Below are 144,179 nucleotides of genomic sequence, written 5' to 3' on the forward strand. Positions count from 1 at the left end.
AGTGATGCTGTGAGGTGAAAAACACACCTGGGGACAAATTTACTTAGTAAAAAACGCGCCAATGTGTTTTATTTTATTTTAAATAATGTGAACACATTTTGAAGTTAGTTGAATAGTTGAAGTTTGTTGTAAATAATGACATAAAAACGTAAATCAGGTAATCCGCCACTAATAAGAGTTCAGCTCTTTAAGCCCCGCCCCCAAATTCCTCTAGAGTATTATTCCAAGTATTATTACTTGGAACGTCTGGAGTAAAATCGATAAAACAAGCAGAACCAGTCGGTTAGCGAGTCGCGGTGCATCAGGTAACACTGACATGCGCAGCGGCGCCCCCTACTGTGAGCTCCATGTTCATGAGGCACTACAGTGGTTTAGATGTTTAACTCTAGCGACGCCACCTGATCTGCTAGCAGTAGGTATGCGTAGCTAGCCGCTAATAATGGTTGTGTTTATGGTTCTTCAGGGGTTCTTAAGTAAAGCCCATGGTTCTATGTTGAACCACAAACACTGAAAGAACCATTGGCATGCTTAAATGTCTCTTCAGACTGATGGACAGTGTGTTCTATATGGTTCTATATAGAACCTTTTTGAAAATGGTTCTCTATATCACCGAAAAGGGTTCTGCTATTGCTGCTAGAACCATATAGAACACACTCTCCATCAATCTGAAGAGACCCTGTCTGTGTTTATATGCAAAGATTTTTGTCAATTGGATTGAACACATTCCGATTACAGATCAAGACCAAAGTGTTTACTCTCTTTATATAACACTCTGATGGAAAATCTCCGGTTACACTCACACTACAAGTAACCCGATCCAAAATGACGTGCATGCATAGAGAACCATTTAGTGTAGAGGTTACCATGACAACGAGCAGTCAGAGTGAGATGAGCAGCAGTGAGCAGTGCTTGTGTTTTTAACTGCTTTAAAATGATGTCAGACTAAGGAAAATGTCCTTCACATGTCCTTATTAAAGAAGGCCGAGAGGAAGACGTCGTGTTCTGAAACACATAAGCTGGACGTCCGTCCCGCCGCCGTCTATAAAAGATTAGAGCATGAACTTCGTCTCCTCTGCAGACCAGTTTCTGCTCCGCCGTGTCAAACGGTATAAACTCTCACTGTGACGCGACGCACATGCAGAACGGACTTAAACTTTCTGATAGGGAATGTAATCGGATACAGGCATTCACTTACTGTATTTGTAAGAATTTAAACTTGTACATATTGCAAATCTCTCTCTTTTTGTCTTAGATTGTAAAAGTGTTTATTCTTTAAAATAAATGGTTGCAACTGTAACAACTGGAATTTCCCTCTGGGATCAATAAAGTATTCTGATTCTGATTTACACGGATATTATTCTTCTATTTAACAGGTTATTAACAGGATTACCCACCTCGTTCAGTCAGATAGGAACTGTATGCCTCAATGGCCTCAATCAGACTAGACTATTCCGATTGAGGTGTTTACACGGATGTGTTCTATTCCTATTGGGCTATTAGTCAGATTATTAATGGATTATTAGGCTGCATGTAAACATGGCTATTTAGGCATGGAAATGGTTCTATATAGAACTAAGTAGAACCATTGCCTTTACCAAAGAACCTTTGAAGAACCAGTTAAGTGTTTAGTCGAGGCTAACGATCTTCTCTGCTAGCAGTAGACACACATAGCTAGCTGCTAATGACAGTTAGCTATTAATGTGTAGCCCAAAGTTTGCATGAAAAGAGAAACGAGTAAAACGGGATTAGCGAGTCCAGTTAAAACTTCTCAGATTTATGTGCCTTAAGAGTGAAACATTCCCGAATGTTTGACTTTTGGGTGAAAAACGTAGGTTTTTGACAATGCTAGCTAATGTTAGCTAATACAGCTAAATGGGCAATGTCCTGCGGAAAGGGGAAAAAAAAAAAAAAAAAAGCAATAACACAACAGCATTGTTCTAAAGAGGCGTCCATTTCTGTCTCCCTAGAGTTGATCATTTAAAAACCATGTCAGGGTTACAATTTATTCACATTGCAAAGTAAAACAATATGTTATTTTAACAATTTCACCTTCTTGAGCCTCAATTTAGCAACACTGGTTTATAAATCAATCATCTAGAACTACAGCTCGTCCTCACAGTGGTGTGTGAAGGCTGAGGCCGTATTTTTAGGTAATAAACACGTTTTTCTGCCATTTTAACTGCAATAATCTAAACATGACTCTGGAATATATGAATTAAATGACAAAGAGAGCATACAGCAAATAAATGTTATAAAATATGTAATGAGTCCCCAGGAGTCGTGTCACTGGTGTCACCGCGTAACAAATAAAAGTCACACTGATGACGTCACTCGAGGATCTATGAAGAAAAGCTCATGGTGAGTCCACTGTGTCTCTCAGTTCTCAGAGATCCTCTCATTCAGCTCATGATCTCATATGAAGCTTTTAGCTGACGTCACTGGTGTGACCGACTTTATTCTGAGGTCAGGGTGAAAAAATAGGAACACAAATGGATTAAATTCCATATTTTAGTGGACGTGCCCTGATTGACAGTGTGTGGTTTGATGTTCTGCAGCAGCCGTTTACATTTACGGCATTTGGCTGACGCTCTTATCCAGAGCGACTTACAATTTGATCATTTTACTCAGGGAGGTGAAGGCGGTGTTAGGAGTCTTGCCCAAGGACTCTTATTGGTGTAGTGTAGGGTGTTTACCCAGGTGGGGACTGAACCCCAGTCTACAGCATAGAAAGCAGAGGTGTTAACAACTACACTAACCAACCACCACGTTTAGTAAAATGCATTGTTCATGAAAAACGTCTCTGGTGTTGACGGCTTTGACCGCCTTCTGGAGTTACCCTCCTCTGGAGTTACCGTCCTCTGGGGTTACCGTCCTCTGGAGTTACCGTCCTCTGGAGTTACCGTCCTCTGGAGTTACCGTCCTCTGGAGTTACCCTCCTCTGGGGTTACCCTCCTCTGATATTTCCTTTCTTATGTGCAACACCAATGAGGATCGGTAACACCAGAACCTCCTATGGCTAGAGGGAAAAGTGGACGTCTCTGTAAAATGACCCAGTAATGCAAAAATGTGATTTCTGAGGCATTTTAACGATTACATTTCATGGTAAAGTTTTGCCATAGCGCACTAAGGCCGTTTCCTAAGTGCTCTAGATTTGATTAAAGTTTCATAGCGATTAGCTGTTGTGAAGGACACGTCACACGTTTAAATCTTCTTTAGTCTTTATTTTAATTACATATTTGTTAAATGTTTCTTACCAAAAAGTGAAAACAAGACAAGCTGCTTGAACAAAACGTATAAGAAGGTTACACAATTTATTACATGAGTAAAATGTTCAACAACAGTTGCAAATCTCAAAAAGTATAAAGCTTAAAAAATGAAAATCAATGTACTTCGACCTCTACATGCATCACATACACAGAACACAGAACACGATAAGAAGTACTGTAAATATGGCAAGTACCTGACCTTGTTTACATTTGGCAACACGACTTTCCCGGTTACTTGAAGAGCAACGGTTATTTTTGGTTAGAGTTCATGTGTAAGTGTCGGTTCCGGTTTTCATTGGTTTTAGTGTCCTGAAGTGTAACCGGCGTTTTCAGACGTCACCGTTTAATATAAGTTAAAAATTCCCAGAAATACTGCCGTCGTCCTCTGAGAACAGCCGAAGGAAAGCTACACCGTTTTTCAGCCCAACCTTTATTCGCTCAGTCTGTAGCTACACGTGTGTGTCTTCACAGGAACTTTCCTGTGTAGTGTGATAAGTGGACACATCCTGTGTAGCAGAATTTCGTGAATGAACGTTTGAAATATGTTTGAAATACGTTTGAAATCTGCAGCTAGAAACAAAACATGGCCTTGAAACTCCAGCCGTTCCACTCCAGCAGTACGGACGTCTGGACGAGCCAGACTGAGAAAACGTTCTTACTGAAACTGTTTAAACAACATTTACAACAATAAAGCAACGCAGTAATCGAGGCAGTTCCGGTTACTTTGGCTTTCGTGAGGGTTTTCTGGCATCCATGGTGATAAAAACTCCACCCACACCAGCACAAAGGTGACGAATTACCCCATATCCTTCCCTCTGGAAAACTAGTCCCTTCTCTGAAAGAACGGACAGCGAAACTTACAAACACCCGTGCCTGAAGAACTCGGTGCTCTACAGAAATACTCGTTCAGCGTAGACGTTTATGGACGGAACTGAGCAGCAGTCCATTGATTCATTGACCGATTATTGGTTTATTGATAATAAGTGAGTTCTTAGTCAGTAGGTTCTCTCTTTTCCGAGCCCAGTGAAACTGACTGTACGCTATGGGTATAAAACTTGGAAAGCGGAGGTTGGAAAACAGTGTAACTTTCCTTCTTTTTCAAAACAAACAACAATAAAAGCTCCAAAAAAATCTAGCACTGAACATAAACAGCCTGGCTGAGGTGCTGCATCCCACATTCTGTGTCAGGTGTTAACTGTTTACCTTTTAATCGTCAACATTTAGAAAGCCCACTTACGGGACCCTTGATAAGTCTACCGTTATTATACATCTAGTGAAAAGTGTCTTTAAGGCCCTGTCCCAACCCCTCGCCCTACCACTGAGCCCTACCCCTCCATTTAGTGAGTTCTTGCCCAGGAATAGGGCATCCGAAGTCTTGTTGAGATAGAGGGGCGAAGTGTTGGGGCTACATGATCCTCCAAACGGAGGTTTTTCAGAGAAATATGAGAAAAAAAGAAAAACCGAGGAGACGGAAAACAAGAAACCCACAAATGTGGGAATTTTTTCTGTCAAAAAAAAATGACAATAGCCCCTGTTTGATCTTAGTTTAGTGTCGTTTCAGTGAATTTTGGTTGTTTTTCTTCATAACAAGCATAAAAAATCTCTAATAGCATATTAATGTCTCAGTAGCTAGCTCGCTAACTTTCCCGTTCCACCTTAAATAGTCCAGCAGTTCTGACGCCTGAAGCGCCAGAATGTAACTGCCTCACCATTTAAGGTGGAACGGGGAAATGTGAACAAGAATCTGGAGAATCTCTGACTTCAGCTTCATATCACTGAAGAATTAGTGGGGGTGATAATAAATAATTGCCCCCTCTTTGAAGGCGTATGATCCCTAAATGTAACTAAAGCCCAGCAGTGAGGAGCTGAACTTTCCCCTCCTCTGCTGTCCCTGCAGACGGCCAGGGTTGCCTACAGAGCGGCGCTAGTAGCTGATAATGAAGTAATGCTCTTTTATTAGAGGGTCTCATTTCAGACGGAAGATCTCAACCACTGCCCAAGTCTATGAAAATCCAGGCCTTTAGAATGAGTAATTTTATCCAGTGTTAAAGTTACTCTTAACGCTTGAAGGAAATATTTTACCTTAATTAATTATTTTATATCAGTATAAACATCCTTAAACATGTGGAACAATACTGTGAAGCTCTTTCAACAACCTCAATGAGAAATATTATATCTATCGTCTACATTTAAGAAGCTCACACTTGCCAAGAGATCGTTTTCCCACAATGCAGATGTTGTGTGGACCCAACACCTGTTCTGAGTCACTGGGAATCTTCTAATGACCGTCTGGTTTCACCGTTCTTTGAGATGAGTTCTCCATCCAACGTTGTTGCTAAAATCACGAGCATCATCAAGTTCATCTGATCTCCAAATAATCAAACTGACACTTCCCAAGTTCCTGCTGCAGAAAGCTTGTTCCAGATGGTCGGGTCATCGGTGGATGAAAAAGGGGTCTGAACTCACACCACAAGGGGAAGCCATTAGATCTTCCAGAAGATCTTCTTCCTGTAGAGGACGTAGGAGATGAGGACCCATATGGATGTGGCCAGCAGGTTCTGGGCCAGGTGCTCGGAGTGTGATTGGCTGTTGGCCATCCTCCAGCGGAACGGGAAGTAGTCTTCAAACACCTCATGACCCACATACACCAGGATGGAGTTCATACCTGAAAAACAGGTGACGGGTCAATTGATGGATCCAGGCCCACGAACATGTCTAACCTCATAACTAAGACAGGCACGTTAATGCACAGAGTGGACGGAGCCTGGATGACCACATTATTTGTCAGTTGCTGCTTACTGGGTTTAGCTTAGCTATTAGCCAGGCTGGCTTATTTATATAGCACGTTTCATAGGGTACCTTAACTCGGAGTGTTTTTCAAAAGACGAGAAGATCAGGGAATCATTAAACTAGCAGAAAGAAGGTGGAACTTCTTAAAAATAAAAAAATAAAAAAATTAAAAATAAATAAATACATAAATAAAAGAAAATTAAAATCCAATAAAAAATAGAAAAGTGGATTTTGTGAAGTGATTGCGCAGCTAAAACAACCCCCGGACTGTTGCTACAGTGATGCCAGATGGTTACTATGGTACTTTAGGAGGTTGCTATGGTATCCCAAGTATGTTGCTAGGTGGTTGTAGTGGTGCTCAAGTTGGATGCTACATTGTTAATAGGTGGTTACTATGGTTACTCTGGGAGTTGCTAGGGTGTTGCTAGGATGTTGCTAAGTGGATGCTGTGATATCCCAAGTGATTGCTATGGTTTCTGTGATGATTAGTACGGTATCTAAGGTTGTTGCTAGCGTATCCCTGGGAGTTGCTAAGCTGTTACTAGGTGGTTTGTTACGCTTTCTCTGGTGGTTGCTAGAGTATCTCAGATGGTTGCTATGGTTTCTCTGGTGTTTGCCAGCGGTAGCTATGGTTTCTCTGGTGGTTGCTAGGGTTTCCCCACTGGTTGACACGATGCTGCTAGGCGGTTGCTATGGTATCTCTGGTGGCTGCTAGGATTTTCCCTGGTGGTTGCTAGGGTACTGCTAGAAGGTTATACAATTGAGAGCTCACCTGGGTAGAAGAACGGGGCTCCAGACCACCACCTTTTCACATCCACTGTGTAGTAGACCACCAGCAAGACCACAAACGCAAAGCAGCTGAGAGTCGTCACATACGACAGAGACCTGCAGGAACACGACACACAAAAAATAATAATTCTACTACTGCTACTACTACTAATAATAATCATATAATATATGACAATTACCGCAATACTCCTTACTATTACTTTACTGTAAACATCACCATCTCAGTATTTCTCTGCCAATACTATGTTTTCCTAAGTAGATTATTATATTAATATTATTTTACAAATATTATTAAAGGTATAATAATTGTTACATTCTATAACAGTTGAATAACTAATGAAATAATAATATAATAATAGAACTGATAGTTATATAATACAGTATAATTACCCTACTTACACAGGTTATTATAGTAATATTGCTATAATGATAACAGCTACACTATTGCAACAGCTATAACAGCTAATAGCTATTATATCAGTATTTTAAATATAATTTATTCTAACAATGAACAACACGTAACTGTCATTATCATCTTCCTCATTCTGACTGTTGTGACTGCAGTATCACTGTCGGAGTGTGTGAGTGAGATACAGCACAAACACAGTGAAGGTGACTGTTACTGTACCACAGGTTCTTGTTGACGGGGATGTAGCCCTGATTTCTGGAGCATTTGGTCAGAACAGCGGAGAAGATTCCCTACAAACGGAGTTCACAGAACAGACATGGACACGTAAACAGTGCATACGCAGATATATGAACTCAATCAGGGCTACACTGTAACAACCAACCCCTCTAATCTAGACTGTTATCTAGAACAGTGAGGGAGGAGAGAGACCGTACCAGCAGGAAGCTCCACACCAGGAAACGGGTGATGATCTGCCTGTGCTGCTCTCTGTAGTGCAGGAGAACCTTCCCCGCCTGAAACACACATGGATACTCAAACTGACCACTCCAGACCGGACAATGGACGAACTAATATAAACCTCAAACTCACCACTCCAGAACAGACAATCAGTGATCTACCAGTATGTTTAAATCAGTGATCTACCAGTGTGATTCAATAAAATATCTACTAGTATATTAGAATTAGTTATCAGTATCAGTGATCTACTAAAATGTTTGGATTAGTGATCTACCAACATGGCTCAATAAAAGATCTACTAGTATGTTTAAATTAGTGATCTACCAGTCTGTTTAAATTAGTGATCTACCAGTATGTTTACATGAGTGATCTACCTGTCTGTTTAAATTAACGATCTACCAGTCTGTTTAAATTAACAATCTACCAGTCTGTTTAAATTAACGATCTACCAGTCTGTTTAAATTAACGATCTACCAGTCTGTTTAAATTAGTGATCTACCAGTCTGTTTAAATTAATGATCTACCAGCATAGTTCAATTAGTGATCTATCAGTGTGTATCAATTACTGATCTACTAAAATGTTTGAATTAGTGATCTACCGACATGGCTCAATAAAAGATCTACTAGTATGTTTAAATTAGTGATCTACCAGTCTGTTTAAATTAGTGATCTACCAGTCTGTTTAAATTAATGATCTACCAGTCTGTTTAAATTAACGATCTACCAGTCTGTTTAAATTAACGATCTACCAGTCTGTTTAAATTAACGATCTACCAGTCTGTTTAAATTAACGATCTACCAGTCTGTTTAAATTAACGATCTACCAGTCTGTTTAAATGAGTGATCTACCAGTCTGTTTAAATGAGTGATCTACCAGTCTGTTTAAATTAGTGATCTACCAGTATGTTTAAATTAATGATCTACCAGTATGTTTAAATGTGTGGTCTACTGGTGTGTTTAAATGAAGGCTCTGTATTACAGAACTACCTTAAGTCTGAAATCTGATCTGTTTAGTCTTCAGTACAGACTGAACTTAGGACTGTAGCTATTACAGAATAACAATTCCTATTTTCATAATCTTTACCTTTATATAATCTATGTTAACTGCAGATAAGGAAACTCTAGACTTTGATCGAGTAGGTTAAGATTTCCTAGTCTGAGATAAGACGCTGTAAGATAGGATTCCTCAAAATTAAGATAAGATTTGCTTCTGTAATACAAAACCTGGTGCTGTTAAATGAGAGATGTGGTGTGGTCTGACCTGAAGGCCGAGGAAGGCCATCAACACAGAGTTAATACTGCCAAGAACTCCCTCAGGGTCAAAGGGCACTGTGGTCTGATAGACGACCTGACAGTGGGAGGGGGGGGGGGGGGGGGGGGGGGGGGGGGGGGGGGGGGGAGAGAGAACATGTCACAGATTAGTCGACTCAACACAGCATTTCATTAATACTACTGAATGAAACACAAACACCACCGTGACTGTGGACCCGTCTTACCCGTGTCGACGGGGTTTGGTAAATATGGTTTTCTCCCAGCAGCCAGCGGTCGATGTAGCCTGCAGCTCCTCCAGTGCAGTCTGGATACTGACCAAAATCCCCGACTCCCCCTGGACCCAAATATCCACTGCAGTACAGACAGGAACACATACAGCAAAAACATAGTTCATTAGTTACGACTCTTTCCGGAGGAAAACAAAAAGAAAGTCACTTTTTTGTTAAAAAAAGGTTAGACTGCTGTGAGCTAAAAGGTGGGGCTAAACTGCTGTGAGCTAAAAGGCGGGGCTAAACTGCTGTGAGCTAAAAGGCGGGATTAAACTGCTGTGAGCTAAAAGGCGGGGCTAAACTGCTGTGAGCTAAAAGGCGGGGCTAAACTGCTGTGAGCTAAATGGCGGGGCTAAACTGCTGTGAGCTAAAAGGCGGGGTTAAACTGCTGTGACCTAAAAGGCGGGGTTAAACTGCTGTGACCTAAATGGTGGGGCTAAACTGCTGTGAGCTAAAAGGGGGGTTAAACTGCTGTGAGCTAAAAGGCGGGGCTAAACTGCTGTGAGCTAAAAGGGGGGTTAAACTGCTGTGAGCTAAAAGGCGGGGCTAAACTGCTGTGAGCTAAAAGGTGGGGTTAAACTGCTGTGACCTAAAAGGCGGGGTTAAACTGCTGTGAGCTAAAAGGTGGGGCTAAACTGCTGTGAGCTAAAAGGCAGGGTTAAACTGCTGTGAGCTAAAAGGCGGGGCTAAACTGCTGTGAGCTAAAAGGTGGGGCTAAACTGCTGTGAGCTAAAAGGCAGGGTTAAACTGCTGTGAGCTAAAAGGCGGGGCTAAACTGCTGTGAGCTAAAAGGTGGGGCTAAACTGCTGTGAGCTAAAAGGCGGGGCTAAACTGCTGTGAGCTAAAAGGCAGGGTTAAACTGCTGTGAGCTAAAAGGTGGGGCTAAACTGCTGTGAGCTAAAAGGCAGGGTTAAACTGCTGTGAGCTAAAAGGTGGGGCTAAACTGCTGTGAGCTAAAAGGCAGGGCTAAACTGCTGTGAAACCTGTTCGTTCAAAATGGAATTCAGAAACAGATGTAATTCATTATGTAACCAGACTAAGAAACCGAACAAAAACCTCAGTTCAGAGTTTCTGCACTGTACTGCATTTGTACTGACCTGATTGTCTAAATTCAGTTTAATGTACAACAGTTTTTAATCCTTGTTGAAGCTCAGACACATTCCCGTCCCATGTCATTATTCAAGACGGACTAATTAAATGACCTTTTAATTATGTAAATGAAGAGACACAGACACATCAGAGTTTAAAATTGCTGTCTGAACTGGAAGAACAGAATTCCTGCCGTCTAATTTGCATGGCTAACAAGCAGCATGTTTTATTCATCTCGCGGATGGGAACTTAATGGAAAATTCATGTTCATGCAAATTAGGGAGAACAAGGTGTCTTTCCTGTAAAACTGAGGGCACTTTAATTAGAGACTCTTCAGTTCTTTCTCTGCCTTCTGTCTGGTTAGCATGAAAAAATATTTCACTTTGTTTCACTCTACTGAGCCAACCTGGATGAATCACTGGTTCTGGTTAGTTGAGGGTCTCGTTCCATAAAGCACGTTCAACCAAACGAGGATTCCATCAGTCTACAGTGTAGAAGGCAAAGGTGTTAACCACTACACTAACCAAAGAAGCACAGTCCTGACCCTGACTTTTCAGAAGGGGATTGGAAGCACGGCCCTGACCCTGACTGGTCAGAAGGGGATTGGAAGCACGGCCCTGACCCTGACTGGTCAAGAGTGGATAGGAAGCAGGGCCCTGACCCTGACTGGTCAGAAGGGGATTGGAAGCACGGCCCTGACCCTGACTGGTCAGAAGTGGATAGGAAGCACGGCCCTGACCCTGACTAGTCAGAAGGGGATTGGAAGCACGGCCCTGACCCTGACTGGTCAGAAGGGGATTGGAAGCATGGCCCTGACCCTGACTGGTCAGAAGTGGATAGGAAGCACGGCCCTGACCCTGACTGGTCAGAAGGGGATTGGAAGCACGGCCCTGACCCTGACCCTGACTGGTCAGAAGGGGATTGGAAGCACGGCCCTGACCCTGACTGGTCAGAAGGGGATAGGAAGCACAGCCTTGACTGGTCAAAACAAAAGCTGTAAAGACTGTGTGAGTAACAGTGACAAAAAGTCAAGAGTTTATTTATATATTTATTTTTCTCACTTACGTCGGGCAGCCTGGAACGGGCAGCAAGAAGGTCAAGCACAGCCACAGTGTTTCCATGGTGATCACACATATCCATGCAGGCCAGTTCAGGAAGATATCATGGGCGGGGTACCACCACACATCCTGAGAGCATAAACATATGACGTCAGGTTTAGATCAAAGCAAACAAACAAAATCTACAAACATTCATGGCCGAAGCTAACACACAAATTTACAGCAGTTTATTTCACTCACACAAGCCTGATTTGGACTCTGTGCGCTTATTTCCAGAAAAAGCAGTTTTACTCACAGTTAGTGAGCTGTCCTGATGAACTCGGGCCACCAACACATCCAACACGGCCACAACCAGGTAGGTAAAGGCTAAACGCTGCAGTACACCAGGAATACGGAGCGAGTCCCAGGATACTGCACACAAACCCATGCACATTTCAGCATTTAGCCAATTACCATTATGGTCTGTTCTCCACTTGAAAAGACTAATTAAATTCTAACTCAAATAAACAAACTGTAATACACTACAGGAAGCGTAGGGGGCGATACGGCTTCTACTGTTTCATTTAAAAAGCTCTATAATGTTCATATGATCCACACAGTCACTCTGACAGACTGTAATACACTACAGGAAGCGTAGGGGGCGATACGGCTTCTACTGTTTCATTTAAAAAGCTCTATAATGTTCATATGATGCACACAGTCGCTCTGACAGACTGTAATACACTACAGGAAGCGTAGGGGGCGATACAGCTTCTACTGTTTCATTTAAAAAGCTCTATAATGTTCATATGATCCTCACAGTCGCTCTGACAGACTGTAATACACTACAGGAAGCGTAGGGGGCGATACGGCTTCTACTGTTTCATTTAAAAAGCTCTATAATGTTCATATGATCCACACAGTCGCTCTGACAGACTGTAAATCACTACAGGAAGCGTAGGGGGCGATACGGCTTCTACTGTTTCATTTAAAAAGCTCTATAATGTTCATATGATCCACACAGTCGCTCTGACAGACTGTAATACACAACAGGAAGCGTAGAGGGCGATACGGCTTCTACTGTTTCATTTAAAAAGCTCTATAATGTTCATATGATCCACACAGTCGCTCTGACAGACTGTAATACACATCAGGAAGCGTAGAGGGTGATACGGCTTCTACTGTTTCATTTAAAAAGCTCTATAATGTTCATATGATCCACACAGTCGCTCTGACAGACTGTAATACACAACAGGAAGCGTAGAGGGCGATACGGCTTCTACTGTTTCATTTAAAAAGCTCTATAATGTTCATATGATCCACACAGTCGCTCTGACAGACTGTAATACACAACAGGAAGCGTAGAGGGCGATACGGCTTCTACTGTTTCATTTAAAAAGCTCTATAATGTTCATATGATCCACACAGTCGCTCTGACAGACTGTAATACACATCAGGAAGCGTAGAGGGCGATACGGCTTCTACTGTTTCATTTAAAAAGCTCTATAATGTTCATATGATCCACACAGTCGCTCTGACAGACTGTAATACACAACAGGAAGCGTAGAGGGCGATACGGCTTCTACTGTTTCATTTAAAAAGCTCTATAATGTTCATATGATCCACACAGTCGCTCTGACAGACCGTAATACACTACAGGAAGCGTAGGGGGCGATACGGCTTCTACCGTTTCATTTAAAAAGCTCTATAATGTTCATATGATCCACACAGTCGCTCTGACAGACTGTAATACACTACAGGAAGCGTAGGGGGCGATACGGCTTCTACTGTTTCATTTAAAAAGCTCTATAATGTTCATATGATCCACACAGTCGCTCTGACAGACTGTAATACACTACAGGAAGCGTAGGAGGCGATACGGCTTCTACTGTTTCATTTAAAAAGCTCTATAATGTTCATATGATCCACACAGTCGCTCTGACAGACTGTAATACACTACAGGAAGCGTAGGGGGCGATATGATAAAACAATAGGTTAACGGGTTAAGAAATATCTGTTAGTAGTCTTACTGTTTATGTTTTTATTTTAGTATCCAAGTTAACCCCTTAAATGTCAGGATCTGTTCACCACAGTTTATCACTATCAATCCTACAGAACATATCCATTAGTTTCAAAGTAGATACAGAATAATTCACAGTAGTTACAAAACAATTCATAGTAGTCATTAAAAAATTCCTAATGGCTACCAAATAATTCACAGTAGTTATGAATAATAAGTAGCACTTTCAAAAAGATTTATTTCACTTAATAATTAATAGGCGCAACATAATTAATAGTAGATGAATAATTCATAATAGCAATAAATAATTTGTAATTACCACAATAATAGTAGATACAGAACAATTCAAAGCAGTTAGAATTTTTTGTAGTAATTACCAAATAATTAATAGATTATCATTCATAGTAGTTAATAAGTCCTAGTAATTACTTAATATTTAATAGTATATTCTAATAATTTATTAGTTAATGAATAAGTGCTAATAATTACTCAATAAATAATAGTAGATAGAGAATAATTAATAGTAGTTCATGGATATCTAGAAATGGCCAAATAATTAGTAATAGATACAGAATAATTAATACTAGGGAATTAGAAATTTACCATTTAATTAAAAGTAATATTGAAAAATGTGTAGCAATTAAAGAAAAATTCACGGTAGATATTGAATAAGTCATAGCAGATAATGTAGAATTCCTGGTATTTACTGAATAATTAATAGTAAATGCTGGATACTTTATTGAAGCTTCATTGTATCTATAGTAGTTTAATCAATAGTAGTTGCCCAATAATTTATGATAGACAAATAATTCAGAGTAGCTAATAAATCATCTGAGTAATCCACAGTCCTGATATTAATAACGGAATAATCAGCCTGTAGCTTTAGGTCAGGTAAACAGAGCGGCCGTTTCACTGAGGAACTCACGCGGCCCGAGGCAGTAGTTGGGGTTGATGATGAAGACTCCGATGAGGAAGAGCTGTAAGCTCCTCCAGCAGACTTTCCTGAGCAGATGAGAACGCATGGCTCCCCGGCACAGAGCACCGTTTACGGACAGGGATATGGACGTACCCATGATGAACACAAACCTGGAAGAGGAGGAGGGGAAAAAAGATGGAGAGAAAGAACGATTCACTTTTAATTCACCACAAATACAAACACATCTGAGATAAACACATCAGACCCACTCACACGAGGACCGTTACTGTGACGGAACGGCGGTTAAACAGGACCGAGTTCACTGTGAACGCAAGCCAGGGTCAAAATTCTGACCCTACTGAATAAATTTACCTGAGACCCAGAACAACATCCAGGAATTGAGCAGGAGGACTCGCGCGTGAACTGTATGTCCACTCTTTACCCTTACCATGCTGGGTGACCAGCTAAACCAGCATCAGACCAGCACTGGATTAACATAAAGCAGCATGAAATGCATGTTAGTCTGTGCTTGTTTATTTGGCCAGGAAAGCGGAAAATGCCCTGAAATAACATGTGACGTTTAAACTGCGGATCTGGCTGCAGTTTTATTACAGTGGCAATCAAACATCAATGCACATGGATTAAAAAGCAGAACATGAACTTCCTCCATGCACGAGTTTATGCTTACCAGGGAAAGACCAGGTCAGCTACAGTGAGTCCTGCAGGAGAAACGAAAGAGAAGCAGAGTTTATACCTACTAAAGACTGCTGCTTCAATATTAGCTACTTTCTGTCTGCAAAATTAATCCCCTTAGCACCAGTCATGGTTGGTGTCTGAGGTTTGCTTCTTTAGTTTTAGCACTGGAGCCATGAGGCTAATGTGGCTAACAAGCATTCAAAGTGATCAACATGGAGATAACCGTAAACCGAAAACATTCAATTCACTTCAGGCCACGCTGACCTGTCCGGTATCTCTAATGGTCTTGATTATGAGGTTTCTGACACTGTGTGACTCACTGTTCTCTATAAACACGGACTAAAGTATGGACTGCTACTGTATTTAGCTATGTTAATGCACTTTAGTCCAAGCTCATAGAGAACAGTGAGTCACACAGTGTCAGAAACCTCATAATCAAGCCTTTCAGAGACGCTGAACACCTCCACGCGGTTTGAGGCGTGCAGTTAGCACCATGTTCGCTTTCATTAACTTCAGTGTTCTAACTAAAAAACAACAACTAAAAACGAGCTTTAGATACCTAACACCTTCGTCTTACAGCAACACACGTATGGAGATATCAGTTAAACAAGACTGATGTCTTCACTGAGAGAAGCTCACCGTTCCAGCTCTCGTGTCTGAAGAACCAATAGCGTCCTCCTCCATAATTCACAAACACCATCACCACCAGAGCAAGGCTGGAAGAGCATGCAAGAACCAGAACATCACAAAACAGGAGCTACAAACCAGGCCAGAACTTCAGCACATACATGTCAATTTCTCAATGTGAGAAACTGCACTGGTATAAAGGCGCTAGTTAGTCTTCTGACTACATTGTATTCTGGTGTCTTTGTACAGATGAACTCTATACATTCGCTCATCTGGCTTCACACGCATATGAACTTGAGTGACATACCATTCTTAATCCATAGGGTTTAATGTGATGTCGGCCCACCCTTTGCAGCTATAACAGCTTCAGCTCTTCTGGGAAGGCTTTCCACAAGGTTTTGGAACATGTTTATGGGAATTTTGACCACTCTTCCAGAAGCACATTTGTGAGGTCAGACACTGATGTTGGACGAGAAGGTCTGGCTCACAGTCTCCACTCTAATTCATCCCAAAGGTGTTCTATGGGGTTGAGGTCAGGACTCTGTGCAGGCCAGTCAAGTTCTTCCACACCAAACTGTCTCATCCATGTCTTTATGGACCTGCTTTGGGTATTGGTGTGCAGTCGTGTTGGAACAGGAAGGGGTCGTCCCCTTGAAATTGCATGAAATTGTCCAAAATCTCTTGGTGCTGAACCTTTAAGAGTTCCTTTCACTGGAACGAAGGGGCTGAGCCCAACTCCTGAAAAACACCCCCACACCATGATCCCCCCTCCACCAAACTTTACACTCGGCACAATGCAGTCAGACAAGTACCGTTCTCCTGGCAACCACCAAACCCAGACTCGTCCATCAGATTTCTAGATGGAGAAGCGTGATTGGTCACTCCAGAGAACACGTCACCGCTGCTCTAGAGTCCAGTGGCGCCGCTTTACTCCACTGCATTCCACACTTTGCATTGTGCTTGGTGATGTAAGGCTTGGATGCAGCTGCTCTGCCATGGAAACCCATTCCATGAAGCTCTCTACGCTGTTCTTGAGCTGATCTGAAGGCCACATGAAGTTTGGAGGTCTGTAGCGATTGACTCTGCAGAAAGTCGGTGACCTCTGCGCACTATGCCCCTCAGCATCCGCTGACCCCACTCTGTCATTTTACGTGGCCGACCACTTCGTGACTGAGCTGCTGTCGTTCCCAATCGCTTCCACTTTGTTATAATCCCACTGACAGTTGACTGTGGAATATTTAGCAGTGAGGAAATTTTACGACTGGACTTGCTGCACAGATGGCGTCTGATCACGGTACCACGCTGGAATTCACTGAGCTCCTGAGAGCGACCCATTCTTTCACTAATGTCTGTAGAAGCAGTCTGCAGGCCTAGGGTCTTGGCTTTATACACCTGTGGCCATGGAAGTGACTGGAACACCTTGAATACTTTTGGCAATATAGTGTAGATTAATGCTGACCTGATAGCAAGAGGACAGTGGACCACCGTCAATGGTGTTTAACTTACTATGTAAAAGAGCACATTATGTCGCTATGTCTATGCAGTGCAGATCATGAGTAAATTTTGCTTATGGACCACTAGAGATGTAAACCCACGTACCCTCTGAATGTGTCGAGAGAGCGAAGCCTCCGGCCAGCAGTGGCAGGTATAATTGACTCGGCCGAGGATTCCACCACCCGGCTGGGAGAGCCCAGCTCCTAATAAACAAGCACAAAGACCAAAAGAGTTAATATTAATACATCTGCAACAAAGGATTATTGAACAATTGTGGAACCAATCAAAAATCCAAAAGAGCAAAACATGAACAGGTAAATGTGGGAATATACAGAAACATGATATGGTGAATGCAAGTAAGAAGCAAGGAAGAATAACTTGAGAACGTGACAGGACGTTTGTGAATGATTATGTAAAGGGTTGAACAGTGAAAGTTTCTCACGGAATTGATGAGTCTTTCAGCCTCCATGGTGCTCCCCAAACGAAGGAGAAGATTCCTCACGGCGTCCAGCCTGAAAAGAGAGAAAAGGAACAACAAATAAATAAACACATACAGGCACTTTTCTCCCAGATCAGGAGAAAGCCGACTGAAATTCTGAACTGCTTGATAACTATTTGGAGTGTTACATGAAATAGTGAAAAGAAATGTGTTTGATTTTGTAAGAGCCTGTTTAATTAGCCACCTGATCAGGAGACATGGTTCAACATGGGGCACAGATTATCAGAGTCAACTGCCAATGCTGAAATAATGAGCCTCAACCACCAGTCCCAATGGCATCAGTCAACCTGCAGTCCCTACGCAGTCAGTCAACCTGCAGTCTCTACACCGTCAGTCAACCCACAGTCCCTACGCAGTCAGTCAACCCGCAGTGTCTACACTGTCAGTCAACCCGCAGTCTCTACACCGTCAGTCAACCTGCAGTGTCTACACTGTCAGTCAACCCGCAGTCTCTACACCGTCAGTCAACCCGCAGTCTCTACACCGTCAGTCAACCTGCAGTCTCTACACCGTCAGTCAACCTGCAATCTCTACACAGTCAGTCAACCTGCAATCTCTACACAGTCAGTCAACCTGCAGTCTCTACACCGTCAATCAACCTGCAGTCCCTACAGTCAGTCAACCTGCAGTCCCTACGCAGTCAGTCAACCTACACTCATGGCTTTATCAGTCAACTGGTAGTGCAGACACCATAAGGGTCAAGAATCAGTCTGCAAATCAGTCAACCAGCACTCCTGATGCCATCAGTCATCCGGCACACCAGAAGTCAATCAGTGAACTTTCAGTCCCGAACCCATAAGCCTCAACTGTCAGTCCGGAAAAATTCAATCAACAACCAGCCTCAAAAAACAGCTAAATAAATAAATAAATAGAAAGACAGAAAGCAATAAAACAGGTAAAACATCAATATTTAGTAAAAAGATGGAATAAAACAAGAAAAGCAGCAAATGTATACGAATAAATAATAAAATGAGAAAATGCATTTGTGAGAAAAGCAAAACCATTTCCAAAATTGTGGCACAAACTCTAAAGGCAGCATTTTTGTACAGTCCTGAGTGCCGGGATTAAACAGCTCAGCAGCTCACTCGGTCTTTTCATCTACTCCACGCATTTACCAAATCCTGTTCAAATCGGCATCCAGCCAGTTTCAAAACCTAACTTCTGGCTTTTTCAGGAGTCACTGCAAAATATTTACGTGGATTATAACAATCGGATGGGATTACAAACGTACAGAGTCTTACCCCTTCACTGAGTTCCAGATGGCAGCCAATACATACAAACTGGCAAACACAAGGAAGGCAAGCAAGATGGCTGAAAAGAAACAAATAAAGTGGCTCATATTAGTAAAATCAATCAGTCTCGGATATATTACACATGCACGAGCAACCTAATAAGAGTCGTCTTCCCACTAAAAATAACATTTTTAATCTCTCATAGTACTACATCAGTGAAAATCATTCCCAATTTTTTTTTATTATTTATTGCTCATAATGTAGTTGTCTGTTGCTGTTTTTACCATTGTAAGCTACTCAGGATTATTGAAAGGCTGTACAAAGACATTTATACAAAGTATAGTGAGTATAAAAGAAAATTTGACGTGCAAGACTATTCCTTATACGGCTTATATGGCCTTTAATATAAAATCAAATACTGCACTAATTTGTGCACCATGAGTACCAATGCAGATACCTACGTAGGTAGCTATTGATCGGCTCGGAGTCAGTGACCATGGTGCAGTTGACCTGTGAGAGATCGTTCAGGTTCTTCACCCACAGAGAGTAGTTCCCATGCTCTCCAAAATGGAAATGCATCCTGACAGAAAGTGGACAGCAGAGGGAATGCAATGACGAATGTGAGATGAAGGTTTTAAATCCATTTCCACAGCTGACACAGTGCATCACAGGGGACTGAGGCCAGCAGATCCAGCAGAAGAACATCAAGCCATTCAAACAAACATACCGTACCTCCGCTGTTGTATCTCAAAGTTATTTTGGTGACATTATGGTCGGAATTTCTGCATAATTAAAGTTCTGAGTGGTTTGGTGTGAAATGCTCTATTCTAGAATCAGAACCGTTCCCAGTGGTGGTGATGGGAACCAGACGTCCCCCTCTAAAAGCTCCTCACAGTGGTGGTGATGGGAACCAGACATCCCCCTCTAAAAGCTCCTCACTGAAAGTTCCTACATGAACTGGTTCTGAATTCACTGCCTGATGACTGAGACGCCGTTTTATGAGAGTTTAGAGAACTTCAACTCCATTCATGGTGGAGGGAGACATGCAGGGCGCTGTGCGGCAAAATAATCCCCAAAGAAAACTCATTATTCCAGATTTTCCACTATTTTCCATCATCAACATTCCATATAAACTCAGAAGACTCGTGTAGGTTCCCTGGTGGTTCTGGATGGTAAATAAAATGTCTATATCTGTGTTGTAGTCATGGCGACGCCTGGTTCCCATCACCACCACTGTAAAGACATCTGAGCCATTTCACACCAAACCCTCTGAATCCCTCTGATTACACCTCACACACTTTGTTATGGGGGTATTTTGAAAAAGATATCACTGTATGCTCACCTGCACAGTTCTGTGTTTAATGGAGTGCTGTTGAGTTGCAGTATAAGTGCATGCTGGGTGCTCACAGTGAAGCCCAGTGTGGCAGGCACACCTGGCCCAGGCCCGGCCGGTATCCGTCCTACAGGCTGCGGAAAACACTGAAAAGAAACAGTTCTTATTAGACCAGGCGGCTAAATAGCATGTGTAGCAGAGCTGTGGAGTGTCACACTCATATTAGAGACGCCGGGTCCAATGAAGGGTCTTTTTTGATCTATAAACATGCACTAAAGTACAAAACATGGAATTTGCAAAATGATGATTGGTGGGGTTTATATTACTTGTTAGCTACATTATAAAACTAAGAGAACCAAACATGTCAAGGGGGGATTTTTCAGCTCAATATGTAGCAACATATTCTGATACAAGACAAAGTGTAGATCAATAAATACTAACATTTGAAGAATAACTGTAATTAGAGGTGGGCGATACGGGAAGATTCATTTGAACAGACAGAATATAATCTGCAGCGCTACATATAAAACAGTCAGTTCCAACCTCGCGAGCTGATTGGTTGAGAGGCGTTCTAACAGTGCTGTTATTTCACTGTAGCATCACAGGCACTCAAACAGAAAACGGACGCTGTTAAGATCACATCTGACCGACAGCCGATTTGGTCTCTGAAGATGAGACGACACTAAATTCCCAAACTGTCGTCACCACTGAGCAGCTTTTCAGTCGGCAGCTGTGAACAACCAGAACAGCTGAACAACCTGGAATGAGCCAGAAATTAACCCAACACCATTCGCCAAACTAAACGGGCTGTAAGAAGCTTTACAGACTGCCTGGAACAGAACAACATTAATACTGATCTGGAGAAACTAACCAAACTGAGCTGAACCTGATATTGGGTCAGTTTTATGGCTCAGTCTGATTTGGTCCAACTCTGAAGATCAGACACGTCTGGCGAATGGTGTTGGGTGCATTTCTGGCTGATTCCAGGTTGTTCAGCTGTTCTTCTGTCACAGCTGCCGACTGAAAAGCTGCTCAGTGGTGACGACAGTTTTGGAATTTAGTGTAAGGAGCTGGAGAACGAACTGTCGGCTGAGCAGCGAGAGGGCGGAGCTTGTTACTCTGACGTAGCAACGAGCTGCTCGTTAAGGAGCTATAATTAGGAGGAAGGAACCGAACATTAAAACATATTAAACGCCGCGTTCACGGCCAGTTTATTCATTTCTTACTTTATTTCACTGCTGTATTAAAGCAGTAGAGCACTTGAGGAGGGAGTTCACCAATAACATCACGGCTGTTCAGGTGACACCAGATCAGAGCCGGGATGTTATGTCGTGATAAACACGCTCCCTCTCAGGTTCTGTTGCTTAAATATGATATTATAACAAAGATAATACATAATATTAATAGTAAAATAGCTACTAATAAAGCTACCAAAAACTCTACTTAGTGTTTTTCAATGAGGCCTAATTTTGCTCACTTTGTAATCAAACATGTAGTCAGTGTTCTGTAAGCACTGTGACAATATCACGATAACAATAAAAATATCGTCATATTGCCCACCCCTAATTGTAACTTCGATATGTCCATCATCGTGTCCAGCATGCAGCAGGTTCTCACCTGAAAGCAGTGGTCAGACATGATGGACAGCAGCATCTCACTCTCGACCTCGTTTATCACGTACAGGGCCGCCTCGTCCATCTTCAACGCTGCAGTCTTACGCCGAGGTCTGGAGGCTACAGTGGAGAAACGACAGCAAAACCATTAGTCCGCACTGCTTAAAGGGCCCACGTCCCATAAAGAGACACACTGCTTCTTTTAAACAAGAGAGTTATGTAAGAGTCAAACACACACATCCTTTGTGGTTGTGGTTGGTTAGTGTAGTGGTTAACACCTTTGCCTTCTACGCTGTAGACTGGGGTTCAGTGCCCTGCCTGGGTAAGCCCCCTACACTATACCAATAAGAGTCCTTGGGCAAGACTCCCAACACCACCTTGGCCTACCTGTGTAAAATTATCAAATTGTAAGTCGCTCTGGATAAGAGCATCAGCCAAATGCCATAAAAATAAAATTTAAAAAAAACATCCGTTCCCTCTCCATCCCATATACGGAAACCACCACACTTGCTTTGAATTCACTGTGACATCACAAAACCCAACATATTTACATGGAGTAGCCCAGAGCGGTTTAGCCTCGCTGCTTTATGTTGACGTTATAAGGAGTGTTTCGGGCTGGGTGGCCAATAAGAACACAGCTCATAACATAGGATACATCTATCAACCGACACTCACTGACCACTGTATCAGCTTCACTGAGCATATACACCAATCAATCGTAACATCATGACCACCTTCTTGTTTCTATGCTCACTGTCCACTTTATCAGCTCCACTTACTGTATAGCTGCACTCTGTAGTTCTACAGTTACAGACTGTGGTCCATCTGTTTCTCTGATACTTTGTTACCCTGTTCTTCAGTGGTTTGGTGAATCAGTAATGTGACACGGTTAAAGATCAGGCATTAATTTAAACAAACCAATCCACTTCTGTTGAATTTACTGACTGATCACCACTCTGGTCTGGTGATGTTGCAAAACAGTGTATCTACATATATCTACCCTAGAGGATGTTAGCTCCGCCCACTTGCACTGAAGTTATAAGGAGCGTTTCTGCATGGTCAGTTTTTTTTTTTAACAAGGCTCAGCCAATCAGAACCGAGCTCATTTAAATATATACGTCTTAAAGGGAATTTATGCGAATGTTCTGCGTAATTAAACAGTTAAGATGTAAACAGAGTGGTTCTAGAGCTCAGACATTATGGTCAGAATTTCTGCATAATTAAAGTTCTGAGTGGTTTGGTGTGAAATGCTCTATTCTAGAATCAGAACCGTTCCCAGTAGTGGTGATGGGAACCAGACGTCCCCCTCTAAAAGCTCCTCACAGTGGTGGTGATAGGAACCAGACGTCCCCCTCTAAAAGCTCCTCACAGAAAGTTCCTACATGAACTGGTTCTGAATTCACTGCCTGATGACTGAGACGCTGTTTTATGAGAGTTTAGAGAACTTCAACTCCATTCATGGTGGAGGGAGACATGCAGGGCGCTGTGCGGCAAAATAGTCCCCAAAGAAAACTCATTATTCCAGATTTTCCACTGTTTTCCATCATCAACATTCCATATAGACTCAGAAGACTCATGTGGGTTCTCTCGTAGTTCTGGATGGTAAATAAAGTGTATATATCTGTGTTGTAGTCATGGCAATGCCTGGTTCCCATCACAACCACTGTAAAGACGTCTGAGCCATTTCACACCAAACCGCTATGAACCTCTCTGTTAACACTTCACACACTCACAATTTGGTGGAATTCTCCTTTGAAGGCACAGAAACAACCAACAACAGCCTGTTTAATCTGAAGGGATAAGCACATATTACTTAAATATTATTTAAAAAATAAAATAAACGCAAGAAAATTGGAAAATACGCACCACATAAGCTGAGGTTTCTCACAGCACACAGTAAAAAGCTTTGTGATTGGTTAGAGAGCTCATTTGCAGTGTAAGGCCAGTGTAAAGGCTGAAATCATCATAAAAAAGTAAAAAAAACAATTTACTGTGCATCCCAATTCAGATCCAATGGTAAGGCACCTATTAACCCTGCTGTCTCTAACAGTGTTCAACGTACTCACCACCGGCTAAGCACCACGGTCTCTGACCCAACACCACCAGATGCTACCGAGCTGCTGCAATTCAGCCAGACTTTCAGCAGCACATGAGGCCGGCAGGCTGAGCTATGCCACCCACTCGCGCGTCACATGACTGGTCTAATCTGCCTCGCAGGAAGCACATGCCTCTCAGCCGCAGCAGCGACTCAGCAACGCAGATGGATCAGACGCGCCTCATCATCATTTCTGATCATGAATAACGATCCCGGCCTGCAGTGTCAAAGCCTAGTCGTCTGATTATTTCAGAGTTAGTAGCTTTTTAAAGCAGCTTCTCATTTTCATCAGTGTTACCACCATTATTAGCAGGAGCAGAGTCAGGTTAGAGGTGGGCGATACGGCCAAAACATCATATCATCGTAATTGTAATGACATGATATATCATGATATTTATTCACTGCTGGAGTTTTTAAAAACCTCAGCATCGCTGCTGGACTGAGAATAGTCCACCAACCAAAAATATCCAGCCAACAGCATCCTGTGGGCAGCATCCTGTGGGCAGCGTCCTGTGGGCAGCGTCCTGTGACCACTGATGAAGGACTAGAGGACGACCAACACAAACTCTGCAGCAGCAGATGAGTTGTCGTCTCTGACTTTACATCTACAAGGTGGACCGACAAGGTAGGAGTGTCTAATAGAGTGGGCAGTGAGTGGACACAGTGTTTAAAAACTCCAGCAGCACTGCTGTGTCTGATCCACTCAGACCAGCACAACACACACTGACACACCACCACCACGTCAGTATTACTGCAGTGCTGAGAATGATCCACCATCCAAATAGTACCTGCTCTGTACTATGGGGGGTCCTGACCACTGAAGAACAGGGTAACAGAGTATGAGAGAAACAGATGGACTACAGTCTGTAACTGTAGAACTACAGAGAGCAGCTATCATGTTGCCCAGGCCTACGACAAGCCTGATTCACTTCACAGGCCTGTGAAATGAATACCAACATCCAAATATGACGCTATTTACGTCTGTATTTACAAAGGCATTCCTTACAATCGCCACGGCAACACCGCACCATGCAGTCTTCGCTGTCTGTAGTTCCGTTTTTGCACTGCTCGGGTTTGGAGAAATGGCACGTCAGCTCTTTATCTACTCAAGTGCGAAGCAACAAGTATAAAGGAATGTACAGCAAGGAACGCAACAAAGCAGAATTACAGAAAGCAGAAGAAACAGTTGCTAAAACTGAAGCACAGTGTAGACCTGCAACACTTCAAGATACTGTGCTGTATCGCTCTCTACCTTTCTCTATTACCTCACACTGTGACCGACATTGTAGCTTGAAGCTAGTGTACTGGGACGATATTGCATATCATATTAAACATAACTACGCATTGTTACACTCCTATGGTTTATATGATTACACATTATACACTATATGGACAAAATATTGGGATACACCTCCTAATTATTAAGTTCAGATGTTTTAGCCACACCCATTAGGCTTGCAGTCTCCATAGACAAACAGTAGAGGGTTGTACTGATGAGCTCAATCACTTTAAACAAGGCTCTGTCATAGGATACCTCTGACCGCGAGCCAGGCCCTCTCGTCCAACATCAGTATCTGACCTCACAAATGCTCTTCTGGATGAATGGACACAAACTCCCACAAACTCTCTCCAAAATCTTGTAGAAAGCCTCCCAGAAGAGTGGAAGCTGTTAGAGCTGCAAAAGGAGACCAACTCCATATGAATGCCTATAGATTTAGAATGGGATTCAGAAAACCTCCTGTAAGTGTAACGTGTAGGTGTCCCAATACTTTTGTCCATATAATGTTTTACCTGGTATTGATGTCATGTTAAGTTTAATTGAAACAATGTAATTTACATCCAAGTTTATCGTCAGTGTTTTGTTTACAGACGAAGGTTACAGAACGACTGGAATCAGGTTGAGCTGAGAGACGAAGGTTACAGAACGACTGGAATCAGGTTGAGCTGACAGACGAAGGTTACAGAACGACTGTAATCAGGTTGAGCTGAGAGACGAAGGTTACAGAACGACTGTAGTCAGGTTGAGCTGACAGACGAAGGTTACAGAACGAGTGTAGTCAGGTTGAGCTGATAGCCGAAGGCAGTTTTGAAGGTTAGTTTTGCTTTGTTTGTTTTATAGGAGCTGTTTTCTATGTCTACCGCTGTAGCTTAGCCTAGGTTGCTAAACCCAAACAGATCAACTGAAAAAGGAGAAGAGCTCGCTGTCAACACGACCGGACAGCTTTATTCACCGCGTTAAGCATCCTAGAAACCTTATACGGCGGATTTACACTAAATTCTGTTGTAATTTGTGTATTGACGCTCGTTTTCTGAGAGCTTGTGTGTACTTTGCCCAGCCCGGCCGAGCATAACTAAACCCGATAAACACAGTCACGGCTACTTACAGGGGAGCTCAGCTGTGAGAGGAGCCACACACAAGGCCAAAAAGGCCACAATTACAGCGATAAAAATCAATCCTTGATGTTTTTTAGGTGCCATATCATCCGCTGCGACTCCCTCCTCCCTTTTCTCTTCGCCAGACGTCTGTATTTGCCCTTTTCGCATGATAGGCTCTTCCACTTCCTCCCCCGCTTTCTGTAAAGATGGTCCCTCCCGACCACTGCGACTAGTTTAACGGTAGAGGGCGCGCTCCAATCCGCCCACTCGTTAGTGGACTTTGTAGTGCACTCCGACCGGGGGAGGGAAGTAGCTCTGTTTGCGCAGATAGAGACAGTTCATTGGGTTAAAATGGTAATGGATTTGGGTTCTACTAAGGGATTAGCACTCACTGCTTCTGTAAACGTGCTTTAGTAAAGAAAGTAAAGAAAGAATCTGCTTTTTTCACTGCGTTCCACACCAGTCCTTCAGATTTAGGCCCTCGTTCCTGTTTTTGTCTTAATTTCTTCCTGTTCTGTGGGTGAAAGCGTCTGGGCTGCTTTGTGATTCACCACAACTCTCTCTTTGGAGCTTTAGGACTTTATTTTAGACCTAAATTTCCACCTTTTCTATTTTAGAACACATTAGAAAAGGAACGAAACATAGACTACAAAATGTGCCGTATCTTTTGCACAGGCTGCCTTTTCCGTTTCATTTTTCGTCCAATATGTTAAATTCGGTGAATAAATGGTACAGGTTTTTCTGATGGATGGAGAATGTGTTGTGGAGGGTCCTTTTATTTGAACAAACTTGACATTGTAACAACAGTGGAACCTAGATAGAACCATAAACAGCACGTTCCTCATCAACCTGAAGAACGTCTTCACCATACAAAGAACCATTTAAGCATGCAAACGTTTCTTCGAATGTTCACGGTTCTAGGGATATTGACATGACCGTACATCATGTGTTGTTTGTGTCAAAGTTCAAAAATAATTGAATAAATACATGACATTAAATTATTCAAAAATACCTCTTTAATGTGAAAAAGATTTTCCATATCAAATTCATTCTTTTTACCTTCAGAAATCTAAAAAAACGACCAAAAAGGGTAATTTAGTTATAAAATTTGAAATAAAATAGTTTGCCATGATTTTATGTTTGACTTAACTTTAAAAATAAAAGCCATGTTGCAAAATAAGGCAACTTTTAAAGCGCTCAATTCACTGAAACACAATTTCTTACTTCCTCAAATGTCAGGCAGCATGACCAAAATCAAAGGACTTTTATTTTGACATGCTTTCTGAAAGGATGGGCCCGGGATATTGCATCATAAAGAGGACCCCCAGTGACCTTGATGGTGCAATCGGAGTCAGATTATTAGGAACCTGGCCACTTCCTATTTCCCCTATTATATCAAAAAACAGGACTACTAATCAGCAGCATTTGGCTGACGCTCTTATCCAGAGCGACTTACAATTTGATAATTTTACGCAAGTGGGTGAAGGTGGTGTTGGGAGTCTTTCCCAAGGACTCTTATTGGTATAGTGTGCTACGGTTACCCAGGCGGGGCACTGAACCCCAGTCCACTACATGAATAACACCTAATACACCTAAATATTTTCTTTTTTCTACCGCAAACGGGTTTAGGGCAGCAGGAAGCGGGGCTTTACTGCTAGAGCGGGATGACTGATTGACTCATTGGCTGTTCGCGCTCACTGACGTCATGAACATACATGAGGCGCTGTTTTAATCTCCTATAGCTCGAGTTTAAAAGCTCTTAAAAACATAACAGCGGTGTTGAAATGATTTACGCTGCTCAGGAAATGATTGTATTCTCTTACATAAAACATTTAGCATTTATAAACTGTGATTTTGCTCAAATGCTCCATATTAACCCATTCATTTTGGACTTGCTCAGGAGCGCCCTCTAGCATTTGAGAAAACCAGAAGACATTGCAGACTGGAAATTCTCCTCACTAGAAGTTCTCTGGTGCTCTAGTGCTCAAACGTGGTCAGAACAGTTCAGTTTACCGTGTGAGGTGGTCTGAACTCAGGAGAACCAAGACAATGTGTTTTAATAACTGAAATTGGACAGTTAAAAGGTTTGATTAACATGAACTGCATATAAGCTATAAAATGCACACCATGCCTTTTAAACCAGACTTTTAAAATGGTCATTTTCAAAATCACAGTCATTGACCACATACATAGAACCACCGTCCTAAAGAACCGACTACAGAGTGAAGAAGTATTAGTTCTTCGGCTTTTGTGAGTCTGTGACGTTTGTTAGTGAGAGATGAGGTCAGGATGTTTCTGCGCGTCTCAAATCTATCCTCCCATCTACCTGTCCATGGTGTTGGCCTGTGGTTCTGGAGCTGGAACCGGGTATCTGCATCAGGGTGGGGCGGTGTTGGTCTGGCTGGCCGTGTAAAGATCCAGGGCTCAGCCCAGTTCAATTCAGCATTGATCATTGATGTGTAAACAAAATCATTAAAACAAGAAAAGTTAGTATAGAATAGCACCTTCCTAATACAGTAGGTGCCCATATACCAGAAGCTATTACCTGAAAGACTGACCTCAGAGACTGGAGACTCATGTCAGACTCACATCTCAGAGACTTGAAATGTAACCTCAGGCTCGCACCTCAGAGACTCAAGAACTGACTTCACTTCACTCAAGAACTGACACTTCACAGACTTGAGAATCGACTCTGACTTGCATCTCAGAGACTTGAGACTCAACTCAGACTTACATCTCAGAGACCAACTCAACTCAGACTCACACCTCAGAGACTTGAGCCTCAACCCAGACTCACATCTCAGACACCGACTCAACCCAGACTCACATCTCAGAGACTTGAGAATCAACCCAGACTCACATCTCAGAGACTTGAGACTCAACTCAGACTCACATCTCAGAGACCAACTCAACTCAGACTCACATCTCAGACACCAACTCAACCCAGACTCACATCTCAGAGACTTGAGAATCAACCCAGACTCACATCTCAGACACCGACTCAACCCAGACTCACATCTCAGAGACTTGAGACGCAACCCAGACTCACATCTCAGAGACTTGAGACTCAACTCAGACTCACATCTCAGAGACTTGAGACTCAACTCAGACTCACATCTCAGAGACTAACTCAACTCAGACTCACATCTCAGACACCAACTCAACCCAGACTCACATCTCAGAGACTTGAGAATCAACCCAGACTCACATCTCAGAGATTTGAGACTCAACTCAGACTCACATCTCAAGAGACTTGAGACTCAATCCAGACTCACATCTCAGAGACAGACTCAACTCAGACTCACACCTTAAAGATTGAGCCTCAACCCAGACTCACATCTTAAGAGACTTGAAACTCAACCCAGACTCACATCTCAGAGACAGACTCAACTCAGACTCACACCTCAGAGACAGACTCAACTCAGACTTACATCTTAAGAGACTTGAGACTCAACCCAGACTCACATCTCAGAGATTTGAAACTTAATCTTAATCACCTCAGACTCAAGAACTGACTGTGACTCACCCTTCATAGACCTTCCTAATATAGTAGTTGCACATATAATAGAAGCAAAAAAAGACATGAACTAACACGAATCCATTTTATGTCATGGTTGGGGGGGTGTGTGTGTGGGGAGGGGTTCCCTATGTAATGCTCAAAAGGTCTGTGGACAAATTGCTGGTGGAGTGGCTGGATCATGTATGACCAGGGATGAGGGGACACAACAGCCGTTGATTGAGATTACTAATGAGTTTGCAGACAAGTTTCGCTATGTTTGAGTTTATTCCTATTAGAAAGTGAAAGCATTGTGAAAAAAACAGAGGGCACCATACAGACAAACTGGCTCAATGATACTGCGGTACAGGACAGGGAGGAGACGGGGCTGAACAGACAAATGTTTCAGTTAATGTTCTACCTTCGTTATGCTGTGGTAAACTACCCAACACTAGAAATGACAGAGAGAACCCTATGAAGTAGCTTAGCATGCGTGGAGATATTGCAACACAGTGTCGGGACCAAAAGAGCTCTCCGTCCTCCGCTCCGAAGTTCCGGACGATGTGAAAAAACATCACTAATTAATTAAAGTCAAATCAGAGTTTTACTTTTCATTTAATCGGTTTTCTAATTTGAAAAGAGTAGCAATTTGACAAAGTAAAATAGTTGAAAAAAGTTAAAGAGTTCTTGCAAAAGTTAAAGAAAAGTGAAAAATCAATCTTGCAAAAAAAAACAAAGTCAGATGAAAAACCAAACTTCAGCCACAGGTTCGGTTCGAAGGGAAGAGAAGGCGTCTTTATTAGTTCCAATGGGACAAGTTGGCGCCCGAAAGCCAAAATGTAGACACTTCAAAAACCATTCATTTTATACCACTTATGAGCAAAACCATCACCCTCCCTGGGATGAGATCATTGCTCCACGTATTCTTGATACATCCTGCAATCACCAATCAACAGAACTGTTCTTCTAGCTTTCTTAGGAACCCTTGTTTCCTATATTTTATATAATTCCCTTATCCTGGCACATGAGGTCATCTTAACCAAGTGTTGGGTGCTCTCCTCATTAGTTTTTATTGATGGGCTAGTTTCTACCAGTTCTTATCTATTTTGCTGACTCCAGGCTTGTTTTCGCTGAATGGGCAACACTTCTCACGGCTCCTTGGCCAGGTGCACTCACTGTCAAAGATTTTTTTTCATAGCCTGTACTGTCTGCTCCTGGAGCAGATGTTGTTAATTCTCAGTTGTGTAGGTGGGATGATGAAAGCTCTGTAGACACTATCTGGATTTAAACATGATCAACTTTATATTCAAATTAAAGATAGCACTAAAAGCCCTTGTTGCAGAGACCCAGGAGCCAATGTGGAATCTCTCTCTGAAGTCCGAGATGCTTCAGCTTTTTAAGGCAAAATTTACGCACACACATAACGCAAAATCCATACATTAACACGTGACAATATCTTATGGTATGGCTGTATGGCTTACGTCTGGATTTTGTTATTATGGCCTCAGCTTCTAGAAAGACAGAGAGGCCCAACTCTCTCCTGGGACCTGAAACTAGGGCCCCCTGGCTCAGGCTCCATCGACACAAACAGAACCCTTTTCAGCCAGAGCTCCAGTGAAACCCATGGAGCTGTCTGATAGTCCTTTCAGACAGCAAACAGCTAGATGTATATTAAAGCCCAATATCATATGAATATCATATATAACATTTTATCAAGCCTGATACACTTCACAGAAAATCCATATTTGGAAGTTTTGGGCCTGCTGTTCCAGTCCCTGTCTGCCTGCATCAGTGAAATGCTTATAGGCCTGTCTGTCTCTGTTTTATGCTCATAACTCTGTCTTTAATCATTTCTAAGGTAATGATTATTACAAAACCTTTATTAAAAGGTGATTTAAGGACATATTTCTTCAAAAAATCCCCACAACCGCCACATTCTATAAGGGAAGGGGTGTGGGGGTAAACATGCCAAAATAAACACCTGGTGATTTCTCAAGAACACGTCAGGCGAGCTCATTGCACTTGTTAGCTCAGGTGTAAGAGCAAAGTTAGCGTTTATGACTCTGCAGTTAGTGTGCTTTGATAACCAGCTATACACGCTCAGGGGTGTAGAGTACAATGGTCGTACTCTTCACCCCTGGGCAAGGACCACGACTGTTAATAATGCATTGCCAATACAGAAAATGTGGTAACACTTTCTAGTAATGTCACCTTTGTAAGCATCTATAAACACACGTAAATCATGACATGTTATAATGCATTCATAAGGCATTATAGACATGGCTATAAATATAATAAAAAAGCATTACACAGTATAGCCATGCTTATTATGTATTATGAATTGTTAACATAATGCATTATAAGTAACACATTATAAGAGCTCATAAGCTGTATTAGTCCGCTCTGAGTAAAGTGAAGCGCACTGGACTAAAGCCTCCTCCAGGTTTTATCACCTACAGATCAATGCCAATGCCTTTTGGAAGACCAAAGAACTGGTGGTGGATTTCCGCAGGCGCACACATCCCCCTCCAGCAGTGAACATCCAGGGAAAGGACAGTGAAAGACTGGACTCCTATAAGTGCCTGGGTGTGCACCTTAACTGTAAACTGGACTGGTCAGACAACACAGCTGCACTTTACAGGAGAGGAGAGAGCAGACTCTACCTGCTCAGGAGACTGAGGTCATTTGGAGTGCAGGGGCCACTCCTGAGGACCTTTTTTGATACAGTGGTGGCATCAGCCATCTTCTATGGAGTGGTCTGCTGGGGCGGCAGCATCTCCACTGCAGACAGGAAGAAACGGGACAAACTGATCAGGAGGGCTGGCTCGGTCCCGGGAGCTCCTCTAGACCCAGTGCAGGAGGTGGGAGAAAGGAGGATGCTGAACAAAGCTGGAGAACGACTCCCACTCCATGCGGGAGACTCTGGCAGCACTGTGCAGTTCCTTCAGTGACGGCTTCTTTACCCCAAGCGTGTGAAGGAGCGCTATCGCAGGTCCTTCAGTGACCGACTCCTCCATCCCAAGCGTGTGAAGGAGCGCTATCGCAGGTCCTTCAGTGACCGGCTCCTTTACCCCAAGCGTGTGAAGGAGCGCTATCGCACGTCCTTCAGTGACGGCTCCTTTACCCCAAGCGTGTGAAGGAGCGCTATCGCAGGTCCTACAGTGACGGCTCCTTTACCCCAAGCGTGTGAAGGAGCGCTATCGCAGGTCCTTCAGTAACGGCTCCTTTACCCCAAGCGTGTGAAGGAGCGCTATCGCAGGTCCTTCAGTGACGGCTCCTTTACCCCAAGCGTGTGAAGGAGCGCTATCGCAGGTCCTTCAGTGACGGCTCCTTTACCCCAAGCGTGTGAAGGAGCGCTATCGCAGGTCCTTCAGTGACGGCTCCTTTACCCCAAGCGTGTGAAGGAGCGCTATCGCAGGTCCTTCAGTGACGGCTCCTTTACCCCAAGCGTGTGAAGGAGCGCTATCGCAGGTCCTTCAGTGACGGCTCCTTTACCCCAAGCGTGTGAAGGAGCGCTATCGCAGGTCCTTCAGTGACGGCTCCTTTACCCCAAGCGTGTGAAGGAGCGCTATCGCAGGTCCTTCAGTGCTCTTTTACCCCAAGCATGTGAAGGAGCGCCATCGCAGGTCCTTCAGTGACGACTCCTTTACCCCAAGCGAGTGAAGGAGCGCCATCTCAGGTCCTTCAGTGACGGCTCCTTTACCCCAAGCGTGTGAAGGAGCGCTATCGCAGGTCCTTCAGTGACGGCTCCTTTACCCCAAGCGTGTGAAGGAGCGCTATCGCAGGTCCTTCAGTGCTCTTTTACCCCAAGCATGTGAAGGAGCGCCATCTCAGGTCCTTCAGTGACGACTCCTTTACCCCAAGCGAGTGAAGGAGCGCCATCTCAGGTCCTTCAGTGACGGCTCCTTTACCCCAAGCGTGTGAAGGAGCGCTATCTCAGGTCCTTCAGTGACCGGCTCCTTCACCCCAAGCATGTGAAGGAGCGCTATCTCAGGTCCTTCAGTGACCGGCTCCTTCACCCCAAGCATGTGAAGGAGCGCCATCTCAGGTCCTTCAGTGACGGCTCCTTTACCCCAAGCGTGTGAAGGAGCGCTATCGCAGGTCTTTCCTTACTGCTGCTGTGAGACTGTACAACCAGCACTGCTCCCCGTAGACCACACACACACACACACAATATACACTTACATTCAGAATGCGAACATTCTTCATTGTGTAATATGCTAAGTGCAATACAGTGCAATCTATGCAACTCTTTTTTTATTTTATTATTATCCTTATTTTCCTGTAAATAGTCGAGATTTAGCTTTAATTTTTATTATTTATAATGTTGATTAGGTTTATACTGTTTCCCGTTTCTATTACTGAGTGCCTTACTTCTGTTACTCTGCTGCTGCTGTAATACTGTGAATTTCCCGCTGTGGGACTAATAAAGGATTATCTTGTCTTATCTTAGACTGAGGCTTCAAGTTGAAGAATTTACTGAAGGATTTACTGAAACACTAAAACACAATAAAGCTCATTACAGGCTTGAAATGTCAGAGTTTAAACTAGAGCAACATCAGTGTTTCACCCAATGTGGGAAAAGTCCAGCTGCTTTACTCTGTTTGAGTTTTTTCAATTAATGAAAATGCAAATCATGCTATGAGGGTTGCTATTTAACAGTGGGAACGTCGGGAACGCCTCACCTCAGGTACACTACATGGCCCCAGAAACTCACTGGGGAAGAATCAGCTACATTGGGACATAGAAACAATATGCCAATTGAAATGCTAGGAAGAGCCGTTTTTCTCCTTTCAGCAAAGATTAAACCACCTTGGGAGGCACGACATTTTCTGCCTGTTTTCCCATCTGAGCTTTAAGGTGGAACAGGAGAATTGGAACGAGAAGCAGGAAAAAGAGAAGCTGATTTCAGTTTCGCAAGTTGCTGCAGATTAAACGTATCAGGAAACCAGCTGAGTGATTTTAAATGTAAATGAGTCCATTCATTTTCCGTTTTGTTATCTGCGTTGCTATGGTGACCAGCAGTTTGCACGTCAGTGTTCAGCATTCATTGTCCATCTTATTGGCTCCACTTACTGTATAGCTGCACTCTGTAGTTCTACAGTTACAGACTGTAGTCCATCTGTTTCTCTGATACTCTGTTACCCTGTTCTTCAGTGGTCAGGACCCCCATGGACCCTCACAGAGCAGGTACTATTTGGTGGTGGGTCATTCTCAGCACTGCAGTAACACTGACATGGTGGTGGTGTGTTAGTGTGTGTTGTGCTGGTGTGAGTGGATCAGACATAGCAGTGCTGCTGGAGGTTTTAAACACTGTGTCCACTCACTGTCCACTCTATTAGACACTCCTACCTTGTCGGTCCACCTTGTAGATGTAAAGTCAGAGACAACAGCTCATCTGCTGCTGCACAGTTTGTGTTGGTCATCCTCTAGTCCTTCATCAGTGCCCACAGGATGCTGCCCACAGGACGCCGCCCACAGGACGCTGTTGGCTGGATGTTTTTGGTTGGTGGACTATTCTCGGTCCAGCAGCGACACTGAGGTGTTTAAAAACTCCTGCAGCACTGCTGTGGCTGATCCACTCACACCAGCGCAACACACACTAACACACCACCACCACATCAGCAAGTATCTTGCTGAAATGTTTAAATTGGAGCAGTTTTATTTCAACAGTTGACAGAGCTTTTCACATAATTCTCTGGGTTGTATCCAGTTATTTCTGTTAGGAAAAACCTGGAATGTTTGACTTTGCATTTAGTCTTAATTTTTGTTGGATATCGTGCCTTTGAGTGTGTAAGTCTGATTGTTGGTTACACTTTTTGGTGATCTTGTACATTTGCAGCTTTTCAGTTGTGTGCTTCTTTCTGGCTCAGGATTAAATGCAGTGTCTTGTTCACACGGTCAGTCTGGCCTGTTTGGTGTGTCAGGTGGAGATTCACAGACATTCTGACAATCTCGCTTTGAAAGTACCTAAAAAGTAGCCACTACTCTTTCTGGAGTAGCTAAATTGTAGCAGCTACAAAGTTTGGGAAAGTAGCTAAAAAGTAGTGAACCTACTCATTTTTTAGTAGCTATCCCAACCCTAAAGAACTCTTACCTCCAGTATCCGTGATCTTTCACCTCCACTCTTCTACTCCCTCCTCGGTGAGACTTTGGTGTTGGGGAGTGCACCCAGCTGAACAAGTGATATTTTAGTTACTTATTTAGCTCATGACCATAAATTACCCACTAGTTTTATCTTACAAAATGTTTGCTATATATTTTATTACTTCTTTAAGATTACTGTCAAAACTGCACGTGATAAGGTGACACCTTATATAAGCTTGACTTCTCAAAGACGGCAATTCAACTCAGCATCTTGTTGGACCATACAGGTAGTCTTTTTGCAAGCATGCTGTCTATGGGATTTCTGTTGATATGTCTCTTGGTGAACCTGCACCTCTGTGAACTTGAATCATGTAAGTAAACTCCACCTCCACAACTAAGATACAAAGTATAATCTAAACCTTTTAATTAAAATCAAGGATCAAAATCCAAATTATGAAAGCAAACTAGGAAACGTTATTTGTCATTAAAGTTGCTAATTAAACCAGAATGTAACAGGATGTGTTTTAACTGTCCTTACATTCTTATTTATTTACCAAAGTGACTTAGAAATGAATCATGTTATGGAGGCAGTGAACTGCCATGAAGAATAGTGGTTACCAACTACACTATACCACCTGTTGTGCTTTTACTGTTACAGTGAGCGAAGCGTATGTCATTCAGGAAACACAGGCTCCAAGTATTGACCTTAAGAGCACTTACTCCAATGTTGAGGTACAGAAACTTCTTGAGAAGATTAGATATGTTGCTCGAAGCTGCAAGGAACTCAGAGACAAGTATGAAATCCTTGAAGGTAAGACTGCCGTTGCTTAACTCTGACATTTCCCAAACAAAGTGCATCAAGGTACTTTCGTCCAATGAATCAGTATTGTTTGGACATAACTAGATGGCCTGTACTATCTTTCAACGGAGAACGGGGTGGTCTACCAGACCTACTGTGATATGACCACTGATGGGGGTGGCTGGACGCTGGTGGCCAGTGTGCACGAGAACAACATGTATGGGAAATGCACTTTAGGTGATCGTTGGTCGAGTCAGCAAGGCAGTAACAGTAACCTTCCAGAAGGAGATGGAACGTGGGCTAATCGAGTCACATTTGGATCTGCAGAGGCTGCTACCAGTGACGACTACAAGGTGAGACATGGTACTTTAATCTGTAACACCTAAAGAATAAAAGATAAATACAGTGGGTGTTTACAGAAAGACTAGCGCTGGCGTTCTTTCCTGTTCTATGATTAGACTCTTCTGCTGAATCCTAATCTGGCAGCCCTGCTCTAAGACACTTTGCGGATATCTGCTCTGCCCTAACGGTCCATCACTCTCACTTCTTACAGAACCCTGGTTATTACAACATTGAGGCACAGAATGTGGCAGTGTGGCATGTTCCTAATAACGTTCAGCTAAACCTTTGGCGCACTGCTTCTATCTTACGCTACCACACCGACAACCGCTTTCTCAGCCTTCATGGAGGGAATCTTTTCTTCTTATTCAAGGTAAAGCAACAGGTGATGGATAAATAAAGTTGTAAAAATAAAACAAAAATACATTAGTGCAGGCCAACAGTTGAAGAAGGTCAATGGGCAGTTGTGGGCTGGGGGTTAGGGGACCGGCCCGGTTCGATTTAACTTTAATAATACTAAAAGTTGTAATCAAGTCAGGGTGTATGTAGTCAGTGTCATTTAAATAATAAGGTATATGGTACAATTACATTCCCTAACTAAAGGCAATGAAGATGCATCTTTTAGGGGTACCATCTCAGTGATAGCATCAGGCTCTACTAAAAAGTACAAGCTGCTTTATGAGAGTGTACAGAATTCAGCATGACATGGCAAATATTCTGTATAAATAACCACCTTGCAAATGTAAGGCTTTAAGGCTTTGTGAACAGCACCATGGATACCTATTTAATGTATTTGCATTGACACTGACCTACATTTGGAAAACTAGGTTAAATTGGCTTCTGCATAAAGTGCCTATTTTAACATTTAACTCTTGATGGACGCATGAGCTGCTGCAAAAATAGTGCCTGAACAATTTGCTTTTCATAGTCAAATGGACTGTGGTACTTTTGATCAGTCGATCCAGACAACACGGCCATTCTGACTGATTACATTAAAACTCGTGTAATTAAACCATCATCAATTAAACCGTAATCAATCATGAAGAGGTAGTGATCAATCAAGTTTTTATTACTCTTGTTGCAAGATGTGTAGACATCTATATATTCATGGAACATTCCCTTTTCTTTTAGAAATTCCCAGTAAGGTATGCAACAGGGTCCTGTCATATTGATAACGGACCTACTGTCCCAGTGGTCTATGATACCGGAAATGAAGCTTCTACCAGGAACTTTTATGGTCCTACTGTAAGAGGTAAGTCAATAGTCTAATAGTGCTAGGAACCGCACTACTGAAGATGGATAAGACAGGAAAATATCAATATGCTGCTTTACTTCACAGTTTCTACCTTAAATAAAATGATAAAAATGAAAATGTAGCTTCAAAAGTTCAAAAGAAATGTTATCAAAGCTTGCACTAAATAAGCCTAAAATAGATAACTCTAAAATAAATAGTTCTAAATTAATTTAGACAAATTCAGACTCAGACTCAAACATCAGCACTGTTATCAGTTAAAGGCAATAAATAGTTTATATGAACCTTTTCAGAGCAGTTTGAGCCTGGATACATCGCTTTCAGAGTCTTTAACAATGAGAAGGCAGCCATGGCGATCTGCTCTGGAGTCAGACCAACCGGCTGTGATACAGAACATGTGAGTTAACAAACAGGCTCAAGTTTGACTATTTCATAAGTGCATGTAAGATGCAGGATTAACTATAAACATAATCTTCTGCAGTACTGTATTGGTGGAGGAGGTCATTTCCCAGAAGTTACACCAAGGCAGTGTGGAGATTTCACTGCTTTTGACTGGAATGGATACGGGACAAATTCGGGCGCAAGTGCATCCCGAGAGATCACTGAAGCTGCTGTGCTTCTTTTCTATCGCTGAGACCCAGATCACACATTCAGCTTTCTCTTCAGCTTCTAGTTTTTACTTGTAATTTGAGATGACTTTGAATGATGACTTCTCAATCTTCTCAATCTCACTCTAAGTCAGCAGAGAGTTTTACATACAGTGTCAATAGCTGCAAAAAAAATCCTTAAATCATGGTTAGAGCCAGGAAGGCACCTTGAAAGAGTTTAAACACATTATATTATGAGAGCATTTGATGGCCAGGGTGAATTAAGCAAAACCTAGAAAAATTTTCAGCCTTCAGCTTTAAACTCTGGATAAAATTTGGTGAGATCATGGTGTAATTTAAGGTGTAGGGTATGGCTGTTTAATATTCAGGCTGTGTGCCGACTGCAGACCAATACCATTTATTTCCCAAAATCAGATCTTTTGAGGTGACTGTCTGCATGTAATCAGATCAAATAGACATCACCAGATCAGACATCACCAGCCTATCTACACAGGTTCCCGTGGTAACAACATAGGCATCAGTATCTACGTAGCTATGCTGGTGATGCACAGTTCAAACGCAGGAGAGATGGAGGCGCATCATCTCGCCCTCCAAACAATCATTTCTGTCACTCTGGATTTGACATTGTCATTGTTGGTTTTGTTGAAATCCAATTTGAGGCTCCAGAGCTTTCAGACTGAGATGGAAAAATGGGATTTTCTGTGTTGTTTTTGCTGTCCAGACTATCACAAATCAAACTGGATGCAATCTAAACATGCCAAAAATTGGATTATGTAAAGATTAATAAGGTGTTCTCCTTACTTGATTAAAACTCAGGAGAAATCCAGCCCACTTCGTTTTGTAGCAGTAACTGCAAAAAACAGGTAAATGACAAATAATTTTAGCTGAACACAAATTATTTTCTTTTCTAAACCATCAAGTTACCATGTATTCCTCATACAACATTTTTTTCGAGACTTTAAATATACAGTTACCTTTACAATTCAATGGACTCCACAGTCAACACTATATCTGGACTTTGTAGAATTATTGGACTCTGCAACATTAGTTGTAAAATTACAAATTTTTGTTCTGTTGTCCATCTTTTTTATATTGTCATTTTTAAAAGGAAGTGTAGCCAATTGTGTGTAGACTCCTCTTACTCTCTTAAGCTTGTCTATAATATAACCTAACTCATAATAAAACTCATGATTTTATTAAAGGAATTTTTCGAGGGTTCTTGGGAGTTTGCCCAACCAGTCTACATGTGCTTTGTGGATCTTCAGAAGGCATTCGACTGTGTTCCCCGGGGTATTCTGTGGGAGGTGCTTCGGGAGTATGGGGTACATGGCTCTTTGCTACGAGCCATTCAGGCCCTGTACAAACAATGTTCACGGAAGTTCACGGACATCAGGCCGTGAACTTCTGCTTTCGCTGGGTCAGTTTGCAGCTGAGTGTGAAGTGGCCGGGATGAGAATCAGTACCTCTAAATCCGAGACCATGGTTCTCACACGGGAAAGGGTGGAGAGCCCTCTCTGGGTCGGGGATAGGCTCTTGCCTCAAGTGGAGGAGTTTAAGTATCTCGGGGTCTTGTTCACGAGTGATGGTACAAGGGAGCGGTAGATTGACAGGCGGATTGGTGCTGGGTCAGCAGTGATGCGGGCTCTTTACCGGTCTGTTGTGGTAAAGAAAGAGCTGAACCATAAGGCAAGGCTCTCAATTTACCGGCCGATCTACGTACCCACCCTCTTACTTTAAAGCAAATGGTGGATACTTATTTGCATCAAACATAAGCGAATATACTCAGAAAAACTGAGTGTCTGTGTCTTCTCTGTGTTTATTTCAGTCACCTAAACAAATCCTTCACATTTTGAAAACTAAGTTTATGTATGCAAATAACATCCAACCTGCATTTACACTCCAAGGTTGAGGGGAACATTTTAAATTTCACAGTAAAAAGGGTTTGAATTTTAGTTTCACTGAGTGGATGCACAACACAACACACCAGCAGAGGACACTGCAGCACCAAAAATTTCCACACCCTAAACAGCACTATCCCACAGCCGGCACCAGTAACCAAACGTTTAGAACACAATGCATGCTGTGATATATACAATAAACATTTAAAAAGTGTGTGGCGCCCCTGTAGAGGTTCTTGGCCATACTTTGAGCTCTGCCTATATTGCCCATACATTCCAGCACTAAAATGTATTTCAGAATATTTTGTCATATTAGCCAAATATATTTTAAAATACATGTTTTATAATGTATGGGAAAACATTACACATAGAAATGTACCATACAAAAATAAATGTACAGTATGTAAATCTATTTATCAGTAAGTTAAATAGAAGTTTATTTAGTAAGTTGGTACGGGGAACTTTTCCCTTTGAAGTCTTTTGGGGAAACTTGCAGAAAGACTTTTATGTAATATTGCTCTGCTCATCACTAATGGCCTCAAACAGCTGAAAAACATTGCCAACCTACTTGGGGTTCAACCCCGGAACCGCTGGAGGTGGAGGGCACACTGGTCTACGCTGTCCATCAGGTGCTGGATTCCTAATGGGGGAATTCCCAGTTTGGGGGTGATGACGTCATGCATCCCTCTTGCCCAGCTGCAGCCAACCCGGCTGTCTCAGAATACAGTTCCCAAAACTCCTTGCTCCATCATGTGCCTCAGGACTGTGGACAATCAGACAAGCAAACAAGTATTTAGCCACGGGAAAATTAAAATAACAATACAGTTAATACTCAAATGACCACAGAGACAGTGTATGTACTCAGAAGGCTTTCCCCGTTCATTGATCAGAACAGCAGAGCATATATACTTCGAGAAGAAAAGGGGAGGCATACATAAATAATGGCACGAGCATAGTGTAATCATGCAACAGGACAATAGAGAGAGATAGCAGTCATGAAGCCCCAAGGATGCTAATGACGTCCGGGTACATGGAGTCCAAAACACAGATAGCGTTAGAACATTGCTGATCGGATATCGTTGTCACAATCAGTTACAACTAACCATATGAACGCACAAGCATAAGCTGAGGCCTCTGTGTGACGCAAGCCCTAAGGCCCTATGCGTACCATAGGCCTGAACCCCACAGGTCATGACACGGTCACGAACCCAGGACTGTGCATTCATCAGGAGTACGCACTGACACTAGGATCTAACAGGTCTGAGTGAAAACGTGGGGCAGGCAGAAGTTTAGTGACTTCAAAAGCCCACAGCCCAATAAAACAAATCAACCACTTTTAGTGATTTCATTATTTCAGCTGCATTCATCAAGGTCACATTGTATTTGATGTCACTTTCTGAACATGGACCGGTACAAAGTTACTATAAAAAGTTTCCTGTTACTTGTGATCTGTTTGTTTACTATGTAAGTGTTATGACCCTATGGGTCATAGTGTTTTTGTAGTGTCTCTTCTGTATTTATTACAGACCCGAGGGAAGATACGCTGAGCCACCACCAGGGGGAGCCGCCTACTAAAGAGAGAGAGATCCAGTGGTAAGCGCGGTGCTTTTGCTTCTGGCGTGGCTTCCGTTGTGTTCCCGGCTCCCTGCAGTCACTTGAGCAACACTACTGCTGTAGAGCTTTCAACTGTGAAGAGAAGAAAGGACAGTTTCTCTGTTTTGGAGATGCAGCTTCACACGAGACGAAAACCAAAACAAGCCGAGTGCCAAGTGTTATGTGACCTCTTTCATTCCTCACAGATCATGCAAACAGTGACACAGGGCTGCTGTCTCTTTAGGAAGTGTGAAAATAGTGTGAAGACCTTTATCACTTCATTCAGAAGCTGAAACTCCATACAGGCTGTAACTCAGATGTTTATAGACCAGTTAGAGCTCGGTTTGAGCTGCTTTTGGAGATTCTGATCCTTTTAGCGTTTGTGAACAAGTTCTATTTTCTGGAACTCAGCTGTTCCGTCGTCTTGGTTATCGCCATTCCAAAAGCAGAGATAACTGTGATCGGTCATTAAGATTTTGTCACTGATGAAAGTTCATGAAAACGGACAGAGGACCAATAAAAGAATGTCACATCTGAAAAACCACGACTTAATTTACTGTTGTCTAAATAATTCACATTCAGTGTAATGGCCGTCATTATTATAAGCTCGATAAAACAGAGGGAGACGGCCGTTTTCTGCCCCTGGATGGGGGTCAGAGATATGGTGGAAGCTGAGGTCTCTGTTTGAAGAGGCACTGAGACGGGATTCCAAAGTAGTGTAGATTGAATTGAATTCAGAACCATTAGTCAACTGTGTTTGCACACAGGAGGAATTAGACCTCCGTATTTAACCGATCCATGCAGTGAAACACCCACATACATATACACAGTGAGCACACTTCCCCGGAGCGGTAGGCAGCCCTATCCATGGGGCCCGGGAGCAGTTGGGGGTTAGGTGTCTTGCTCAAGGACACCTCAGTCATGTACTGTCGGCCAAGGGGATCAAACCCAACCGATCACAAGGCTGGTTCCCTAACCTCCAGCCCACGACTGCCCCAAGAGACTGCAAGAGATGTTGAGGTCTCTGTTTAGGGAGACAGTGAGATGGGAGTCAAAGGAAGCGTAGGTGTTCAGAATCAGAATCAGTACATTTCTAAATTGGCCTGACATCATTATTGTTATATTCACCGAACTGTATTTGCTGAATCAACAGATAATTATGCAACAAACAGATTATTATATAACGAATGTACAATGAAAACTATGTAAATAAAATGATGAAAACAGCTAAAATAAATAAAGTAAGCCATGAGTTTCTGTGTGTGTTTGAGTTTCCCTTCTTGGCGTCAACACTGGAATTTTGGCGAAGTATCAGGCTGCAGCCAAGGGCTCCAAGCCCCATTCCCCCCCTTGGACAGGAATGCCTAGAGCAGTGCTGGGAGAATTTAATAATGTCTTCCTCACCAGTTTTCAAAAATAAATAATTACTGGTGCAGTTGCAGTTTGGTGGTGAAACGAAAGAAGACAAACTACAATCAGAACCTTTAACTAAACTGCACCTTCTAAATATTATCTATAACGAAGATGAAGCCACAACACAGCCACTTATCTCTGTTTTTGCTGGTACATCAAGCTGCAGTGCTAGGGCCTCAGTGTTAGCAGGTTAGCGACTTTGTCGCTATATTTAACGACTTCTCAGAGCCTCTAGCGACTTAAAAAAAATGACTAGCGGCAAATCTAGCGACTTTTTCTGGTATTTTTGGAGACTTTTGGAGACTCTGAGGTGAACACATATGTTCTTCAGTTACTGTCCTCAGCGAGCAGCGGGTCCCACAGCACCCACAGTGCTCGGCCTCACAGTCAGAGCAGACCCACGCCGCACATGAACTGCGCATGCCCACAGCCGCCACTGACCCCGCCCCCTATTTACAGAGCGGGATGTAAATATAAATAAAAAAATTTAAAGGAAAAAAAAAAATTCTGCCAAAATGTCTCTGAGGTCATGAGGTTATTTTGAGAAGTGGCGGCCTGTTTTAAAGGAAAAAACAAAAGAGAAGAATCAGCAGAAGAAGTTAATTTATTCAGAGCTCATTTGTATTTCTAACATATTCAGGGTGTTTTTTACTCACTTTCTTCTTTCCCACAAGGTTATTCCTTTATTCCACTGCTTCAAATACACGCAAATGGACCATTATGCAAATTAGGCGATGGCGTCATTTAGCGACGTCTAGCAACTTATAGGACAGCCAATAGCTGATTTCCTTACTGAGGAGTTGCCAACACTGTGGGGGCTGTCAAACAGTTACTGGAAGAGATGTTAAGGATCAACATCTCAACGTTCCATAGCCATTCAGTCCAATCAAGAAGTTTTTATTGGCATTCCATCAGTATACAAGTCCACAGTGGAGCGAAATTATGTTACTCCAGGACCAACACAGTGCAACATGGAACAAAATAGACAGCACAGAAACATATAAGAACTGACGCTCCGAGCTGGAACCTAGACATACATGCTCTGTTGGACTCCAAGAGAAGAAAGAGCCACCATGAAAGCGCAACCTCAGTTGTCAGATGATCCATTGCAATCACTCTGCTCTGGTGCCGGGATGGAAAGAATAGCTGTGGATTTCATCGGCACACTGCTTATTCTACACTGGACATGCTTTTTTTGCATAGTACTGCATTTTACAGCATGGTATTATGTGGGGACTGCTCTCCACAGCCCCCATACATCACCCAAGAGAGATATACAAAATGCAAATGAGATTAACACAAAAAGCAAGGGAAAAGGAAGAAGGTTCAAGAGAAGTTACAAAGTTAATAAAAGCAAATAAAGTAAAATAATATTTAACATTCCCCCTCTTGACCATACAGAAGCGTGGTCAACATAGGTTAATTATTCATATACCCATCCGGACATCAGATATAGGTATTTTAACTTAAATGTAATCGTTTGTCAACATAGAAATATTCCTTACTATGGGAAGTTCTACATCTGTTTCTACATCAAAAATCAATAAAGTTTATCCGATTGAACATTAAATATCTCATCTTTCGAGTGTATTCAGTTGAATATAGATTGAAAAGGATTTGCAAATCATCATATTCTGGTTTTATTTATGTTTTACACAATGTCCCAACTTCATTGGAATTGGGGTTGTAGATTATTAATATACACATTAAGATCTGCAGTGAAAACCAGCCATTAGGTGTACTTTGTGTACGTCTGGTGCCAAGCCTGGATAAATGGTGAGGGTTGCGTCAGGAAGGGCATCCGGCGTAAAACTTGCACCAAAACTATCATGCGGATCACAGATATGACTTCCATACCGGATCGGTCGAGGCCCGGGTTAACAACGACTGCCTCCGGTGCTGTTGACCAGCAGGGTGCCGGTGGAAATTGGACTACTGTAGGTCGAAGACCATCAAAGAGGAAAGGAGGAAGGCGGGTTAGAAGGCAGCGAGAAAGAAGGAAAGGCAGGAGTTTGGAGGTTAGAGTAGGGATTCTGAACATAGGGACAATGACTGGTAAAGGCAGAGAGCTTGCAGACATGATGGAGAGAAGGAAGGTAGATATTCTGTGTGTTCAGGAGACCAGATGGAAAGAAAGCAAGGCCAGGAACATTGGAGATGGATTCAAACTGTTCTATCATGGTGTAGAGAGGAAGAGAAATGGAGTAGGGATAATCCTAAAGGAGCAGCTTGGGAAAAGTGTTCTGGATGTAAAGAGTGTCAGACAGGATCATGAGCCTGAAGTTGGAGGTTGATGGTGTCATTTTGAATGTGGTCAGTTCATATGCACCACAGGTTGGTTGTCAGTTAGAGGAGAAAGAGGAATTTTGGAGTAAGATGGATGAAGTGGTAGATGGTGTCCCTAGAGAGGAGAGATTGGTGATTGGTGCAGACTTCAATGGACATATTGGTGAAGGGAACAGAGGTGATGAAGAGGTGCTGGGTATGTATGGTGTGAAAGACAGAAATGCGGAAGGTCAGATGGTTGTAGATTTTGCAAAGAGAATGGAAATGGCTGTGGTGAACACGTATTTTCAGAAGAGGGAAGAACACAGGGTGACATACAAGAGTGAAGGGAGGTTAGCAGGAGATGCCACCTAAAGGCGATTGGAGATTGTAAAGTGGTGCCAGGGGAAAGTGTAGCAAGGCAGCATAGGGTGGTTGTCTGTAGAATGAGATTAGAAACTGTAGTTTATTTTCTGTTGCGATGCTGTGAAGATGAAGGAAGTAACTCTGCGGTGACACCTGTCTCTTGCATAAAAAGGAGTTTATTTGCATTTAGAGATTGAAGTCAGGATCAAGCTTTCGCGAACCAGCTTGGAGAGAAACGTGCCAAATGTTCTCTGCCCAGTCTCTTCAGGAGCAGAAATTTATACCCCGGTTGTTTTGGTCTTTATGGTATAGTTCACATCTGGTTTCTATTATAATAGCTTCAGCTTATTTTAAAGTGAAAGGCCCATCTCTCTCCTGGGACCCCAGAGCCCCAAACTCGGGCTCCGTCGACGCACACAGAGCCTTTTCTTTTCAGCCAGAGCTCCGTTGAAACATATGGAGCCTTCTGATAGTACTTTCAGACAGCAAACAGCTACATCTATATTAGAGCCCAATATCATATCAATATCATATAGAACATTTTACACTTACACTTCAAAACAATGAAGAGGAAGAGAGTGAAGACAGAGCCAAAGATTAGAGGGTGGAAGCTGAAGGAGGAGGATGGTTGCAGGCAGTTCAGGGAAAAATTGCAACAGGCCCTTGGTGGCAGTGAGGAGCTACCTGAGGACTGGGAAACTACAGCTAAGGTGGTGAGAGAAACTGGCAAAAATGTGTTGGGTGTTTCGTCTGGTCAGAGGAAAGAAGACAAGGAAAGTTGGTGGTGGAATGAGGAAGTCCAGGAGAGTATTCAGAAGAAGAAGGCAGCTAAGAAAAAGTGGGATAACCAGAGAGATGAAGGAAGTAGGCAGGAGTACTGTGAGGCTAGTCGCATAGCAAAAAGAATGGTGGTAAACGCAAAGGCTCAGGCCTATGATGAGCTGTATGAGAGGCTGGACAGTAAAGAAGGAGTAAAGACAGTGTTGAGTAGATGGAAGGATTACTTTGAAGAACTAATGAATGAGGAAAACGAGAGAGAGGAGGACAACGGGGGGAGAGATAGTGGATCATGAAGTGCAGAGAATTAGTAAGGTGGAAGTGAGGGCAGCTTTAAAAAGGATGAAGAATGGAAAGGCAGTTGGTCCAGATGACATACCTGTGGAGGTATGGAGATGTTTAGGAGAGAAGGCAGTGGACTTTTTAACCAGGTTGTTTAACAAAACCCTGGAGAGTGAGAGGATGCCTGATGAGTGGAGAAGCAGTGTACTGGTCCCCATTTTTAAGAACAAGGGTGATGTGCAGAACTGCAGTAACTACAGAGGTATAAAGTTGATGAGCCACACCATGAAGGTATGGGAAAGAATTGTTGAAGCAAGGCTAAGGCGAGAGGTCCAGATCAGTGAGCAGCAGTTTGGTTTCCTGCCCAGAAAGAGTACCACAGATGCAATTTTTGCATTGAGAGTGTTGGTAGAGAAGTACAGAGAAGGTCAGAAGGAGCTACATTGTGGCTTTGTGGATCTAGAGAAGGCATATGATAGGGTGCCAAGACAGGAACTGTGGTACTGTATGAGGAAGTAAGGTGTAGCTGAAAAGTATGTTAGGGTGGTGCAGGACATGTATGAGGATAGTGAGACAGTGGTGAGGTGTGCAGTTGGAGTGACATATGGTTTCAAGGTGAAGGTAGGGTTACATCAGGGATCAGCTTTGAGCCCCTTCTTGTTTGCAATGGTGATGGACAGGTTGACTGATGAGGTCAGGCAGGAGGCTCCATGGACCATGATGTTTGCAGATGACATTGTAATCTGTGGTGAGAGTAGAGAGCAGGTGGAAGTGAATCTGGAGAGGTGGAGGTTTGCACTGGAGAGCAGAGGAATGAAGGTCAGTAGAGAGAAGACGGAATACATGTGTGTGAATGAGAGGGAGGCAGGTGGAAAGGTGAAGATGCAAGGAGTAGAGGTCGTAAAGGTGGATGACTTCAAATATCTTGGGTCAACCATCCAGAGCAATGGACAGTGTAGAAAAGAGGTGAAGAAGAGGGTGCAGGCAGGATGGAGTGGGTGGAGACGGGTGTCAGGGCTGATGTGTGACAGAAGGATAGCAGCAAGAGTAAAAGGGAAGGTTTACAAGACAGTAGTGCGTCCTGCTATAATGTATGGTTTGGAGACTGTGGCTCTGTCTAAAAGACAGGAGGCTGAGCTGGAGGTGGCAGAGATGAAGATGCTGAGATTTTTGTTGGGAGTGACAAGGCTGGACAAGATTAGAAATGAGCAAATCAGAGGGACAGTGAAGGTGGAGCAGTTTGGAGATAAAGCCAGAGAGGCCAGGTTGAGATGGTTTGGACATGTGAATGAGAATGATCCAAAGCACAACTCAAAATCGACACAAAAAAGGAATACTAACCACGGTATCAGGGTTTTGCCATGGCCCAGTCCCCTGAACTAAACTCCTTTAAAACCTCTTAAGCATTATAGGAGAAGATTCAGAGCTGTTATTATTGCACAGGCAGGCCGCACAAAGTATTAAATACAGGGAGCACATGTGTGGCACACATTGCTAGTAAAAGGTTGGACCCCCTTTTGCCTTCAGAACTGCCTTAATTCTTCGTGGCACACTTTCAACAAGGTGTTGGAAACGTTCCTCAGAGATTTTGGTTGGTTATTTGAGTTCCTGTTGCCTTTCTATCATCTCAAACCAGTCTGCCCATTCTCCTCTGTCCTCTCATGTCAACAAGGCATTTTCGTCCACACAACTGACCGCTCACTGGATATTTCCTCTTTTTCAGACCGTTGTAAACCCTAGAGATGGTTGTGCGTGAAAATCCCAGTAGATCAGCAGTTTCTGAAATACTCAGACCAGCCCGTCTGGCACCAACAACCACTGATGCTCGGTCTGCACTTCAGCAGCACCTCTACATGCCTAAATGCACTGAGTTGTGGCCATGTAATTGGCTGATTAGCTATTTGTGTTAACAAGCAATTGAACAAGTGAAGTGTACCTAATAAAGTGGCCGGTGGGTGTACTTCTACTTGTTTTATCAGCATAGTGACAAACTCAGCTGCATGTGGCTGTTTCAGAATGTCTTGCAAAGAAGATAAAACTTTTTATTGGTAATAATGGGCAAGTAAAAACCCCATTAAAGACTCAAACTTACCTCTGAACTGAGGGTCTGCTGCATGTGAGCGAGAGGTTTTGCCCACTTTCTCAGCATTTATAATGCATGCGGGTCTGGAGGTTCCTTTGTTGTTGGTTTTATGTCTTTCTTCATCCTTCTTGGCATACATGCCTTCATATAAACATCCACTGCTGTCTGAATTTCTTCTGTTGTCTGCAGTAAATCCTGAATTTGCATAAATATCCTGAATCTTTTCCATTCTGCTCTGACAGACTGGAGCAGAACTAATAAGTCTAATAAGTTAGAACTGATGAATTTGCTTGTGCTACTCGTCAGCAAGTCACTGCAGAGTCTCTGTGCACAATTGTAAGTTTTAATGGTCTAAATTAAGGAGATTGTGTTAGATAGTGAGGCTGACCACATATATGAGACTGTGATGGTCTTTGAGATGTGTGAGTCACATGGTACAAGTGTGAAAGCAACTTGATGTAAATGTTTTCCTTTAGTTTTTCCCAAATTCAACTCCTGGCAGTGTCCCCACTTATGAGGATGTTCTTAAGCAATTATGTTCTTATGAGTTTCAGAGTTGAGTTTGTAGCCCTGTGCATATTGGATTCAGTTCATATTAGTTTTCCTTTATTATTTGACCTGCCTAGTAAATTATACAGCAATGTGTAGAACAATTAGATAAGATAGCACAACTCGTCTGAGCACCGGATCAGCCGGCCTTAGTGTCGTTTAGCTTAGTGACGTCAAATTGATGCACAGTAGCTTCAGCTCTCATGTAGCAATATTAGTATTATAGCTCTTTACAACCTCGTAATTCAGAGGTTCCAGTGGTAGTCGGGAGAAAAATGTACACAGGACAAAACGAATCAGATTCAGAACATTTTTATTTAACACAGAGTAAGACAGAGGCGACCCGGAGTTCCTAATATGGGCATAACGAGGACTACAAAATGACACACAGAGACTGTGGTCTATGGCAGAAGCAGCCCAGCAGCATGGTAACTTTTGGCGGCTGCTGCTTAGTGACAGCAACACTTAATCCATTGCTCATCCATAACACAGTCACATTTAATGTACCTCCCTACTTTAAAAAAATCATAGACCCCATTAAAAGTGTCTATTGACTCCTGGTGGTTTGCATTATCTGCATCAACAGAGAAACTGAATACATTTCTATAGTAAAAATGATGGGTCATGATTTATTGCTCATTGTATTTTGATCATAATCATATCTCTACTTGAATTCCTTGCACACAAACATTCTGAAGGAAATTTATGAAAATGTTTATAATAAAAAAGAAAAGAAGCAACATTGAAATCTGATTTCTATGAAAGATGTGGTTAGAAATAGTTAAAGTTGTTAAAATCGTGACATTATGAACTATAGATCATAGAAAAGTACAACAGACTGAACATTACCACCAGAGGGCAGACTAACCCATTGTGCCTCTGTCATCTGAAGTAACATGGTTGACAAAGGTACAAATACAACTCAAAGTTTTTGTGCCACAGCGATGATATGCTGGATCATAAATTCAGGAGGTTTAACTGCAATAGAGGATCACATGGTCAGAACTGACCTACTGACCCCTGATGGATCTCAGACTTCTCAAATGTTACTGCAGTCATGTGACCCTCCTCTTTAGCACAACAATATCTGGACACGAGGGCTCCAAGTTCATACTGAGGACTCAATTATAGACACTAAGAAAAGTGACTGTGTGTTTAGACTCTTAACATATTAAAGCTAATATACATCATCTGAGTGGACAGCAAAGCACTTTTTAGGTCATTCTGGATCTGCTAAACGCTGTAAATGTAAATCAGTGATCACAGCTCTCCTCCTGAAGATCTACTTTCCTGCAGAGTTTAGTTCTAACCTACGTCTGTTGCTGCACCCGTTACCCAACATTACTGCATCTGATCTAGTCGGTCAGAGACTTCTGAAGAAGTTCATTAGTTTTACTAATTTTATTAGTCAGTATCACTTTACCACTAAATGCTTTTCTCACAGATCCACTGCTCTTGGATAGAACATGGAATGTCATTCCAGCCCTTCTTATTTGGCAACTTCACAATCTCAGCACAGTCCTCATTATTCTTATCATCATTTGGTTCTTTTTCACCCCAGAACCTGAAATCCAGAGAATCAGAATCAGTGTCTGATCAGTGCTCACTGTTAGGATGCCTTTATTTATCAGCTAGAAGGTACATTTGGTACTTGAGAAGGTGGAATTAATCAGTTAGCCACTTAATCAGTTTCCTACCCGGTGGTCAGTGCTGATCCATCCACCCATTTCCAGACTCCCTCCCTTTCTCTGTCGGTCAGACCAATCCAAGCTCGACTGCTGCCCAGAGTGTTAAAGATGAACTCCTGCAATTGAGACAAGAATGAGCTGAAGAAAGTTCCCTTTTCTACTCTCTCTCTCTCTCACTCACGTGTTCTTCTCTGCTGTTTATGATCACCAGGTCTGCTCCTCTTCCTCTGCAGTCCTGTCTGCTCTCACTCCAGGTCTTCTGTCCAGTAGAGATGAAATAAACACTGGTGCTGAAAAACTTCCAACCCTCCTGCACGGCCTTCGCTATAAATTAAACACACAGAACACACATGTACACACACTCAGACACAAGTATTGATACTCATTCTATATTAATAAAGTTCTCTGTATCTGGCTATTAAAAAGAAACAAAATTTACGGTAAATTCTGTAAGTTTGGTAATATTCTGGCCCAAAATGTGTGCGTGGATCAGATCTGATTGGCTAAAGTGAACTGCTTTAATCAATGAATGAAACAACCTCTGATGTCACTCCCACACTTTAGTCAGGGAACCAATAGATTCTGATTACACTGATAAATATTTTATGGCATCTTTATTTAAAAAAGAGTTTTTACAGTGTTCAGGAACTTTGGCTCTTCAGACATGGATCAAGTACCTTGAGGCTGAGAATGAAAATGTAAGTAGTGTTGTAATGTATGTTAACTAATCCAAAGTCCTTGACTGATCCATTCAGCTTTAAAAGTGTCAGATGAGCAGATGGTCTGACATTTATTTAATGGTGGTTTGGAAATGATGCCCCCTGTTTATGGTGACTTTTGATTATGTTTGAGTTTGAAATAATGCACAATGATGTAAACACTTTTATACCCCTCATGGTGCTTTGATGCTTGTTCTTAATGGCCATTTTGACTAGAACTCAAATGAAAAGGTGTTTTCTGACTTTTGCACCTTACTGTATTGACACAGATCACAATGATTTAAATGTGGTAATAACACAAATTGTTTGCTTAACATTTTGAATTTACTTAGTTACTCAAAAAAGATTTGCCCATCTTAAACTTTAGAGATGATCTGCTCACCCAAATTAGAGAATTTCTGAAGACAGTCTTTCTGATTCTGAAGCTGACGCGTCACCGAGGCGTAGCTGGTCTGTAACTGGTCTCTCTCTGCTGCCAGTTTGGTGTAACTGGTCTGTAACTGGTCTCTCTCTGCAGTCAGGTTGGTGTAGCTGGTTTGTAGCTGGTCTCTCTCTGCAGTCAGTTTGTTGAACTTGACCCACAGCACTGCGATGCCAGCCAGCAGGAGAACACACAGCAGCCCAAGACACACTGCAGCCAGTCTGTAGAATCCTGAAAACAGTACCAGTGAGTAGAAACAGTGTACACACATAATGTCTTGTGTCTTTGTTTAAACATGAAATATGAATTAAACTTCTGCTCAGATATGATTTGAATAATAAAAAAGAAAAGAGGTATTCATATCTCTGTTATTTCTGTGTATGTCTAACATGTGTAACATGATAAAGACCTGAGTCTTTAGGAGCTGGTACAATATTACTGAACAGAACAGATCTTGAATGGAAGAAGCAACAAAGCGAGCCTCTCTGAGGGGCTTGCAGGGGGCAGTGGAAGTCAGGCGCAGGTGCTTGATACGTTATTCTTCTTTCTAAGACAGCATAATGCTGTTAGCTTGGTAGGTCACCAGTTTGTAGATTACTAAGTAACACCTCAGCACTGCATCATGTCTACACAGCTTGCTTTCTAGTTGTAATTATTAGTTACAGTCATGTAAAGAAGTAAATCCACCTAATGATTTTTTTTGACATACAAAATTTCACTTTGTCGTCATTTTTAGTCTAAAAAACCAACGGATGTCATTTTTCTGTTGAAACAGTAAGTATACATCTAGGAATTTTTGCCCACTCCTCCATGCAGACTCCCTTCAACTGTGCTGTGTTTGGTCATGTGAAGATGATTTGTTTAAATCAACATTTTAATGTCCATGTATGAAACTTCCTTTTGTTCTCAGAGCACAAAGCTAAAGAAATGAGTGCAGTCTTCCCATTGATCAAACCACATGGATAAAAAAGTGAGTTTTCATCATTTATCATATTAAATTCAGGCTTTATTATTATATGACAGATTATATTATGATATTATCAAAACAGCAGAAAATCCAAATTTGATTAGCATGGAAGTGAATGCACAGTTAAATGTTCATCCTGACTATAACTTTACAAAGTGATACAAGATAGTTCAGTTTCTGGACATGAATGAGTTAAAGTTTTAAAAATGTATTATAATATTATAACACAACCAGCGTAACTTGAAAAGGCAAGAAATCACTTTTATAAAACTTTATACTGATGTCTGATTATCATAGAGCCTAAATGCCATTAGCTGGTCCATTAGTGTGTCAGGGAGCTACAGTGAGTGAGCCACACTGAGAGAGGCTCCCATTCTCACGTCATACACTTCTGCTTTCAAAGCCTCAGATTGCCATCAGTTATCAGCTGAATAGCTCCCTCTTGTGGTTGTTCAGAGCCACTTCCATTCATGCAGATTTCCTTAGTCTGCTCATGTGAGATGAAACCATGACTATATATGGTGATGAGTTTTCAGCCCTCTTTCTGTCTGGTTTATTTTTGTTTGCTAAATATTTAAAGTGGAAGTCCATCAGTTTTTTTTTTAAATTATGAAACTCCCCTTCAATAGTTACACTTTACTTCTTTCAGTGTTTTCATAAAGAGACGCTATTTATTTAGTAACGGCCTCTTTTCACTGATGTTATGTTTCTTAACTTAAAGTCCACATTTGTTTACTGCACTGGCTTTCTGGGATTGAGTGAACTGACGTGTGTTTCAGGGTCTCAAACTCATATTTGCTTTGGTGTTTCTAAGTGTTCTAGAGAGCAAACTGCTCTATACTGGATCACCTCTGTGTGATACAGTACAGTGCAAGATACACCGTCATATTAATCACATTAAGATCCCTCAGTACGAGAAATCTTCAATAAAAATGAGAATTCTATTGGTTACTCATTAAAGCTGGTTAACAAGACATTTTAATGTGGGCTTATAAGCACTATTTGTCATGGTGAAACAGGGTGAAGTGAAAAATCCAGTAAAGATTTAAACTGTGAGAGGTTTTGTCGTCTTTCTCAGCATTTTAATGTGTATTTTCTCAGCAGTTACTGCAGCTGAGTTCCTTTTGTTCCTCCTGGTCTTCTGCGTTCCTCTGGCATTGTTCCCTTTAAGGTCTTCATATAAATGCCCACCGCTATCTAAATTTCTTCTGTTGTCTACAGTAACTCCTGAATTTTCATACTGATCCTCCCTCATTTTCAAGCTGCTCTGACTGATATTAACTGTAACGACTCTGAAAACTGTAAATGTGACTCTGCGTGAGCTGCATGCCAGTTTAAAGCTGCTGCAGTTCCTGTGCTGAACCGTGATAGTAAACCACCTGTTCTAAATAAAGAAGATTGTGGTAGATAATGATATCAGCCAGAGATGTGAGACTGTGAGGGTGTCTGAGGTGTGTTAGTCACATGATTTGTGCTGTTCCTATAGTTTTGGAGCCGTATTTCACCCTTTTGTTAATGTCCCCACACAGTCATTATTGGATGTTCTACTCCACTGTGGTTAAGATGGTTCAATAGTAAACCATTCAGCACAGTTATTGAGCTCCCTTCTTCTTCTTTCGGGTGCTCCCTTTAGGGGTCACCACAGCAGATCATCTGTCTCCATCTTGCCCTATCCATTGCCTCCTCTACTTTCACACCAACCATGTCCTTGTCCACCTTCACTACATCCATAAACCTTCTCTGAGGTCTAGCTCTTCTCCTTCTACCCGGCAGCTCCATCTCCAACATTCTTTGCCCAATATATCCACTATTCCTCCTCAACACATGTCCAAACCATCTCAACCTGGCCTCTCTGGCTTTATCTCCAAACTGCTCCACCTTCACTGTCCCTCTGATCTGCTCATTTCTAATCTTGTCCAGCCTTGTCACTCCCAACGAAAATCTCAACATCTTCATCTCCACCACCTCCAGCTCAGCCTCCTGTCTTTTAGACAGAGCCACAGTCTCCAAACCATACATTATAGCAGGACGCACTACTGTCTTGTAAACCTTCCCTTTCACTCTTGCTGCTATCCTTCTGTCACACATCAGCCCTGACACCCGTCTCCACCCACTCCATCCTCTTCTTCACCTCTTTTCTACACTGTCCATTGCTCTGGATGGTTGACCCAAGATATTTGAAGTCATCCACCTTTACGACCTCTACTCCTTGCATCTTCACCTTTCCACCTGCCTCCCTCTCATTCACACACATGTATTCCGTCTTGTCTCTACTGACCTTCATTCCTCTCCTCTCCAGTGCAAACCTCCACCTCTCCAGTGCAAACCACCTGCTCTCTACTCTCACCACAGATTACAATGTCATCTGCAAACATCATGGTCCATGGAGCCTCCTGCCTGACCTCATCTGTCAACCTGTCCATCACCATTGCAAACAAGGGGCTCAAAGCTGATCCCTGATGTAGCCCTACCTTCACCTTGAAAGTTGAAGTTATTGAGCTCCCTACAATCCAAAATAAGAAAAAGTTGGGACAGTATGAAAAATGCAAATAAAAAAAAGTTTCTAAAGTTTTTGTTGGCTTGTATTTCACTACACACAAGATATTTCATGTTTTATAACTACGCTAACATCTATTCCTGCCATTTAGGCCTACAATACATTCCAACCAAAGTTGGAAGAGGGGCAGTTTAGGGCTATTTCACTGTGGGCTCAGGACAATGATCCAAAGCACAACTCAAAATCGACACAAAAACCCACGGTATCAGGGTTTTGCCATGGCCCAGTCCCCTGAACTAAACTCCTTTAAAACCTCTTAAGCATTATAGGAGAAGATTCAGAGCTGTTATTGTTGCACAGGCAGGCCGCACAAAGTATTAAATAAAGGGAGCACATGTGTGGCACACATATATTACCGGGTGCCAGAAGTTGTGGAGGGCACTGAATATACACTCACCGGCCACTTTATTAGGTATTAGGTATTAGGAAATAGGTATTTATTATTGCTAGTAAAAGGTTGGACCCCCTTTTGCCTTCAGAACTGCCTTAAATCTTCGTGGCACACTTTCAACAAGGTGTTGGAAACGTTCCTCAGAGATTTTGGTTGGTTATTTGAGTTCCTGTTGTCTTTCTATCATCTCAAACCAGTCTACCCATTCTCCTCTGACCTCTCATGTCAACAAGGCATTTTCGTCCACACAACTGCCGCTCACTGGATATCTTCTCTTTTTCAGACCGTTCTCTGTAAACCCTAGAGATGGTTGTGCGTGAAAATCCCAGTAGATCAGCAGTTTCTGAAGTACTCAGACCAGCCCGTCTGGCACCAACAACCACTGATGCTCGGTCTGCACTTCAGCAAGTTGTCTTGACCACCTCTACATGCCTAAATGCACTGAGTTGTGGCCATGTGATTGGCTGATTAGCTATTTGTAAAAGAAGATAAACTTACCTCTGAACTGAGGGTCTGCTGCATGTGAGCGAGAGGTTTTGCCCACTTGCTCAGCATTTATAATGCATGCGGTTCTGGAGGTTCATTTGTTGTTGGTTTTATGTCTTTCTTCATCCTTCTTGGCATACATGTCTTCATATAAACATCCACTGCTGTCTGAATTTCTTCTGTTGTCTGCAGTAAATCCTGAATTTGCATAAATATCCTGAATCTTTTCCATTCTGCTCTGACAGACTGGAGCAGAACTAATAAGTCTAATAAGTTAGAACTGATGAATTTGCTTGTGCTACTCGTTAGCAAGTCACTGCAGAGTCTCTGTGCTCATCTGTAAGTGTTAATGGTCTAAATTAAGGAGATTGTGTTAGATAGTGAGGCTGACCACATATATGAGACTGTGATGGTCTTTGAGATGTGTGAGTCACATGGTACAAGTGTGAAAGCAACTTGATGTAAATGTTTTCCTTTAGTTTGTTTTCCAAAATTCAACTCCTGGCAATGTCCTCACTTATATTCTTATATAATTATGTTCTTATGAGTTTCATTGTTGAGTTTGTAGCCCTGTGCATATTGGATTCAGTTCATATTAGTTTTCCTTTATTATTTGACCTGCCTAGTAAATTATACAGCAACATGGAGAACATTTAGATAAGATAGCACAACACGTCTGAGCACCAGATCAGCCGGCCTTAGTGTCATGTAGCTTAGTGACGTCAAATTGATGCACAGTAGCTTCAGCTCTCATGTAGCAATATTAGTAATATAGCTCTTTACAACCTCGTAATTCAGAGGTTCCAGTGGTAGTCGGGAGAAAAATGTACACAGGACAAAACGAATCAGATTCAGAATATTTTTATTTAACACAGAGTAAGACAGAGGCGACCCGGAGTTCCTAATATGGGCATAATGAGGTCTACAAAATGACACACAGCGACTGTGGTCTATGGCAGAAGCAGCCCAGTGGCAAGGTAACTTTTGGCTGCTGCAGCTTAGCGACATCAACACTTAACCCATTTTTCATCCATAACATGGCAAGAGAGTCACATTTATCATACCTCCCTACTTAAAAAAAATCATAGACCCCATTAAAAGTGTCTATTGGCTCCTGGTGGTTTGCATTATTGGCATCAACAGAGAAACATTTCTATAGTAAAAATGATGGGTCATGATTTATTGCTCATTGTATTTTGATCATAATCATATCTCTACTTGAATTCTTTGCACACAAACATTCTGAAGGAAATTTATGCAAATGTTTATAATAAAAAGCAAAAAGAAGCAACATTGAAACTGTGTAAAATTATCTGATTTCTATGAAAGATGTGGTTAAAAATAATTAAAGTTGTTAAAATCGTGACATTATGAACTATAGATCATAGAAAAGTACAACAGACTGAACATTACCACCAGAGGGCAGACTAACCCATTGTGCCTCTGTCATCTGAAGTACAACTCAAAGTTTTTGTGCCACAGCGACGATATGCTGGATCATAAATTCAGGAGGTTTAACTGCAATAGAGGATCACATGGTCAGAACTGACCTACTGACCCCTGATGGATCTCAGACTTCTCAAATGTTACTGCAGTCATGTGACCCTCCTCTTTAGCACAACAGTATCTGGACACGAGGGCTCCAATTTCATACTGAGGACTCAATTATAGACACTAAGAAACAGTGACTGTGTGTTTAGACTCTTAACGTATTAAAGCTAATATACATCATCTGAGTGGACAGCAAAGCACTTTTTAGGTCATTCTGGATCTGCTAAATGCTGTAAATGTAAATCAGTGATCACAGCTCTCCTCCTGAAGATCTACTTTCCTGCAGAGTTTAGTTCTAACCTACGTCTGTTGCTGCACCCGTTACCCAACATTACTGCATCTGATCTAGTCGGTCAGAGAATTCTGAAGAAGTCCATTAGTGGGAGCAGGTGTGACAGACTGTGGTTGGAACTACAGTCCATATCAAAGTAGATCTCCAAGACCATTTTATTAGTCAGTATCACTTTACCACTAAATGCTTTTCTCACAGATCCACTGCTCTTGGATAGAACATGGCATGTCATTCCAGCCCTTCTTATATTCAGAAATCTCAACACAGTCCTCATTATTCTTATCATCATTTGGTTCTCCTTCACCCCAGAACCTGAAAGCCAGAGAATCAGAATCAGTGTCTGATCAGTGCTCACTGTTAGCATGCCTTTATTTATCAGCTAGAAGGTACAGTTAGTACTTGAGAAGGTGGGTTTAATCAGTTAGCCACTAAATCTGCTTCCTACCCAGTGGTCAGTGCTGTGCCGTCTTCCCATTTCTAATTTCTGTAATATGCAACTTGCATCAGACTAAAGGTTCTAAAGGTGAAGTTTAGTTTAGCAACCAGTAGATTCTGTAACCAGAGAACATCAGACTCAGAGGACTGAGTCTCACTGTTCATTCTGTGAGCAACAGACTCATGAGTACATTATTTCTTAGAGATCTGAATGTTATAACAATGATTTTACCTGACAGTACCTGCAGAATTTCACATTAAACAGTTTTAACCCTACTTCACCTACTGTTACAATGTTGATATGGTAGCACAGACAGTCTCTGTACATGGGAAGCCCAAAGTAAAAGACCATGGAGTTCATTCCTAGAATAAATGTACAACAACAGAAGCAATAAAGATGGTTTAACTGCTCAAAATATTCTGCCTGCTTTCTAATAATATCAATGTATCATTAAAACACTCTTTTTTCACAGATCCATCTTTGCCTGTAAGAGCACAGTCTGTCATTCCAGACCTTCATTTCTACAGGACCCAGAATCTCACCGCAATCTTCATTCCCTTGGTTATTTGGTTCTCCATCCATCCAGTACCTGAAACCCAGAGAATCTGAATCGGTCAAAGCATTTTCAGTCTTTAGAGAGTGCCATGCAAACACCTTCCCTTATTTTTCAGTAATCATCACTGAGTTATTTTCATTTTATGTTACAGAGATGCAGTTTCTTGGTAGACAGGGTTAATTTCTCCTCTAATACAAGCTGGTACATTACATAATCCTGTCCTGGTTTATATATCCTGGCATATTGCTTCATTCAGATTTCCTAAAGCAGGTGTGGAAAGTGCTTTTTTCCCCATTTATATCTTACCTTTGATGACTTATATGAATATGAAAGTAAGCAGTTCACGGATCATAACCGACGGGAAGATGCTTTTTTTTTTCTTCTTTTTTTTCTTTTTACACACAGCTGACATTTTACACTTGGATTAGCAAAAAGGCATCCTCTGTCAAGTATCAGATCTTGCTTTAACTGATTCCATTTGGCACATCCTTTCAATATATGATATTTATAGATATTTTCTTATTACTGGCCACAGGGGCCTTTTATTGGCTTGGGCAAATGGGATACAAGCCATAAAACCAATGGGATCAGCATGTTGTGTGCTTGTGTTCTCGCATGTTTGTCATTCCAAGGTATTTGGTCAAGACTTTATTATCATATTATTAAATGAATAGAACTGCACGTACAGGACGGTCCGCTTTTGTTAAAATGAGCCGCTGAAACCAAACATATTAATGTGCTGTTTCATCTGATGAATGTTTTATTCATCTGAATGACTTTGTTTCAAAATGATACATGATGGTGATGACTGGACAACTGAACACCACAAAATATCAGGAATTTTAAAATGAAAACATTGCCACTAACACATTCATGATTTATTGCCATGTATGTTAGATGAGCTCTTAGCTTTATTAATTGTATTGGACATGGACAATTTATCACACAGCTGCATGTTTAGCATTCACATGAACTTTATGCAGTGAAGTTATTCTGATTAAAAAACTGTAAAATGTACAAAAAGATGTTTGTTTCATGCATTTTCATACTTTTAAAAGTAAATCAAGTCTGAAAACAAACATTAAAGAGAAAACTACCCAGAAACCTCCACAACTAAATGTAATAGCAAAATATTCAGTATTTAATGTATCCACCTTTTCCTTTAATACAACTTCCATTCCGTTCAGGAGACTCACTTTCAGTCTGCAAGGACATTTTTCCACACCTCCACAGTTCAGTCTTAGAAGTTGGTTGAACCCCCCCCCCATATCATTTTGAGGCTAATGGTTTCAGTATGACCGACTCCAAAATCCAGGACAGACTGAACTGTCAGTAACATTAAAGCTTGATCTTTTAAAGCTATTTGAAGGATCTTATAAACATGTCATCATCTTTAAACTAACACAATTGTAGAATTTTTAAATGATTAAATATTCTATTCTAGGAGTTTGCAGCACTTTCAATCTCCGACTTTCCTATCCTGTTTCTCTTCTACCTTACAAAATAATAAGCAAAAAGGTAAAATGTAAATAAAAGAGTGAGTTATGAATTAAATACAAATGAGCTGTTATTCACTTACATCCTGGTGACCATTCAGATAAATATTCCCTTACAGATCCAAACAAACTGCTGATATTCACTGATATTTGTTGTCATTTATTCTAACACGCCTCAGTTAAAAATACTTTTCTCACAAATCCAAACAAACTGGGAATTACAGGGATAATCAGCCCAGTTCTTCAGAGGATCAGACCCCTCGCCAATTACGACACAGTTCTCTACTGAGTTACCATTGGGTTCACTATGTCCCCAGAACCTGAAAGAGAGAATCAGAGAACCCACTGTTTTTATCAGAGCAGTGAGGAGTGACGGCCATTAACTACACCATCAACAGAGTTCAGCTCAGTGGTCTGTTACCCAGTGGTGGTCAGTGCTGATCCGTCCACCCATTTCCAGACTCCCTCCCTTTCTCTGTCGTTCAGACCAATCCAAGCTCGACTGCTGCACAGAGTGTTAAAGATGAACTCCTGCAATTGAGACAAGAATGAGCTGAAGAAAGTTTCCTTTTCTACTCTCTCTCTCTCTCTCTCTCTCTCTCGCACTCACGTGTTCTTCTCTGCTGTTTATGATCACCAGGTCTGCTCCTCTTCTTCTGCAGTCCTGTCCGCTCTCACTCCAGCTCTTCTGTGCAGTAGAGATGAAATAAACACTGGTGCTGAAAAACTTCCAACCCTCCTGCACGGCCTTCGCTATAAATAAAACACACAGAACACACATGTACACACACTCAGACACTCAGATCAAAGTATTGATACTCATTCTATATTGGTAAAGTTCACCGCATCTGGCTTAAAAGAAAATACAATAGCTTATATACTATACAATACTAGCTAAAGTTAACTGCTTTAATCAATGGAGTAGCTGCTTATGCTCCTTGGAACCACCGGTGGTTCCAAAACACACTTCGTCATATTCTTCATAACTTCCATATTTCATAAGCTCTATTCAAAAGGTTTGTGTTGTATGAGAGCTGTAACCGTCTTTTTTCCAGTCAAATAGACGGGTGATGTAACTTTAAGCCCTTACAATAGAAGAAGCTGAACATGTTTTGTTTCTACTGAAAGCCGACCCATTTTTTCATAAACCTGGGCTATAAACTATAAACAGATTGCGTCTCTTCAGACTCAGTAAAAATAATTTTTATAAAATAATACAAAGATCGTCTAAGATTATTGGCTTTCAGAAGTAAACTGTAAGCATTTACTAATATGTGTGATCATAAAACACACTTTCTGTTAATTTAACGGGAGTTTTAGAATTAAATAAATAAATAAAATAAACAACTGCAGTTTTTTTTTCATTTTTTCAATAATTTGAGCATTTGATTTGGTCATGTAAATTTGAACAAACCAAAATATACCCCACCGCATAAGAGCTTAAACAACCTCTGGTGTCACTTCCACACTTTGGTCAGGAAATAAATAGGTTCTGCAGGAGGATCATCAGTTATAGTATATATACAGTTATAGTATATTATAACGATCTCAATCTGTTTTTCAACAGGTTTGATCACTCACCCACCCCTCCCACTACACAGACATCTCTGCTGAAACCCTCCTGTCTGGCACTTCCAGCATGCTGCTCTACCCCCTCTCTCACAACCACCCCCAGCACAACAACTTTCAGCTCACACCCACCCCCACTGGTTCTTCTGCTGGTTGTCGTAACACCCCGTTCACACATTTCAACACCCAGCACCCCCCCTGCTCCAGTCTGACCTTCACAATGGCCCAGGTGAGAAATGAGCTCAGGAAGATCAAGGTGAGGAAGGCTACAGGGCCGGATGGCATCAGTGCCAGGCTCCTCAAGTCCTGTGCAGATCAGCTGTGCGGGATAGTGGAGCACATTTTTAACACAAGCCTGAAGCTGGGGAGAGTACCACAACTGTGGAAAACATCTTGTGTGGTGCCATTGCCAAAAACACAGCACCCAAAAGACCTCAGCAGCTACAGGCCGGTGGCACTGACGTCACACCTGATGAAGACACTGGAGAGGCTGGTCCTTAGACAACTCCGCCCTATGGTGAGCTCATCTATGGACCCACTTCAGTTTGCCTACCAACCTGGCATCGGGGTGGATGATGCCATCATCTACCTGCACTGTGGGAATCATGTTCTTTGATTTCTCCAGTGCTTTCAACACCATACAGCCTGGGCTCCTGAAGGACAAGCTGGAACAGGCAGGGGTGGGCCATCACCTAACACACTGGATCCTGGACTACCTCACCAACCATCCACAGTATGTGAGGACAAGGGACTGTGTGTCCAACATGGTGGTCTGTAACACAGGGGCCCCACAGGGGACGGTGTTAGCACCGTTCCTCTTCACCCTGTACACTGCAGACTTCATGTACAACTCACCAAACTGCCACCTACAGAAGTTCTCTGATGACTCAGCGATCGTCGGCCGCATCACAAATGAGGACGAAAGAGAGTACAGAGAACTGATTCAGGACTTTGTGGACTGGTGTCTGCGGAATCACCTACAGATCAATGCAGGGAAGACCAAAGAACTGGTGGTGGATTTCCGCAGGCGCACACATCCCCCTCCAGCAGTGAACATCCAGGGAACGGACATTGAAAGAGTGGACTCTTATAAGTACTTGGGTGTGCACCTTAACTGTAAACTGGACTGGTCAGACAACACAGCTGCACTTTACAGGAAGGGACAGAGCAGACTCTACCTGCTCAGGAGACTGAGGTCATTTGGAGTGCAGGGGCCACTCCTCAGGACCTTTTTCGACACAGTGGTGGCATCAGCCATTTTCTATGGAGTGGTCTGCTGGGGCGGCAGCATCTCCACTGCAGACAGGAAGAAACTGGACAAACTGATCCGGAGGGCCGGCTCGGTCCTAGGGACTCCTCTAGACCCAGTGCAGGCGGTGGGAGAAAGGAGGATCCTGAACAAGCTAGCATTCATGCTGGAGAACGACTCCCACCCCATGCGTGAGACTCTGGTAGCACTGGGCAGTTCCTTTAGTGACCGGTTCCTTCACCCCAAGTGTGTGAAGGAGCGCTATCGCAGGTCCTTCCTTCCTGCTGCTGTGAGACTGTTCAACCAGCACTGCTCCCAGTAGACCACACACACAATACAATATACACTTACATTCAGAATGCGAACATTTTTCATTGTGCAATATTCAATACAGATTTCTATGCAACTCTTTTTTTATTTTATTTTATTTTATTACTATCCTTATTTTGTTGTAAATAGTCTAGAGATTTAGCTTTAATTTTTATTATTTATAAAGTTGATTTAGTTTATAGACGTATAACGTATAACGTATAAAGGTTTATACGTTTCCCATTTCTATTACTGAGTGCCTTACTCCTGTTACTCTGCTGCTGCTGTAATACTGTGAATTTCCCCACTGTGGGACTAATAAAGGATTATCTTATCTTATTGGACTTCATTGTAATCCTGTTTTTCTAATGTTGTACTGGTTTTGTTGCAGTAATGATTTGGGATTTTTTCCTCTTATGGCCTCTTTTACAGGACAATTTACCACTGTCTCCTCCTATCAGCGCTCGGGACTCCTGATCCCTGACTGTGTCCCTCTCACTCACCTGAATCAGTTTCTAGTAATCAGTGTGAGGTATTGTTTTGCTGAGCTCTCGTTTGTTCCCAATTTTCTTATTTCTTTCCCCGACTATTCTTCCTGTTTTCATCTCACCCTCTGGAGCTGATTTCAGTTTGATGAATAGATTTAATATTGACTTTGTACGATGACTTTGGGAAACTGCGCATGCACTCTCAGTTCTTTGGCATCACAAACATATAGTTTTAAATGTGAACTATTAAAAACATAATAGACGTGCAAAATCAGACACAACAGAGCTTTTCCTGGATAACATGCAGAGTGATTATACTACATAAGCAGTGATTATGTTGCATAAGCAGATCTGTGGTATTGTTAAGATGCTAGATGGTTGCTATGGTATTTTAGACAGATATTAGGTGGTTGCTAAGAGGTTGTAATAGTATTTAAGGTTGCTAAGTGGTTGCTAAGGTATCCATTGTCGTTGCTATAGTATTGCAGTCACTTGATAGGTGTTTCTGAGCCCATGCAGTGATTTCCACTGGAGAATCACGTCTGTTTTTTTATGCAGGGCCAAAAGATCATGGCCCTCATGCATGGCCCAAGATCCAGGCAATACTGGTTTTTGGTCTTGTCACTTGCATTTAGAGATGATGCAAAGCAAAAGTTGTTTGCTTTGTTCTTTGTTGTTTCTCCCCATCCAGTCTTTAACAGAATGGTGAACCCCTTCTCATGTTTACTTCTGAGAGACTCCGCCTCTCTGGGATGCTTTTTATAACCAATCATGATACTGATCTGTTGTCAATTAACCACCAGGTGTTTTTTTAGCATTACACAACTTTACCAGCCTTTTGTTACCCCCGTCCCAACTTTTTTGGAAAGTGTTGTTGGGATCAAATTCAAAATTTCTCAGTTTCAACATTTGATATGTTGCCCTTGTTCAATTGTCAATTAAATGTAGGGTTTAAATGATTTGTACATCACTGCATTTTGTGTTTACTTACATTTGTGTCCCAACTTTTTTGGAAATGGGGTTGTAGTTACCCATTGCGACTTTGGCTAATTAACTTGATAACTTGAAATTAGGGACTGTATTTTTTTTTTATCATTTTGTCATTTGAATAACTGAATTGTAAATGTATAATCCTGGCCCTGGGGCTCTGCTGTCCTGGAAAGTGTAGCTCCTTCCATTTTATTAGCCAGTCATCTCCCTAACTTAGCACAGCATGTACTAACAGAAAATAAAATGTGGGATTTTTTTAACAACAACTTTTATATTTTTGTTAATTGTTTTGTTAGTCAGTTTGTGATAACTGTAACTGTATGCCATCCATATGTCATTTCATTATTTAATACCAAACCTTCACTGTGTACATGGCCTTTATATTCAGTTACTGTTACAGTGTTTTCTAATATGTTAAGGTAATTCTGCATTAAAATGTTCAGAACACAAAGAAGTTCAACTTTTGCATAATTGTATTATTATTATTATTACTGCCAAGCTAGTGTGTTTTCACTTTCCATGACTCTACCTTACACTCAGATATTGCTCAGCTATAAATATTGCTCAGAATAGTGACGACCGGCAGTTTATCTGTAATAATATGACCAATAATTTTCCCAATAATTAATGACTTTTTTGATTTTAAGAATGTGTGCTCTCTTGATCATATGGCAAATGCTTAAATGGTTACATTTGCACCACCAGGCAACACAGTAAAGCTGGCAGTACATTTCAAGGGAAAAAGACATTATGAAGCAAAATGTTGTGTTTTTGGCCACAATGAAGGTTTGAGTTTGTACAGTATTCAAGCAAAATCACATTCTATTGTAGTTTATAATTAATATAGTTTCAGGTGTTTTACGTCATGTACACATAATTTGTAACTGTACTCTCTGCTGTTCTACACTGCACTTAGTCACTGATCCCTACTTGGAATCTGCTAAAACGTACCAGCACAAGACACTAATACACCACCACCACATCAGTGTTACTGTAGTGCTGAGAATGATCCACCACCCTAATAGTACCTGCTCTGTGAGGGTCCATGGGAGTCCTGACCACTGAAGAACAGGGTAACAGAGTATCAGAGAAACAGATGGACTACAGTCTGTAACTGTAGAACTACAAAGTGCAGCTATACAGTAAGTGGAGCTGATAAAATGGACAGTGAGTGTAGAAACGAGGAGGTGGTCATAATGTCATGCCTGATCAGTGTGATGTTCAGGTGATGTTTGCTAGTAGGGAATGCATTATGTGAAAATGCTTTGTAATGAATCATTTTTGTGATTATATTATATGGTATCTTTATTTTACAAAGAAAGTTTTTACAATGTTCAGGAACTCTACTGGCTTTTCAGACTTGTATCGAGTACCCTGTACCTGAAAATGTTAGGAGTGTTGTGATGTATTTTAACTAATCCATAGTTTTAACTGAACTATTAAGCTTAAAAGTTTCAGCTTACCAAAAGAAGAGAGTTTCTCCATTTTATTTTTTACACTGATATAACTTGACTGTAACTGGTCTCTCTCTATAGCCAGGCTGGTGTAGCTGGTCTGTAACTGGTCTCTCTCTATAGTCAGGTTGGTGTTACTGGTCTGTAACTGGTCTCTCTCTGCAGTGAAATTGATCCACAGCACTGCGATAGCAGCCAGCAGGAGAACACACAGCAGCCCCAGACACACTGCAGCCAGTCTGTACCATCTTCTGTCTGCAGTGCTCGTTCCTGAAAGCAGATACAAGCATGTACAAGTTTTTCAGTGTGTGAAATAATTATTCAGATGTTAAACAAAAAGGATAAAGCTTATGGATTAGTAGAGGTTGTCCTTGTGTGATAGAGTGAAAGGCCTTATGCTGTAGTGCTGCTGCTGAGTTAGTCAGATGAGACGTTAAATCAATTTTCAAATGATACACCAACATGACATGAAATGTTAGGGTTTTTACACCCATGTAAATAAAACCCAAAGACTGGTGCTATCAGGGTGTACGAAGTTCAAAATGTATAATTTGTATATATTTCACAAATATGTAAAATATATTCTATGTATATATTTCCCCATGTATTAAAATAAAAACATTTTAAAATATATTTTTAAATATGTCATAGTGTTTGGAGTGTATTTCAGCATGGACTGCAATGTATTTAAAATGTATTTTAAATATATAAAAGTATATGTCCATATATTTTTCCATGTGGGTGAACTAAAGACAAGATATCAAACATACAGTATCTTTAATCATCAACTGCATCTGCTGTAAGTGAGTATTCTGCTTTCAGATCTGGTGATGCCGAGGCTTACAGCTCAGCCAGGGTAAACCTGAAAAAAGGGATTAGGAAAGCCAAACACACCTACAAACTGTCTGTTGAAGAGAACTTCCACAACTCTGACCCCCGGCGCATGTGGAAGGGCATTCAGGCAATCACCGGCTATAGGCCTCCATCCCTGACCCCCCCAGCCAGCAGTGTCTCTCTCCCAGATGAGCTTAATCAGTTCTATGCTTGTTTCGACCAGAGGAATGACCAACACAGCACATGGAGTGGTCTTCCCCACAATGAAAGCCCCCTCACACTTTCCTCTGATAATGTGCAGTCTGTACTGAGCAGGGTGCATGCACGCAAAGCTGCTGGTCCAGATGGCGTTCCTGGACGTGTCCTCAGAGCGTGCGTTGGACGGTTAGCCAAGGTCTTCACCGATATCTTCAACCTATCACTGGCCCAGGCTGCTGTTCCTGCATGCTGGAAGATATCCACCATCATACCGGTGCCAAAGTGCTCATCTGCTGCATGTCCTAATGACTTCCGCCCAGTCGCACTCACCCCCATTGTGATGAAGTGCTTTGAGAAACTGGTCCTCAGCCACCAAGACAGTGCTTCCACCATCCCTGGACTCCCCCAGTTTGCATACCATGCAAACAAGTTGACTGAGGATGCAATTTCCACTGCTCTTCACTCTGCCCTCACCCATCTGGATGAAAGGAACACCTACATCCGCATGCTGTTCATCGACCTCAGCTCTGCTTTTAACACGGTTATCCCGACTAGGCTGGTCACCAAGCTCAGCGACCTGGGAATCAGCACCCCCATGTGTAACTGGGTTTTGGAATTCCTGACAGACCGACCCCAGTCCGTGAGATTGGGCAGTCATATGTCTACCACCATCACCCTGAACACTGGTGTGCTGCAAGGCTGTGTGCTGAGCCCTCTGCTCTTCTCCCTGTTCACCCATGATTGTGTTCCTCTGCACACATCTAACATCTTCATCAAGTTTGCAGACGACACCACTGTGGTTGGCCACATCAGGAACAATGATGAATCGGCCTACAGGGAGGAGATCCAGCACCTGACCTCCTGGTGCACCACCAACAACCTCATCCTGAGCACAGACAAAACCAAAGAACTCAAAGAACTTATTGTGGACTATCGGAAAACCAAGGGTTGCACACACTCTCCTGTCTACATCAACGGAGCAGAGGTAGAACGTGTGTCCAGCTTTAGGTTCCTGGGAATCCACATCTCGGCAGACCTTTCATGGTCCTTCAACACCTCCCATCTCATCAAGAAGGCACAGCAGCGTCTTTACTTCCTGAGGAGACTAAAACAAGACCGGCTGTCTCCTCAGATCCTCACAAATTTTTACAGATGCACCATCGAGAGCATACTGACCAACTGTGTGACCGTGTGGTACAGTAGCTCCACTGTGGCGGAGAGGAAATCCCTGCAGAGGATAGTAAGGACTGCTCAGCGCATCACAGGCATGCAGCTCCCTGCCATCAAAGACATTCACCACCAGCGCTGTGTGCGCAGAGCACACAGCATCATTAAGGACCCCTCTCACCCCAACCACAAACTGTTCAACCTACTTCCATCCGGGAGGAGATACAAGAGCATCCGTTTTCTATCTATCTATCTATCTATCTAGCTATCTATCTATCTATCTATCTATCTATCTGTTCCTCCAGAGGGATATACGTTTGAGTTGCAAGAACTGAATGTCAGTCAAGAGCTTTGAGAAAATAGGCTAAAAGTGAACTGTTAGAGAAAACCGCTTATGTACGGTGTAGCTGTGGCCAACAACATGTAGTTAATAAAACACCACTTAGCCTGGGGTTCTTTTAGTAGCAATGAATCCTACAATATCAATTTACTTGCGCAAAGTTTTCATGTGAGCTAAAGAATGAAGCTCTTATACTGGATTGTTCCTGTGTGATACAGCACAATGCAAATTAAACCTGCTAGTTATGATGTAATGTGTTATGTTTTGAGATATAAATCAGACTTATTTATGATACAAGAAAGCTTGACAAAAAAAATCATTCCATTTGGTCGGTGATTAAAGTTGGTTAATGTGTAGGCCAATAGCATTATTTTGCATGTTAATACATGAACAAGTGAAAAACCCCAATAAAGACTTACTTCTGTACTGAGGATCTGCTGTAGGTGCGTGAGAGCTTTTGTCCACTTCCTCACTATTTTTAATGTGTATGTTCTCTGCAGTTACTGTACCGAAGTTTCTTCTGTTGCTCCTCGTCTGATGAGTTTTTGTGTCATCCTCGTTGGCATAAATGTCTTCATATGAGTGTCCACTGTTGTCTGAATTTCTTCTGTTGTTTGCAGGGATTCCTGAATTTGCATAAATATCCTCCATCATTTCCATTCTGCTCTGACTGATATTAACTTTAATAACTGTAAAAGTGACTCTGTATATCAGGTCAATCCTACTACTGGTAGCAAGTCACAGCAGAGTATCTGTGCTTAACTGTGGTAATAATCAGTCTTCTTTAAACTAACAACGCTGTGTTAGATAGTGACACTGGCCACAGATGTGAGATGCTGATGACGTTTGAGATGCATTAGTCACATGGTACATGTGGAGAAGCTTCTTGACGCAAAAGTTTTTTTTTTTGTTTGTCAGCTTAATTCAACCTCTTGGTTGGTCTTCACTCATGAGGATATTCTTATGCAGAGAGTTGAGAGTTGGGTTTGCAGCTCTATACATGCAAAAACAAACTATAACATTTGCTTTTTGCTTTGTCCTGCCTGGTAAGTTATATAGCAACTTTCTAGAGAATGGGGAAGAGCTCCATAAACCCGAAACTAAAAGCCACATTAACATTTTCAAATCATATTTGAAATCGCTGGTGAAATCGAACAGAAACAGCATAAACGGTTTGAAGTGTTTGGTTCAAATAACTCACAAAAACATTGTTCCAGCCATGCACTTATCTCTACAACGAGGAGCTTTTCAATTACAATTGCTAGTAAACACTATTATAAAATTGTAACACTGAACATGTGGGTAATGTTCAGTGGGTAAACTGGGTGTCAATTTCCTAAATCACAAATATGATATCAGACAAAATCAAAGCCAACATAGTTATAATGCTTATAGAGAGTTGAGAGTATCTGTATGTGAGTATGTGAGACATCACACACAGACTTTTTGTATCTTCAGATTCATGGCCTACCAGGAGCTGCGATTAACACCTCTGCCTTAGAAGGTTTTGAGATGTTGAGCAGCCATGTACTCATGATCATACTAATGTATTTTGTAGTTTGTTAGAACTCTGAAAACAGAAGATATATTTTAAACATTTATAATATATTTTGATGTAAAGTTTATTGTGTCTAAATGCTGTTATTGTGCATTATTGTGACAGTTGCACATAAACCATGTGCACAAAGCTGTCTGTGAAAACTGTTTTCTCACCAGTTTTTCTCACACCACTTCCTAGCCACAAAATTTCATAAGTGTCCTTGTTCCTGTTAACTGCTAGTTACTTGTCTCACACACACACACACACACACACATACATATATATATATATATATATATATATATATATATATATATATATAATATATATATATTTTTTTTTCAAAAAGAAATATAGGAAAAGGAAAAAAAACTTCTTTACATTTATTGCAAATCAATATGTTACGATTGGCCCCTTCCAGTCATCCATGTGCTCTTGTTCTTGTTCACTTTCCAGTCCTGTCCATGTGCCTTTGTTGTGTTTACCTCCTGGTCCTGCCCCCTTGTTTTCAGACTCCGCCCCTGATTGTTTCCACCTGTTTTCCACCTGTGTTGTGTTTTCTGCCATTATCCTTGTATTTAAGCCCTTTGTTTTCCCCTGTGCGGTCGCTGGTCTTTGTATGTAATGTACTCTGTGTTGGTTCATTGAACTTGGACTGTCTTGAGTATGACCCTGGATTTGCCCTGAATAAATCTTGCTTGTCTCCGCACATGCATCCGCCTCATCATTGCTCCACATTACAGAGAGACCAGCCGCCAAAGGATGCAGTGAGAAAGCAAAGTATGTGGTTGTTCCGTTGGGACGAAACTCCATCTGTTTCCAAGCAGCCCGAGTTAGACGTGTCTCAACCAAACCGGAGACAGCAAATCCCCTGGCGCTGCGGGTACTGTTGTGAGAAAGTCCACCCCATATGTTATGTTCAGCAGTGCCCTGGTCAAATCAAGCATAGAATTGATAAAGCTTGTCTGAGAGAGAGGCTTTGCTAGCTGGAGGGATCAGTGGGGAAGGTCTGTAGTATGGATGCCCTTCCACATGCGGTGGGGGTCAGAGTTGTGGAAGTGCTTCTCAACAGTTAGTTTGTAGGCATGTTTGACTTTCCTAATGCCATTCTTCAGGTCTGGCCTCGCTGAGCTGAAAGCCCCAGCATTACCAGATCTGAAAGCAGCATCACATGCCTTCAGCAGTAGTCAAACCTCAGCATTCATCCAAGATTTCTGATAAGGGAAGATTTTCTGATGCTTGACAGAGGTGACATTATGAAAACAATAGATATTTTAATATATTGGTTTTTGCAAATCTGATGAGTGGCACATACTTGGGGAGCAGAAATAATGAAATGTGATCAGACTGACCCAGGTGGGGGAGGGGGACAGCCTTGTATGCGTCTGCAATGCTTGTGTAGACATGATCTGGAGTTTTGTCTCCTCTGGTCGGGAAGGAAACATTCTGGTGGAATTTTGGCAACACGGATCGCTCAGATCTACTTTCATAGTAAGTCCCAATTCAGACACACTCCCTGACTTTCCAGCTGAATATGCAGACCTTCTAGAGGTCTTTGGTAAGGGGAATGCGACTAAATCATCTCACCGTCCCTGTGACTGTACAACTAATCTAGTTTCATTTTGATCCTTGTAGATGAACAAGTGAGTCAACATTTCTAAAAGTGTTTTTAATGTGTCTGAATGCTGTTTTTTTAATGGGACAGTTGCACATGGTTTTAACTCAGCATGTTCGTCTTTGTGGAGAGGTGTAAACTGTTTTCCCAGAAGTTCTTGTCAGCCCCTCTTTGCTCAATAGCCACATTTTTTCATAACATTTCACCCACAGAGAGCCAACAGTGTTACTTGTTAACTGCTTGTTTCTTGTACTGTAGTGTATACACACATACACATACACACCCACAAACACACACTGGCCACTTTATTAGGTACACCTTGCTAGTAAAAGGTTGGACTCCCTCCTGCCTTCAGAACTGCCTTAATTCTTCATGGCAGACTTTCAACAATGTGTTGGAAACCTTCCTCAGAGATTCTGTTTATTTATTTGAGTTGCTGTTGCCTTTCTATCATCTCGAACCAGTCTGCCCATTCTCCTCTGACCTCTCACATCAACAAGGCATTTTCTTTTTTTTATTTTTTTATTTATTTTTTTTTTCTTTTATTGCTTTTTAAAAGGTATTACAACACAGATACAAAATAAAACTTTCACAGACAATAGTACTAAAGCAACAATAACAGAGCAAAAGCTATAGATTCCAATTCTCAGGAATTCAACCGGGTACTGCCGATGTAAATACTAAAAATAGCTAGTAGAGGGCAGGGACTCAGATTATTAAACACTGTTGAAAGAGTAGAATATATCTCCCCAATTTGCGACAAGACCAAAACATATGAGAGAGGGTCCCCTGGTCCTCGTCGCAGCAAGGACAGGTTGGTTTAACCTCCAGATAAATTTGTGCTGATTTAGCATTGCATAGATGAGCTCTATGAATAACTTTCAGTTGCATTATGTTTAGTCTTGCACAAGAGGATGAGGAGTTAACTCTAGCCAAAGCTTCAGTCCACCACCATTCCTCCAACTCAAGACCTAACTCCGCTTCCCATTTAGTCTTGGTCTCAGAAATCTTTGCTTTATTAAAAGACAAAATCTTATTATAAAAAAATAGAAATAAGCTTTCCCTCAGTTTTCACAGTAAAAAAGTCCTCCCAGGGGAGAGCTGGGGGACATTCCGGAAACTTGGGAAAAAGGGACTGTGCACAGTGACAAACTTGGAAAAATCTAAAAAGGTCTGTTCTAGGGAGCCTAAATTTCAAATCAAATCAAATCAAATTTATTTATATAGTGCTTTTTACAACGGATGTTGTCACAAAGCAGCTTTACAGAATTTCGGAAAAAGACAAAGTTTCAACAGGACTGTAAGAATGTACAGAAACCCCCTGGTGGGCAAGCCAGGGGCAACAGTGGCAAGGAAAAACTCCCTCAGAACTGAGGAAGAAACCTTGGGAGGAACCAGGCTCACCAACTACCTACAAGTGATTATACTACTAATATTAATAGCAGTAATATTGGTATTAGGAATAACTAGGAGTCTATGAGAACATCGATTGTATACTCGGAAAGAAAGCAGGTAGATGGAATTCGTTTTATTCTATCCGTTTGTACATAAACAGGGAAAGTAAACATTTACAGAGTGTGGCTAATGACTCCAGCAGATCTGACTATGACAGCTTAACTAAAAGGAGAGAACCAGAAGGACACACCACATCACCAACATAAACCACCTCTGGAGGTCATTGCACATTTTAGTAAGTAGAGGGGAGAAATTAGCATCTTGAATAAGTGATATTTTGCGAGTGATATTAACACCTAGATATGTAAATCTGTCAGGTACCAGCCTAAAGGGGATTTCCGTTTGTGTAATTGTACAGGCAGCAGCATTAATTGGGTAAAACGTGCTCTTGGAGAAGTTTAGCTTATAGCCCGAATATGAACCAAATTCTACTAAAATGGAATTAATAACTGGAATGGCAAACAGGGGATGAATTACATATATCAAGAGATCATTTGCCTAGAGGGAAACTTTATTTTCAATTCCATACCTTGTGATTCCTTGTACACCAGGAGCAGTTTTAAGAGCGATTGAAAGAGGTTCTATGGTAATAGCAAAAAGTAAGGGCGATACGGGACATCCTTGGCGTGTACCTCTGTGTAAAGAAAAATAATCAGAATATACAGAGTTTGCATGGTAAATGTAAAGTTTGGTGGAGGGGGGATTATGGTTTGGGGTTGTTTTTCAGGAGTTGGACTCGGCCACTTAGTTCAGCAGACCAAGAGATTTTGGACAATTTCATGCTCCGAATTTTGTGGGATACAAACAATAGTTTGGGGACGGCCCATCCTGATCCAACATGACTGTGTGCCAGTGCACAAAGCAAGGTCCATAAAGACATGGATGAGCCAGTTTGGTGTGGAAGAACTTGACTGGCCTGCACAGAGTCCTGACCTCAACCCGATAGAACACCTTTGGAATGAATTAGAGTGGAGACTGTGACTCATCCAGCATCAGATCATCACATGTCTGTAAAGTACATTGAGCTGCCACTCACAAGTACTATATAAACAAAAATTATTATTTTTATTATTATCATTATTATTGTTATTATTATTGTTGTTATTCTATTTACAATATAACTAAAAATATTATGGTAAAAATATTTACAATATAACAAAAACATTTAATATCTCTAAATGACATGTTCTGTCTGGTTTAGTTGGGTGGCTCCCTCTTGTGGTTGTTGAGCTACATGCACTTACACAGGTTCCCTTTCTTTGCTGTAACTCTGGTTAAGAGGAGATTCTTGTAGTGATCTCAGATGCGGATTTGCAGTCATGTTCATGTTCAAACAGTAATATTTTATTTCAGTTAAACCTGCTTCTGGTACATTGTGGCAGCTGCCACTTGCTCTCTTTTGCAGAGGAGGCTCTGGAGGCTTGGCATGCAGAGCTGCACACCTTCCACGTTAGAGACTTTAAATTTCGTTATTTTGTGTGTTGATGTTGTTGTTCCTTAGTTTAAGGTGTGTGTGTGTATGTGCTATTTGTGATATTTTAAGGGGGTTTAGTAAAAGAGGGCTGTAAATCTACTGTAGAGTAGAGTAAAGAGCTGTGGCTGCTAGTGACCTTTTCTGTTATCCCTGGATGTGTTTATGTGTCTTTTCTGCTGGTGGTAATAAACAGCACTTCTCATAGTAGAAATCATAGCCTTTTCTGTGTCTCCTTCTTTGCCAAGATGCTTTATTATTATAATGTAAAGCATGTACAAACAATAATGGCTGGACCTACTTTTAAGCTGGTGTTTGGCGCCCTCTTGCGCAACATTGCGATGCAACACCCACATCTAGCCTGTTTAAAATGCAAAGTTCTTTAGGAGATTATAAAACCAAAGTCCTAATCATACTTGTGTATTTTGTCTTGTTTTTGCTCACTGACTGATACATTACAACTCTACGAACTGGAACTGATACCTGATCCTCAGTCAGGAAAAGAAGAACTAGTGCATTTATTGACATTAGAACAGTCTGAAGCTTTTACTCATTGGGTACATACTCAAAGATAAAGATTTCATTAATATTCCCTTATTAATAATATATTTGTCTTAGATTATAGATAATCTTGTAGATTATACGTGTCTCTGTTTCTGATCTTTTTTTAGTGAATTAAACTCACATTGATCACAAAATGATATATAGAGCCAAACAGGGTTCGAGTGCTTTTGTTAAAAGGTGTTTTTTGTTCAAATGAGCCTCTAAAACCAACCATACAAAAAAATATGTGCTACTACTCTGTAACTGGTCTCTCTCTATAGTCAGGCTGGTGTAACTGCTCTGTAACTCTGGTCTCTCTATAGTCAGGCTGGTGTAACTGGTCTGTAACTGGTCTCTCTCTATAGTCAGGCTGGTGTAACTGCTCTGTAACTGGTCTCTCTGTATAGTCAGGTTGGTGCAACTAGTCTGTAACTGGTCTCTCTCTATAGTCAGGCTGGTGTAACTGCTCTGTAACTGGTCTCTCTCTATAGTCAGGCTGGTGTAACTGCTCTGTAACTGGTCTCTCTCTATAGTCAGGTTGGTGTAACTGCTCTCTAACTGGTCTCTCTCTATAGTCAGGTTGGTGTAACTGGTCTATAACTGGTCTCTCTCTATAGTCAGGCTGGTGTAACTGCTCTGTAACTGGTCTCTCTCTATAGTCAGGTTGGTGTAACTGCCCTGTAACTGGTCTCTCTCTATAGTCAGGTTGGTGTAACTGCCCTGTAACTGGTCTCTCTCTATAGTCAGGTTGGTGTAACTGGTCTGTAACTTGTTTCTGTCTGCAGAGAATGTGATCCACAGCACTGTGATACCAGTCAGCAGGAGAATACAGAGCAGTCCCAGACACACTGCAGCCAGTCTGTAGAATCCTGAAAAGAGTTAAAGTGAGTGAAAACCATGTACACACATAACGTCTTATGACTTTTTATTCATACACATATTTACTGAGCACTTTATTAGGTACACCTCCTAGCATCTACACTCATGGGTGGTAAGGTCCTGAATAGGGTGAAAGGGGGGGGTGTAGCAAAGTGCGCAGAGAAACAGATGGACTACATTCTATAATTGTAGAACTATGAAATGAACCTATATAGTAAGTGGAACTGATAAAATGGACAATGAGTGTAGATACAAGGAGACGTCCCTAGTGATGTACAGAATACCTCGCCGACTGTTCAGACAGCGGGTCACTCTGAGGCTACTCAGTAGACCATTGTTAATCACAGACATCTGTCGGGACAAAATCAGCAGGTACTGTCCAGGGTTACTCAGTCTCTTGAGAAATTGTGCAACAAACTGAACAACAAACTCAACTGGCACAATTTCCCAGTTACAGCTTCACTAAGTGCTCAGTGAGTGTATGTGGACATATCAATATCTGATCTTCAGATAAACAGCGTATACAGATACATGTTCTGTAATTCATCAACTTTGGTACTAGTCTTGTACAGTGCACACATACTATAATCTGCCACACCTGCTCCCACGAATGAATTTCTTCATAAGTTCTTGATTGGCTGGGTCAGATGCATTAGTGATATGTTAGGAGGTGCTAGCCTGTTAGAACAAAACTCTTCAGGGAAGTCTGTCTCCAAAAGGAGGGTTTGACTTTGCAATGATATTTTTTGGTCTAAAAAATGAACGGACAATGTTTCTGTTAAAAAATGTAAGTACACCCCTGACTTCAGTACCTGGCATTGCATGGCAGAAACAACTTTAACTTTCCTATACCTGTCTACCAGTTTCTGCCAAATATTTGGAGAAAATTTTTGTCCAGAATTCTTTCAACTGTGCAATGTTTGTACAACCTGTTCCAAATCCCCTCACATTTCAAAAAGATTCAGATCTGGGTGTTAATTTTTGATTCTCTCTGTTTCTTTATTTTGAGACATACCTTGGTGGGTTTACTTGCATTTTTGGGATCATTATCCTGTTGGAAGTTCCACTTTTCAGCTTCAGCTTTATTGATTGATGGTCTAACGTTCTCCTCAAGCACTGTCTGGTATGACAGATAATTCATGGTTGATTCTGCGATTGCAGATTGGCCAGGCCCAAAAGCCGCAACTGCATTTCTGCTTATTTCAACTAGATGAAGGATGTTCATTTTCAGTGTCACTTTCTATATTACCTCTATCTATCAACAATGTTTAACTGAAGGCCAGATGTTAGGGGAGTGCCGATCCGATACTCAGTATCAGTATTGGCTCGTTACTGGCCAAAATCACTGGATTGAATATATGAAGAAATACAGTATAATCCAGTATAATCCATTTGCCTAGATTTTGACAGCCCTAGTCACGAGACAGATGAGCAGCATGTGAACAGAAGCTTGAGTGTGAGTGAGGCATGTCAGTAATGCAGCAGTGTGGTCATCATGTCAGCTCTGTGGAGCTTATTTAAGATCAGGTGTCAGTTCGAGTGCCTCAAGATGCTATGTCTACTGTACTTTGTTCCACTGTATGTTTTAAACTGGAAATGCTATTGTTTTTACGTTATGGACTACTTATGACCTTGCTATGTGATTAAGGTATAGGTTACAATAAATGTTGAAAGTTTTGCACAAAGATGCCCTTTTAATTTAATTTTGAATGACTGTAATATGCTGACCAATCAAAAATGCTGCTCAAGTTCTGTGTGAAAAAGGTTCAATAAAAATAAACAGCAGTATTGCATAGTCATGTTGTGTGCTATGTATTTCTTCTTTTTCACACTTTTGAGCGTGATGCTATTTAGATGGCTAGGTTAAGCAAAGTGCCTTCAGACAAATGTACAGCTTAGTTGTTAGAGAGGGGAAAAAAACTTTATCTATACCAGCAGATCCACAAAGATGTGGTGTATTGGTATTTTCAATCTTTTAATTGAATATCATTAATTAGTCTTACACTGATTAAAATGATCATGAGCACAAAACACTGAAGGCAAACAATTTCCATTAGGTAGAACCGAGCGGCTCTGAAATAAACGGAAACTTGGCTTGTTTGTAAAAAGTTAAGATTTATTTGCAACTTAATTACAAGTTTAGGTTTACTAAGAACTTGCTTTAAACTCAGATTCACAAATGAGTTTTCCTTTACTATATTGCTTCTGTAGGTCCCTGTTCATAAACAAACTAGCAAAAACAAATTGACTATAAAATGTACTATAAAAGTATTCGTATAAATTCAGAAAAAAGACACGTCGGCCACAGTTGCATATGTGTACATATTTCTATATTGTGGTCTATTTACACAAAGTCAGGTTAGTTCCATCATTTATGTTGAAAATTTTCCGCTGCTGCGCTGACGGTGAACCGTGTGCTTGCACTGGGTCGGTATGTCCAACAGGTCAAAACAAGCTCAAAACAAAGTGACCGCTGTGTGGTTGGTGTGGTGGTGTTCTTGCTTTGCACATCTTTCGTTTTGAAATGTTACGTGTTGTGTTGCACACAACAACCAAAAGGAACGACAGATTTCACAAAATGTAAATTAAGTAATGTAATGTAATGTAAAAAGTAAAATATTTGACTTTGAAATGTAGCGGAGTGAAAGTAAAAAGTCACCCCAAATGGAAAAACTTCAGTAAAGTTCATATATATGAAAAAACTACTTAAGTACAGTAACAAATTACATTTACTGAGTTTCTGTCCACCTCTGGTTGTGTTATAGTCCTGGTGGACTGCAGAGTTTAACATTCTACCTCATTAAAGCCCAATTCAACTAATTAGTGAATTAGTAAGACCTTTGTACTTTGACTTCAGCATCAGAAGAGGAAATACCTCCAGAGTCATGACCCAACAGGAGCTGAGATTATCACCACTGGCTTATAAGGTTATGAGATGCTGAGTAACTATGTACTCCTGATTATACTAATGTACTTTGTTATTGTTAGTGTCCATTTAGAGCCCTGCAAACTGAAACTAGTTAGACCTTTTTCACAGTAGCCATAAAATGAAATGATAAAACTTCTATTTTGTGTGTCTGTCAGTTGAACTGTGGCTGTTTTTCTTCACTAACACTCATAAAATGTGTATAATTTACAAAATGAGAAGCAAACTGAGTTTTGATCTTCATAAGTGATCAAGCAAGTTGACATTTTATTGTGTCGATTTGCTGTTTTTTATTGTGACAGTTGCACATGATTTTTTCATATCAACAGCTGCAGTTGTGCTTTCTGTATTGTGTCTTTGTAGAGAAGTGTGAATTATTTTCACAGCAGAGGGGTCTCACCACTCACCACTCCACTTCCCCCCATTGCTCACTAGCAGCTCAACACATTTTACATGCACATACAGCCAACAGCTGTGAAAGGAGCTTTATGGTCAAATGGATTATTGTGTAGATTCTGGTGAAGTATTTTCTGAGATTACTCATCGTCTTTCTGAGGTTAAGAGAAGTCAGAGGTCAGCCAGATCAGGTGGGAGGAAAAGAAACACACAAGAGGAGAAGAGAAGGGACTCTTTGCAGGCCGAAAGTGAAGTTTTCAGTTAATTTTTCTTTTTGTTTTGTTTAAATAATGTAAATAAAGCATGTTTGTTCACTCATGCTGGTGTTTGTGTTTGTGAGCTCTTGTTGGGATTTCCTGGCCAGTGTGTATTGGCCCCTCCCCTGTCCAAGCCACAACAGGTAAAATGAGCCAAAGGAGTAAATCTAAAAAAATGACATCAAGAAACTAAACAGGGTCCCAACAGTGTAACAGCTCTATATTTTGTGGAAAACAATAAATAAATATCTGACCATCGACTCTATAACAACACCTTTGTTCAAATGTTTGGGGAAGACGTTTGAATGGCTAGATACCAAAATCAAGTAGCTCAATTCCACTGAAATCACATTGTATTTGGCAAATCGATAAAAGACAAACAAGTTGTCAGCCTTCTGCTCCTGGGAAAGTCCAAATATATTTAATCCCAGCCTACTTACAAAAAATATTAAAAAGCTGACATCCGTGTTTCATCAATTTAACTTTCTTGACTTGACTTTGTGACTCCTACATTGTTTTTATTTTATTATTTATCAGTTTTGTGGGTTATTTTGTTGTTATATGCTCCTGCTGTTCTCACAGTTTGTAGGGAACCCAAGACTAAATGGGACAGATGATTCCACGTTGTTTATATATCCTGTTTCATGTGAATAAGTGAAGTGAATTCATGTGAATAAATGTGAAGAGTAGGGAAGGCGCTTCTTTTTTCAGCTCCCTTCTCTTGTAGTAGAGTTCGTCCACATGTAGTCTAGTTAATGTTAAAGTGAGTTTGCACTTTTAAATCCTTAACCCGGTTGAACTTGAATTCCTCATTACTATAAGAATAACTCGCCCATGTAATCACGTTTATTTCCATGTAATTACTGAATAATAATCTTTAAATGGAGTCTTGGCCTTTATGAGGTTAAGAGATATAAAGAAATATCCGGAATCCACACCCAGCCTCCTTCTTTAAGGGGTGTTTCAGTAAATACGCATGCACAGATTACAGTTTTATTAATGAGAATGATTAATACAGTTATCAGTACGCTACATTTGGTAATTATGCAGACCTGTGCAGGTGCTGCTTGCAACTGAAAGCCAGTGCTCATGATCAATAGAGAAAAGATCTGTAATGTCTTGCACAGAAACTTGCAAATACAGTAAATATGAAAGAAAAAAAATACAAAAGCATGGTACAATTAACCTTTTCATTAATACAAAAAAAAGAAAAAAGTGGGAAGCAACATATGAACTGTAAAATTATTTGATTTCTAAGAAAGGAAAATAATTTAAAATAATGTTCAAATAATGACACTTTGAACTATAGGTCATATAAAAATACTGCAAAGATGAATCCCCACCACGAGGGGGCAGACTAACTCCTTGTGCTTCTCAGTCATCTATAGTAACATGGTTTATGTAATAATAGCCCAGACATATTTACAAGGTCACACATTATTCGTACATGTCTATGCAGTTTGTTGTGTGTAAGAGAATATCACAGAGAACTAAACCCCATATCTCCAAAATTAACCTTACAGGAGGAGAAAAAAACATTTCTATTGGTCTGTTCATCACTAAAATTAAACACAACGCAAAGGTAAAAATGACAACTAGAGATTTTCTGCAATGATATGCTGAATTTTACATGCACATGTAGATCAGTGATCACAAACTCTCCTACTAGTGATCAGCCTTCTTGCAAAGTTTTGTTCCAACCTGCATCTGATGCTGTGCTCATTATCGAACATTGATGCGTCGGATGCAGCCAATCCATGACTTCTGTAGCAGGAGTACACGTGGCAGACTGTGGCTTGAACTACAGTCTATAAGAAGGTAGATCTCCAGGACCAGAGCTAATGACCACTGATGAATTTGAACATTTTATTACTGTTGGTTTGCCTCTAAAACGTTTTTTTACAGATCCATTGTATTTTGTTAGAGCATGGAATGTCGTTCCAGCTCTTCATACGTCCTAAAATCTCAGCACAGTTTTCCTTCATCTCACCATTTGGTTCTCCTTGATCCCACAACCTGAAAGCCACCTGCCATCTGAATCAGTCTCTGATCAGTGTTCATTAACCTTCAGCTCAACTCTCTCAGCCCGTGTTCAGTCACATTCATAAAGGTTACTCCACACTCAGTTACCAACAGAAAGCAGTACCATTAGCATTCCTTTATCCATCTGCTGAAATGTGCATAAGGTGGGATTAAGTACTTAATCAGTTTCCTACCCAGTGGTCAGAACTGATCCGTCCACCCATTTCCAGACTCTCTCCTTTTCACTGTCAGTCAGACCAATCCAAGCATTATTGCTGCCCAGATTGTTCACGATGAACTCCTGCCATTCAAATAAGAACAAGCTGAAGGTCAGTGGGTTGTGTTCTTTTTTCTAATTTTTTAGTTTTTTTTAATTTAAAGTTTTTCACTTTTTTTGTCTCACCTGTTCTTCTCTGCTGTTTATGATCACCAGGTCTGCTCCTCTCTGTCTGCAGTCCTGTCTGCTCTCACTCCAGCTCTTCTCTCCACTAGAGATGTAGTAAACACTGGTTTTGAAAAACGTCCACCCCGTCTGCATTGCCGTCTCTATGCATTAAACACAGAACACACACATACAGCACTGTGAAAAAGTCAGATCCTGCCGTTTATTTCATTTCCTGTCAGAACAGCCATTCATTTCAGTAAACTATCGAGAGATGAGTGAAGTTGGACCCTGAGCAACTTAAAGGAGGGGAGTAGAGGTCAACAGCAAAACACGATCTGAGGTACTTCTGGTTTTTTATTATTGTTTCCTTTGGTTTTATTTATCTTTTTTGGGGGGGAGGAAAGAGGTGGGCTCTGGCTCGTGTCACTTGTTCTTCAAATGTTTCCTCCTTTTTTCCTGATGCTGGAAATTGAATAACTTAATAGCTGTTTTGACTGGAAATTAAATAAATGAAAGGGTCGTCTTTGACTTCCGCACACTACTGCATAGACACATAGACCAAATCATGTTTGTAATAATCTGCATTGTATGATTTAGAAACTGCAGTTTCTAAAAAAATGAGTTAACTAACTTAAGCCCTCAAGATGATCTTCTCACCCAAATTAGAGAACTTCTGAAGGCGCTCTCTCTGATTCTGAAGGTCATTCATCACATTGGTGTGACTGGTCTTCAGTTGATCTCTTTCATTTGTCACTTCCACAAATCTGGTCTGTAACTGGTCTCTCTCTTTAGTCAGGGTGTTGTAACTGGTCTGTAACTGGTCTCTCTCTTTAGTCAGGGTGTTGTAACTGGTCTGTAACTGGTCTCTCTCTTTAGTCAGGGTGTTGTAACTGTTCTGTAACTGGTCTCTCTCTTTGGTCAGGGTGTTGTAACTGGTCTGTAACTGGTCTCTCTCTTTAGTCAGGGTGTTGTAACTGGTCTGTAACTGGTCTCTCTCTTTAGTCAGTGTGTTGTAACTGGTCTGTAGCTGGTCTCTTTCTATAGTCAGGCTGGTGTAACTGGTCTGTAACTGGTCTCTCTCTGTAGTCAGGTTGTTGAACTTGACCCACAGCACTATGATGACAGCCAGCAGGAGAACACACAGCAGCCCCAGACACACTGCTGCCAGTCTGTAGCATCTTCTGTCTGCAGTGTTCATTCCTGACAACAGACAAGCACATTTCAGTGAATTAAATTGTTCAGGTGTTAAACTACAAAGATAATGTGAACTGCCGCTTGTTCTTGTGTGTTAGACAGCGATAGGCCTTATGCTGTAGTTCTGATATTAGGTTAGCTAAGACATTAAACCTTTTACTAAACACATTTTCAACTGGTGCACCCATGTGACTGGACTGGAATTACAATGTTGAGCAGTGCTGATTCTGCAATTGTGTTTCACATCCAGCATGTTAATGAACTCAGAGACTGGTGCTATCAGGGTGTGTAAACACTGCACTCTCTGCTCATCATTTATGGCTGTTGCTGGGGGTGGAGCTTCACAGTATTTATTGATTCCTGTGATTTTGTTTACTGTTTCAGTTTCTATTCCATGGTTTTTGTACTGCTCTCTGTTATGTTTGTAAAGGCTGGCATAGGTGTATGTGTGTAAAATTGGTTGTATTTTGTAAATATAAACAAGTTTTGAATTTGATGCCTGCAACACATTAAAAAATATCAGGGCGGAGGAAAATAAGAATTACTGTCATGCATAATATTGTAAAAAATTCAGAGGATCAGGAGAAATCTCAGTCCATGCAGGGCAAGGCCTGAAAGCACTGTTGAATGGGCGTGACCTTCAGACCCTCAGATGGCACTGCATGAGAAACAGTCATGCTACTGTGTTAAATAAAGTCACATGGGCCTGGGAGTACTTTGGAAAACTGTTGTCACTTAACACTGTCCACTGCTGCATCCAGGATGTAGTAACTCTGTTATGTTATACATCAGCCTAACATCAGTTCTATGCAGAAATGCCGCTGAGTTCTCTGGGCCTGATCTCATCTCAGATGGTCCGAAATTGTATTGGATTGTGGTCAGATGAGTCCATGTTTTTCAGAAAAATGGACGTGAAGTTCTCTATGCCAAAAGTGAGAAATCCATCTGTCATGGTATGGGGGGGGCATCAGTGCCCCAGGCATGGGTGACTTGCACGTGTGCGAAGGTATCACTGACATAGAGGCACATATTAGGATTTAGGAGAGACATGTGCTGCCATCAAGATAAACATCTTTTCCCTAGTAGTCCTTGGTTATTTAAGCAAGACAGAGCCAGGCCTCATTCTGCACATGCTACAAAAGCATGGCTTCATAGTGTGTGTGTGCTTGGCTGGCCTGCCTGCAGTCCGTATATGTTTCCTGTTGAAAATGTATGACACATCATGAAGAGGAAAATCAGATAACGACGACCACGGGCTGTTGGTCAGCTGTCAGTCTTGTATCAAGCCAAATCACAACAAGTAGCATCCGCCACGGAGCTTCACTGTGCCATCTTTGACGTGGAGCCTTTTAATTGTTTACTATTTTTGAATTTAGCTTTTTTGGGTTGAGAGCAAATCAGTCAAACTTGTGCTTACTGTGGATGTAAAAGCAATATCACCTTGCATGCACTAACTCACTAATTCAGCACAGGCCAGCCAGCAATAACGCATGATCAGTAGGTCATACCACCATCCCAGTACCAAGACCGTCAGCATGCATGTTTGCAATGCACACTTTGATGAGGGGGGCTTCCCCAGTCTTACGGAGGTGAAACTGTTATCTTCATCTGACTCCTGATGTTGTCCCTGCAGAGCACCTAACATTTCTGGCTAAGGTAAATTCACATTATCTCTTACTATATAGCATTTTGCTGAAGTTAAGCACTTGGTCAAATGTCTGTGTTTTAAACTGAAGGAAGCAATTTAATGATGATATACCACCATATGTGGGTGATGCCATTTTTCCCTGTGATAAAGACTTGGTGCACATCTTCGTTTTGTTTTTAAGATGTCAGCAAGGATAAATTAGCCCACTAGCTCGCAACATATATAGCCAACATAGTAAATAACAAAGTTACGACTGCAGTAAGTTTACAGAAAGTGAGTGTCAAGTCATAGTTTAGGGATGGGCACTTCAAGTAATTTAGTGGTTGAGTACTCAAACAAAACCATCTGAAAACGAAGAAGAAAATGAACTAGGTTAGCTATAGCCTGTATTTAAAGCACATCACGCCGGCCGTCACAACAATGAGCTCTTCACTGCAAAACACAGTTGGTGGACTGGAAAACAGTTTACAGCACCCGCAATCATCCAGTTTTGTGAGCCACCATGTACCGCTGTTCCAGCACTAGTCCTGGAGGCTGCTTTGCATAGGTTTTTGTTATGTTTAGCTAGCTAGCTGGCTACCTTAGCCGACACTGCAAAACACAGGAAAAAACAACTTAAACCATTTGTCACTTTATCAGATGGAAATAAACTATTAGATGGCATCATCCGCATATGTCTGGTCTTTATCACACTGCACGGCCAAACTTGTATGTCTCTCTGATGATAGCTTATCAACACTGCAGTGTCATGGATTCAATTGTAACTCAAATATTTAGAAACCTGGTGGTGATGTGATATTTATTCTGTGCCTATTCTACCTATTTTATTTCAGTTGTAAAAAGAAAAAACAATAAGGTAGTAATGATACAATAACATTTTCTTTTATAGGCAAAAACTATAAAGACATGACATCATTTCTCTCACTTTTGGATTACTTGTCTTTTTAAAGTCATACAATTAATTAAAGACAAGGAAAAAATCAACGACTTTATCAGCAATTTAACATGTGGAAATATTTCAGACAGAGTTGACATTCGCACAGTATCATGTGTCTGATTTTGGACGTGTATATATGAGCAGTGAAATAGGTGACCTGCTCGGCTCAGGATTTTAGGAGGAAAATGAAAAGAAATGGTGCTCTGAGGCTAAAACTGTAGAATGATCCAGTTCATTGAGTTCAGGAACTATAGAGCTGCAACATAGTAAAAACTCTTCTGTTCTACTGGGATTTTGTCTTATTTATTAAAAGTGACCATACTAAAAGCTCTGTCTGGTGAGACCCTCTTCATCAATGCTTATTAAATAGAGGCCATTCTAAAGTCTCTGATCATGATTTGTGCTTCATCTGCTAAAACAGGGGTTCTCATGGAAAGCATGAAGTGCCAGCCATAACTGCTTTGTGTGGCTGTTTCAGAACTGGAATTAGTTCTGTTCCATCCATCCATCCATCCATCCATCCATTTTCTAAGCCGCTTCTCCGTCGGGGTCGCGGGGGGGGCTGGAGCCTATCCCAGCAGTCTTCGGGTGGAAGGCAGGATACACCCTGGACAGGTCACCAGTCCATCGCAGGGCATAGTTCTGTTCACCATTTGAAAACATTATATTTCATTCTTAATTCTTAGCCAAATATTTTTGCTCCCCTTCAGCATTCACATATTGGCCAGATGAACACCAGAGGGTGATCATGGATAAGTTGTGGACCACAGCCCAGTGCTTGAGAAACCCTGAGCAAAAAGGTATGATGTCATTTGTAGACGCTCTCAGCAGTTTCAGCTCTCAACACAAATCACTGTGTATGAGTTTAACTGCACAAGAAAGCTGAGTGAGAGCTGACTGACTTTGAATCAGAAGCGACGAATCAGAAACGAAGGTAAAAGTAACTTAAATTCTCACAGGGCCGCTTTATTCTCCTGTTTCAGAACTGTTAGTGTTTAAAACCTGTAATCTGATTACTGTCTTTTTTACTCTAACTGTACTGGAACCAGTCCCATATTACACTGTTACATGAATTCTTTTACTACTCAGTCCTGACAAGCACAGCTCTAATTCCACTCTGCTCTCAGGCCTCTGACACTTCTCCTATAACGCTTGAGGAAACTGGAGAACACATGGCAAGGGCTCTGAGACCATCCCTCCACACAGAACCTTTCCAGATGCTTCAGGTTCTTCAACTCATCCCTCGTGTTTTCTATGGGGTTTAGGTGAGGGGACTGGGGAGGCCACGGCAAAAGCTTAATTCTGTGGTCGGTAAACTACTTTTGTGTTGTTTTTGAGGTGGGATTTGGATCATGGTCCTGCTAGAAGATCCAGACTGTGGCCCAGTTTAAGCTTCCTGGCTGAGGCAGACAGATTTTGAATTATTTATGCTGGTACTTGATGGAGTCTGTGATACCATGTATCTGAATAAACTGTCCAGGGCCTTTGGAAGAATAACAGCCCCAAAACATCACAGATGCACCACCACCATACTTCACAGTGGGGGCATATCTTTGTGTCTATACTAGGGGTGGGAATCTTTAGGCACCTCACAATTCGATTATGATTCAGAGGGCTGTGATTCGATTATAAAACAATTATCGATGCATCTTTGTTTTCAATACAGGATTTCTATTTTCTTACTGTGTGATGACTCTGTAGTTTTAAAGCAAAGAATTTGTAATGATCCATAACGAATTTACTTCCAATAGCTTTTATTAATAAATCAAATGGAAGTGCTCTAGAAGACTCTCATTCACTGCTCTTGTTTGAGACGCCTCTGCCACTAATCTGCGATTAAGTGCACTGACATAAGATCCAGTGGTAATGGTTGTCTACGCAGCACATGTTACACCCATCCTACCCATTTAATTCAGTGACTCTAAAACTTTGGTTTTGGTCTCAGTGTAGAGAGTGGGGGGTCACTGTGTCAGTAAAATATCTCAGAGACTGGACGCTGAATCTCGACTCCAACGTTTGCAGGATAGCACGAAAACCTTGGCTCACATAGCAACGAAGTCCTGCCTCGCCAGTAGTAGAGATTTAAGCCGAACATTTGGAGACTAATGGACTTATAAGCACTGCGGTTGTTTCCCAGAACATAAATCTGCAATGAGAGACTGTCAAACAATAAAAAAGTTGCGAAGATGAAGTCGCTTCTCTTTCATATTTTTCCGGTTCCACCTTAAATGGTGCAGCAGTTACATTAGGCGTCAGGCAGAATTTAAGGTGGAACGGGAAAATTCAAACAAAAAGCTGGTGAATGAGAAGCGACTTCAACCTCATTAAACTGCCGAAAGAGGAGAAACATTTTACAAGAAACTGTTCTAGTTCTGAGGAAAAGTTTTCAGACGGGAGGAAAGCGGCTATAACTAAAGCTTAAAGCAGTGCAAAGAGTCTGTGTTTTCATTTATATTGTTTAGCCTGCACTAGGCCATCAGCACACACTGAGACATGCTGGACATTAAATTTTGTGGCTCTGATCTTTGTTGAAAGGACAAAGTGGCTTTTCTGAACATTTGGGTTGTGACTCCTGACCCAAACTAGCTTTTAATTCAGAGCCGGTTGGATTTCTCGCTCGTCCAGCTGTGTTTTTCTTATGTGCTGCCACAGACTGTCCGGGCACTGCACCTAGTCACTTCCAAGTTCCAGCTGTATGTTCCGTCAACATTACGCTATAAATTAAATATATATCTAGCGCCCCTTTGCCTACATTACTGGCAAGACCTCTAGAAACAGGTGAATCAACTAAATAACTATGGGGCGCCCTTCTTCTTATCAATTGTGGTGATAAAACAGCAGTAGTTTTGATCGGATTGGTTATGAGTACTATTACCTTGTAAATGGCTTGTAAACACACCTTTTTAATCTTTTTAACTAAGTAGTAAGATCACAATGGAATTAATTGTATATGAAATGACTTTACTTTTTTCTTAAAAAGGTCTTTAAATGAAATTACAATGAATTCAATAAACCAAACTGAAATACCCTTGTAGTGTTGCTTTTAAACAAGCTAAATGCACTGCCCCACACTCCTTAGAGCTTAAAATAAACTCAAATGGCTCTTACAGCAATGCACCAACAGAATGAATGTGCCTCAACACACAAACCTTACATCCAATGTTCTCCTTTAAATGACTAGTTTCCCTTTAAACCGGAAAAATACCCTTTAAAGTTCAAAATACAATCACACTTCAGTTCAATACCAAAGTCACTAGTGAATATCCTACGCTATGCCGGCGTTAAATCTAAACTAAAATTTCCCCCAAAAGGACCCTGTTGCAGGCCTGGTCGTCGCTTGGGTGCGTTGGGGCCTGGAAATTAAACACTGGCCGCTTCACTCAATGAGTAAAATAAAATGAAACGAGCTCTGTACGTGTTTCTTTGCGAATAGGAGCGGAGAGTAATAGCGAGTGTTCACGCCGCTGAAGCGTGGACCTATGGCGGCTCGTTCCTCAGCAGACGCCGCCTGCATGGACTCCTTCAGCACCGAATCTCCTAGTCCCCACCGTGTCGCTGGTCTCGGCCGTCTTATCTACACGAAACCTCAACTCCTCCGGTGTTCACGGCAATTCTAACCCCACTGTTCTCAAAGCACAGCCACGGGCAGCTCACTAGCTTTGTAGCAGACCCTCTGCACTGTCTCGGAACCTGTCGCGCTGTCCGCATGCAGTTCTCACTAAAGCCTAAGTCTAAAACTCTCAAACTAACCGAAGGAAAAGTGTCCTAAAGCGCATTACTACAGTCCACTGCCTGCTGAAGTGTTCTAGCAGAACTCTTGCAGCAGCTTCTCCCCCATAGCCTGGGAAAGTTTGGGCTTAGCATATACTAGCAGGTGGAGACAAACGAACTGACTGCCCCTTCACCTCCTCCATCTCTCACTCCATCTCTCACTTTCCCTCCCGATGCGCAACAGTTCAGGGGACAGCGTCCTCGACCAATCAGAAATTAGGAAAATAATTGGGCAAGTTTCACTAACAGAAATAAAATACAAAAATGTACAAAACAGCATTTGGCCTACGAATAATACTAGTGCTTGGAAATGGCCTTTAAACATTTTTAAACATTTAATCCTTTTAATTCTAAACCGTAATGAATGGAAACCGTCCCATGTATTGAAACGAACCCAAAATATAGCACAGGGCTACATTTAGAAAATCGATTTTTGACATTTATGAACTGATTCAGAATCAAACCAGCCATTATGGGTGTACTTTGTGTGCTTCTGGTCCCAAGCCCAGATAAATGGTGAGGGTTGCGTCAGGAAGGGCATCCGGCGTAAAACTTGTGCCAAAACTATCATGCGGATCACAAATATGATTGCCATACCGGACCGATCGAGACCCGGGTTAACAACGACCGCCTCCGGTGATGTTGACCAGCAGGGTGCTGGTGGAAATTGGACTACTGTAGGTCGAAGACCATCAAAGAGGAGAGGAGGAAGGCGGGTTAGAAGGCAGCGAGAGAGAAGGAAAGACAGGAGTGTGGAGGTTAGAGTAGGGACTCTGATCATAGGGACAATGACTGGTAAAGGCAGAGAGCTTGCAGACATGATGGAGAGAAGGAAGGTAGATATTCTGTGTGTCCAGGAGACCAGATGGAAAGGAAGCAAGGCCAGGAACATTGGAGGTGGATTCAAACTGTTCTATCATGGTGTAGAGAGGAAGAGAAATGGAGTAGGGATAATCCTAAAGGAACAGCTTGGGAAAAGTGTTCTGGATGTAAAGAGAGTGTCAGACAGGATCATGAGCCTGAAGTTGGAGGGTGATGGTGTAATTTTGAATGTGGCCAGTTCATATGCACCACAGGTTGGTTGTCAGTTAGAGGAGAAAGAGGAATTTTGGAGTAAGATGGATGAAGTGGTAGATGGTGTCCCTAGAGAGGAGAGATTGGTGATTGGTGCAGACTTCAATGGACATGTTGGTGAAGGGAACAGAGGGGATGAAGAGGTGCTGGGTATGTATCGTGTGAAAAGCAGAAATGCGGAAGGTCAGATGGTTGTAGATTTTGCAAAGAGAATGGAAATGGCTGTGGTGAACACGTATTTTCAGAAGAGGGAAGAACACAGGGTGACATACAAGAGTGGAGGGAGGTGCACACAGGTGGATTATATCCTTAGCAGGAGATGCCACCTAAAGGAGATTGGAGATTGTAAAGTGGTGCTAGGAGAAAGTGTAGCAAGGCAGCATAGGGTGGAGCAGTTTGGAGATAAAGCCAGAGAGGCCAGTTTGAGATGGTTTGGACATGTGTTGAGGAGGAATAGTGGATATATTGGGCAAAGAATGTTGGAGATGGAGCTGCCGGGTAGAAGGAGAAGAGAAGGTTTATGGATGTAGTGAAGGTGGACATGGAGATGGTTGGTGTGAAAGTAGAGGAGGCTATGGATAGGGCAAGATGGAGGCAGATGATCCGCTGTGGCGACCCCTAAAGGGAGCAGCCGAAAGAAGAAGAAGATGAACTGATTCAGAATCGTTCACGTCTGCATCGCGATGCGTCTAAGAATCGAGTTTTTCCTGCACCCCTAGTCTATAGCTCCACCGCTGGTGTTTGTTGCCAAAAAGCTCTATTTTGGTCTTGTCACCGCACTGAAAGTTTCAGAAGCGTCTGGCCAACTGTGGGCACTTGATTCAACTTGTAGTTATGTAACATCTGTAGTTGATTTAAGCTTCTTTATTATTGCTCTGATAGTGAAAATGCATATTTTCAGCTGTTGAGCTGGTTGTAGACATTTCCTGATTCATGCAGCTCAGCAACGACTGGAGGAAACTGTCCAGCACAGTTTGGCTTTTTATAGACACAGTTCACAGTTTTACAGTTTCAGGCACTCACACATTCTCGCTCTCTTGCTCTCTCTCTCTCTTTATTGCACTGCACTTTTTTCTCTTTCCCTCCTTCTCTCTCTCTCCTTATTGCACTGCACTTTTTTCTCTCCCTCTCTCTTTCTCTCTCTTTATCACTGCACTCTTTTTCTCTCCCTCCATCACTGCACTCTCTTTCTGTCTGTCGCTCTTTCTCTCTATCACTGCGCTCTCTCTCTTTCTCTTTATCACTATGCGCTGTCTGTTTATCACTCTGCTCTTTCTCTCTCTCTCAAGGAGAGGATGAGTGTGCCCCTGTGTAACGCCCAGGCCGGGTGACGCCCCTGCTAATGTGGCCGTCTCAGAACATTTTACAAAGGAAATAAAAACGAGACATTTTGGAAATAAAATGCAGCTCCTCTTTTTATTTAGACCTTTGCTCTGCGTCTTTTCACCTCCACAAGATCTTGAAGGTCAGTAACATTCTCACTATTGCTGAGAGTGAAAAATGTAAGCTTACTGAGTCTCATCTAGAAAGGAGCATTGCAGCACTGTCTTTTCGGGCCTCGTCAACAGCTCAGAATGATACTAACAGAAACCTCAGACTGATACTGTTTAGAATGAACGGCTCTTTTAGGAGTTAGTTAGTTCGTGTATTCGTGGTCTTGAGCTTTTCCCCCTCAGTAAAATGGTTCTTAGATCTGTTCCTGTAAGGTCATTCAGGTCATCAAAGAAGTTCAGATGTTCAGCTGAAGAGGGGTGGGTCAGCTTTTAAGCTCTTGAATTCTCTTTGTACTTTTTTTAAAGAATCTTAAAGCACATTCCTCTAAAATAGCATTTACATATAAGTGCATTTTGTTACAAGAGCTCTATTTTATCGTCTTGTTAGTTTAGTCACTGTGTGATGTCACTTCTACAAAATGCCCCTGGTTTACGACCCTGTTACAGTGTCATATGTTAATTAGACTCACTTATGACACATTTCTGTTGGTTACTGATTAAAGCTGGTTAGTGTTACATTTCAATGTGGCCCTTTAACACTATATAACAAAGTAATACATGAGTTAGTGAAGAAACACTAATAGAGACTTACCTCTGTGCCGAGGATCTGCTGTATGTGAGTCAGAGGTTTTGTCGTCTTTCTCAGCATTTTTAATGTTTGTGTTTTCTGCAGTTACTGTGCCAGAGTTCCTTCTGTACTTCCTGATTTGATGAGTTTCTATGTCGTCCTCATTGGCATAAATGTCTTCATATGAGTGTCCACTGCTGTCTGAATTTCTTCTGTTGACTGCAGTAATTCCTGAATTTGCATAAATCTCCTCCATCACTTCCATTCTACTCTGACAGACTGGAGCAGAACTAATAAGTCTAATAAGTTAGAACTGATGACTTTGCTTGTGCTACTCGTCAGCAAGTCCCTGCAGAGTCTCTGTGCTTATCTGTAAGTGTTAATGGTCTAAATTAAGGAGATTGTGTTAGATAGTGAGGCCGGACACATATATGAGACTGTGATGGTCACATGGTACAAGTGTGAAAACAACTTGATGTAAATATTTTTCTTTAGTTTGTTTTCCCAAATTCAACTCCTGGCAGTGTCCCCACTTATGAGGATGTTCTTATGCAATTATGTTCTTATGAGTTTCATTGTTGAGTTTGTAGCCCTGTGCATATTGGATTCAGTTCATATTAGTTTTCCTTTATTATTTGACCTGCCTAGTAAATTATACAGCATCGTGTAGAACAATTAGATAAGATAGCACAACTCGTCTGAGCACCGGATCAGCCGGCCTTAGTGTCGTGTAGCTTAGTGGCGTCAAATTGATGCACAGTAGCTTCAGCTCTCATGTAGCAATATTAGTATTATAGCTCTTTATAACCTCGTAATTCAGAGGTTCCAGTGGTAGTCGGGAGAAAAATGTACACAGGACTAAACGAATCAGATTCTGAACATTTTTATTTAACACAGAGTAAGACAGAGGCGACTTTTCAAAAACCCTATTCATTCTAGCCATAGAGAAATGGGGCCTAGACCCGGAGTTCCTAATATGGGCATAACGAGGACTACAGAATGACACACAGCGACTGTGGTCTATGGCAGAAGCAGCCCAGCGGCAAGGTAACTTTTGGCAGCTGCTGCTTAGCGGCATCAACACTTAATCCATTTTTCATCCATAACACGGCAAGAGAGTCACATTTAATGTACCTCCCTACTTAAAAAAAAATTCATAGACCCCATTAAAAGTGTCTATTGGCTCCTGGTGGTTTGCATTATTGGCATCAACAAAGAAACATTTCTATAGTAAAAATGATGGGTCATGATTTATTGCTCATTGTATTAGATCATAATCATATCTCTACTTTAATTCCTTGCACACAAACATTCTGAAGGAAATTTATGAAAATGTTAATAATAAAAAAGAAAAGAAGCAACATTGAAATCTGATTTCTATGAAAGATGTGGTTAGAAATAGTTAAAGTTGTTAAAATCGTGACATTATGAACTATAGATCATAGAAAAGTACAACAGACTGAACATTACCACCAGAGGGCAGACTAACCCATTGTGCCTCTGTCATCTGAAGTAACATGGTTGACAAAGTTACAAATACAACACAAAGTTTTTGTGCCACAGTGACAATATGCTGGATCTTAAATTCAGGAGGTTTAACTGCAATAGAGGATCTCATGGTCAGAACTGACCTACTGACCCCTGATGGATCTTAGATTTCTCAAATGTAACTGCAGTCATGTGACCCTCCTCTTTAACACAGAAGTATCTGGACACGAGGGCTCCAAGTTCATACTGAGGACACAATTATAGACACTAAGAAACAGTGACTGTGTGTTTAGACTCTTAACATATTAAAGCTAATATACATCATCTGAGTGGACAGCAAAGCACTTTTTATGTCATTCTGGATCTGCTAAATGCTGTAAATGTAAATCAGTGATCACAGCTCTCCTCCTGAAGATCTACTTTCCTGCAGAGTTTAGTTCTAACCTACGTCTGTTGCTGCACCCATTACCCAACATTACTGCATCTGATCTAGTCGGTCAGAGAATTCTGAAGATGTTCATTAGTGGGAGCAGGTGTGACAGACTGTGGTTGGAACTACAGTCCATATCAAAGTAGATCTCCAAGACCATTTTATTAGTCAGTATCACTTTACCACTAAATGCTTTTCTCACAGATCCACCGCTCTTGGATAGAACATGGCATGTCATTCCAGCCCTTCTTATATTCAGAAATCTCAACACAATCCTCATAATTCTTATCATCATTTGGTTCTCCTTCACCCCAGAACCTGAAATCCAGAGAATCAGAATCAGTGTCTGATTGTTCACTCACTGTTAGGATGCCTTTATTTATCAGCTAGAAGGTACATTTGGTACTTGAGAAGGTGGGTTTAATCAGTTAGCCACTTAATCTGCTTCCTACCCGGTGGTCAGTGCTGATCCGTCCACCCATTTCCAGACTCCCTCCCTTTCACTGTCGGTCAGACCAATCCAAGCTCGACTGCTGCCCATATTGTTAAAGATGAACTCCTGCAATTGAGACAAGAATGAGCTGAAGATCAGTGGGCTGCGTTCCCTTTTCTACTCTCTCTCTCTCTCTCTTACGTGTTCTTCTCTGCTGTTTATGATCACCAGGTCTGCTCCTCTTCCTCTGCAGTCCTGACTGCTCTCACTCCAGATCTTCTGTCCAGTAGAGATGAAATAAACACTGGTGCTGAAAAACTTCCAACCCTCCTGCACGGCCTTCGCTATAAATTAAACACACAGAACACACATGTACACACACTCAGACACTCAGATCAAAGTATTGATACACATTCATATTAATAAAGTTCTCTGTATCTGAGTGGCTATTAAAAAGAAACAAAATTTACGGTAAATTCTGTAAGTTTGGTAATATTCTGGCCCAAAATGTGTGCGTGGATCAGATCTGATTGGCTAAAGTGAACTGCTTTAATCAATGAATGAAACAACCTCTGATGTCACTCCCACACTTTAGTCAGGGAACCAATAGATTCTGATTACACTGATAAACATTTTATGGCATCTTTATTTAAAAAAGAGTTTTTACAGTGTTCAGGAACTTTGGCTCTTCAGACATGGATCAAGTACCTTGAGGCTGAGAATGAAAATGTAAGTAGTGTTGTAATGTATGTTAACTAATCCAAAGTCCTTGACTGATCCATTCAGCTTTAAAAGTGTCAGATGAGCAGATGGTCTGACATTTATTTAATGGTGGTTTGGAAATGATGCCCCCTGTTTATGGTGACTTTTGATTATGTTTGAGTTTGAAATAATGCACAATAATGTAAACACGTTTATACCCCTCATGGTGCTTTGATGCTTGTTCTTAATGGCCATTTTGACTAGAACTCAAATGAAAAGGTATTTTCTGACTTTTGCACCTTACTGTATTGACACAGATCACAATGATTTAAACGTGGTAATAACACAAATTGTTTGTTTAACATTTTGAATTTACTTAGTTACTCAAAAAAGATTTGCCCATCTTAAACTTTAGAGATGATCTGCTCACCCAAATTAGAGAATTTCTGAAGACAGTCTTTCTGATTCTGAAGCTGACGTGTCACCGAGTCGTAGCTGGTCTGTAACTGGTCTCTCTCTGCTGCCAGTTTGGTGTTACTGGTCTGTAACTGGTCTCTCTCTGCAGTCAGGTTGGTGTAGCTGGTCTGTAGCTGGTCTCTCTCTGCAGTCAGTTTGTTGAACTTGACCCACAGCACTGCGATGCCAGCCAGCAGGAGAACACACAGCAGCCCCAGACACACTGCAGCCAGTCCTGAAAACAGTACCAGTGAGTAGAAACAGTGTACACACATAATGTCTTCTGTCTTTGTTTAAATATGAAATATGAATTAAACTTCTGCTCAGATATGATTTGAATAATAAAAAAGAAAAGAGGTATTCATATCTCTGTTATTTCTGTGTATGTCTAACATGTGTAACATGATAAAGACCTGAGTCTTTAGGAGCTGGTGTAATATTACTGAACAGAACAGATCTTGAATGGAAGAAGCAACAAAGCGAGCCTCTCTGAGGGGCTTGCAGGGGGCAGTGGAAGTCAGGCGCAGGTGCTTGACATGCTTGGTACTTCACTAGTTTGTAGATTAATAAGTTACCCCTCAGCACTGCATCATATCTACACAACTTGCTTTTTAGTTGTTTAGTAGTTTTATCATGCTTCACTTAGTAGTTCTACAATTACAGACTATAGTTCATCTGGTTTCCTTTGTTATCCCACCTTTACCCCATTAATAACTGGTCAGGACCCCCTACAGGACCACCACAGAGCAGATGGATCATTCTCAGCACTGCAGTGACCCTGACGTAGTGGTGGTGGGGTAATGTGTGTTGTACTGGTATGAGTGGATCAGACACAGCAGTACAGCTCATAACAGCATGGCACACACACACACTAACACACCACCACCACGTCAGTGTTACTGCAGTGCTGAGAATGATCATCCACCCAAATAGTACCTGCTTTGTAGGTGGTTTGAGGTTACACCTCAGCACTGCATCATGTCTACACAGCTTGCTTTCTAGTTGTAATTATTAGCTACAGTCATGTAAAGAAGTAAATCCACCTAATGATTTTTTTTGACATACAAAATTTGACTTTGTCATCATTTTTAGTCTAAAAAACCAACGGATGTCATTTTTCTGTTGAAACAGTAAGTATACATCTAGGAATTTTTGCCCACTCCTCCATGCAGACTCCCTTCAACTGTGCTGTGTTTGGTCATGTGAAGATGATTTGTTTAAATCAACATTTTAATGTCCATGTATGAAACTTCCTTTTGTTCTCAGAGCACAAAGCTAAAGAAATGAGTGCAGTCTTCCCATTGATCAAACCACATGGATAAAAAAGTGAGTTTTCATCATTTATCATATTAAATTCAGGCTTTAGGCCACCTGGTATGACTGATTATATTATATGATATTATCAAAACAGCAGAAAATCCTAATTTGATTAGCATGGAAGTGAATGCACAGTTAAACGTTCATCCTGACTGTAACTTTACAAAGTGATACAAGACAGTTCAGTTTTTGGACATGAATGAGTTAAAGTTTTAAAATGTATTATAATATTATAACACAACCAGCGTAACTTGAAAAGGCAAGAAATCACTTTTATAAAACTTTATACTGATGTCTGATTATCATAGAGCCCCTAAATGCCATTAGCTGGTCCATTAGTGTGTCAGGGAGCTACAGTGAGTGAGCCACACTGAGAGAGGCTCCCATTAGCACGTCATACACTTCTGTTTTCAAAGCCTCAGATTGCCATCAGTTATCAGCTGAATAGCTCCCTCTTGTGGTTGTTCAGAGCTACTTCCATTCATGCAGATTCCTTAGTCTGCTCATGTGAGATGAAACCATGACTATATATGGTGATGAGTTTTCAGCCCTCTTTCTGTCTGGTTTATTTTTGTTTGCTGTGCACCTTGCTAAATATTTAAAGGGGAACTCCACCAGTTTTTTTCTCTCAAAATGTCTGTATAACAATCATTAAGATGTAAAAACAAGTCATTCAGAGCAGTTTGGTGTGAAATGCTCCATTCTAGAGAAACTTAAGAAGTCAGGGCTGTTCACAGTGGTGGTGATAGGAAGCAGACGTTTCTAAAGTTCTAGAGTTTAACGTTTCTAAAAGTTGCATCACAGAAAACAATTACACTTCAGTCACACTTCAAATATGCTGCCTGATGTCTGAGACATTGTTTTCTGATTTTTTCTGAAGTTCTTAAATAAACTTTTGGCCTAAAATTAATTGTTTTGAATCCATTCTTGGTGGAGAGCTACATGCAGGGTGTTAAGAGGCAAAACTTTTTTTTCCCTCGTTTTACTTGTTTCAGTGTTTTTCATAAAGAAACGCTATTTATTTAGTAACGGCCTCTTTTCACTGATTTTATGTTTCTTAACTGAAAGTCCACATTTGTTTACTGCACTGGCTTTCTGGGATTCACTGAACTGACTTGTGTGTTTCAGGGTCTCAAACTCATATTTGCTTTCATGTTTCTAAGTGTTCTAGAGAGCAAACTGCTCTATACTGGATCACCTCTGTGTGATACAGTACAGTGCAAGATACACCGTCATATTAATCACATTAAGATCCCTCAGTATGAGAAACCTTCAATAAAAAAGAGAATTCTATTGGTTACTCATTAAAGCTGGTTAACAAGACATTTTAATGTGGGCTTATAAGCACTATTTGTCATGGTGAAACAGGGTGAAGTGAAAAATCCAGTAAAGATTTAAACTGTGAGAGGTTTTGTCGTCTTTCTCAGCATTTTAATGTGTATTTTCTCTGCAGTTACTGTACCTGAGTTCCTTTTGTTCCTCCTGGTCTTCTGCGTTCCTCTGGCATTGTTCCCTTTAAGGTCTTCATATAAATGCTCACCGCTGTCTAAATTTCTTCTGTTGTCTACAGTAATTCCTGAATTTTCATACCGATCCTCCCTCATTTTCAAGCTGCTCTGACTGATATTAACTGTAACGACTCTGAAAACTGTAAATGTGACTCTGCGTGAGCTGCATGCCAGTTTAAAGCTGCTGCAGTTCCTGTGCTGAACCGTGATAGTAAACCACCTGTTCTAAATAAAGAAGATTGTGGTAGATAATGATGCCAGCCATAGATGTGAGACTGTGAGGGTGTCTGAGGTGTGTTAGTCACATGATTTGAGCTATTCCTATAGTTTTGAAGCCGTATTTCACCCTTTTGTTAATGTCACCACACAGTCATTATTGGATGTTCTACTCCACTGTGGTTAAGATGGTTCAATAGTAAACCAGCACTGTTATTGAGCTCCCTACAATCAGAAATAAGAAAAAGTTGGGACAGTATGAAAAATGCAAATAAACAAGAAAGAAGTGATTTCTAAAGTTTTTGTTGGCTTGGATTTCACTACACACAAGATATTCCATGTTTTATAACTACTCTAACATCCATTCCTGCCATTTAGGCCTACAATACATTCCAACCAAAGTTGGAAGAGGGGCAGTTTAGGGCTAATAACAAAGTGATTAAATAATGATATGATTTGAAACAGGTGACTGAAATCATGATTTCGTACAAAAGTAAGGCCCAGCCCTTCAGGAGCAAAGATGGGCAGAGGATCGCCAGTTTGCCAACAAATGCATGTGGGAATAATTCAAATGTTTAAAATCAATGTTCCTCAAAGACAATTCTCAGCTCAGTCTTCATTCTCCTGGTTATTTGGTTCTCCCTTTATCCAGAACCTGAAACCCAGAGAATCTGGCACCATTTCGGCTCACGCTGTTGTACTGAATGTGCTCTGAAGGTCGTCTTCTAGAGTGAAAGTCCTGTTCCTGTTTTTTTATATGCAACAACTCGCAGGCAGACAATCAGAACACGGTTCCAGACATGAGTGGTAGCCAATCTTATGTCAGGACACGCCCACCACCGTCAAAAATGATCAAAGTGTTATTCGAGCAGAAAAAACAAGCTAATTTTCCTCACGTGTGAGCGTTTCTGTATCAGTGTACGGCAGTATTTTAGGGCCACTGTTGAAAATAAAAAGAATAGACTCATGAGAATATTTGGAGAAAAAAGTTGTAACATTTAGAGAAAAAAAGTTTGTACTATTTCAAGAATAAAGTCGTACTACTTTGGCAAAACAGTCACACTATTTCGAGAAAAAAGTCGTGATATTTGGAGGATGAAGTGGGCTAACTGTAGAGGGGGCTGTTATAACGTGTTGGGGTCTCGGTTGCTGTACTGACACTGGAGTTCCACTCACTCCTGTCTCTTTGTGGGTCGATCACTTTGATTATCATTCTCCCTGTCTGTGAAACTTCATGCCCTCTTTGAATGGCACAGAGATGCAGCTACCAATAGCCGCGTTGACGACTCTGCCTGCGATTCTCCTTCCACAAAACAGACAGACGGTTTCCTTCGAGTCCGCCTGGCTCTTCATTCTAAATAAACAGTTTCCTGCTCAGACGTTTCTTACACTAATAACTGCCTAGTGCTGATGTGCAGGAGAGTCCGGGAGTGTTTTTTTTTTAAATTCCCCTCATTTTAACATGAGGAGGTACTGCCTTCCCTTTGCAAAGCCTTCTGTCACAATATTTGATTTTTTGGTATTAATGTCATTTTAATGTCATAATTCCACGTCTTTTTTCTCGAAATAGTAAAACTTTTTTTTCTTGAAATACTACATCTTTATTCTCAAACTTCTCTTTGCAGTAGTTTTCCATGTGTGAAAACGGTCTTCCTCAATTGTGAATGTTGAATTGGAATTGACGCCATAGAGAAAGAACACAGGGGCTTCCTTTGCATATATGCCACCAGGTGAGCCTCTGCCAGTAGGATGTCCACATCCAGGAACTTAAGTTTGTGGCACTGGACCCATGAGGCTGCCTCGTGGCTCCTCTCTCTCTTGTCACTTAACAGCTACTGGGTGAAAGAGAGGCATATTAGCAGGCAGAGAGACAAATGCGCACAGGTGGATGTTGCAACTTATAAACCCTAATGAACTCATCTAGCCTGGGCCTGTAGCATTATACAGCATCGTAATGCTTATATAAGTGAAAAAGTCCCAGTCAAGACTTTCTCTATGGTTACTGTACTGGAGTTCCTTTAGTTACTCTTATGTGTCTCTATGTCATCCTCATTGGAACAAATGTCTTCATATGAATGTCCACTGCTATCTGAATTTCTTCTGTTGTCTGCAGTAATTACTGAGTTTGCAGATATATCATTCCTTATATCTATTCTGTAGTGAGACTGGAACAGAAAATGGAAGTCTGAACTGGTCACTTTACGTGAGCAGCTTATCTACTGGTGGGAAGCCACTGCAGATATCTGTGCTCAACTGTAACTGTAAATAGTCTAGACTAAGCAGACTGTGGTAGATAGTTCGATAGTGAGGCTGGCCACTTCTGTGAGTTCTCAAGTCACCTGGTACTTCTGCTTCTTGAAGCAGAAGTTTCCAGCTCCTTGGTAATGGTCTTATATTCAGACTTTCAGAGTTGAGTTTGCAGCCCTGTGCACATTGGAATAAGCTCAGTTTCGGTTTGGCCTGCCTGATCAATTACACAGCAGCATGTGTATAACTGATCAGTGATGGATCAGCTTTAAAGCTGGTCTCTGATGTGCTTTAGTGGATCATTATGATGTGACACCAAACACAGACTGTAACATTATGATGTCTTCAATGCTGAATGAAGGTTCCTAAAACTACGTGTGCTGCACTCTAGTCCTGGTGGGCCATAGCTTTATTAAAAAGGCAACGAAAGAGCTTTGTGGGTTAATGTCAGCATTAGAAGAGGGAGATATCTTCAGAGTCATGGCCCACCAGGAGCTGAGAGTGATACTTCAGTCTTAGAAGTTTATTAGGTACTGAGTAACAATGTACTCATGATCATACTAATGTATTTCGTTATTTGTTATGGTTAGTATTTTGGAGCTCTGTAAACTGGAACGGCTGAAACCCTTTTTGTAGTACTAATAAAATAAAATGATAAAATTCCCACCAATTCAGCCCACAGCTGTTCAGCTCTGCCCATTCAGTGGGCCGGTGTGTCAGGTGGGACATCTATGCTGGACTTCATCCTTTGGAGGCAGAGTAGTTGGTCATGAAAGATCAAATATGACTTTGTGTGGACAGAGAATTGAGGGAAATCAATGTAATCAGACACACAGAAGTGTTTCAATATGCAGTAAATATTTTGCTATCCAGATAATCCAGAGGAGCTCAAGGTGCCTGGAATCCTGATACTTTCTACTCAGTAGTCAGTGCTGTGCCGTCTTCCCATTTCTAATTTCTGTAATATGCAACTTGCATCAGACTAAAGGTTCTAAAGGTGAAGTTTAGTTTAGTAACCAGTAGATTCTGCCACCAGAGAACATCAGACTCAGAGGACTGAGTCTCACTGTTCATTCTGTGAGCAACAGACTCATGAGTACATTATTTCTTAGAGATCTGAATGTTATAACAATGATTTTACCTGACAGTACCTGCAGAATTTCACATTAAACAGTTTTAACCCTAATTCACCTACTGTTACAATGTTGATATGGTAGCACGGACAGTCTCTGTACATGGGAAGCCCAAAGTAAAAGACCATGGAGTTCATTCCTAGAATAAATGTACAACAACAGAAGCAATAAAGATGGTTCAACTGCTCAAAGTATTCTGCCTGCTTTCTAATAATATCAATGTATCATTAAAACACTCTTTTTTCACAGATCCATCTTTGCCTGTAAGAGCACAGTCTGTCATTCCAGACCTTCTTTTCTCCAGGACCCAGAATCTCACCACAATCTTCATTCCCTTGGTTATTTGGTTCTCCATCCATCCAGTACCTGAAACCCAGAGAATCTGAATCGGTCAAAGCATTTTCATTGGGATTCAAGTCAGGAGAGAGTGCCATGCAAACACCTTCCCTTATTTTTCAGTAATCAGCATTGAGTTATTTTCATTTTATGTTACAGAGATGCAGTTTCTTGGTAGACAGGGTTAATTTCTCCTCTAATACAAGCTAGTACATTACATAATCCTGTCCTGGTTTATATATCCTGGCATATTGCTTCATTCAGATTTCCTAAAGCAGGTGTGGAAAGTGCTTTTTCCCATTTATATCTTACCTTTGATGACTTTAAATATGAAAGTAAACAGTTCACGGATCCTAACCGACAGGGAAGATGCATTTTTTTTCTTCTTTTTTTCTTTTTACAGACAGCTGACATTTTACACTTGGATTAGGAAAAGGCATCCTCTGTCAAGTATCAGATCTTGCTTTAACTGATTCCATTTGGCACATCCTTTCAATATATGGAGCTTCATATTCATAGATATTTATAGATATTTTCTTATTACTGGCCACAGGGGCCTTTTATTGGCTTGGGCAAATGGGATAAAGTGTAACACTTGTGTGCAAGGGCCATCACAAATGGTTATGCTAATGGACCAGTTCTAGGGCCGTTGGGAGTGGTGCAACTATAAATGACCAGAGACACACACACAAAAAGATTACGTTGATGTTTAGTAAACAAAAAAATGGACAGACAACAAGAATACCCAGTTGGCACAGATCTTTGGTTATCAAAAAAAAAAAACAATCAGTTACATTTTTATATATAAAATTTTACATTACAGTTATAATCCTCCTAGTTCTTTATTTAGGATGTATTAGTTCAAGTTAGTTAATGGCTGAGGTTATATTAATTATGGGTTAGATTAATTCGGTTAATTCACATTAAGTTTAGGTCAATATTGTCATTTCTTTCTAATTAATTATTTGCTTATTTAGTGTGGCTGTGGATTTTCTTTGGTTTGCAGGTTAAAAAGTAAGTATATCTATGTTTGCAATTATCAGTTGTATTTTTTTCTTATTTAGGCTGAATATTGTCAGTTAACCTATTTTCCTTCTTGCTAGATTTTACCGGGATCCATTCACATAGCCAACTCTTTAGCAATCCTTGTGAATACAACAATTAAATAAATGCAATAAAGTAAGAAAATAAAATCTTTTGCAACTGATTTTTGTACTGCTAACCTTCCTTACTTTTTCAGGGGCTCAAATGACCAATGACAATTGACATAACACCCTTTAACACAAATAGATTTTACAACAGTGAACACACTCCAACGTTTCCAAAGAACAAATAAAAGAGGAAGGAAAAGAAATCTTTGCTGCTCTTGATTCAGTGAATTACACTTCTCTTAATGTTTTGTTCCCGCTCTCAGGACAGTCCTGTCCATAAATGTTCCAGGTTTTTTTTTAAAAAAAGGAAAAACATCGCAGGGTCCTTGTCTCTCCTTGAGATTAATGTGGTCTCTCGCCTTTTTCCGATACTCTAATTGTTCTGTTCCAAACTTTCAAAAACTCAAGCAATCCAGGTCCTACCGTACAGGAGGAACCGGTTCAGCTTTTAGCTGTTAATAGGCCCAAAATCCGGGGGTCGGCTCGCCGTCTGGGGTCTGCTGTAATCACACTAGCTCCAGCGCACGATGCACCCACAGGTGTAACACGGAGAAACTGGATTTCAAAGAAGGAAAAAAAAACCCTGACCTGTTTTACAGGTCAAAAGAGCACAAAATATTTCAGTTAATGTCCATCTCACACAATATTAGAAGTAATTCACCAACTACAGCGCCGCGGGCTCCACAGCAGCAACACCATGGAGACAGGACAGCAGGCTGCTAGCTGTAGGCTAGCACTGACCTAGCTCCTTAACAACCTCCCTTCACAAACCTCCACACAGCTAAACACAACATACTCAGTCTCATTTAACAGCAATATAACACCACAATGTATTATGTTAATGTACCCATTAGTTAAACCTTGAAGTTTTTAATTCAGCCATATACAACAGTTATAATGAGCTTTAACTCACCAAAACCAGCCTGTTTTACTCAAAAACAGGGAAATTTATCATCCTCTTTGGGTCCTGGACTGGTAAACACAGGTAGAGCAGGTCTGTAATCTTTGTAGTTCAGTAGTTTGTGAGAAACAGGCTGTATCTTACAACTTCAGCACTCTCTCTTCTCCCCTCTCCCTTCTGCTTCAACCGTCTGCTCTCGAACTTTCCGCTCATCGCTGTTATTTGTTTTTAGCTGCAGTCTTAAAGGGCCAGCGCACTTTTGCTATGGTGCATTCAATTGAGTAAATGTTTTTAATATTTTAACTATTTTAAGGAATTATAATATAAATTAGTTCCTGTTATCTGTTTATTAGTGACTATTTCTGTAGTAATCTGTGTACTAATAGTTCAATATTTTAGAGTTTGTAATATCATATTTCAACGTGGGTTACACAAGCCATAAAACCAATGGGATCAGCATGTTGTGTGCTTGTGTTCTCGCATGTTTGTCATTCCAAGGTATCTGGTCAAGACTTTATTATCATATTATTAAATGAATAGAACTGCACGTACAGGACGGTCCGCTTTTGTTAAAATGAGTCGCTGAAACCAAACATATTAATGTGCTGTTTCATCTGATGAATGTTTTATTCATCTGAATGACTTTGTTTCAAAATGATACATGATGGTGATGACTGGACAACTGAACACCACAAAATATGTCATTTTAAAATGAAAACATTGCCACTAACACATTCATGATTTATTGCCATGTATGTTAGATGAGCTCTTAGCTTTATTAAGTGTATTGGACATGGACAATTTATCACACAGCTTTCCCCAGCCACTTCCACTAGCTCCCTGGGAGGGATTCCGAGGCGCTCCCAGGCCAGCTGGGCGATATAGTCACGCCAGCGTGTCCTGGGTCTTCCCCGGGGTCTCCTCCCCGGCGGACTTGCCTGTGACACCTCCCAAGGGAGGCGTCCAGGAGGCATCCTAACAAGATGCCCGAACCACCTCAACTGGCTCCTCTCGACGTGGAGAAGCAGCGGCTCTACTTTGAGTCCCTCCCAGATGACCGAACTTCTCAGCCTATCTCTAAGGGAGAGTCCAGCCACCCTGCGGAGGAAACTCATTTCGGCCGCTTGTATTCGCGATCTCGTTCTTTCGGTCATTACCCAAAGCTCATGACCATAGGTGAGGGTGGGAACGTAGATCGACCAGTAAATCGAGAGCCTTGCCTTATGGCTCAGCTCTTTCTTTACTACAACAGACCGGTAAAGAGCCCGCATCACTGCTGACCCAGCACCAATCCGCCTGTCAACCTCCCGCTCCCTTGTACCATCACTCGTGAACAAGACCCCGAGATACTTAAACTCCTCCACTTGAGGCAAGAGCCTATCCCCGACCCAGAGAGGGCTCTCCACCCTTTTCCGCGTGAGAACCATGGCCTCGGATTTGGAGGTACTGATCCTCATCCCGGCCGCTTCACACTCGGCTGCAAACTGATCCAGTGAAAGCTGAAGTTCACGGCCTGATGTCCCCAATAGGACCACATCATCTGCAAACAGCAGCGATGTGACCCTGAGGTCACCAAACCAGACACCCACCATCCCCTGACTGCGCCTAGAAATTCTATCCATAAAAATTATGAATAGAATCTGTGACAAAGGGCAGCCCTGACGGAGTCCAACTCTCACTGGGAACAAGTCTGACTTACTGCCGGCCATGCGAAACAAACTCCTGCTTTGTTTGTAGAGGGCCTGAAGTACGTACTTCCGAAGCACCTCCCACAGAATACCCCGGGGAACACAGTCGAATGCCTTCTCCAAATCCACAAAGCACATGTGGACTGGTTGGGCAAACTCCCATGAACCGTCCAGAATCCTGGAGAGGGTAAAGAGTTGGTCCAGTGTTGCACGACCAGGGCGGAACCCGCACTGCTCCTCCTGAATCCGAGGTTCGACTATAAGCCGGACTCTCTTCTCCAGTACCCCTGCATAGACCTTACCAGGGAGGCTGAGGAGTGTGATTCCCCTGTAGTTGGAACACACCCTCCGGTCCCCCTTTTTAAAAAGGGGCACCACCACCCCAGTCTGCCAATCCAGTGGTACCACCCCCGACGTCCACGCAGTGTTGAAAAGGCATGTCAGCCAAGACAGCCCCACAACATCCAGAGCCTTGAGGAACTCGGGACGGATCTCATCCACCCCTGGAGCCCTGCTGCCAAGGAGCTTTTTAACTACCTTAGCGACTTCGGCCTCAGTAATGGACAAGCCTATTCCCGTGTCCCCAGACTCTGTCTCCTCACTGGAGAACGTGTTGGTGGAATTGAGAAGGTCCTCAAAGTATTCCTTCCACCGCCCAATGACAGATCGCTTGGCCTGTCGATACCTGCTAGCTGCCTCTGGTGTCCTACAGGCCAACCATGCCCGGTAGGACTCCTTCTTCAGCTTGACGGCATCTCTCACCTGGGGTGTCCACCACCGGGTTCAAGGATTACCGCCCTGACAGGCACCAACTACCTTGCGACCACAGCTACAGTCAGCTGCTTCAACAATGGAGGAGCGGAACATGGCCCATTCTGAGTCAATGTCCTTCACCTCCCCCAATATCTGGTCAAAGTTCTGACGGAGGTGTGAGTTGAAGATCAATCTGACAGGTTCTTCTGCCAGACGTTCCCAGCAAACCCTCACTATACGTTTGGGTTTGCCTGGTCTGACCAGCATCTTCCCCCACCACCTGATCCAACTCATCACCAGGTGGTGATCAGTTGACAGCTCAGCTCCTCTCGTTACCCGAGTGTCCAATACACATGGCTGCAAGTCCGATGACACGACTACAAAGTCAATCATTGAACTGCGGCCTAGGGTGTCCTGGTGCCATGTGCACTTATGGACATCCTTGTGTTCAAACATGGTGTTTGTTATGGACAAACTGTGGTTTGCACAGAAGTCCAAAAACTGAACACCACTCGGGTTCAGATCAGAGAGGCCATTCCTCCCAATCACACCCCTCCAGGTCTTACTGTCGTTGCCTAAGTGAGCGTTGAAGTCCCCCAGTAGGACAATCGAGTCTCCAGGAGGAGCACTTTCAAGCACCCCTCCCAAGGACTCTAGGAAGGCTGGGTACTCTGAACTGCTGTTCGGTGCATAAGCACAGACAACAGTCAGGACCCGTTCCCCAACACGAAGGCGTAGGGAAGTTACCCTCTCGTCCACCGGGGAAAACCCCAACATACAGGCGCCGAGTCGAGGGGCTATGAGAAAGCCCACACCTGCCCGTCGCCTCTCACCATGGGCAACTCCAGAAAAGAAAAAAGTCCAGCCCCTCTCAAGGAGATTGGACCCAGAGCCCAAGCTGTGTGTTGAGGTGAGCCCGACTATATCTAGCCGGTATCTCTCAAACTCGCGCACCAACTCAGGCTCCTTTCCCGCCAGTGAGGTAACGTTCCAAGTTCCAAAAGCCAGTTTCAGCAACCGAGGATCAGAACGCCAAGGCCCACGCCTTCGGACACTGCCCGATCCACAATGCACCGAACCCCTACTACTGCCCCTCCCATTGGTGGTGGGCACCATGAGTTAATACCCGGCCACCAGACGCTCGCTGGCGAGCCCCTCCCCCAGGCCTGGCTCCAGGGTGGGGCCCCGGTAACCCTGATCCAGGCAGGGTACACAAGTCCTCCTTTCTTGTTCTTGTCCTCATAGGGGTGGTTATGGATCACACTTTGTCTAGAAGTGTTTCAATATGCAGTAAATATTTTGCTATCCAGATAATCCAGAGGAGCTCAAGGTGCCTGGAATCCTGATACTTTCTACTCAGTGGTCAGTCCTGTGCCGTCTTCCCATTTCTAATTTCTGTAATATGCAACTTGCATCAGACTAAAGGTTCTAAAGGTGAAGTTTAGTTTAGTAACCAGTTGATTCTGCCACCAGAGAACATTAGACTCAGAGGACCGAGTCTCACTGTTCATTCTGTGAGCAACAGACTCATGAGTACATTATTTCTTAGAGATCTGAATGTTATAACAATGATTTTACCTGACAGGACCTGCAGAATTTCACATTAAACGCTTCTTTTCTCCAGAATCTCACCACAATCTTCATTCCCTTGGTTATTTGGTTCTCCATCCATCCAGTACCTGAATCGGTCTAAGCATTTTCATTGGGATTCAAGTCAGGAGAGAGTGCCATGCAAACACCTTCCCCTTATTTTTCAGTAATCAGCATTGAGTTATTTTCATTTTATGTTACAGAGATGCAGTTTCTTGGTAGACAGGGCTAATTTCTCCTCTAATACAAGCTGGTACATTACATAATCCTGTCCTGGTTTATATATCCTGGCATATTGCTTCATTCAGATTTCCTAAAGTAGGTGTGGAAAGTGCTTTTTCCCATTTATATCTTACCTTTGATGACTTTAAATATGAAAGTAAGCAGTTCACAGATCATAACCGACAGGGAAGATGCATTTTTTTTTCTTCTTTTTTTCTTTTTACACACAGCTGACATTTTACACTTGGATTAGGAAAAGGCATCCTCTGTCAAGTATCAGATCTTGCTTTAACTGATTCCATTTGGCACATCCTTTCAATATATGGAGCTTCATATTCATAGATATTTATAGATATTTTCTTATTACTGGCCACAGGGACCTTTTATTGGCTTGGGCAAATGGGATACAGGCCATAAAACCAATGGGATCAGCATGTTGTGTGCTTGTGTTCTCGCATGTTTGTCATTCCAAGGTATCTGGTCAAGACTTTATTATCATATTATTAAATGAATAGAACTGCACGCACGCATGAGCCGCTGAAACGAAACATATTAATGTGCTGTTTCATCTGATGAATGTTTTATTCATCTGAATGACTTTGTTTCAAAATGATACATGATGGTGATGACTGGACAACTGAACACCACAAAATATCAGTCATTTTAAAATGAAAACATCGCCACTAACACATTCATGATTTATTGCCATGTATGTTAGATGAGCTCTTAGCTTTATTAATTGTATTGGACATGGACAATTTATCACACAGCTGCATGTTTAGCATTCACATGAACTTTATGCAGTGAAGTTATTCTGATTAAAAAACTGTAAGATGTACAAAAAAGATGTTTGTTTCATGCGTTTTCATACTTTTAAAAGTAAATAAAGTCTGAAAACATTAAAGAGAAAACTACCCAGAAACCTCCACAACTAAATTTAATAGCAAAATATTCAGTATTTAATGTATCCACCTTTTCCTTTAATACAACTTACATTCCGTTCAGGAGACTCACTTTCAGCTTTTCTTAGAAGTCTGCAAGGACATTTTCCCACACCTCCACAGTTCAGTCTTAGAAGTTGGTTGAACCTCCCCTCCCCATATCATTTTGAGGCTAATGGTTTCAGTATGACCCAACTCCAAAATTATGAATTAAATTACAATTATTTGTGAATTAAATACAAATGAGCTGTTATTCACTGACCTGGTGACCATTCAGATAAATATTCCCTTACAGATCCAAACAAACTGCTGATATTCACTGATTTGTTGTCATTTATTCTAACACCCCTGAGTTAAAAATACTTTTCTCACAAATCCAAACAATCCGGTCATTACAGGGATAGTCAGCCCAGTTCTTTACAGGATCAGACCCCTCGCCAGTTACGACACAGTCCTCATCTCCTGCATTACTGTTGGGTTCACTATGTCCCCAGAACCTGAAAGAGAGAATCAGAGAATCCACTGTTTTTATCAGAGCAGTGAGGAGTGACAGCCATTAACTACACCATCAACAGAGTTCAGCTCAGTGGTCTCTTACGTGGTGGTCAGTGCTGAGCCGTCCACCCATTTCCAGACCCCCTCTTTCTCACTGTCAGTCAGACCAATCCAAGCTCTCTTTCCTCGTCTCAATATTTCAGTGAAGTTCTGTTAACAACCAGATGTAAATTCTCAGTAACAGAGAGGAAAATTAATTCAGTTTGTGATTGTGTGCTCTCTCTCTCTCTCTCTCTCTCTCTCTCTCTCAGTGTAAAATGATCAAACTGTAAGTCGCTCTGGATAAGAGTGTCTGCCAAATGCCATAAATGTAAATGTCTCCCTCTCTCTCACCTGTTCTTCTCTGTCGTTTATGATCACCAGGTCTGCTCCTCTTCCTTTGCAGTCCTGTCTGCTCTCACTCCAGCTCTTCCCTCCAGTAGAGATGAAGTACATACTGGTCTTGAAAAATGTCCAGCCCTGCTGCATGGCCTTCTCTATGAATTGAACACACAAACAAACACAGACACTTATTCTACACTTTAATGCCACAGTTATTTTCTTCTTTCACGTGTGAGTGACTGTGAGTGAGTGATTACTGTACTGGTCATTTTGACATATACCAATATGACAACTGAGAGATTCGACCTGTCTGATAATGTTTATGTACGTCTGCTGATGCTGATGTGGCCGTAACTCACCATTTAGGGCAATTTGACTACGCCACTCCCTGATTAGTGAGGGGGGGGGAGACCCCAAATACAGAATTGGACCCAACAATATATCCCACAATCCAAACTTTACTCTTACTTTAGTGATCCCACACAGTATCAAACTAAAGGACACAGTTCCATGGAGTATGATGCAAATGAAGGATCAACCCATCAAAGGAGTACAGAACCGTTCTGTGAGTTTATTTTATTAGTTCCACGTTGAAGGTAAAAAGTTAAAAATTTGAACAACAATAGTTCCTCACCATAAAAAGCCATTTCCAATCAATAGTAAGATTACTGCTAAACAATCTTCAAGCAGGAGGAATGTACCCACTGCGACCGATCTCCAGCAACAAAATCCTCTCAGTATGACCAGATCACCCCAACTTCACTCACAAAAATACATAGTAACCAAAATAAATCAAGACATCTGCAAAAAACCCCCGAAAGTTTTCCCCAAAAAATTAATTATACACACAAAACAAAAAAAGGAACCCCACATCAAAACTTAAAAGACACAAAACACTACTGAGGTGAATTTGAATTACACAGATATATCACACTAAGGCCACCCTCTCAGAGAAGAAGGGGGAGCAACCTAACTAATATTTAGCTTGGCTGCTGGCCATATTTAATATATATATAATATTTATAATATAATAATTAATATATAATATTTAGGCCCCTCACCCCTTAACAGGTCTTTCCGCTGATAGTAGGAAGTAATACATCAGATCACACTGGGTTATATAATAACAGACATCCCAGCTTGCAAAAATTAATTTCAGGGAGACACTTCTCCCAACACCCCAGGCCACTGCAAAAAAACAACAACAACAAAAAAAAACAATACATCTTATGCAACAAACATAACTTTACTTTAAGCTCCACAAACTTACAGAACTTCTTTTTAAAGCAAAGGCTTCAACATTAACCCCCCTAACTTTCTACATCACAATTCTGAAATCAGTATTACAAACTGTACAGCGGGCAAGACTGGCATTGTTCTTTACTTTGACCAGACATGGATATATTTTAGAGTCAGAGGTAAAATGAGTTTTATATTTCTTCTTTTTGGAAGGCCCTGCATCCGCTTTCCCTCCCTCCGCCATGATGCTCCTTCTGTCACTGAACGCATCCCGTCCAGGAGGGAAAAACACTGCCCGCCCACACTAAGAACTGATTGGCTGACTCACAGACTCTTTGGAGAGAACAGGCCAATCAGAACCCTCTGTTTTGCATGCGCTTCATGAATATGCACACAAGGGGAGCACCGCTCTCTCCCTCTCCCCCTCCTTCCCACACGCGATTGGGGGGGAAAGTCTGTGTCGCCTGCGCGCGCGTTTGTGTTCACTCTTGGGCCACTACTTCTGGATCAGGGAGATTTTATCTGACTTCCGGGCATCAGGGAGACACTATTGATATGCGGGAGACTCCCGTGACTTCCGGGAGACTTGGTATGTCTGTAATAATAAGGAACCAACTACAGCGTTAAGATCAGGTTGTACCCCTATAGCACCCTAGAACAGTATAGAAGGCAATATAGCCGAGAGTACAGCTAAAAGATCAGGAATTAAGGGCCTAAAATGAATTTAACGGACCCTATAAACCCAGTATAGGACAGTGGCTCCGCCGCCCGGCACAACCGCAGTACTGGCCCCCTTATTGCGTTCCACCAGCTCTTAAACGCCCTCCGGACTCACTTATCGCCGCTATACCACCGTCACCAAAGTCTATTTACCAACCACTCGCTTAAACTGCAAAGCAGGGCTATACTTCTCCAAACTAGCCCATGAAACTCGCTACTTGTTGCCACCTGCGTCCAACCAAAACCCAACGAGACCAAACGATATTTTAGCGGAGTATCGCGGGACTGAAATAGTCCGCCAAGACGGCCGCCCCCACAACCTAGCTTCAACATAAAAGTCCCCCCATACTCTACTGAACTCTATATACCAACCCGCAGCTATGGCTGCCTCCAGGAATGGCTTTCAAAATAAAAGTTCTACCCGTAGCCCTACCGGCTACACTGACACCAATACATAAACATGTATAACATGTAGAAACTGGGGCTAAAGCTGACTGTATTAGCAATAAAACTTAAATGTGGATCAATATAACATTTACAATTTCATTTCATTTATAAGACATTATCTGTCAGTACTGATATGATTCCAGTATCACTGTCCATCCCTCATTATGTTCCCTTGTTGTGTTAAGAACTCCTTTATTTATTCGCTGTGGAAATGTAGCTGTTTCCATATTAGATGCAGTGCTTTTGTTCATTAATGCTTTCAGAAGATGTCACACAGTATTAGCACTTCTGAATTTGTGACAAAGTGTGGTACTTAATAAATCTATATTACAGTCACAGTTAAAGGCTTTCAAAACTGATTCCACTTATTATATAATGATCAAACCTTCACAAAGCTAAATCACATCAACTGGACTGAGGCAACTGATCGTACAGAGCTTCAACCCTCCACTACTGAGGGTGAAGAGCATAACTCCATGAAATGTCCATGTAAAGTACTATTGAAAAGCCAAAGACCGCCTTTCATACATGTAATTTCCAGTAAAGTAAAAAGATGTCAATTTTTCATGGTCATAAAAAAAGCTAACATATATTTAACACCAAAGAGACCAACACTAAGTAAAGTGTAATAATATGGGCAGTAATATGGTTACCACAGTATTTCAAAATGATGATGGACTTCCAGTTTTGACGGTGTGACTTCACTCTCTCTCTCACACGAGTTTTATACCTACACTGGTGTCAGCAGAGCGCCAGTTAGTTGGACTCTAACTTCTACTGTGGTGTGTGGCACATTTGGCCTGTTAGCTAAGCTGCTAGTATAGCTAACATGCTACAGATCCCAATTTTTGTCTTTCCGTCCGTCCAACACCGGGTGCTCTGTTTCAATCCCTGAGACCTGAATATAAACCTGTGTTGGCGCTTTAGTTGAAGCTGAACTGAACCTGTTCTGTGGTGAGCAGAGCTGTTATTGTGCTAGCTAAGCTAATGCTAATTAGGTCTTCTAGTTAGCAGCACAGGTTAACGTTTCTTTAGATCGATGGTTTGACATTTATTTAATGGTGGATTGGAAATTCTGTTCACAGTGACTGTGAGTTGAACGTTTTGCTTATTTTGAAATAATGCAGGATAAGTAAATTATACTGCCTGCAGCTCAAAAGTCACAGAAACATTTTTATGCCCCTTATGATGCTTTCACGCTTGTCCTTAATGGCCATTTTGACTAGAAATGGAAAAAAGAGTGAAAGGGTGTTTTCTCACTTTTGCACAGTACTGTATAGACACATAAACCACATGATGATTTAAATGGGGTGATATGGGGTAATTTGCTTACAAATGTAGCCGCTTATTTAGTTGCTTCAAAAGGACCATCTTCAACCTTTGAGATGATCTGCTCACCCAAATTAAAGAATTTCTGAAGACAATCTCCCGGATTCTGAAGCTGACGAACCACAGAGGCGTAACTGGTCTGTAGCTGGTCTCTCTCTGCAGTCAGCTTGGTGTAACTGGTCTGTAGCTGGTCTCTCTCTGCAGTCAGCTTGGTGTAACTGGTCTGTTGCTGGTCTCTTTCTGCAGTCAGCTTGGTGTAATTGGTCTGTAGCTGGTCTCTCTCTGCAGTCAGCTTGGTGTAACTGGTCTGTAGCTGGTCTCTCTCTGCAGTCAGCTTGGTGTAACTGGTCTGTTGCTGGTCTCTTTCTGCAGTCAGCTTGGTGTAATTGGTCTGTAGCTGGTCTCTCTCTGCAGTCAGCTTGGTGTAACTGGTCTGTAGCTGGTCTCTCTCTGTGGTGAACTTGATCCACAGCACTATGACGCCAGCCAGTAGGAGAACACACAGCAGCCCCAGACACACTGCAGCCAGTCTGTAGCATCCTGAAAACAGTACCAGTGAGTGGAGACAATGTACACACATAATTTCTTCTGGCTTTGTTTAATTATGAAACATGAATGAAACTTCTCTATTCATAAAGAATAATGAAAAAAGGTATTCAATCTCTCTTTTATGTCAGTGTATATCTAGATTACTAAGTTACCCCTCAGCACTGCATCATATCTACACAACTTGCTTTTTAGTTGTTTAGTAGTTTTATCATGCTTCACTTAGTAGTTGTACAATTACAGACTATAGTTCATCTGGTTTCCTTTGTTATCCCACCTTTACCCCATTAATAACTGGTCAGGACCCCCTACAGGACCACCACAGAGCAGATGGATCGTTCTCAGCACTGCAGTGACACTGACGTAGTGGTGGTGGGGTAATGTGTGTTGTACTAGTATGAGTGGATCAGACACAGCAGTGCTGCTCATACCAGCACGACACACACACACTAACACACCACCACCACGTCAGTGTTACTGCAGTGCTGAGAATGATCAAGGCTTGATTATTGTAGAACCCCTAAATGCCATTAGCTGGTCCATTAGTGTGTCAGGGAGCTACAGTGAGTGAGCCACACTGAGAGAGGCTCCCATTCTCACGTCATACACTTCTGTTTTCAAAGCCTCAGATTGCCATCAGTTATCAGCTGAATAGCTCCCTCTTGTGGTTGTTCAGAGCTACTTCCATTCATGCAGATTTCCTTAGTCTGCACTCATGTGAGATGAAACCATGACTATATATGGTGATGAGTTTTCAGCCCTCTTTCGGTCTGGTTTATTTTTGTTTGCTGTGCACCTTGCTACATATTAAAAGGGGAACTCCACCAGTTTTTTTCCAAATTTCTGTGTAAAACAATCGTTACGATCACAATCTTTTGTTTCAGATTTCACTCTGTTACCATTAACAGCACTTCATATTAAAACCTCTCTCAGTTACTTTTTTAACAGTTGAATTGCGCAGGAGAAATTTTCTCTTTAATAGTCGTCTTTTACTTCTTAGAGTGTAAAGAGACGCTATTCATTTAGTAACTTCCTCTTTTCACTGATTTTCTGTTTCTTAACTTAAAGTCCACATTTGTTTACTGCACTGCCTATCTGGGATTGAGTGAACTGACTTGTGTGTTCTAGAGAGCAAACTGCTCTATACAGGATCACCTCTGTGTGATACAGTACAGTGCAAGATACACCATCATATTAATCACATTAAGATCCCTCAGTATGAGAAACCTTCAATAAAAAAGATAATTCTATTGGTTACTCATTAAAGCTGGTTAACAAGACATTTTAATGTGGGCTTATAAGCACTATTTGTCATGGTGAAACAGGGTGAAGTGAAAAATCCAGTAAAGATTTAAACTGTGAGAGGTTTTGTCGTCTTTCTCAGCATTTTAATGTGTATTTTCTCTGCAGTTACTGCAGCTGAGTTCCTTTTGTTCCTCCTGGTCTTCTGCGTTCCTCTGGCATCGTTCACTTTAAGGTCCTCATATTACATTAAGGCCCATTGCTATCTAAATTTCTGGAATTTTCATACTGATCCTCCCTCATTTTCAAGCTGCTGTGACTGATATTAACTGTAACGACTCTGAAAACTGTAAATGTGACTCTGCGTGAGCTGCATGCCAGTTTAAAGCTGCTGCAGTTCCTGTGCTGAACCGTGATAGTAAACCACCTTTTCTAAATAAAGAAGATTGTGGTAGATAATGATGCCAGCCATAGATGTGAGACTGTGAGGGTGTCTGAGGTGTGTTAGTCACATGATTTGTGCTGTTCCTATAGTTTTGGAGCCGTATTTCACCCTTTTGTTAATGTCCTCACACAGTCATTATTGGATGTTCTACTCCACTGTGGTTAAGATGGGTCAATAGTAAACCATTCAGCACAGTTATTGAGCTCCCTTCTTCTTCTTTTGGCTGCTCCCTTTAGGGGTCGCCACAGTGGATTATCTGCCTCCATCTTGCCTTATCCATTGCCTCCTCTACTTTCACACCAACCATCTCCATGTCCACCTTCACTACATCCATAAACCTTCTCTGAGGTCTACCTCTTCTCCTTCTACCCGGCAGCTCCATCTCCAACATTCTTTGCCCAATATATCCACTATTCCTCCTCAACACATGTCCAAACCATCTCAACCTGGCCTCTCTGGCTTTATCTCCAAACTGCTCCACCTTCACTGTCCCTCTGATCTGCTCATTTCTAATCTTGTCCATCCTTGTCACTCCCAACGAAAATCTCAACATCTTCATCTCCGCCACCTCCAGCTCAGCCTTCTGTCTTTTAGACAGAGCCACAGTCTCCAAACCATACATCATAGCAGGACGCACTACTGTCTTGTAAACCTTCCCTTTCACTCTTGCTGCTATCCTTCTGTCACACATCAGTGACACCCGTCTCCACCCACTCCATCCTGCCTGCACCCTCTTCTTCACCTCTTTTCTACACTGTCCATTGCTCTGGATGGTTGACCCAAGATATTTGAAGTCATCCACCTTTACGACCTCTACTCCTTGCATCTTCACCTTTCCACCTGCCTCCCTCTCATTCACACACATGTATTCCGTCTTGTCTCTACTGACCTTCATTCCTCTCCTCTCCAGTGCAAACCTCCACCTCTCCAGTGCAAACCACCTGCTCTCTACTCTCACCACAGATTACAATGTCATCTGCAAACATCATGGTCCATGGAGCCTCCTGCCTGACCTCATCTGTCAACCTGTCCATCACCATTGCAAACAAGGGGCTCAGAGCTGATCCCTGATGTAGCCCTACCTTCACCTTGAAAGTTGAAGTTACTGAGCTCCCTACAATCCAAAATAAGAAAAAGTTGGGACAGTATGAAAAATGCAAATAAAAAAGAAAGAAGTGATTGCTAAAGTTTTTGTTGGCTTGTATTTCACTACACACAAGATATTTCATGTTTTATAACTACGCTAACATCCATTCCTGCCATTTAGGCCTACAATACATTCCAACCAAAGTTGGAAGAGGGGCAATTTAGGGCTATTTCACTGTGGGCTCAGGACAATGATCCAAAGCACAACTCAAAATCGACACAAAAAAGGAATACTAACCACGGTATCAGGGTTTTGCCATGGCCCAGTCCCCTGAACTAAACTCCTTTAAAACCTCTTAAGCATTATAGGAGAAGATTCAGAGCTGTTTTTGTTGAACAGGCAGGCCGCACAAAGTATTAAATAAAGGGAGCACATGTGTGGCACACATATATTACCGGGTGCCAGAAGTTGTGGAGGGCACTGAATATACACTCACCGGCCACTTTATTAGGTACAGTAAAGTTTACTTTTGCTAGTAAAGGGTTGGACCCCCTTTTGCCTTCAGAACTGGTTTAATTCTTCCTGGCACACTTTCAACAAGGTGTTGGAAACGTTCCTCAGAGATTTTGGTTGGTTATTTGAGTTCCTGTTGTCTTTCTATCATCTCAAACCAGTCTACCCATTCTCCTCTGACCTCTCACAAGGCATTTTCGTCCACAGAACTGCCGCTCACTGGATATTCTCTCTTTTTCAGACCGTTCTCTGTAAACCCTAGAGATGGTTGTGCGTGAAAATCCCAGTAGATCAGCAGTTTCTGAAATACTCAAACCAGCCCGTCTGGCACCAAGAACCACTGATGCTCGGTCTGCACTTCAGCAAGTTGTCTTGACCACCTCTACATGCCTAAATGCACTGAGTTGTGGCCATGTGATTGGCTGACTAGCTATTTGTGTTAACAAGCAATTGAACAAGTGAAGTGTACCTAATAAAGTGGCCGGTGGGTGTACTTCTACTTGTTTTATCTGCATAGCGACAAACTCAGCTGCATGTGGCTGTTTCAGAATGTCTTGCAAAGAAGATAAAACTTTTTATTAGTAATAATGGGTAAGTAAAAACCCCATTAAAGACTCAAACTTACCTTTGAACTGAGGGTCTGCTGCATGTGAGCGAGAGGTTTTGCCCACTTGCTCAGCATTTATAATGCATGCGGTTCTGGAGGTTCCTTTGTTGTTGGTTTTATGTCTTTCTTCATCTTCATTGGCATAAATGTCTTCATATGAGTGTCCACTGCTGTCTGAATTCCTTCTGTTGTCTGCAGTAAATCCTGAATTTGCATAAGTATCCTGAATCATTTCCATTCTACTCTGACAGACTGGAGCAGAACTAATAAGTCTAATAAGTTAGAACTGATGAATTTGCTTGTGCGACTCGTCAGTAAGTCACTGCAGAGTCTCTGTGCTCATCTGTAAGTGTTAATGGTCTAAATTAAGGAGATTGTGTTAGATAGTGAGGCTGACCACATATATGAGACTGTGATGGTCACATGGTACAAGTGTGAAAGCAACTTCCCTCTTTTTTTTTTTTCTTTTTTTTGCCTGTCTTGTCTGGCAGATTTGCAATCAGAATTCTGGTCAGACTGCATTACTGTGCCAAACAAATTTACTTTTCCAAAATGAGCACTATAGATTATAGGCTCATCTTGTCAGTGTTTCTTTCTTTCTTTCTTTCTTTATTTTTTAATTATTTAATTTCATTTTGTTTATACATTTGTGATATTTTTATGGCTGCAAATGTGTTATCATCATGCCAGACTTGACAGGACAGGAGAATCTGTAAAGAAGGGAGAGGAGAGATAAGGGGGGGGAGAAAGTAAAAAAGGGAAATAACAAAAGGGCAGAAAGAACACAGCACAAATGACTCGGCGATGGTTCACCAACAGCTGCTCCTGAAAGAAGAGAAGAAAGTGTACCTGAGACATACAACTGACTAGCTGGCTCATGAGGCACCGCGTTTCACTGCCCCCCCGCTTGAGGCAGTTTCACTGCCACCCCACGTTGCCACCGCGCCCAAGCCCAGACCACCACCCCGCCCAAGCCCAGACCCCCACCACGCCCAAGCCCAGACCCCCACCACAGAGAGCAGCCCGCCCAGCAACACTAACCACACAACACCACATGCCCATGCGAACGCGGACGTCCACACACCCACACATCCCCCCCCCGCACACACCCACACACAGTGGTCACCGCCCCACCCCTGCCACCCAGGCACCCCAGAACCCCAAGGCACAGACCCGATGTCCCACGGCATCGGGCCCCGGGTCCCGCCACCAGCCCCGGAGGGGAGGCCAGCTACCCCACCCAGGGCCCGCACCCGCCCTCCACGCGCCCTCCACGCGCCTTCCACGCGCCCCCGGCCCCACACCCCGAGGCAAAAAGGCAGCACCCCCCGAGCCCCCACCGACCCACCACCAACCAGGGCAAGCACACAGACACCCCAGGTCTGCAGCCGAGGCCCCCCAGCTTACTCAGGAAGTTACCGACACAAGCAGTCCTCCCAGAGTCAATTCCCAGCCACCAACTAGGCCACCCGGGAGATGAAACCACAGCCAACCACCCCAACTAACTAGTGGAACTGATCAGTGGGAACCAAAGAGAGTTAAATTCCTCCAACTGGTTTTTAGAGTAAGCAGACATTCTTTCCAGACTAATGTGATCAAAGAATACATTTTTGTAATGAGTAATACGTAGATCTTTTTTTTGCTTCCAGTTAATGAGGATGGTTTTCTTGGCGATGCATAGGGCAGTGAGAACTATGTGTGATGTGTTTGCATCCATAACCAATTCACTGACGTCTCCTAAGATGCACAGTCTGGGTGAAGTTGGGATGCAACATTTAAGCCACGTGGACAAGTCTGTACATATCCTGTGCCAGAACACCTGAACAGGCCTACAATCCCATATAGCATGCATATAGTTATCAGTTATATTGGCTGTACAGTGGGTGCATATGTTTGATTGTGCTAGGCCCATTTGGAACATTCTTTGTCCTGTATAATGTATTCTATGAAGGACTTTGTATTGTATAAGTTGTAAGCTGGGTCTTTTACTTATTTTTTTTGAAGATATTTGAACATATTTCTGTCCAAAAGCTTTGATCTAGACTGATAGAAAGATCACGTTCCCATTTGGCTATCGGGAGGGAGATTGAGTCATCAAATTTTAACAATAATTTGTACAGTTTTGATAATAATTTAGGGGTACATAAATTTAAAAATTCAGATACTCATGTTGATATTTCCAAATTTAGTTGGTTGGGGTTAAATCTCTCTTGAATGATGGATTTCAATGGTTGATATTCAAGAAATTTACTGTTGTTTATTCCATATTCTGATATGAGTTCCTGGAATGTGACAAAGTTTCCATCTTTAATAACATGTTCTAAATTTTTTATTCCCTTTTCACGCCATGATGTGAAATTTAGTACTTTCTTATTCTGACAAATGTCTGGATTGTTCCAAATGGGTGTTAGTTTGCATGGAATAAGTAGAGACTGAGTTAGTTTTAGAAATTCCCACCAGGCTGTCAGTGATCTATTTATACTAAGGCTTTTAAAAGCGTCGTGGCGCTTAATATTAGAGCTAATGTAAGGTAAGTCTGAAAGTTTTGTTTTTCTACAGAATGCTTGTTCTAGGTCCAACCATGGACTGTCTAGTAAGTCAGATTTGATCCATTTTGAAATGTACTGTAGTCTATTGGCTAAGAAATAATTATAAAAATTTGGTAGTTCTAAACCACCATTGTTTTTCGGCTTTTGTAGAGTTTTCAGACTTATTCTTGATGGCTTATTTTTCCATAAAAATTGTGAGATGTTTGAATCTAAGGACTTAAACCAAGCAACAGGGGGTTTATTTGGGATTAGTGAGAATAAATAGTTGATTTTTGGTAAAACCATCATTTTAATGGTAGCGACTCTCCCCATGAGTGATATAGGTAAGGCGTTCCAACGTTTGAGATCATCTTCTATTGTTTTCAGTAAAGGGATATGATTTAACTGCACTAAGTCTAAAAGCCTAGCAGAGACATGTATGCCTAAATATCTAATATTACCTGATTGTAGTGGAATGGTGGTCGTCTTTAAAAGCTTTATTTATTTCTTGTGGATCATGAGTAATGTTTCCAGTTGAGACTTTAATAGAGGAGAGGTTTTTTCTTTATTTAGCTTTAACTGGTTAGCAAGGAATTTTCCGGATTTATTGCTATGTTCAAAGTTCTGCCAACGCAACCTTTGCAGTAAAAATTGTGTCTTTTTGTCTATTATTTCATTTAATTCCAGTTTGAGCTTTCTCAGCTTGCTCATCTTCTAAGGATTTTATTTTTTCTTCCAATTCTAACAACAGCATTTTTTTTCTTTTTTCTTATGTGTGCAGTAGGATATTATCTTCCCCCGCATTACTGCCTTTCCTGCTTCCCAAAGAACACATGGTGATGTTCCTGGCAGATTGTTATTTTCTAAATATGTTGTCCATTCCTTTTTGAAATAATTAATGAAATCTTGTTCTTTAAGTAATGATGTATTTAATCTCCAGTTCCTATTTGTTGATGTGGTTCTTTTCTGTGCCAGAGAGAGAGACACCGGTGCATGGTCACTGATAGTGATAGGATGAATCTGAGTGTCTGTGACATCCATCATAATAGAGTTGCTAACTAAGAGGTTGTCTAAACGAGAATGTGAATGGTGTACTGCTGAGAAAAAGGTGTAATCCCGGAGAGTGGGGTGATGTGAACGCCACGCATCAGAGAGCCCAAAGTCGTTCATATATTGTTTTAGAGTGTCTGCAGACTGCCAGTTCCTTTGACTCATTGCTGTACTGAGCCTGTCGATATTTGGATGAAGCACCAGGTTGAAATCTCCTCCTATTATTAGTTTGGTGTCAGAATGCTCAGAGAGTGCAGTGAAAATATTATGAAAAAAGGAGGGGTCGTCAACATTTGGCCCATTTATATTAGCAATACATAAATGCATATTTAGAATCGACAAGTATAATAAATCTACCTTCAGGATCTGTTATATTGTTGCTAATGGAAAAGTTTATCCTTCTGTTAATTAGTATGGCCACCCCCCTTTGTTTTGAGTTGTAGCAGTCTGAGTACGAATGAGGGAACTGAGGAGAGGTCAGTGTGTATGTAGGTGTTTTGGACATGTGCGTTTCCTGTAGAAAGACAATATCTGCTTGCAAGTTGCTTAGCCGATTAAAAATTTTCAATCTCTTTTCCCTCGAACCAGCTCCACGTACATTCCATGTAACAAACCTCAGTGTACTCATGTTAAAACTAGCTGTTTGAGTGTTGGATGTTTACTAGAGGTGTATGTGTTGTATAATTGTGCTGTATGCCTGTGTTGTATGTTTTGTGTGTGTATCTGCACTATATGTCTGTGTGTGTGTGTCTGTGCCTGCATGTATCGGTCGTGTATGTCTATGTGTCTATGCTGTGTTTGTGTGTGTGTCTCCTGTATGTTTGTGTGAGTGTGTGCTGTGTGTCTCTGTGTGTGTCTGTTAGATATGCCTGTATGTATGTGTGTGTGTGTGTGTGAACAAATCGCTTAAAGTGAGTGAACAAATCGCTGTGTGGGTGTTGAAAGAGAAAGGGAGAGGAAAAAAAGGTGATACGTAAAATGAAAGTGAGCGATTTCACAGACTCTCTAAGAACCACATTTTCTGCAGCGAGTGATTCTACCTGCTGCTGGCTGAACTCCCCTGACTCCAGCAAGGCCTGAAACTCTTGGTGGAGTATATCCGCTAGAGCCAGGCGCGCGTCGAATCTGGATAGCTTGTTGTCGATGGACTCCAGAACTTCCACCGTGCTGCTGGTATGTGGGGTGGCCGCTCCTGGGGATTCTTCGGGGCGGCTCCTCTTGGTGGATGGTGTCTTATTATTTGACTTGCTCATGATAACTCTATCAAAGCAGTCGTCTATATAGGAGAATATATCACAGTGCTCCAGAGTGTTGGAGTTGTTGAAAGTAACTAGGTAAGAAATAAAGAAAAGAAAACCTAAAAATGGTTACTCATTTTTTATGCTGTCTAAGACTAAGCTAGCGGGATAGAAATAAATTAGCTGAGAAGTTTGTTAGCAGTGGCCTGCCGCCATTTTCAAAAAGCTCCGCCTTCAGTCGGTTTTGCAGTCTGCCGTCTACTCTGTCATTTTTCAAGCAACTTGATGTAAATGTTTTCCTTTAGTTTGTTTTCCCAAATTCAACTCCTGGCAGTGTCCCCACTTATGAGGATGTTCTTATGCAATTATGTTCTTATGAGTTTCATTGTTGAGTTTGTAGCCCTGTGCATATTGGATTCAGTTCATATTAGTTTTCCTTTATTATTTGACCTGCCTGGTAAATTATACAGCAATGTGTAGAACATTTAGATAAAATAGCACAACTCATCTGAGCACCGGATCAGCCGGCCTTAGTGTCGTGTAGCTTAGTGACGTCAAATTGATGCACAGTAGCTTCAGCTCTCATGTAGCAATATTAGTATTATAGCTCTTTATAACCTCGTAATTCAGAGGTTCCAGTGGTAGTCGGGAGAAAAATGTACACAGGACAAAACGTATCGGATTCTGAACATTTTTATTTACCACAGAGTAAGACAGAGGCGACTTTTCAAAAACCCTATTCATTCTAGCTGTAGAGGCAAACTCTTTAGTTAGGGTGAAGCATTGGTTTTACTCGTGCCATGTCGTTCTGTCAAGTAATTATCCATTTTCCACTGCACTGGAGGTTTTAAAAGAAAAAACAAAACTTTATTTCCACGTTTTCCACAGGTACAATTATGAAACAAAACGCTGGCCACGGTAAGAAAACCGTGTACTTCCACAGCTGATGGCTACCCCACTCCGTTCCTTTCAAGCTCTCCCTAATCTATGCTTTCCCCCAAAACAGCGTTTCTCTTAAAGAGACAGTACCCATTTATATTGAGACTGCAATACCACAAAGTGAACTAACAAATAATAAAGCTAATTTATTTAGTTTAATCTAAATATTACACAAACTGCAAACTGTCTCATTAAATAAAAATAGCTTAAACCAATAGACACAAAAAAGTAAATTACTGGAAATAAACATAGCATCTTAGAACAGCTTTGGTACTTGGCCCATACACTAGCCATAGAGGAATGGGGCCTAGACCCGGAGTTCCTAATATGGGCATAACGAGGACTACAGAATGACACACAGCGACTGTGGTCTATGGCAGAAGCAGCCCAGCGGCAAGGTAACTTTTGGCAGCTGCTGCTTAGCGGCATCAACACTTAATCCATTTTTCATCCATAACACGGCAAGAGAGTCACATTTAAAATATAATATAATTTAATATAATATAAATTAATTAAAAATAATTAAAAGTTGTTAAAATCATGACATTATGAACTATAGATAATAGAAAAGTACAACAGACTGAACATTACCACCAATGAAAATGTAAGTAGTGTTGTAATGTATGTTAACTAATCCAAAGTCCTTGACTGATCCATTCAGCTTTAAAAGTGTCAGATGAGCAGATGGTCTGACATTTATTTAATGGTGGTTTGGAAATGATGCCCTCTGTTTATGGTGACTTTTGATTATGTTTGAGTTTGAAATAATGCACAATGATGTAAACACCTTTATACCCCTCATGGTGCTTTGATGCTTGTTCTTAATGGCCATTTTGACTAGAACTCAAATGAAAAGGTGTTTTCTGACTTTTGCACCTTACTGTATATATATTCTGGCACCTGAGTGCATAGCGAAGCACACATCACCAGATAGCTAAACACTTTTGCAGACTTGTATTGAGTAGCACCAGAAAACTTCAGTGATGAGGAAGCATCAAGTAGAGTTGACTTGTATGTCCGTTTATTGAAGTCCCAGTACTTCAATACAGTGTGTTGCAGTAATTTTAGTATTATACTTGTGAAACAAACAATGCACAAACATAACTTGGGTTACAATTAAATATAAGCAGAAATAATCCCTAAGAACCTAGATGAACTGATCTACATACAAACAAAGATTCTCCAAGGTTAACACAAACCGATGGAGTTGGATGAATAAGTGGATGTCACCCATGCGGCTCTCTAGCTCTCTAACTTGATTGAGGCAAAAATGGCCGCTACAATCGTCTGACTACAACCCATGTGAATTTTAACAACCAATGGGAAGATTAGCATCTAAATAATAAAATAATGTGCCCAGCAGAGGGTGCTATAACTACAAAATAAAAATGAAAGCATGTAACATAACACTCCCTGCCTGGAATTGAAGACAATTCCACTATGAAAGACTAAACACTCCAAGGAGAAGAAGTGTCTGAGTGGTCCTTAGCAGACAAGAGCACCACCACCTCAGTGATGGGGTGCAGGAAGACCTTGGAAATACCTCCCCTGGAGACCTTGAGCTCCAACTTCCTGACATTGCCATCAATGCCAGGGAAGGTTTTCAGGACCAAAGCCATAGGCCACTGGTTTCTCTGCACTTGAATATCACGAAGAAGTACTACATCTCCCTCCTTGATGTTTGGATAACTCTTCTGCCATTTGGAATGACCCTGCAGGGTAGAGAGATACTCATGCCTCCATCTCTCCCAAAAGATGTTGGCCAAGTTTTGGACTCTCCACTGTTGGCGATGGAGATCTGCATCAACGAAACACCCAGGAGGAGGGGCAGAACTGCAGACTTTTTGTGTAAGAATCATCATTGGAGTCAGAAGGGATGGAGCACTTGCATCTGTTGAGATGGATCAAAGGTCCAAAGGTCGTTAATTATCGCAGACACTTCTACCATGAGAGTAGACGGAACATCATGGGTAAGATGAGAAGGTTGAACTTGGGACAGCATCGAATCTAGAATTCTCCGTGATACTCCAATCATTCTCTCCCACACTCCACCCATGTGAGAGGAATGGGGAGGATTAAAAATCCATGTACAACCTTCTTTGCTGAGGAATTTAGAGACAGTATTCTCCTTCTCTTCTTGCAGGAGTACCTTGAGCTCTTTGCAGGCTCCCTTGAAATTTGTGCCACAGTCGAAGCGGATCAGCTTCATGGGACCCCGGATGGCAATGAATTGGCGCAGAACATTAATGAAGCTTGATGTGTCCATGGCCTCAATGAGCTCTATATGAACAGCACGCACGCTGAGGCAAGTAAAGATAACTGCCCACCTTTTGCTGTTGGCAGCACCTCCACGAATGCGCAGAGTGGAGACACTTCAAGGACCAAACACATCAACGCCTACATTGGTGAAGGGTGGCTCTGTACTCAGACGATCTGAAGGAAGGTCAGACATTTTTTTGCTCGGCTGTCCTACCTCAGATCTTCTTGCATGGGACACACTTGTACAAATGTTTTGCAATGCATCTCTTTGCCCCAACGATCCAAATGCCATCTGAGCTTATAGCTCCCTCCGTGAACACCTGGCCTTGATGTCTCACTCTCTCATGATAGTATCTGATGAGCAGAGTACCAATGTGACTGCGACCAGGGATGATGAGAGGGTGTTTCTCCTCTCCGGACAGAGATGACTGATCAAGCCAACCTCCAATTCTCAAAAGGACAGGATCCAACTTCCTTAGTGGACTGTTGTTCGGGATATCTCTCCCTTGCTTCAGACAAACTACCTCAGTGTGATATACTTCACTATGGGCGCATCTAATGATGACCTGTTTTGCTTTTGACAGGCTGTCAGGTGAGTGGGTTTTCAAACATAGATGCCAACCTCTACATGTTTCTACTGTGTTCTGATTTGTATTCTTGGCTTTGCGGGTCTCGATTATGTGGATTAGAGTGGCTATGGCCCTTAGGAGAGACTGCCATGTAGAGAACATTTCAAATCGCTGACAGCCCAGATTTGTATTGCTGCACGCTGTGAGCTGGGATCGAACTTCCACGTCTTCAAATTCGTAATTTGCCACCGCAGGAGTGTCTTCTGAGGGTAGCAAAAGGAATTTTTGGTCCAGTAAGCCAGTTGGTTTTGGAGAGTAATGCTGCAGGTACTGACCTAGTTGCTATGTCTGCTGGGTTCTGGCTGGTGGGTACGTACTGCCACTGTTCAGGGCTTGAGAACTTCCTAATGCGTTCTACTCTGTTACTGATGTACACGTAGAACCTGCGGGCAACATTGTGAATGTAACCAAGCATGACTTTGCTGTCTGTATAAAACCTTGTATCATCCAATTTGACACTTCTTCTCTAGACACTAGTTCTGCAATCTCAACTGCTAGGACGGCAGACCCCAGCTCTAGTCTTGGGACTGTATGAACTGACATGGGAGCGAGCTTGGCTTTCCCCATGATGAATCCTACATGGATTCACTGAAGCGTCTGAAAAAACATGCAGTTCCACACGCTGGGCATTGGCGACAGAGGTGCTTGTTTAGCAACGTGGAGTCTCAAAGTGGTCAAGTGCTTGAAGTGATTCTCTCCAAGTCATCCACTCTCTTTCCTTTTCAGTTGGCAGGGGTTCGTCCCAGGCAACTGTATTGTGAGTTCTCTAAGCAGGAACTTTCCTTGTATTGAGATTGGTGCCACCAGGCCAAGTGGATCGAACAAAATGTTCACTGTGGTGAGCACACCTATAGCACACCTATGGCTTTGTGGTGGTGGCGACCTGGAAGTTGAGTATATCGTTTGTCAGGTCCCAGTTCAATCCCAGGCTGCGTTGCACAGGGGGAGAGTCAACACCTAAATTGAGATTCTTCAAGTCCTTGGCATACTCAGAGGATGGAAATGCCTGCATCACTGACAGACAGTTTGACGCAATCTCATGTAGGTGTAAATAGCCAGCATATCTCGTGCAGAGTTGAGAAGGTCAATGGCTTCACTTGCAGAAGGCGTAGAAAAAAGGCCGTCATCGACATAGAACTCTCTATGAATGAACTCCTTAGCTGCATGACCAAACTCATCTTCTCCATGAAGGGCAGCCCGTCTGAGGCCATAAGTTGCCACGTCTGGCGAGGGGCTGTTGCCAAAAACATGAACCCTCATACGGTATTCCACAACTTCGTCCGCAGGGTCATCGTTTTTGAACCAAAGGAGTTCCGATGGTCTTCCCGCACGATGAAGCTGTGAAACATCTGCTCCACGTCTACGGTGACCGCAATCTGTTCACGTCGAAAGCGCATCAGCACTCCCAAAAAACTTGTTCAGGTGTGGTCCGGTCAGCAAGACATCATTAAGATATACTCCAAGATGTTTAGCACTGGAGTCGAACACGACTCGGATTTGACCTGGCTTGTGAGGGTGATAAACTAACTCCCCAAATATGGGGAGGTACCAGCATTCTTCTCCCTTTGCAAGAGGAGGAGCCAGCTCTGCATGATCTTGATCAAAGATCCGCTGCATGAAAAGAAAGCAGTGCTGTTTCATCTCTGTCTTTCTTTCAAGAGTTCGACAAAGAGAGTGAAACCGGCTTAAAACTTGCTCTCTGTTGTTAGGCAGACGTGTTCTTGATGTGCGGAAGGGCAGTGGGGCTACCCAGTTGTTCCCTTCATCAATGAACATCTCCTTATACATAAGCTCGATAAACTGTTTGTCCTCAACAGAGAAGGCAACCTTGTTATCATGCTCTGTGTGCAGAAATATTGTGCTGCCCTCAAGACATGGAGCTGGAACACAGGTTAACAGTGAGCTTGTACATCATGAGAACAGCAAAACTTCTGATCATTCCCAGTGAGCTTCTCTTTCAGAGTGAGATGGTTTGGGCAAGGTGTAAAGTAAGAGTGACGTCCATTCTCAAGGACCTGAGTTTAAAAAACTCTTGTTTCTTTAGGTTTGTGAGCTGCCCCTAGACAGGCCTCACCTATGATAACCCAGCCAAGGTCCAAGCCTTGGGCATACGGTGCATGGTTGGGACCATTGCGCTGATTTCTCACCTTGTGGACCTGCAGGACATCACGCCCAAGAAGTAGGAGGATCTGAGCTTCTGGATCCAGTGGGGGAATGTGTTTAGCAATGGAGTTAAGGTGAGTATGATGGCTTGCTACTTCTGGAGTAGGTATTTCTGACCTGTCTTGAGGAATATTGTTGCACTCTATAAGTGTTGGAAGATTAATATTAAGACTTCCATCCAAAGGTTGAGCAACAAAGCCTGGAGCTCTCCTTCCAGACATCTCTGTAAGGCCAGCACAAGTGTGCAGTGTGTAGAGTGCATCGGTGCCCTGAAGGCCAAAGAGGTTAAAGAATTCTGTCCTGGCAAGTGGCCGGTTGCTCTGGTCATCAAGAACAGCATAGAGCTTCACTGACTTCTCTGGTTGTCCCTTAGGGTGCACACTGATTAGGCAGATTTTAGAACAGGAGCGTGGGCTGTTATTTTCTCCACAGACTTCTGTACACTTGGAGTTCACAGTAGGAGACTCATCATTCTTCTCCTCCCCGCCATCTTCTGTCTCAGGGGTCTGGCTGTGCCATGGAGCTGGTCCAGGATGAAGAGCTGCTATGTGTTTGACACTGCTGCACTCTTTGCACTTGACTGCTACCTTGCAATCTTTGGCGACATGTTCCCTTGAAGAGCAACATCTGAAACATATACCACTTTCTTTGAGAAATGCCTTGCGTTCTTCAGTGGTTTTTGCTCTAAAGCCTCTACAGTGTTTAAGAGGGTGTGGCTTTTTATGTAGGGGACACTGCCTATTAACATCTGGCCTAGCACTAGAGTTCCCTGTTGAGTCAAATTCAGATGTAGAAGAGAGCTGTGTTGCATGTGAGGAGATAAAGTTTTTGGAACTATCCATCCTTTTAACAGCACTGTTCACCTGCATTGTTGTGGCAGCTGAGGAGTGCAAAGAGAAACTGGGGTCATTGCGGATGTAAGCTTCTCTGCAGATGAATTCAGCAAAGTAGGCGAATGGTGGGAAATTTACACTGAAGTGTAATTTGTAATTACTCCCTTGAGTGATCCATTTCTCTTGGAGGCTAAATGACAATTTCTCCACAATGAGCTTCAGCCCTCTTGCAGTGTCAAGGTAAGTCAGTCCCGGTAGGATGCCTTCATGCTTTGCTGATACTATCTCCTGTAGCAGGTCACCAAGTTCTCAAAGTTTCTGGGGATCCTTATTGCTGATTTTCGGAAACAGTTCTAATCTGTCAAAAATCACCTTCTCAATCATTTCTGGTGACCCATAACACTCCTGAAGTCGAGTCCATGCCATTCTTAGTCCTAAAACTGGGTCATTGATGTGGACAGCTCGAATCCTCTTGACATGTTCTGAAGATTTTGGGCCTAACCACTTAATTAGCAGATCAAGCCTCTCACTGCTGGACAGTCCTGTTTCTTTAATGGAGTTTAAGAAACTTGACTTCCATGACCAGTAGCTTTCAGGTCAATCATCAATCATCATTTGGTAAACCGGAAGTGAGCAATTCACGTTTAGCAAGAAATCTAGCAACATCACTAAATCCTGTATAGGTGAATGAGGAAGCATGTGGGGTTTGTTCATGAGGAGTGGTGTGGGGTGGCTGATGTGACCATCTAAGGTGTGAGGCATGAAGGTTAGCTTCAGGACGTGGCTCAGTTACCCAGTTCGTTGAGGTCTGTGGTACAGTTATGTTAATGCCAGCTTTGGTTAAGTTGGAAGTGGCACTGTTGAAGGTGGCAGGATGACATTGTTTGGGCTTACAATCCATTGCTGTAGGATCAGAAGCAGTTTTAGAATGAGACTCAACATACTCACTGGTTCTTTCTCGTGGAGACTGAGTTGGAAGAAATACGGCACTTTAGCTCTTGCTTTAACTACGGCTAGACTTGTAGAAGATTTGCTTGAACTTGAGCTAGGGATACTAGCTACTGACCTTGTAAGAAGTGTCTCATCTGCTGGCTGATCTGTCTGCTGTACATCTTGTGTTAGCACCCATCTTGTAGTTTATGGGAGATCAGTCTAGTACAACTGGAATGGGAACTTGGCAGTCTTTCGCTTATTCACGAGGTAATCTGATGTGTAGAACCCGCTGTGGTATTGTTTTTTCACTATTCTGGCACCTGAGCGCATAGCGAAGCACACATCACCAGATAGCTAAACACTTTTGCAGACTTGTATTGAGTAGCACCAGAAAACTTCAGTGATGAGGAAGCATCAAGTAGAGTTGACTTGTATGTCAATGTATGACGTTTATTGAAGTCCCAGTACTTCAATACAGTGTGTTGCAGTAATTTTAGTATTATACTTGTGAAACTGAAACAATGCACAAACATAACTTGGGTTACAATTAAATATAAGCAGAAATAATCCCTAAGAACCTAGATGAACTGATCTACATACAAAGATTCTCCAAGGTTAACACAAACCGATGGAGTTGGATGAATAAGTGGATGTCACCCATGCGGCTCTCTAGCTCTCTAACTTGATTGAGGCAAAAATGGCCGCTACAATCATCTGACTACAACCCATGTGACTCTTAACAACCAATGGGAAGATTAGCATCTAAATAATAAAATAATGGAAGTGCCCAGCAGAGGGTGCTATAACTACAAAATAAAAATGAAAGCATGTAACATAAAAGTATAGACACATAGATCACAATGATTTAAACGTGGTAATAACACAAATTGTTTGCTTAACATTTCAAATTTACTTAGTCACTAAAAAAAGATTTCATCATCTTAAACTTTAAAGATGATCTGCTCACCCAAATTAGAGAATTTCTGAAGACAGTCTTTCTGATTCTGAAGCTGATGCGTCACCGAGGCGTAACTGGTCTGTAGCTGGTCTCTCTCTGCTGCCAGGTTGGTGTAGCTGGTCTGTAGCTGGTCTCTCTCTGCATTTATTTTGTTGAACTTGACCCACAGCACTGCGATGCCAGCCAGCAGGAGAACACACAGCAGCCCCAGACACACTGCAGCCAACTTTGTTTAAACATGAAATATGAATTAAACTTCTGCACAGATATGATTTGAATAATAAAAAAGAAAAGAGGTATTCATATCTCTGTTATTTCTGTGTATGTCTAACATGTGTAACATGATAAAGACCTGAGTCTTTAGGAGCTGGTACAATATTACTGAACAGAACAGATCTTGAATGGAAGAAGCAACAAAGCGAGCCTCTCTGAGGGGCTTGCAGGGGGCAGTGGAAGTCAGGCGCAGGTGCTTGATACGTTATTCTTCTTTCTAAGACAGCATAATGCTGTTAGCTTGGTAGGTCACCAGTTTGTAGATTACTAAGTTAAACCTCAGCACTGCATCATGTCTACACAGCTTGCTTTCTAGTTGTAATTATTAGTTACAGTCATGTAAAGAAGTAAATCCACCTAATGATTTTTTTTGACATACAAACTTTGACTTTGTCGTCATTTTTAGTCTAAAAAACCAACGGATGTCATTTTTCTGTTGTATACATCTAGGAATTTTTGCCCACTCCTCCATACAGACTCCCTTCAACTGTGCTGTGTTTGGTCATGTGAAGATGATTTGTTTAAATCAACATTTTAATGTCCATGTATGAAACTTCCTTTTGTTCTCAGAGCACAAAGCTAAAGAAATGAGTGCAGTCTTCCCATTGATCAAACCACATGGATAAAAAAGTGAGTTTTCATCATTTATCATATTAAATTCAGGCTTTAGGCCACCTGGTATGACTGATTATATTATATGATATTATCAAAACAGTAGAAAATCCTAATTTGATTAGCATGGAAGTGAATGCACAGTTAAATGTTCATCCTGACTATAACTTTACAAAATGATACAAGACAGTTCAGTTTTTGGACATGAATGAGTTAAAGTTTTAAAATGTATTATAATATTATAACACAACCAGCGTAACTTGAAAAGGCAAGAAATCACTTTTATAAAACTTTATACTGATGTCTGATTATCATAGAGCCCCTAAATGCCATTAGCTGGTCCATTAGTGTGTCAGGGAGCTACAGTGAGTGAGCCACACTGAGAGAGGCTCCCATTCGCACGTCATACACTTCTGTTTTCAAAGCCTCAGATTGCCATCAGTTATCAGCTGAATAGCTCCCTCTTGTGGTTGTTCAGAGCTACTTCCATTCATGCAGATTTCCTTAGTCTGCTCATGTGAGATGAAACCATGACTATATATGGTGATGAGTTTTCAGCCCTCTTTCTGTCTGGTTTATTTTTGTTTGCTGTGCACCTTGCTACATATTTAAAGGGGAACTCCACCAGTTTTTTTCTCTCAAAATGTCTGTATAACAATCATTAAGATGTAAAAACAAGTCATTCAGAGCAGTTTGGTGTGAAATGCTCCATTCTAGAGAAACTTAAGAAGTCAGGGCTGTTCACAGTGGTGGTGATAGGAACCAGACATCAGAAGAGTTTAACGTTTCTAAAAGTTGCATCACAGAAAACAATTACACTTCAGTCACACCTCAAATATGCTGCCTGATGCCTGAGACATTGTTTTCTGATTTTTTCTGAAGTTCTTAAATAAACTTTTGGCCTAAAATTAATTGTTTTGAATCCATTTTTGGTGGAGAGCTACATGCAGGGTGTTAAGAGGCAAAACTTTTTTTTTTCCTTGTTTCAGTGTTTTTCATAAAGAGACGCTATTTATTTAGTAACCACCTCTTTTCACTGATTTTATGTTTCTTAACTTAAAGTCCACATTTGTTTACTGCACTGGCTTTCTGGGATTCACTGAACTGACTTGTGTGTTTCAGGGTCTCAAACTCATATTTGCTTTGGTGTTTCTAAGTGTTCTAGAGAGCAAACTGCTCTATACTGGATCACCTCTGTGTGATACAGTACAGTGCAAGATACACCGTCATATTAATCACATTAAGATCCCTCAGTATGAGAAACCTTCAATAAAAAAGAGAATTCTATTGGTTACTCATTAAAGCTGGTTAACAAGACATTTTAATGTGCGCTTATAAGCACTATTTCTCATGGTGAAACAGGGTGAAGTGAAAAATCCAGTAAAGATTTAAACTGTAAGATGTTTTGTCGTCTTTCTCAGCATTTTAATGTGTATTTTCTCTGCAGTTACTGTACCTGAGTTCCTTTTGTTCCTCCTGGTCTTCTGCATTCCTCTGGCATTGTTCCCTTTAAGGTCTTCATATAAATGCCCATCGCTATCTAAATTTCTTCTGTTGTCTACAGTAATTCCTGAATTTTCATACCGATCCTCCCTCATTTTCAAGCTGCTCTGACTGATATTAACTGTAATGACTCTGAAAACTGTAAATGTGACTCTGCGTGAGCTGCATGCCAGTTTAAAGCTGCTGCAGTTCCTGTGCTGAACCGTGATAGTAAACCACCTGTTCTAAATAAAGAAGATTGTGGTAGATAATGATGCCAGCCATAGATGTGAGACTGTGAGGGTGTCTGAGGTGTGTTAGTCACATGATTTGTGCTGTTCCTATAGTTTTGGAGCCGTATTTCACCCTTTTGTTAATGTCCCCACACAGTCATTATTGGATGTTCTACTCCACTGTGGTTAAGATGGTTCAATAGTAAACCAGCACTGTTATTGAGCTTCTTTGAGTTCTGTTTCATTGCAGACAGTACGAAAACAGGACATTTCTTGCTTTATCTGGTCAACTTCATTGCTTTTGTAAATATACACCCATTCCTGCCATTTAGGCCTTAATACGTACCAAGAAATGTTGTGACGGAAACACTTCAGGGTTAGTAGTGAGGTAAAGTGCTTACATAATGATGTGATTTGATACGTGACTGAAATCATGATTTGATACGAAATCAGCTTCCAGGTAAGGCCCAGCCCTGCAGGACCAAAGACGATCACAAGGTTGCCAACAAATGCAAATCCATCTAAATATTGAAATATCAAAGTTCCTCAAAGATCTCAGCCCAATCTCCATTTCCCCGTGTATTTGGTTCTCCATTCACCCAGAACCTGGAACCCTCTCAGTGTTCATTCAGTCTTCAGTTCAGATCTGTACCTTAAACCTCTGTTCAGTGAGATTCATCCAGCTTAGAAGTGATTCATTTACCTCTAACAATAAGAATTTGGGATTTTCAACCAAAGTTTCAATGGGAATTATGGGCAGATGCTGATTAATAAAAAAATTGAGTACACACAATATTTTCAACATTTTAACATTTCAATACTCTAAGTACACGCAATGGTTTTTCGAGTCATAAGTTTGAATGCCATCTGTTAAAGTACATGCTTTGTTGATGTTCTAGGTTAAAATAAGTTAACACATCCTTTACAGAGAACATACTTAAATATGGCATTTTCCTGTGCAATAGTTTCTGTTTGTTTACTGAAATGAACATATTGGAGAACAAGTAGAATGTAAAATGTGCCAAAACCTTTGAAAAGGCCACATTTTATGTTTCAAATAGCCGTTGGAAATTTTACGTGACACTGTTTGAGAAAGAAAAGTTGACTCCAACACTAGAAAAGAAAAATATCAATATCAGACCATCTGCAGTACAACAAACACGACAGGAAGCAGTCACATGCTTTCAACTTGAAAGACAATGTTAAAATGTTAATCACTGCAAAAATACTCCATAGATATTAACGATATACACTGAAAAGTTGTACATGACGAGTTAGACAGTGTACAAGATGTTCATGAGCTGCAGAAGCTGCTGCCAGAAGTTTCATAAGAACTATAACAACTTAAGAGAACTTGGTACAAACACCCTGAGCAGGGTGGGAGAACCATCCCTCATATCCATCTTGCTGTGACAGACTGGAGCAAAACAAGTCTGAACTGATGCGTGTGTTACTCGTCATCTTATCTCTTGGTGGGAAGCCACTGCAGATATCTGTGCTCAACTGTAATTGTAAATAGTCTAGACTAAGGAAACTGTGGTAGATAGTTAGATAGGCAGGCCAGCCACGTTTGTGAGACCTCAAGTCAAGTCATGTGGTACATGTCTAGAACCGTCTGGAAGCAGAAGTTTTCTTTTAGTTTGTTCACCTTAATTCAGTCTCTTGGTAATGCCCTCACTTATGAAGATATTCTTTTGCAGACTTTCAGATTGGGTTTTGCAGCCATGTGCATATTGGATTCAGTTCAATTTTAGTTTTGACCTTTGTAGGTAAAGCAGGAGGTTCTCACTCCTTCCCTCTCACTCCATATTGCTCGCTAGTTAATCTGGAGCTGCATTCTAAACATCATTCTGGATTAAAAAAAATTTAATATGGTTATTTGCATATGCATTGTTGGTGGAGTGGCCACTAGAGGGCCTGCAGAGGCCACTGAGCTAGCATCAGGAACCATGAGGAGAAACAGTAACACATAGAAATAGCGCTTCTTTTAAATAAAAAAATAAATACATAGTGAAAATTTCCCTCATTTGATTATCTCTTTATAGTATATCTTTCCCATTTGCAATTTCTATAATATGCAACTTGCATGAAACTAAACATTCTATTGGTGAAGTTTAGTTTGATTAAAATGACCATTTCATATTCATACTGAGCTGCACAGGTGATTGCAGAACTTAACTCAAAAAGATGAAACAAATCACTGTCACAAGACAAACAAATCCATAAAAAAAACAGTTGTATACTCATCACGAGCTCATGATTTATTGCTAAAAATATATGAGATATATAAAGATGATAATCATTTCTAACTCAAATACCTTATCAATATAACAAACATGATGAAAATGACAAAACACAAAAAACATGATGATAAAAAAAATGATATTTTTTAAACAGATTTGGTCAGAAAGACACTGAAAGAGATTTAGGTTAAAAAAGGTAAAATAGCAACATCATGGACTTCATAAATCACAGAAACGTACTGCATGATTTTACACAACCTTAACCAAACTGTCTCTGAAGAATTAGACATGACACCAACTGAAGAACAAAAGTCTAACACCAACTCGAAAAATGGAAATTAACATGGCAAATCATCTGTAACTCACCAAACATGACAAAAAGTCAGAAAAGGCAAGAACAGCCCAAAGATATTACAATGATAATAGTGCACCAAAATATTGTGAAAGCCAGTAGATTCTGCCACCAGAGAGCATCAAATTCAGAGGACTGGGTCTCACTGTTCATACATCATTTCTTAAAGATCTGAACATCGTAATGATTTTACCTAACAGGACATCCAGAATTTCACATTAAACAGTTTTAAATTCATGGAAGGGCCACGGGACCCTAATTCACCTGCTGTTACTAAACGCTGATACGGTAGCACAGACAGTGTTACAGTCTCTGTACATGGGAAGTCCCAAGTAAAATACACTGGAGTTCATTCTTAGAATACAACGTAAGATCGCCGGTTCAATCCCCTCAGCTGACAATACATGACTGAAGTGTCCTTGAGCAAGACACCGAATCCTCAACTGCTCCCTGGGTGCCGTGGATAGGGCTGCCCACCACTCCAAGCAAGTGGGCTCACTGCCCTCTAGTGTGTGTTTGCTAGTGTGCATGTATGTGGGTGTATCACTGCACAGATGGGTTAAATGCAGAGGTCTAATTCCAATGCGTGTAAATTCTGAATTCAATTCAATCAAAGGATTCAGTTTAATACATGTACAGAAACAGAAACAATAAAGATTGGGTTTAACTGCTCAATATATTCTGCCTGCTTTCAGGTTTATCATTGAAGCACTATTTTTTCACAGATCCATCTTTGCTTGTAAGAGCACGGTCTGTCATTCCAGAGCTTCTTTTCTACAGGACCCAAAATCTCACCACAATCTTCATCCCCTTGGTTATTTGGTTCTCCCTCCAACCAGTACCTGAAACCCACAGGATCTGAATTAGTCTATGTATTTTCATTGGGATTCAAGTCAGGAGAGAGTGCCATGCAAACACCTTGCCCTTCTTTTTTAGTATCAGCACTGAATATACACTCACCGGCCACTTTATCAGGTACACCTAGTAAAGGGTTGGACCTCCTTTTGCCTTCAAAACTGCCTTAATTCTTCATGGAATACTGTCAACATGGTGTTGGAAATGTTCCTCAGAGATTTTGGTTGGTTATTTGAGGTACTGTTGCCTTTCTATCATCTGGAACCAGTCGGCCCATTCTCCTCTGACCTCTCACATCAACAAGGCATTCAGTTTCTTCGTCCTGGTACATTGCTTCCTTAAAGTTTCTGAATGAAAGTGTTTTTTTTCCCCATTTATATCTTACCTCTGATGACTTAAAGCACAAAAGCAGACAGTTCACAGCTCACTAACAAAGACAATGCAAATGTCTCTTCTTTTTGTCTTTTTCAGAGAGCTGATATTTTAGATATGGATTTAGAAATGGCAGCCCCTGCTCTGTCAGGTATCAGATCGTGCTTTAACAGATTCCCGTAGCCACATCTTTTCAATGTCTCGAGCTTCAAATTCAAACATTACATTTAAAGGAACTAACACTAGCTCACTGCTAAGAAAAACTGAAAGACTGACCAAAGTAATAATTACATAATTGCCCATGGGACCCTTTATTGACTCTGCCACCTGGGCCCCTGCCCGTAAAAACCCATGGGATAATCCAGGTTTTGCAATAGCAAGTATACAGCCTGTCTCAGACTCATTGTGTCCATTTGTTTTTGGAAGGTAACCTGTCAAGAATGTGTTTGACAAGATCACAAGCCCATTCTTTGTGTTCTTGGTGTAGAGAGATAAAATCTCCCTAGATGTGTATTCTCATGACGTGTGGCCCACGGAGATAAATAGTCAGAGTAGCAAATACAGTATCAACAAATATGAGTCTGAATGAAGGATAGACTGCATATACAAATGAATGAAATAGTTTATAATTGTACTAATTTTCAAAGTGAAAAACATACTCTGCTGATCTACCAGCTGGTTAAGCTAGCAGTCCAGTTTATCCGGTTGACCAGAACAGGGCATGGTTTATTTTGAGCTGGTCTAACAGTATGACAAGTTGGCTGACCATATGTCTTGGCTCATAAGAGGAATATTGTTTAAAGGGCCTGATGTAGTATGTATACACTGTGGAGGTTTTAAAAAATACTATTCACTCCTCAGTCCATATGTGGAAACTAAGCTAAACGATGTCATTAAAAACCAACTCATTTACATATTTTCATCTATTTGTCTTAAAGCAGTTTAGCGCCGCCCAATCACAAGTCTAACCTCTGTGCATCGTACCGGAAGCATTGGTCTGCAGTGTCTAAGTAACTTATACATTTTTATGTTTGTGCTCCTTCTACTAAGTATTAGTAGTTCTGTAAATCTAATATGAAAGGAACATTTAAAAATATAACAGTGCCTTCACTATGAAGTCTGTATTTTGTAAGATGTTGGGATAAATGTCGCTTAAATATAATTATTCGCAGTTGCTTACGCAGTGGTCAGTGCTGAGCCATCCACCCATGTCCATTCTCCCTCTCTTTCAGTGTCTGTCAGACCAATCCAAGCTTGATTGCTCCCCAGCATACGGGTAATGGTTTCCTGTAATTATGACAGGAAAATCTGAAAATGCACAACTAAAGAACTAAAAACAGCTAAATTAACTCTCTCTCTCTCTCTCTCTCTCTCTCTCACCTGTTCTTCTCTGCTGTTTATGATCACCAGGTCTGCTCCTCTTCCTCTGCAGTCCTGTCTGCTCTCATGCCAGTTCGTCTTTACAGTAGAGATGTAATAAAGACTGTTCTTGAAAAACTTCCAACCCTCCTGCACGGCCTTCGCTATAAATTGAACACACATGTACACACACACACACTTTTTTCATGTTTTGCTGCTGCTTTTATTGCAGTTATGACTTTCCCTGTAAATCATGTTTACCGTTTGTCATGCTTACCATTGCTTAAGGTGGATGCTGGGTGTTGCTAAGTGGTTGCTAAGGTATCCAAGGTGATTGTGCTATATTTTTAGATTTATTCAATATTTTATTTGATCAGTGCTTTGGCTGTTTGCTGTGTAGTTGCTTTAGTATCTTCGGTTCTAACACGGATGTGTTTGTGTTGCTGTTATTGAATTGGATGCAGTTTCAAGTGGAGAACTCTCTCTCATAGTTGCTGAGGGCTGTTCAATGGTTACAATCTGTGTTCCAGCCAGGTGGTTGTTATGATATCTTAGGTGATTGTTAGGGTATATAGTGTACATGACTGTTTGGCAGTTGCCGAAAAAAAGTACTCCTAGGACACGACTGTCAATCAACAGATTTATTTATATACATGTATTGATTTTATGTATAATGTGAGCCAACTAAGTAATTCATTCAGTTACTTATCCATTGCTTCATTGACTAATTAACTTAGTAGGGACTCAGTTGTTATCACTTTGTTGTTTGAATATCTAAATTGTAAATGTATAGCAGGGGAGCCAAATAGTGGTCTTGGAAATCTACCATCTACCATCTACCATCGAATATTTAGACAAATAGAATTTAAATTTTCTGTTCCCAGTTAAAAAAATGTTTTATCATAATTATTTTAACCTGAGACTTACATGATGTTTCAGAACAGTGCTAGTGGTGAATGCTGTCTGTGTGGATGTATGCCCCGCTGAATGCTTTATCTGTGGTGCATGCATGTTCTTGTGTTCATTTCGCTCAACACAGCATGGCAAGTTAGTCACTGGTGAGGAAAATATTCTGCTACTACAGAGGTGACCAGTCCTGCTCCTGGAGATCTACAACCCTGCAAAGTTTAGCTCCAGCCCTAATTTAACACCCCCAATCCAGTTAATGAAGGCCTACAGTGACTTCTGCATATGAGTGCCAGGTGTGTTGGATCAGAGCTTTCCAGGGTGGTAGATCTCCAGAATCTATCAGAATCCAGGAGCAGGACTAGGCACCCCCCGTATGAACAGGTAGTGTGCCGCAGTGGTAGTGATGGGAATTTTACAATATTGTTTTATAAAACAGAAGTTAATAAAAATCTGTATGAATTCACTGAGAAGAAGAAAATAGAACAAGTAACCCATTTAAGCTTAAATGTGTCTGCTTACCTACTGAAGAGAACATCTTCTGAAGCTGATCCATTTTAATTGTTGCATTGTACCTTGACTCCAGCTGATTTTTCTCTAAAATCAGGTTAGTGTTTTTGGTCATTAACTGGTCTCTCTCTATAGTTAGGTTGGTGTTTTTGGTCATCAACTGGTCTCTCTCTGTAGTCAGTTTGGTGTAACTGGTCTGTAACTGGTCTCTCTCTGCAGTTAGGTTGGTATTTTTGGTCATTAACTGGTCTCTCTCTATAGTCAGGTTGGTGTAACTGGTCTCGAGCTGGTCTGACTGTGCAGTAACCTTGATCCACAGCACTGTGATGACAGTCAGCAGAACACACAGCAGTCTGTATGAAGCATCTTCTACCTGCAGTGCTCAGTTCTGAAAATATATACAAGCACATTTCACTGAATAAAGTAATTGTTCAGTTGTTAAACTAAGAGGTAAGGCACCAGTAATGTCTAT

At 41.6% G+C, this 144,179-nt stretch overlaps 5 protein-coding genes and 1 pseudogene across 8 annotated transcripts in view; 1 reads left to right on the plus strand and 5 right to left on the minus strand.

Moving 5' to 3' along the window:
- Positions 1-5,137: 5,137 nt before the first annotated feature.
- On the minus strand, positions 5,138-26,455 carry hgsnat (heparan-alpha-glucosaminide N-acetyltransferase). Of its 2 annotated transcripts, none has more exons than XM_037533105.1 (18): positions 26,287-26,455; positions 21,812-21,927; positions 20,204-20,340; positions 19,323-19,441; positions 18,871-18,940; positions 17,573-17,642; positions 17,236-17,333; positions 15,649-15,725; positions 15,002-15,032; positions 14,323-14,483; positions 11,694-11,809; positions 11,406-11,527; positions 9,207-9,333; positions 8,972-9,058; positions 7,689-7,766; positions 7,474-7,544; positions 6,829-6,941; positions 5,138-5,931 (listed from the first exon to the last, which is right to left on the minus strand). In XM_037533105.1, exons 1-18 carry the CDS (start codon positions 26,444-26,446, stop codon positions 5,750-5,752), a joined length of 1,935 nt encoding a protein of 644 aa, XP_037389002.1. In that variant the 5' UTR covers positions 26,447-26,455; the 3' UTR covers positions 5,138-5,749. The 2 variants fall into 2 exon arrangements, with proteins under 2 accessions (XP_037389002.1, XP_037389003.1); XM_037533106.1 differs by lacking the exon at positions 26,287-26,455 and adding an exon at positions 24,909-26,171.
- Positions 26,456-36,073: 9,618 nt separating this feature from the next.
- On the plus strand, positions 36,074-40,055 carry itln1 (intelectin 1). Its single transcript, XM_017683180.2, has 7 exons — positions 36,074-36,232; positions 36,520-36,672; positions 36,766-37,013; positions 37,214-37,372; positions 38,131-38,251; positions 38,545-38,648; positions 38,733-40,055. Exons 1-7 carry the CDS (start codon positions 36,166-36,168, stop codon positions 38,883-38,885), a joined length of 1,005 nt encoding a protein of 334 aa, XP_017538669.1. The 5' UTR covers positions 36,074-36,165; the 3' UTR covers positions 38,886-40,055.
- A 10,749-nt stretch (positions 40,056-50,804) lies between these two features.
- Positions 50,805-94,682, minus strand: LOC108411546 (annotated as a pseudogene).
- A 1,838-nt stretch (positions 94,683-96,520) lies between these two features.
- Positions 96,521-100,847, minus strand: LOC119261967 (CD209 antigen-like protein E). The gene is made up of 5 exons (XM_037532559.1): positions 100,706-100,847; positions 97,901-98,161; positions 96,970-97,112; positions 96,788-96,894; positions 96,521-96,653 (listed from the first exon to the last, which is right to left on the minus strand). Exons 1-5 carry the CDS (start codon positions 100,845-100,847, stop codon positions 96,521-96,523), a joined length of 786 nt encoding a protein of 261 aa, XP_037388456.1.
- A 10,825-nt stretch (positions 100,848-111,672) lies between these two features.
- On the minus strand, positions 111,673-121,334 carry LOC108411548 (C-type lectin domain family 4 member M-like). Of its 2 annotated transcripts, XM_037532604.1 has the most exons (6): positions 120,999-121,334; positions 116,969-117,080; positions 116,610-116,842; positions 112,818-112,960; positions 112,528-112,634; positions 111,673-112,426 (listed from the first exon to the last, which is right to left on the minus strand). In XM_037532604.1, exons 1-6 carry the CDS (start codon positions 121,216-121,218, stop codon positions 112,264-112,266), a joined length of 978 nt encoding a protein of 325 aa, XP_037388501.1. In that variant the 5' UTR covers positions 121,219-121,334; the 3' UTR covers positions 111,673-112,263. The 2 variants fall into 2 exon arrangements, with proteins under 2 accessions (XP_037388501.1, XP_037388500.1); XM_037532603.1 differs by having other exon boundaries at positions 116,610-117,080.
- Positions 121,335-140,254: 18,920 nt separating this feature from the next.
- The window catches only part of LOC108411550 (CD209 antigen-like protein C), a 6,801-nt gene continuing 2,876 nt past the window's right edge, over positions 140,255-144,179 (minus strand). The window contains exons 2-5 of one of the 2 annotated variants that reach the window (XM_017683177.1): positions 143,720-144,095; positions 142,313-142,455; positions 142,113-142,219; positions 140,255-140,547 (exon numbers count right to left, since the gene is read on the minus strand). In XM_017683177.1, coding sequence (XP_017538666.1) covers positions 140,406-140,547; positions 142,113-142,219; positions 142,313-142,455; positions 143,720-143,948 — 621 coding nt within the window. In that variant the 5' untranslated portion in view covers positions 143,949-144,095 and the 3' untranslated portion in view covers positions 140,255-140,405. Of the gene's footprint in view, positions 140,548-142,112; positions 142,220-142,312; positions 142,456-143,719; positions 144,126-144,179 lie in introns of those variants that run through there. The other variant, XM_017683178.1, reaches the window with a different exon arrangement.

Source organism: Pygocentrus nattereri, chromosome 22 (genome assembly GCF_015220715.1).
Source record: "Pygocentrus nattereri isolate fPygNat1 chromosome 22, fPygNat1.pri, whole genome shotgun sequence".
Classification (NCBI taxonomy): Eukaryota; Metazoa; Chordata; class Actinopteri; order Characiformes; family Serrasalmidae; genus Pygocentrus; species Pygocentrus nattereri.

Coding starts and splice junctions, on each gene's coding strand:
- hgsnat (XM_037533105.1), bottom strand. CDS start 26,446: ATGCGAAAAGGGCAAATACAGACGTCTGGCGAAGAGAAAAGGGAGGAG. Junction 15,726..17,235: donor TCTCTCGACACATTCAGAGG/GTACGTGGGTTT, acceptor ATGCTCTTCCAG/CCTTGCTCTGGTGGTGATGG. Junction 15,033..15,648: donor CAGACACGAGAGCTGGAACG/GTGAGCTTCTCT, acceptor TTTCTCCTGCAG/GACTCACTGTAGCTGACCTG.
- LOC119261967 (XM_037532559.1), bottom strand. CDS start 100,847: ATGAGGGAGGATCGGTATGAAAATTCAGGAATTACTGTAGACAACAGA. Junction 96,895..96,969: donor TAAACAGCAGAGAAGAACAC/GTAAGAGAGAGA, acceptor TCTCAATTGCAG/GAGTTCATCTTTAACAATAT. Junction 96,654..96,787: donor GGATCAGCACTGACCACCGG/GTAGGAAGCAGA, acceptor TCTGGATTTCAG/GTTCTGGGGTGAAGGAGAAC.
- LOC108411548 (XM_037532603.1), bottom strand. CDS start 121,218: ATGGAAATGATTCAGGATACTTATGCAAATTCAGGATTTACTGCAGAC. Junction 112,961..116,609: donor TCAGAAATTCTTTAATTTGG/GTGAGCAGATCA, acceptor TTCAATTCATAG/AGAAGGCCATGCAGCAGGGC. Junction 112,427..112,527: donor GGCTCAGCACTGACCACCAC/GTAAGAGACCAC, acceptor TCTCTCTTTCAG/GTTCTGGGGACATAGTGAAC.
- itln1 (XM_017683180.2), top strand. CDS start 36,166: ATGCTGTCTATGGGATTTCTGTTGATATGTCTCTTGGTGAACCTGCAC. Junction 36,233..36,519: donor CCTCTGTGAACTTGAATCAT/GTAAGTAAACTC, acceptor TTACTGTTACAG/TGAGCGAAGCGTATGTCATT. Junction 36,673..36,765: donor CAAGTATGAAATCCTTGAAG/GTAAGACTGCCG, acceptor GGACATAACTAG/ATGGCCTGTACTATCTTTCA.